Raw genomic sequence first — 123,265 nt, 5'->3', positions numbered from 1 at the left:
TTACTCTACAAATAACCTACATCAGAACAGTAATTTACTATTATTTGTTTTATGATTTATAATCCTGTAATAAATAATCATCCCTCACATAAAACTTGAACAGAACATGAAGGATAGTACAGCCATGCACATATATGTTCTTCTACATACATTGACATTTTATAGTAGATCATTGTAATGTGTTTTATGGACAGTACCTGAGGAGATAACGGCTCAGTCACAGGTCACGTGTCATTGTTTGGAGCAGGAAACGGTGTGTTACGCCGGACACACACACACACACACACACTAACCAGCTGCTGTCTGGGACTCACTCTCTCTCTCGTTCATTGATGTGTTAGCCTACTCTGTGCCCGGCATGCCTGTGGGAAGGGACGCTTCTCCACCCGGAAGGAAATTAAATGACCAACATGCGTAGATTTGGAATAAACACATCCGACACGCATCCAGCTGCTGCCGCCGCCGCCGCTGCCGCTAGCTCGCTAGGTAGCTAGCCGCCGTAGCTCCTCGGTGGGAAGCAGAGCTAACCGTGGCTAGCAGCGGTTCACCACCAAGACGTGGAAGTTGATCATTACCGGGACCCGGCTTGACTGCTCAGCCAGCTAGTAGCTCGTTGTTTGTTTGTTGGCGTGTGTGTGTTTAACGTGAAGGGGAAAACATGGAGCTGTTCCAAGCCAAGGACGAATACATTCTCCAGAGCGGGGACCGTGCTCTGTGGTGCAGCCGAAAAGATGGGACCATGGCGCTGAGACCTGGTACGTACTGTCCGCTGCTACATGACAGCTCGGTCCTCCACGGCAGCCGGCGATTTACAGGAAGCTACCCTTTGTCAACGTTACCTGTTGGGGTGAAATTACACCTCTGTGCTTCCTGGCCTGTCTGGGATTAACACACATTCTGTTAGAGGTGCCGCTGTCACTGCATCTATTTCACCTCAGAGGTTTAGTATAATCTCTCTCTGGTATCTGCCACTCGTCCATGTGTGTAATGAACGTTATTAATATCATTTACAGCTTTAGATTACCCCGCTATGTTGATCCAAACTATATTTTTTACATGTACGAGTGTATGCGCCATTCCCATGTCTTGAAATCTTCGTCCTAGCCTTCATTCCGGGAGTGCCAACACCCCAGACCGACTCCAAACTTCTTACTTTGCCTCTTATGCTGCACACTGGAGAGTACATGTTACCTTTTTTATTTAGGTCAGGCTGTAACACAGAGGAAATAACATCAGCTCACACACCATGTGCTCCACTGATGACAGCTTCTAACACAGAGTTCTTTTGAAACTACAGCTCCATTCATTTTAAATCGGCACCATGTAAAACAGCATTAATGCTCAACACAAACAGGTTAAAACCGGCATGTAATGTGCAGCATGTTTCAGATGTAAGTGCCACTGCTGCTCATAGCTGTGACAAAGAATCGGTCATGCTTCCCCTGATAAATGAAAATGCACATCTCCTTATAAAGTGAAAGAAAAGTTTGGACCCAGCCAAAGGGCTGTGCGTGTTGTCCTCCTTGTCACTTGAAGTCGTATGGGCCGTGCAGCCATCCTGAACAGGTTTTTAGTTGCACCACTCTTTCATTATTTAATTGGAAAAAGGGTTTCCACTCCTTGCTGGGTTTCCGCTCCTCTCACAAGCACACTGTGAAGTACGTCCATGATATTACTCATCGTGAGTGAAGTTGTGGAACTGCTTTAGTTTGCCTCTTCTCTGTATTTTTTTTCTTTCTACCTTCCTGGTAGGGGCCCTCAGCCAGTTTCCCCACATGAATTACTCTGGTGAGTGGAACAGGAAGAATCATTGTCTACTGCTGCCCTACAGTTGAGGTTCTCCACCCTGGTCACACCCATCACATTTGTATAGTTTTACTCCTCTGTGATGTTTAATCCATAACTGAAGTGTTCCAGTTTGTGCCTGCTGTTTGAAGAATGTTAGAAAATGGAGACAGGGTAGTTTTTTCTTTAGTCAAATGTCACTTTCCTCTGTACAATGTACATTTTATATAAATATGGACAAATAATCACAGACCTACAACACTAATTTAGTGCTGTCCTTCTGTATGAGTTCTAACTGACAAGTTCTTGACCAAGTCTTCGTGTCTTTGAGGTGAAGAGTGTTGTGTTTGACAGTAGTAACAGGAACTCATGCGACTGTCGTGAGGTACTTTCTGTTTTGTTAAGTCATACCTGAAGTGTTAAGTGTGAACATTTAGCTGTGACTGAAAGAAAATGTGATATTATGTTTGTCTCTAATATTTCAACAGATAACTAAAGACCTCAATTTGTGAAGTGGCCCTGTGCTTACAAATATCTAACATTGTATCCTGGCTGCTTATCTGACGTAAAGCATATTAAGGCTGAGCTGTGCTGCCACACCACATCTGAAGTTTCATGTCTGTGTTTTTCTTTCAGCCACAGACCTGCTGTTGGCTTGGAATCCAGTGTGTCTGGGTTTGGTGGAAGGTGTCATTGGAAAGATACAGCTTCACACAGGTAAGTGGAGGATGTGAAACATGAACAGAAACATCCTTGCCAGTATTTTCCATCTGTGGAGATTTGAGTTGTCGAATCCTCCAGCGCTTTATGACGCTCCTTATTCAGATGGAAAGGTGTGAAAAAAATGTGCTAATTATTTTTGAAACGTGTGTAGTTATGAAGAGGGGTGAGCTGATGGTGATGTTTCAAATGATGATTAATCTGGTTTTGTTAATTGTGTGACTTTGTGGTCTTTGGGTTGGAGGTTTGAGATGATATTCATCACAAGAAAATGTATGAAGAAAATGTAATATTCTGGTAAATCAGATGGATTAACACGATTTAAATATTTATTAACCAGATGTCTTGTGGTGTTGCCAAATAAAAAAATCGTTGGTGTGCAGCTGCTTTCTTCACACCTTTCAGAATGTGAGGAATTCTGCACCCATGACTCAACTCTCCCTTCTCCTCCCTCATCTCTGCAGATCTTCCTCTCGGCCTCGTTCTAATCCGCCAGAAAGCTCTGGTGGGCCATTTACCCGGCAACCACAAAGTTTACAAGATCACCAAGATAGCTGTCATTCCTCTGTCTGACGAAGAGCCCCAGGAGCTGGAGCTGGAGGTGTGCATGATAATACTGTGAATGAGATACGTGAAGCTGTGCTAATGCAGTTGTCTTTTAATTATTGTATTCAGCCTCCTTGACAAGCATTCTAACAGTGCCTGGGAGAATCCTAAAATGTTTTCATTTGCCCAAGAATACCCTTTATGCGTCAGCGCGTGATTCATCCTGAAGATAACAGTGGTGCAAAATGAGATGTAGTTGTTATTTTATTTTTCTCTTATTAAAAGATCTGTTTTATTTTCCACCCACACGTTTAGAGTGGAAAATTAAATGCAGCCATAAAATTGCTGTAATGGATCTCATAGGAAGTTGACTGTTGCTTTCAGGGAGGCTTCATGGATGGTGAGACAGAATATTTCCAAGTGAGTAAACAAAGAGGAGGGTGATAGTTCTTTGATTGGCTTCTAGACCCCCTCTAGACCCTATAGATCAGTGTAGCTGTGACATTGTTTACTGCATCAGTGAGTCAAGAGAAGAACTGTATTCCTTTAGTTTTTAGCTGTACTGTGAGTAGTCATCAATAGAAGTCGGTGTTCTTATTCTGCACTTTGAGTCTCACAGACACTCTGGTTTTGAGAACTTCCAGGTGGTATCAAACAGAGTTATTTATTATCTAAATATCACTGTCATGTTGTGTAATAGAACTTTTTTGAAACTAACTTTTTCAGCTGTGCAAGAAGCATCACTTTGGAATCGACAAACCAGAGAAACTGGCCCCGTCTCCCGACGAGTCAAAGTTTCTGATGAAAACCTTGAGTCAGATCAAATCTAATGTGGCTGTGCCCATCAAAAAAAAGGTATTATTGTGTTTAACCCATAAAATGCACTCTTCTCCTCAAAACCACTATACTTTTCCTATCCTTTCCCCTTTGTTTTGCAGTTCTCATAGGCTTTTGGTTTCTTTGGGTGACAACTCTTTTCTATCCATCCATCCATCCAATCCAGTATTCCCCTGCCTTCCAGGTGAAGGAGAACAAAGAGAAGGAGCGACTGGAGAAGCGGCTGCTGGATGAGCTGTACAAGGTGTTCATGGACTCTGACTCCTTCTACTACAGCTTGACCTACGACCTGACAAACAGCGTGCAGCGTCAAGGAGACTCGGAAAAGACCGGCTTACCCCTATGGAAGCAGGTTTGGAGAGAAACAGAAGCATAAAGTTGGACTTAACATATGTATGTGGATTGTAAAATGTCTCACTAATTGTAGTTTTTGACCTTTATGAAAGGTGGATGACCGTTTCTTCTGGAATAAACACATGATCCAGGACCTTATTGACCTTCAGGTAACCACATAGAAATACAGACTGCTACCGTTTATTATTGTCTATCTATTTTAGAATTGAATAAAGGCCCAGATTTGATTCAATGACAGTTGTGGAAACGGTTATGGTACTTTTCTTTACAATTGTCAGCTCAAAACACATAGCTGGTCTTCTCAGTGAACGTGGCAGTTGCATGTTCTGATAATTCAAGCATTGTCAGCAGAGTATGGAAATACTGAGGGAATGGAGGAGATAATGGCTCTGAGCTATGGAGGATTATCTATTTTGGAAACTTGGTGGACTTGGTGGCGCTTCCTTATCAGCCTGGCAAACAGGATTTTAATCTTCTTGTCCTACTCTTTTTCATTTTTCCCTTTGGCGGCTCCAGGTCCCAGAGATCGACTTCTGGGTGACACCAATCATCCAGGGGTTTGTACAAGTGGAGGAACTGGTGGTGAACTACAATGAGACATCGGACGAGGAGAGGAGCAGCCCTGAGACACCGCCACAGGAGGTCACCTGTGTTGATGACATCCATCCTCGCTTCACTGTGGCACTGATCTCCAGACGTAGCCGCCACCGTGCAGGTAGAGGCCTAAAGGTCATGCTTGAGCTCTGATTCAGCCCAAATGTGTTGGTTCTGCTTTGTGATTAGGACTGATAGGACTTCTCTCTCAAAAAGCTTGGATTAACTTGGTAGACAATTGTGTCTTCATCTGTGATATAAATAATCTGGTTGTTTGTTGATTCATTCTCTTTGCCCAAAGGGATGCGGTACAAACGCAGGGGAGTGGATACAGATGGCCATGTGGCTAATTATGTGGAGACAGAGCAGTTGATCCACGTGCACAGTCACACTCTGTCCTTTGTGCAGACTCGTGGCTCTGTGCCTGTCTTCTGGAGCCAGGCGGGGTACCGCTACAATCCCCGGCCACGCTTAGAGAAAGGTCAGCACAGCTGCAGTATACTGCATATGATCTTACAGAGAGCATTTTTCAAAGGCTGTCGTTGAGTATAATGGACCTTCCACTTCCACACTTTGTTATAGTTGTACTTTAAAAAAGATAATTCAATACCAGTGTTCTCTTTTCACACACCAGTCTTGTGTATTTGAGCTGTGTCTTGCTCATCAGCCAGATATAGTTATCATGTCAGTCATTGGTCCCTGCTCTACTTGTCTTGTTCTTCTTAGCTGGCACAGAAGACAGCACTTCTTTCTTTATAGTTACAATGATGTTAAATCTTGCATACACATTTTTTAAAAATGTTTTATCCCAGAGTCGGTCATATGAAAATAATTTTCATATTTGCTTATGTTTTAGGAGAGAAGGAGACTATGTCTTACTTCGCCGATCACTTTGAAGAACAGCTTAAACTCTACCAGAAACAGGTGAGTCATTTCCCCATGTGTATGCTGTGGTATGTGCTTAGTGTATTTTTTTGACTTGGTTTGAATTGCTATTTTAAATTTATCATGACTGTGGTTGTTCAGCCATTTGTGACTGTGAAAAATGTGTGCACTACCACATGCTTCATGTGTGAGGAGAATTGGTGGATTCTTAATGTAAACTTTGTCCATGTGACAAGATGCCATGAAAAGGGTTAATTCGTTTTTCTGTCCTCTGCTATTTAACATCACAGTGTGTTTCTATGGCTTAAAGGGGCACACGCTATGTTAAATGACGGCGCTGTTTATTGTCTTCTTCAGGTTATTATTAACTTAGTGGATCAAACTGGACGAGAGAAGGTGATTGGAGACGGGTATCTAAAGCAAGTCCTGCTCTACAACAACCCAAACCTCACATATGTTTCATTTGACTTCCATGAGCACTGGTAAGAGAGACGCTTTCCTCAGAAGTGAAACGTATTCATGAATGTACATGTAAAACTTTTGTTTTATACCACAATGCATTAACTTCCCCTTTATGTTTCTTACATCCTATTTCTTAGCCGGGGCATGAGGTTTGAGAATGTGCAAATACTGACCGACGCAATTTATGATATCATCACTGACATGAAATGGGCCTGGTAAGCATTATGCCAATATTTTACCTTTTAGAGAAATACCAATAAAATGGCTGCTGTGTATTAGACGGGAAGCAACAATAAACCCCGAGTAGACCATAGCATGTGTTCCTAGTGTCTGAAATATCTTAACCCTATGGATGTCACTATTGTGAACGTATCTTCCTCTGTCAGGGTCGACCAAGCAGGAGTCATCTGCAAGCAGGAGGGAATCTTCAGAGTCAACTGCATGGACTGTCTGGACAGGACCAATGTGGTTCAGGCGGCCGTTGGTCGGGTAGTGATGGAACAACAGGTGAGAGGTTTTCTTTGTCTGGGCGCGGGCAAGGAAATGAACATGAATATCTCATCACACTTGCACGTCTCCGGTTCCTTGTAGATGCTGCTCAGCAAAGATAACTTACTTTTTCCTCTACCAGTGGTTTTTTTTTGTACTTTAGACTTTTCATGTAAAGATAAATAAAGTTAACTGCTCAGACTCTCTCAGCTCTATCTTCAAATAGCCCATGGAGTACATCAGGAGTTGATATAATCACGTATTGTGCAGAGTTAATACACATTATCAGTGTTGCTGTTAATTGAGGTGTGTTTTAAAAGAAGTAATGTTTTAGAAATGATTCCAATATTTAAAATCTAGAATAATCAACATTATCATAAATTTTCTTAATATAATTTATTTGACTACTTATAAAGTTGGAATTACAAAGTGATTTACAAAGTCTGATTCATTAGATTCACTTGGCAAATGATGGCCTTCTATTATTTGGTAGGCAGTTAGATTTGTGTTTATGCAACTGTGAATGCAGATCACACAGACAGTTAACATTAGACAATGGATGTTCATGCACCACTGAACTACAAAGAGCAAAGATTAGTTCTATAGTGCCCACCAACCCCGCCGTCTATTATTCAGCTCAGTGTTCTTTCGACTGTCTCCAGAGACTCCACCATATTCATCATGTGTAACATTTAATCATCGAATACCATTGTAAATAGAGCGGTTCGTAAAAGTGGGCATAAAACTGACCTTTTTCTAAATTAAAAGGGAGACATCTCAATGTACACACAGTTCCTGCCCAAGGACAAAAAAAACCTTTCTCCTCTTCCTGCAGCTGAAGAAACTGGGTGTGATGCCTCCAGAGCAGCCTCTACCTGTCAAGTGCTACAGGATTTATCAGATCATGTGGGCCAACAACGGAGACACCATCAGCAGACAGTACGCGGGAACAGCAGCGCTCAAGGTAACACGATTGACTTTGCACACGTTTACATCTGAGTCAGTGTTTGCTTAAAAGACAGTGGTGGAGTTGTTTAAGCCACGGAGACACAAGCTTTCTCTTTGACTAGGACTCATAAATCAGTTTACAGTATTTCAGTGAATTAAACACATCAGAATGACAAGTATGGACTGATCTTTTTGGAAAAGGGCTGAGATTACAGACGGTCAGTTTAACTGTTTGATGTGTTTTAGGGAGATTTCACCAGGACAGGGGAGAGAAAACTGGCTGGCGTGATGAAGGATGGCGTGAACTCAGCCAACCGCTACTATCTGAACCGTTTCAGGGATGCTTACAGACAAGCTGTCATTGGTATGGAAAAACAGGCTGATTTAATAGCTATATACGTATGTGTATCTGTATCCAGGTTGTCCTAAAAAATGAGTGCCTCTCCCTGCAGACCTAATGATGGGCCTGCCAGTGACCGAGGACTTGTACTCCATCTTCAGTAAAGAGAAGGAGCATGAGGAGAAAGAGCAAGAGAGCCAAAGAGGAGCTCAGGAGCAGGTCAGCCTCCTGCTGCAGACGTACATGCAGCTTCTTCTGCCAGATGATGAGAAGTTTCATGGTGGTTGGGCTCTCATCAACTGTGACATGAGGTTCGTGGCTAGCTGTTCTATCTAAGTTCCCCATGTTTAACAAAGCCTGACTTTAACTATTGTCATAAGGTGATGGACCCCCAGACCTTTTCCAACCTACACTTTGAATGTTGGAATGATGTGTTCAGTATAAACACCGACAATGTAATGGTTATTTAAGTTAAATTTATGACCAAAAACAATAGATTTCAACAAATCAATCATCTGACTATGAAAAGTGAAGGTTGTGAAAAGCTTTTGTCATGATACCGTTCTCTTACTTCCCACCAGCCTCATCGATGCGAACAACAAAGATGTGGATGTGCTGCTGCTTCTGTCTGACAAAGCCTACTACATTGCTTAGTAAGTCTGACTTTAAATTTCCCCAAAATTTTCTTTAAAAATGCTTCTTACAGATTCACTTACGTTTAATTTACTACCCTGCAGCTATGATGAAGAAGCAGATAAAGTCAACCAATACCAGCGCCTGAATTTAGAGGGTTTGGAAAAGATTGAAATTGGTAAGAAGTCAGACTCAAAGGAAAAGTGAAGTTCCTCGTTCACTCACTGACTCACCCAACACTTCCCAAAAGTGTGCTTAACAGTTTCTCAGTAACCTTTTAGCAACATCGCAGTTAATTTGGATTCATGCAAGGAAAGCACATTGCCAAAAATGGAAGTTCTAAGTTTTTGTTTCCTTTCGCAGGTCCAGAGCCTACTCTGTTTGGGAAGCCAAAGTTCTGCTGTATGCGTTTGCATTTCAGGAATGAAGAGACGAGTGGATACTTCCACACGCTGAGGGCAGCGACACGAAATCCTGAGGATGATGGAAAAGGTAGGATATAATATACTTCTTTAGATTCTTTAAAGGCAGGAAAAGAATGTTGATACTGTACATTGTGACATATTTCAGATACATTGCAATGCATAGCTGAGATGCTGCGCATAACAAAACAGGCCACAGGGTTGGACATGCTAGTGGTTGAAAAGAAGCTTGAGAGGTGAGTAGTTGGTCTTTATTTAGATAAGGAGAATTATCTGTTTATTTTACACATGATTTAATGCATCTGACACACCTGTGGCCATCTTAGCACTGTTTTAACTAATAACCAATTCTAAGAGCTGTTTCTTGCTCACTTGTGTTTGTTTCAGGCGACAGAGTCGACCTCATGAGGATATAATGGGGATCCAGAACAAACCAGCTGATCAGGTCCAGGGTAGCTCGGGTTTGGCACAAGGCAAAAGTTTCCTCCTGAACAAATTCTCCTCTCTCAATCAGAAAGTCAAACAGACCAAGACAAATGTAAACATTGGCACCTTCAAGCCCCTCGGAAAGCTGGGCACTTTCTCGAAGCCTGACGTAAAAGTCAATTTCCTAAAACCAAATATGCATGTCAACCCGTGGAAGTCGGACAGCAGTTTGGAAACATCAGATAACAACCCTGGCAAAGACATCGCAGACGAGCACTCTGAAATCTCAGATGACTCAGACTCCTATAACTCTGACCCAGAGCATCCGTGTTCTGGTTCCTTAGAAAACGTGGACTATGTTCTGCCCAGCTGTGGCATTGTAGCATCAAACCCACGACTGGGCAGCCGCTCCCAGTCTATTGGTAGCGTGGAGCTAAATATCCCCTCTGTTATCCGGGTCACTGGCTGTGAGGGAACGCAGGAAGGCTCCTCTCAATTAAGCGATGACAAGTCTCCAGGTTCCGCCTCAGTGGCTGAAGAAGCCATCTTGATTGACTTCGGTACTCCCATTGATGCCTACTGCCACCAGTTTGTCCAGGATGCACAGACCAAACCTGTCGAGGTGTTTGGAGAGAATCCACCAGCTTCTGTACAAAACTGTACTAAAAAGACCCCAGCAAACTCAGACAAACAGCCAGGCTCTGAGCCGCCCGTTCAGGAGGAAGAGCCCCAGCTCCCCAGGCCATCTCAGCTAGACGTCCAGTCCTCTACCTCCAATTCCAACCTCCTCACTGTCCAGAAGCCCAGCTCAGCGGCCTCAGGCGGCTCTCAGAGGAGTCTGTGCTCACAGTTGGAAGGCAGCCTCGGCCCTTCGCCTGCAGACAGCAACGGGAGCCGAGTGGTGTCCCCCTTTGCCAAGATCAAGAGCTCCATGGTCCAGGTGGCCAGCCTCACCCAGGCGGGACTCACCCAAGGCATCAACTTTGCTGTGGCAAAGGTGCAGAAGAGCCCCGAGCCAGATGCTGTCAACGAGGCCCAGGAGAACGAGCTGAAGGCAATGTTTACACAGTGCCAGACCAGGATCATTCAGATCTAGTGCTTTCCTTGTAGCAGTACGACATATTGATACTTCCTCTATGGTAGCAGTAGCAAAAGCTTGCACACAGCATCACTACTCAGCCAAGAGATGCACTCTTAAACTTACCCTTTAGTTTAAAATGCCCATAATAATGATGACTCTTGTACAGCATTAACAATTTACAGAGATATACATACGCTCCACATGACAGTGATTATGTTTACAGGTACATAAATATGGATTCTCGTTAAGCTCTTGTCTCTTTTGCAGTGGAATCTTACACATGATGTAAATGTGTCAGTGTAAGTATCTAGAAGCTAAGCTGGGTGTAACATTGCATAAAGTAAATATTACAATATTTGGGAAGTGTGTCATAATTCCCATGTGTCAGTAAAAACAAGTTATGCAAGTAACATGTAATTAAAATGAGTGCATATGCAAAATCCTAACTCATTGGCGAAATACTGCTACTGCTAAATTAAGTTGGTTAATTAGTACAGTTTTCTTATTAAGTTATAAAGATATTGTTGTTATTTTTACTCTAAGAGACAAATAACCGAGAAATAAGAAGAAACACTTAAGGTTTTTAAGATGTTTTAAACTGATGTACTTGCAGAGTCATACCTATTCTGTTTTTGTGCATGTAAACATGTCACTGTCTGAAACTTTACGTAATCACGCACAATGCTCGTGCACGTGAGGTGAATGGTAACAGCTGATTTTGACAGGGCAGGTAAACATCAGCTGCATGTTGAGCGACCAACTCTGACACGCACTGTACATTCATCCAGTACGTGCAGGTCGCTTGTTGGCGTTTGTTATATAGAGCTCGTCACACACGCGATTTGCAGCAGTCGCTGTAGAATCTGACCAAATATCTTTGTGTGGTTCCCAAAGGAAAACTCTGTGTAAACTGTAACCCTTTGTATAGCTGTCAGAAACTAGCCAGACGACATACTGTACGTAGTTATCCTATGTAATAACAATGTTGTCAAGTGTAACTTACAAGATATACCATTATAGAAATAATGACTACACAAGCCTTTAGTAAGTAAGAGTGTTCTGGTTAATGATATGTACAGTGAATATTGTATGTTTAACTGTTCCCTCGGTAGAGCCCCTTCCCTTAAGCTTTTTGTACATGTTAGGGGGGCAGCTTCACATATTCAGAGAGTTACAAGCATTATATTTTGAAAAGAACGCCCAGTACTGTCATCGCTAACCACAAGTAACCAGAAACCTGCTGGTTGGAGTTGTTTTTGATAGATTGATATATTGAAAGAACTATTCTGAAAATGGTTGTACTGATTTAATGAGGGTGTGTTTGAGGCGAGTCCTCAGCGAGCGTTGTAAACTGACGTTGCATATTTTGGAAAAGAGACAGGAGAGTAGCATATAGTAATATAGGTAATAGATGCACCCAATTATTAGAAACACTGACGCTTATGCACTCCTCCGAACTGAGAGCATATTTGCCTTAACAGGGAATAGAAGCGGGATTATGTATATCAGGTATTTATGGCAAAATCTACCTTTTTAAATCCATTCTTACATGTTACATTTTGGTGTACTGTATAAATCCTCATCTTCAGGGTTACTGTAAGTCATCCAATCTTAATCTTGAGATATTTCATCCGCTGGCACATGCGTTCTCCACGAGCGGGTTTAAGAGATGATGTTTGTATGAGTGCGTATATCCTGTACAGTGTGTGTGTGTGTGCGAGTGTGTGTGTGTGTGTGTGTGTTTGAGCCTCCCTGCTGCTGCTGGTGTTTAGGATTGCTTGCCTTAGAGCTCTAGTTATATTTATGTGCTACGAAGCTGTAAACATTGTTATACATTGTTGTATTTTCACTAACTTCTAAAAGTGAAGTTACGCCTCATTAGGAACCTGTTAAACTTTAAAGTTGTCAGAATCTCACGCTCCTCTTCATCCCACTGTTGCATACATTTTGTCATTTTCTCGTAAATGATCGTTTAGGAGCTGAAAAATCCCAACATAAATGTTAATGTTTCATATTTTGTGTTATATTTGCCTCTTCTCTGCATTTGTCATGCTCACCAGCAGATAAGATGTGGAACAAGTGTATATTTTATTGGACTTTACTTGTGTTTAAGTGAGACTGTAGCCTCGCCGGCTTAGTGGGTGCTAGATTATATAGTTATTGAACCTGCTGATAGTGCGTTGTGCTGCCAAAGCTTAAAGGTGATGGCTGTAATTCAAAGTTTTAACGCAGAGGGTAAAAGGTGTACTTTTTTTCCAACTTCCTTCAGGATTGCAAACACTGGAGTAGTTTTCAAGTTATTCTGAGCGGAACAGAAATCCTCAACATTCCTTAGAGACCACAATGCCTCCGCGCTGGTGTTTATATGCAAAAGCTGACGTAGTTAAGATTTAATCCTGTATTTGCTGGGTGAGATTTTTGGTTCATCATACCATTTGTTTGTTTTTATACCAAGTGCTTTTCCAACCACCACCTCATTTGTCATCTGTGGTTGTCCTTCCCTCCCGTTAGACCATGACGTACTACCATATGACTAGAGGTCTTAAAAGCATTTGATTTGCACTGTTTGAACACATTTTCTAAGTGTTGGCACCATTTCATCAGAATGTCTTTGGTCATTGTCTTTCATCTTTACCAACTGACTGTTGTCATTGATTTCCACAGTGTACTGAGATTGAATTGTATATTAAAGTATCCTATTTATTCTTTTTCTTGTTGGGTGTGTTCCTTTGGGAAGAAGTTCCACTATAAATAAAAGGCATGAGATAAAGTGCACATTCATTGTCAGATAAGTTACTAGGGAGTCTGTGTGCCAGCCTATCAAACAGTTTGCTCTGTAGAGATACTGGCAACAACCTAAATGTCCACTGATGGAAGAAATTGCCCTACAGGAAACTAAAGCCCAACAGTACCATGAAACCATATTTAAATTCACCAGATCTAGGTTTTTATTTGGATCTGCACTAATTTGCTCACTAAATATCTGACTTTCTGCACCAAGCTCCATGAATTATTCTAAGAAATCAACGGAAATGTTGCAAATGACATGATTAAAGGAAGTGAAAAAAATAAAAAATCCTGGATCCACACCAAAATTGAATGGGATCCTTCCAAGTTTTGTAGTAATCCGTCAAGTGATTTTTGTGAAATCCTGCAAACTAATAAAGGAACAAATGCAGATGGAAACTTAACCTCCCTGGCAGAGGTACGAATCCTGGGGACCTCATTACTTTGACATATTAGAAATCAACTATCGTTAAACTGAAATTCTGGTCTGCAGCAACAACAATACACTGACAATATGTCAGGTACAACCTTCAATCCACTAACTGAAAATATATCTAAATCATAACTCTAACCTAGCATAAAAAAAGCTGAACACATCTGTGACATATGAAAACATTTTTATTACAAACTTGTTTTTTTTTTTTGAAGGTATCAAAAAGGAAAAACAGGAGCCATCTCATTTGTCTGCGTGATCATGGCTCGTTGCCATTGACGCACTTGTGCTGCTCCATCCGGCTCCTCCGCAGCGCCTCGATGTGTTTGGCTCGCAGCCAGCTGTCTCTGGACAGCGAGGTCTGTCCCAGGCTCAGAGACAACAACCTGCAGACAGTCACAGTCAGACACGTCCCACTCTCACACATCTCAGCCCCAATTCATTCCAGACCCTCTGAATACTGTGGTTACATCTCAGTTTCCTGGCCGAGGCCGTCCACGAGGCATTTGGCAAGTCAATACGTTTAATTTGGTTGCACTTAGCCATGAAGTCACTGTCATCCTGCTTATGACAGAGGTGACCTTTCCAATGTTGTCATAATGACTTCTTGTTTTGATTATTTCACACTTTGTCAATAAAACCATGGTTACAGGCTGTTTGTATTATTCTCAATTGATAAAAAGGAAAGAAAGTAAGAAAGGAGCTTATATGAACGTAAATCACAGCCCACCTCGCCACAACCAGCATCCTGTGCAGGTCCTCTGCAGATATGCTCTGGGGGTCGTCCTTCCTCATATCGACAAAGTCATCCTCAACTGACTGAGGACACCAGAAAAGGACAAGCACTTGAAGGACACTAATGCACACAGACTGCTCATCAGACAGACACACACACGGGCCTACTGAGTACAAAGGCACACAAAAAAGGGAACAGATGCACACAGTCAGTTTCTGTAACATGACTGAAGTCGACAGTGTGTCTCACCTTTGTCATTTCATCAGAGATGCTGTAGTCCAGCAGCCGAGCGACGCTCAGGTACATCCTGAGCTTGTTGAGCAGTGATGAGGTCTGCGGGTGCATGTGGATGCTGCTGAGATACTCCTCCATGTGTTGCGGGTCGACCTGAGACTGTACTTTTATCTGACAATCTGACTGTGGAGTTCAAAAGAAAGAGACATATTGATACTGTGTTATTACATAGAAAATCGGCATTTGTATCTATTTTTCTACAGGTGTTGCTATGCAAAAATACGTCCTGCCTGCTGTGTGCACGCCTAGTTTGGCATATTCTCAAAACTCCATAGCATACCAGACTGGATCAAATCCTAAGCGACTTGACCCATAAAGAATCTGATCAGCTTGACCTCCCAGCTGCTCATCAGCCAATAGCTGTTCAATGTAAACACAGCCGTGCACTTGTGACTTCTAATCAGCCCCGGCAGTTGTTTACTGCGCACTGCCCTTCACTGCTGGGCTAATAGATGGCCGGGCCTGACGCCTCTCCCAGGATTGCTGCTGTGGCACACAGCTGCCGCCATGGCAACCCATTAGCCCAACACACAAGAATAGCACACAGCGAATTCCTCGGGCTGTTCACAACAGAGTGAGACCCGGGATAAAGGCGCCGGCTGGAGGGGTAGCGGTGGCTGGCCAATGGCAGCTGAGACGACAGCGTGACACTGGCTGGAAACAACCTCCAGCGTTTGACACGGCTGAGTCCCATGAGAGGCTGAAGGAAACCTAACCCCTCCCTTCCCCACACTCCGGTCATACCGGAGAGGACGGGGTAGCGGCGTTTTTCGTTTGTCTTTTTGTTTTATTTTTGAGAGCAGAACTGTGTGTAGTGGAGTTTTTCATCTTGTGGTTTATCTGTGTCCTCACCGGCAGCAGCGAGCGGGCCTCTGACACGATGAGCACGTTAATATTGCAAGGGAATTCCATCTGGTGGTAGTTAAAGTCATAATCAACCTTCTGCCACGAGATCAGGTTCCCCAGGGCTGTGACGTTTCGCACACCTACAACACACACAAACACAAGATGTAGTTACTATCAACTGAATCGAGCCAGACTTGCTGACAGTCAGCACAGAGGCCATTAACTGCAGAGTGTGTCCTCTCAGTGTTGTCCCCTTGTGGTGTCTAGGAGTCTCACCTGTTGTGTCCAGCTGTCCCTGCTCCAGCTTGGTTTCATCCAGGAAGAGCGACGTGTTTCTGGCCAGCTGCACGGCTCCACTCACGAGCCGGTTGGCCACATAGTCCTTTTTAGGCACCAGCTGCATCTGGTTCATGTTTTGGAGGCTCATGCCCAGATAGTATGACTGCACGAGGGGAGGAAAACATTGCAACACTTTTAACACAATGACAATAAACTGTTGCATTATTGTCAAAGTGTCAAAATTCACTCACAGAGGGAACGAGCTTCTGGATGAACTGGTAGAGGCGCTCGGTGTACGAGGCGACCGTAGGACAGCCACTCAGGTTCAGTGTAAATTTGCCTAGTGGGAGAATATCTCGTCTGGTGTACCTAAAAGAAAATCAAACACTATAGAATGAAAACTCTCTAAAGACAGGACGGCTGGTTGGTTTAAACAGACTGGAACTGTATTTGACACGTACACGCTGGAAATGAGATGCAGAATGAGGTACTCGGCAGCCAGGGCATCTCTCAGAAGGACGTGAGTGAAGTATGTGAGTAGCTCTGCTCTAACAGTCGCCATCTCGCTCAGGGTCGAAGATAAAACTGAGGAGGAAAGACAAAGAGTTAAAAGAATTCCCTCTACAGGCAATGCTCTATAAAAGCTGTACAGAGGGAAAACATCAGCTGCATAATTCCTTTCCTTAGAAAGCTTTAAAAGGAAATAATGTAATTCAGCATAAAGGCTCCTTTTTTCTGCTCCTGCACACAGCCGGAGGGCGACACAAGAATGTGACTATAGCTAAGGTTTGTGTAGCCTCTGAGTTTAAGACACAGATAGTGTTAGAACCCACTGTGGATGGCAGGACAAAAACATAAAACTTATTACTTTCACAAAGGAGGGTATATTTTCTACCAGTGTTTGTTCAGGATTATGCAAAAAAAAAAATACGTACCTGCTTTTAAACCTATGAATTCTTTCTATGGATCAGAACCAGGGGGCGGATCCAGGAAACTTTTTTCTTTAACATTGTGAGATTTTGTTGACATTTTCCTTGATTTCTCAGGAGGAAGGACGACTGAGGGGGACTGATATTTATGAGTGTGTGCAACTTGGTGCAGATCACAATAAAAATCTGGATCTAGTGAATTTGAATGTGGTTTAAAATAAATTGACTGTTGCGCTCTACTGACTCATTCTAGTTCACACTATAATGTATAGAATTCATTTATTTTTACTCGGCTGACTTTTACCAACCTTTGTAGCAGTTGATTCAGATTAGACATTGTGCACATGGAGGGATTTTTAAAGGATTCGTGGCTCTGTGTTGGTCCAGGAACACACACTAGCAGTTCCTCTAATTTCTTGTCTTCAAACTGTATCTCTCGCGCGCACCACACACACACACACACACACACACACACACACACACACACACACACGATTCTAGCGGTAAAATACCTCTGTGCTCTCTTGTTGTCCAGACAACTTGTGTTTAAATGGCCCAACATCAGCTCTGATTTAACCACACTTGATGCAAATCAGATAAACAGAAGCTGGACTAATTTACATCTGTACTCTCAGTAAATATCTGACTAAAAACTGCAGTGATGCAACATTTGTGCTCCTGGTGGTTTTCTGTATCAGGCTTAGATCTTTTTTCAGTGTTGTGCAATAGGCTATTGTACAAATATCTGAAAATATTGGCATTTAAAGTCACAAACACATGCACATTTGTTTGTGACAGTATTCATCCTCTGCTACATGTCCTTACAGGCACTGTTGTCCTCCAAGGTGAGCGAGGGCAGCAGGGGGTTGTTATGCTGCAGCGGTTTGGCGTAGACCATGTGGAGGCGAGGGACCAGCGAGGCCGGCGGGCTGTGCACTCTCTGCTCCTCCGCCGTCTCCATGCAGTCCGCAGGGTCCAGGAGGGATGAGGAGGTGTCTCTGTGTGGACAGGCTAAGAATGAGTAGGCAGATCAACACCGGGGGGGAAATGGAATTAAATTGAATCACGTGTCTTACTTCTGGTCTGCCAGCGCACTGAGAGCAGGGCTGACGGAGAGGATCCCGTACACCTCCAGTATGTCGTTCAGTTTGAAGCTGTCCCAGTCCTCGTACACCTGCCAGCAAAACACAGCTTTTACCTTCTGTCCAACACTTGTTATGTCTGTTGATAATAATTCTATTGTCTCTGAAATCACCTCTTTGAACTAATGTTTGACTTGAGATAAACCACTCCCCAGTAACTGTATCAACAGTCCAGGTTACCTAATTGAAAATGAGGTAATAGGGTAAAATGCACTCGACCCACCTTAACTAAACAGGAGGGGCCTTTCTCTCCAGGCAGGGGGAAGTTGAGGTCCAGATGTGAGGACGATGCCGTCTGGCTGGATGGAGCTTCTTTCTCCAGTCGTTTACAGTCACCGTTGCCCTGCATGTCTGTGGGACAGTGAGGACCTGCAGCGAGCGGAGAGTCTGCATTAATGGATCAATTCACCCTTGTATTGTTTGATTATTATAATCTAAGATGTCCATTTGAGGAGTGTTGCTCTTTCTCTCTCTGATGTACTACTTACATGCTGCCTGTGCCACAACAGAAAAGACAGGAAACTATTTGCAATTTGTCTACATAGCCATTGCTGTAGAAATATCAGGTTTAAAGTTCTTTCTTCATCTTAAACTAGAGACTGATTTACCAGTTGTCAGATAATCAGCTGATATGAGCTTCAAACAGACTTATCGGTACTGTTGTTTTAATTTCTCTGTCACAAGGGTTTGATGTTTGATAACAACAACTTAGGAATCTCCATATATGTAGATCTCAGACGATATCTTTTACTAATACCAGTATCTGGACAATAATCAATATTGGGCAGACTCTACCTTACACTTTTTGGGTTTGTTCATATCACAAAGATCGAGAAAAGCTCAACAACAGCTTCTCTGAACTGAAAGAGTCTTAAGGCTTCAGCTGACCACCAGTGACAAGTGGACAAACTGCATTTGCTGATGAAGATTATGAGATATGATTGAAAGATTCTACTAAAGAAAGCTACTAAAATTACCTTGTGGTGTGAAGTAATTTGAAAGGAAGGACATTTTAGGGGGAACTGCTGTTTTAATCTAACCAAAAGTAAGGACTTTTACAGCTGATGTTTTGAGAAGCTTCTGCAATCACACTCAGTGACCCAGGCTCATGATCACTTTCACCTCTGAGGATGAATTTACCACCATCTTCATGGAAACAAGACAAATTGTAAGTCTTGTGACTATGAAGACACTGAGAAGTAGTTGAACACTGACTGAACAATGTTTCTGTTTCCCGTCTTTACTTTACAAGCATCACACACCAGTAGGGGGCTCCCTCTGTTTCTGCGGCTGTGTGTCCATGTCGTCAACGTCTTCGTCGTCTTCCTCGTAGCTGCGTTTCTGTCTGCTCGGAACATACGAGGTGGAGGGAACCACTCTTGCTTGGCTGGAGCCGGCATAGCTGTGTGACAGAATTAAGGAAAACTAGGGAAGGACAGAACTATTCCTGCTTCAACTATCACATGATAAAATGTGAATTTCTCCGTCTCCTGTTTGAGGAGAACTTCCATCATGTAGGGATGACGTGATGAGGATATGTCTTTAACCCAGGGATTTTCTCCAGGGATGGGCACACAGTAGAAAGTCTGTCTCTCTGCAGTCACTGTGTTTCTGGAGTTAAAATCCACCTGCAGATAAATGCAGGAGACGGTGTTGTTAATGGCAAAGCTGAAGCTGAACAGAGGCATTTATAGGTTCTTTGAATGGTTGAGAAGAAGTGCACATACCCCACATTCTGTCACATCTTTGTATCTCCCACATCGCAGCACCTGGAGATGGTCAGATGACGATGTTATAATAAAAACTCAAACATCAAATGCAAAAACATGCACTGAGAGGGTTGTATTAATGGCTTACTTTAGCCTTTGAGGATGGATCAACAGTCTCATACGCTCCCATGTAGAACTCCGGGTCGAACATGTCTTGGATTAGACAGCGAAACTTCACCAGGGTGTTGGGCTTCAGGTAGTGCAGAGGGATGTCGTTCAGAGAAGGAACCTGCACCCAAATGAAGATGAAGGTAGTTATTTAAAGGCGAGTTTGCTGAAACAGGTTGTGACTTTGACCTTTACACACATCTTTTGCATCTCTCATGTAATTTATATGCTGAAAGGATCTGACAGGAGCTGCATTACCCAAGTTTGAGCTTCCTTCTCTTTCAGCCGCTCTTTGAAGAACTCAACCGCTTTCGCCTCCCAGCCAGAGTTTGGACTGTTCTGGGAAGCAGCTGAAATTAAGTGACAGGATGGTTATAATAATACAAAACTATTTCAATCAGCCAGGTGACACAGTAAGTTTGGAATATAAAAGCTATTCAGTGTGTTAGGAATTTCAAAATAAGAGGGCACATTTAACAGAGTCCAATCAGTTGGTATCAATAGTATCGGTTAGGCAAAGATTGTTATTTACTGTATTTATTTATTGAATTGGGCAATTTTTTCTCTCTCTATGACTATGTCAAATCAGCAGTGGAGTTGACCTATGGCTGGACAGTAAAACAATATCATAATATAATTGTCAATAATATCAATACAACAAAAGTCCTATATATATATATATATATATATATATATATATATATATATATATATATATATATATATATATATATGAGATGTAATTTTTGCACATATCACTCAGCCCTCCAGTTAACCCATCATGTGAAAAACATGATGTGAGAGAGTTGTGACTCACATCAGGACAAAATACACATCAGTATTAGTATTAGTCCACTTTACTTTGAGGGACAAAACGTTCTATCAATAATATTGATGGCTTCTCAAATATTTCAAAATCAATGATTGCTTGTAAGGGTGAATAAGATGAACTACAGTAAACACAACAAGTTGACAAAAAAGTTCTACACACACACTGAAGCTTTGTTGAGAACTTAAAAGGAACATATATGTTTGTATTCATATAGAAGTGAATTTGAAACAACTTTAAATCAATTGAATGCTTCATGATGTGTATTTTCAGTTTGGATGTGTGCACACAAGTATTCCAATCAAACTACACCCACACACACATTAGGGTCTTTGTGTATTAAACTAAACCGGAAGTGTGTGCGTGTGCAGCAACAAAGCAGCGTTAGTGATTGCAACCCGCAGAAACATCTTTAACTTCTTCACTCTTAGCACAGCTACACACTTAAGAGCATGGTGGTTAGCATGGTGCGTTAGCCATGTAGCTAACAGGCTAGCCTCACGCTGTCACGGTGCAGTTCCGGTGTGTGTCTCTCTCACCGAACATCCCTTCAACCACATCCAGAGGGTGGTCGATCCAGTCCTGAGTGGAGGGCATCGTGGGCCAGTGGCGTCTGACGACTATGAAAGCTGTCACAAGTGAATCGAAGACAAATCTTAGAGCAGACACTTGTTGACTTTCTCCACACTCTCAGGACCGCAGGAGCTAGGGCGGGAAATTTGCGTCACCAGTCGGGTAGACCAGTGCGTTTGTTTTGTGCACCGAGACCACCCGGAGCCCGGAGACATCCCACCGGCTGAATGACTCACTGTAGTGGCAGGGTGCTTTGATTTTTGTTTAATGTTGGTGTTGCGATGAAGAGAAAAAAACATATACTCTCTATAAAATAATACCAATGAATTTAAAAAGAATGGGATTTGAGCTCATTTGAAACGATAAAACACCACAGTGGACATATCTTATGGGACCTCTAGGCGGCAGTAGCGACGTGTAGTGTTTATTTTTCCGCACAACCAACGAACTGCAGTCAACTAACCTGCGTGCCTTTAGTAGATCTACAAACCATGTGTGACGCCGCCTTCCCGTTGGTGGCTGCGGCTGACGCTTTGGAGATCAGTGAAACCTGAGTGCGCTCTGTTGGCAGAGCTGATCCTCCGCTGCTCGCCTGCTCCGGTAGTGGCTACGTGTAATTCTAGGGGAAAATGGCAGATAGAAAAAACAATAATGCTTCCAACGCTGGGGCGAACTTACTGTTCAACGCCGCTCCGGAGTTTAACTTCAACCTGCCCTTCATGCCCGTGAGCCAGGCCTCCGGTTCGGCGGTGCTGTCAGGAGGTGAGAGGACATGTCCAATCATTAGCTGCGTCCTCAGCAGGCTAAGCTAGCTAGCTAACCGGTTTACCTGTGCTGCTGTCAGCTGTTATTTAGTGTTTATAAGTAGAAATAAAGTGTGTGCGTTTGTCAGGTCGGTGGTCTGAACTGTCAGCGGTGTGTTGTGCTCACACTGTCTCGTGTGTTCCTGCCTGAAGAGGATGTACAGAAACATGGGGGATTCACATAATCAAAACATGTCCTCCAAAGTCTTCACTTGGCCATTTCAATTCATCTACATTCTGAGGTTTAATTACTAAACGGTTGTAATTAATAGTTATATAAACGTGTATATAACTGTTTCCCCTGCTGTGTCTAAATGTTTAGTGTGTTCATTACTGTCCTTCAAATGCACATGGGGAAACAGGTTTAAATGTATCATATACAGAGGGAGGATGGGATAGGGTTCATAGGAATGGGACAAAATGTCAAGAAGACTGATTGTATTGACTGGTAAATACTGGACACCGGGTCTGGTTGAAAGCTCAGAGTGCTGGAGGTTAATGGTCTTTATTTATTTAGAGCTTTTCTAATCTTGATGTCCACTCACAATGCTCTACAGCACAGTTTTGCATCTCAGCATTTTCTATATCACACATCACTTGCACACTATCGGCACAGCCTTGTCCTTAAATGGCTTCATGTCCATCTCTTGCTGTCCAATTGGACACGGACTGCTCGTGGGAATAGGGAGGAAGCTCCTGGTCAAAGACTAGAAATGTCTTCTGCACCAGCATCATCGCTGTGGCACATCTACTTTGGACACTTGGGTTGGTCTAGAACAACTATCATACAGGCAATAAAGATAAGGCGGTGGAGTATAACTTAAAATGGGTCAGTGACACTCTTATATATCCAGTGCTTTATTTTATTATTGCTTTGCTGATTAATGTCTTGTGAAAGAGGAGCAGATTGTATAAGATTATTCTTCTTTCTGCTCCTTTTCATTCAAGATTTGAGATTTGGTGTTTGGTCGATGAAGGAAATAAACTTAAATATTTTATCAGTGCTTAATAGTGTTTCCAGACCCAAAATAGCCTGAAATTAACATACTTCATCAGAGACGCATGTAATTAAGAGATACACTGTTATCAATCTGGTTCAAAAGCTCTACCGTAAACTTGTAAACATGGTATGTATCACGTTTAGGTTGTTGTCCATTTTACCACACTTGTGGGCATATAGATGTATTTAATCTTTCCCTTTTGTCTTCTTTTTCTCCATTTTTCTTTGTCCCTCATCGTTGCTTTCTTCATTTTCTTTTTTCTATGGTTGTGTTTGTTTTTTGTTTCAGCCCTCCATGTCAATTTGATGCACTCATCTGTGACTACATATTTGTAAAGATTTTGTTCATGCAAACTGTTAATCATTAAAATGTCTAGCATGTTCGTTACAGAGTCACAGATACATGTGCTGCACTCTTTGAACTTTGACTCTGTTTTCATCTCCATCAGATGATTCCACTGAGGTCGGAGAAGAAGACAGCTTCCTGGGTCAGACATCAGGGAATGGACCAGCCCCTTCTACATTCAACTATTTCTCCAGCCCCGTAACCAGCAGTGACCCGTTTGCATCCATCGGTCAGTCGCCGTACCCACCGCCGGCCCTGTCAGCAGCTCCGACAGCAATGGGCCCTGTTTCTGCTCCCAGCAGTATCGGCATGGCTTCACCACATCAACCCTCTATGGGCTCCCACATGAACCCCGCTACTCCAGCGTTCGGCAGCGCAGTTTACCAGAGCCCTATGGGTCGTCACACTCCTCCCCCCACCACAATGACCCCACCGCCTCCCCCGATGCAGCCACAGAGTCATAACCCGTACCGACACACCGCCACTAGCAGCAGAGCCAGTCCTTATATGCCAGCTCCGGAGGTCCTGCCGCTGATGCACACACCACAGCAGAATCCTTACCCACTCAGCTCGACACCACAGACATTCCCAATGTCAGGACCCACATTCACTAAGGTAGATACAAGCTGATATGTGACTCTTGTGTTTGTCAGATACTTGATTAACTCATTAAGTTAGTGAAAAGACAAATACAGCCATTCTTAGTGAAAAGGACGTTTGTTTATCAGTATTTTTTCCCCTTCTCTTTCAGCCTCCTCCCACACATATTCAAGGGCCTCCGCCTCCACCCACCACTGCTGGAGCGATAGTCCCCGCAGGTCCCATGATGCCATACCACTACAATGTCTATGAACCTGTCCAGCCTCATTGGTTCTACTGTAAACTGGTGGAGTCAAAATGCGTCTGGCTTCCCTTCAGCATCATCGACTCCCTTCAGCTCGAGGAGACGTACAACTCAGGTATGACGATGTAGTTCTTTACCAGCGGAGACAGGACCTCTGGAGGCCTGGACATTCTGTCATGCTGACTGTTGATGCACATTTACATATGTACATTTCTCTATTCACTTATTGTTTATCATTATTCTTTTTTACATGTTACTTCTTCCTTCCAAACTTTGTGTCAAGCAATCATAACACAGCAAATTTCCCTCTGGGATGATGAGGTTTTTTTAATCCAAGCTTGACAGTGCTGCTGCTCTTACAACTCAGTGATACTGTGATCTGCTCTAATGTAGTTGTGGCCTCTTTGTCTTTTCAGTTCAGCCAGATCCAGAAAATGTGATTGTGCGAACAGAAGGAGGACGTTATGACGTGCAGCTCTACGACCGCATGCGGACTTCAGTGTACTGGGAGGAGGAGCCTACAGAGGTCCGCCGCTGTAGCTGGTTCTACAAAGGGGATTCTGACAGTCGATTCATCCCTTACTCTGAAGAGTTTAGTGAGAAGCTGGAGGTTTGTGTCACTTCTGCTTTTGACCAAAAACAGATGTGGAACATCCTTTTTTCTGACATTGTTACTTTCAAATGAAATATTTGCATTTCTCACCCAGTTCTTGCACTGTCTCTAATGCACAGTTTTGTGTTGTAACATATTGATTGTGTACTTTTGTCTATTTACACAGGCAGAGTATAAGAAAGCTGTATCTACAAACCAGTGGCACCGTCGACTGGAGTTCCCATCAGGGGAAACCATTGTCATGCATAATCCAAAGGTTACTCTATTTTCTGTGCTAATTGGAAGTCTTGTGATCATTAATCCATTTACTTTTATTGAATAAGTTGTGACGCTGGTTCTTTCTACCTCTGTAGGTGATTGTGCAGTTTCAGCCTTCCTCCATACCGGATGAGTGGGGCACAACTCAGGATGGACAGACCCGACCCAGAGTAGTGAAGAGAGGGGTCGATGACGACAATGATGAAGTGCCTGATGGTAGAGAAGCTCCTCTCGTTAATTTAATCTAAGTTGAGGCAAAAACGTATCATGGAAATAAACTGCAAGCTCACAGATTTGTCAGGAAAGCTCAGATAGTTCAGAGAAAAATAGATTGTCCAGGACTTTGGAGGAAGTGCCGACCACTACAATGTTTTTAAAAGGGAAAATTGATTCATATTTAACTGTTATATGTATTTTAACATCTGGTCGTAAATGTAAGAATGATCTACTTGTTGGTGCGTGTTAAGAGGTCGGCCATGTGAGGAAAAATCGAATTCAACATTTCCATCATGTGCATCTCTCCCAGGCGAGCTCCCCAAGGTGGATCATCTGGTGTTCATGGTTCATGGAATCGGTCCCGTGTGTGACCTGAGGTTTAGGAGCATGGTTGAGTGTGGTGAGTTCCGTATGCAGTCATGCCCTTTGACAGTGTTGGTGTACCTTCCACTGGGGACATTATTTTGTGAAATAAACTATTTATATTCTTGCGCTTTCAGTGGACGACTTCCGCAGCGTGTCACTGAAGCTGCTGCACAGCCACTTTAAGAAGTCGGTGGATGAGCACGCCATCAGCAGGGTGGAGTTCCTACCTGTCCAGTGGCACACGGCTCTGCACGGAGACGCCACCGGGGTGGACAGGTGAGGAGAGTTAGGTTTACATGGACTGTGTTTTTTTTAATCTTAACAGAACAAGGAAATCTTATAAATCTGAAATATCAGGACAATAAACAGTCCATCAGAATCCATTAAGTCCATTATTTTTGAGCAGAACATCAGTTTTATGGAAGGACTGACGACCAAATCCATTGAAAACCATCAATGCTTTTGGTTCTTTGAATACTTTCTGACTCAAATTGATTAAAATAAACTAAAGTGTGTTTATGGTCCTGACGGATTATGTCAGCCGGAACAACAATGTAACTCACTGATTTGTTTTTAATAGCTGTTAGAGAACAGAGGTGTTTTGGTGGCACTAACACAGATAACACTTGTTAGAGGATTTCTTTTAACAATAAGAACACAAAGACTAGAACCAGACTGACCCTTAAACTGACTTTTCTCTTTTTAGGAGGATAAAGAAGATCACCCTGCCCAGCACTGGACGGTTACGTCACTTTACGAATGAGACTTTATTAGACGTGCTGTTCTACAACAGTCCCACGTACTGCCAGACCATCATGGACACAGTTGCCCTTGAGATTAATAGACTTTATGCTCTGTTCCTGATGAGGAACCCAGACTACAGAGGAGGAATATCAGTGTCTGGACACAGTTTAGGTACCAAACCAGTTCAGTTCCTCATCACTCTGCTCTTTCTGTTTCTCCTCTGTTTCTACAAGGTGGTTCTGATTTTTGTTCTTGCAGGTTCACTGATTCTCTTCGACCTGCTTTCTAATCAGAAGGATGGCTCTCTGGCAGCAGCCATGCCAGTCATGCACACTTCTAATGGAGACACCAAACAGGTCATACAACAGTTAATTGAATTTAACAACTAAACAAAGGAACACATCTTCTATTATAGATGTCTATTTATTTACCCACTGAATGTGATGCTTGTCATAATTGATCATAAACATTTTCAGATCTTTGGTTTCCTAATGTACATAATGGAGCAATAATATCATTGTAAGTTCTGCTTCTCTTATCAGGTGGCAGCCCCTGTTACACAGGAAAGTAATGCAGTCGCTCCTCCGGCTGTAGAAGAGGAGGCCAAAGAAGACGAAGAGGAGTGTGAAGATCTTTCTACTATGCTGGAAAATCTGGGCCTGTCCGATTACATGGGCACCTTTGACGAGGAGAAGATTGACAGTGAATCTTTTGTAAGATTTAAAACCCCTTTTTTTCCCTTGTTATAAAGACTTCTTTTTTCAAAAACAAGTCCAAGTGATGTATTTTGAAAATGTATTTTAAAAGTAAGATAACATTAGAAACACTGGTTTGTCATGGAGGGACATTTTGAAAGCTGATAATTAAAAGTCTGGTAAGAACTAATGCTGTTTTTCTCATGTTACACTTCACATAATTATCATAAGATAAAATGATAGAGTTTATATTGTCCCTTTCTCTCAGCTCATGTGCACTGTTGAGGACCTGAAGGAGATGGGAATCCCACTGGGCCCCAGGAAAAAGATCGCCAAGTTTGTCAAAGAAAGACTGAACAAGCAGGCAAGTTGTTCTCCTGAGTGTGTGTGTGTGTGTGTGTGTGTGTGTGTGTGCAGCTTGTTAACCAGTGGTCATAGCACTGCTGACGTGCTCTTTATTCATCTCTATCATGCTTTTACGTACGCAGGCTGCACGTCAGGCAGCCAAGGAGAAGAAAGCAGAAGTCAAAGAGCTCATTCAGGTTGTGGCACCGCCTCCAGCAGCTGAAGCTCTCCCTGATGCCACTGTGCAGAAGCTTCCTGTTGGCAACACGGTCTCCTCCATCCATGTCAACTACAATTACTTTGAAGTTGGTACTGGACAGGTAAAAGTGACTTCAAAACACAATGAGAGGTGATGTTTGTAAAGATCTTTTTAATTTAGCAATTACTTCACAGATTTTTTTGTTCTGCAGGTGTCAGTGGTCTACCGCGGTCTTGACTTTGAGCCAATGAATTTCTTCGCTTTGGGTTCTCCGATTGGCATGTTCCTGACAGTCCGAGGACTGGAGACCATCGAGGAGTCGTACCAGCTGCCCACGTGCAAGGGATTCTTCAATATTTACCATCCGGTACGCTGCTCCTCTAGCCTGTTCATCCTGAAAGAAGGAATCTCTGCTAATGAAACCGGAGATGTTCAAAAGTTATTCCCCCACTTGACTTGAAGCATGCTTTTGTCGTTCTTGATTGTGCAAAGGCATTTATTCAGTCAATTCAATCAACTCTATAATTCTTTAGTCGGTTTCATATGAGTTTTTTACCAAGTATTATTGTCACATAAATATAAGCAATTTCCTCTAAACCCTACTTGCCCAAATGATAATTGGTGTGCATGAAAATACAGATCAAACTAGAATGGCACTCAATAGATCCTATACCACTGCCAAGGCCTAACAGTCCCTTAAATTCAATCAAACAGCACCAAATTATGCACACTCATAGACTGATTTCTTTCATCAAGATCTATGCATTATTCCCTTGGTTGATTGGTGAAAAATGCCCGATCTTACACTGTTAAAATTAAGTTTTATGGAAACCTATTAAGTAGTTTTTGTGTAATTCTGCTCACAAACAAACAATAAACCGGACACAGCGAATACATAACCTCTTTGGCGGAGGCACGTCATCAATGTCACTTAATGTTTTACCCTCTAATCGTTCCTCTTTTAGTTGGACCCTGTGGCCTACAGGATCGAGCCCTTGATCATACCAGACCTGGACTTGAAGCCTGTTTTGATCCCTCATCACAAAGGAAGGAAGAGGCTTCATCTCGGTACGGCACTCGCTCATTTATCGTCCCAGATTATTGACTACTGTTGTCTTAATGCTGATAACATATTTAATATGCTTCAAGTGAATTAAAGTCTTATGTAATAAGTGAACACTTAAAGCTTGGCGACTTACACAAGTTCTTAAGAACCTAAATTGAGTTAACAAGAGTTAGTAAATGTTCTTCATGTAGTAGCGTCCTCAGTTCAGTCCTCTCTGCCTCTTATGGGTGGAGTGTCCTAAGTTGAGAGGTGATGAAATACAAAGAATCTATTCTTACATTAGCTGTTGCACAATACAATGGCAAAAAAGACAGGGTTTTACTTAAAGGGGACATAGCATGCCCATTTTACCACAAGTTGATATGGTTCCTTGGGGTCTTAATGAAATGTCTGTAACATACTTTGGTCAAAATACCACAAGGATCATATAAAACAGCACCCTTTTTACCCTGTATAAAACAGCCCTCCAAGAGTGACCTGTTTTGAGTGCCTGTTCCTTTAAATGCTAATGAGCCAGCTCCCCCTCCCCCTCTCCCCCATGATTTTAAACGATATAAATTACATATTTTATATGATATAAATATCAAATATGCATCCCATACTTTGTATTCCCCTTGTTGTCCTGGAGTTTTAATTTTCCCAATCACATAATTAAATGTCCCCCTCTGCCCATCCACTACAAGCACACAAGCAGACAGACAGAGAGAGAAAGAGAGGGGTGGGGGGCTATGAAGACCATCATTTACTCCCGAACCCGACATTCAACGGAGCAACAACAAGCGGAGAAAGCAGAATCGCGGGCTGACCTTATATACACAGTCTATGGGGCTGACCAGCGGAGAAATGCACGTCCCGTGTGAACAGCCAGGCGGCTGCGCTTGAGAACGGCGCTGCGCTGCCTCGCAGCTGCGCTCCCGGTCGGTGTAAACCCGCGTAACTACTGTAACCCGGCGTAACTACTGTAACCCGGCACAGTAGAGCTGAACACTGCGGAAGTCTTCCACACAGCTGGCAGTGTGGAAGACACTGCGAGGCAGCGCAGCGCCATTCTCAGCGCAGCCGCCTGGCTGTTCACACGGGACGTGCATTTCTCGCGCTGGTCAGCCCCATAGACTGTATATTAAGGTCAGCCCGCGATTCTGCTTTCTCCGCTTGTTGTTGTACCCGTTGAATGTCGGGGTTCGGGGTTACAGTAGCGCTGAACACTGCGGAAGTCCTCCACACTGTTGGCTGTGTGGCGCTGACACAAATTCCAGCTCACGCACGGGAGCGAGCGGCTCGCTCCCGAGCAGCTGCTGCAGCCTCCAGTCCCAACGATCCAGACAAATGCCACATGTGAGTGAATCGCGGGCTGACCAGCGGAGAAATGCTCGTCCCGTGTGAACAGCCCGCCTGCGTGCTTGGGAACGGCGCTGCGCTGCCCCCGGTAAACCCGAAGTAACGAGTGTGGGGGACGGGGGTGGGTGGGCCAAGACCATGAGGGAGACTTCCAGTTCCTTGTTACGACACAATACCCAGGAAGCGCAATCGAGTCGCTCAAGCATGACGTTTCTGACTTAGAGGAACTATAACAAAACGCGCGAGTGTTTTTTCCCCAGAGTTTTTGGGTTGGTAGACATGCCAGATACCCACATTAACCTGTAGAAGCACTAACAAAGTGGAATTTGCATGCTATGTCCCCTTTAAGCTGAAGGACTAAATGAAGTTTCTCTTGTCTAAAATTTAAACATGAAGAAAAGGAAGAGAAGCCGCTGTTGTATCAGTTTGTAGACAAGTCAAATAACTCAAATAAAATTAAAGTAATAACCTTTGTCACTTTTGCATATTTTATAAAGGCTCGTGACTGAGCAAATGTCTCCATGCAGATTGGTCAAGTTGTGGATCTCTGTGTTTCAGAGCTGAAGGAGAGTCTCACCAGGATGGGCTCAGACCTGAAGCATGGTTTCATCACCTCCCTGAGGAGCGCCTGGCAGACGCTCAATGACTTCGCTCGCGCTCACACCTCGTCTGCCCAGCTTCAGGCCGAGCTGGCCATGGTGGCAAATCAGATTGAAGAACAGGAGAAGCAAGCGGAGGAGGGTGAGTTTCTCTGATTCGTGACTCTTCAGTGTAAGTGATTTCTGTATTATTTCGAGATTTATGAGTCGATTCTGATTTCCCACAGAGAACAAGATCACAGAGATCCCTGAGCCTCAGAGAGAAGAGGAGCCTCAGGTGAAGATCGGGATGTTGAACGGAGGGAATCGCATCGACTACGTGCTGCAGGAGAAGCCCATCGAGAGTTTCAACGAGTACCTGTTTGCCCTCCAGAGTCATCTCTGCTACTGGTACAGAGCTCCCTATTTCATTCTGGCTTTTTAACACTGCACATGTTTAAAAAAGATTTAAAATGAGAAGTTCCTTCAATTGAAACCAAAATGATTTGTTGATTTGAAATTTTGTTGATTGACAAAGAAATTAATCAGCCACTCTATGATGAAGTATAAATCATACAAATACTTTTTTAAGCAAAAAGTTTATTGATTTTGTGAAATTTGAGAATTTGCTGCTTTTCCTGTCTTACGTTTAAGTAATATAAATATGTTTGGGTTTGTAACAGTCTGAGAAAACAAGTCATTTGAAGACATCACATTGGGCTTTGGGAAACAGTGACCGTTATTTAATGTTTTATAGATCAAATGATTAATTTTATTTACTAGAATGACAGCCTTAAATTGAATAAAGCTGCACCACATTCCACACATCTTTTACCTAATTTTGCCTGATTGTTTTCATCAAGATCCATGAATCATTTTCTTGAAAAACAGTCAAAATGTTGAAAAACTCTCTCTTGCTATGTTAAAGAAAGTGATACAAAATTCCTGGATCTGCACCAAAATTTAATGGCTACTAATACTACTATACCACATCCTTCCCCCAAGTTTTGTGAAAATCTGTTTAGTTGTTTTTGCGTAATCTTGCCACAAACAAACGGACAGGAGTAAAAACAAAACCTCCTTGGTGGAGGTAACAATAATTATTTCTTGCAGCAATCTTCCAAATTGCAATTGGTCAGACTTTGACAACAGATAATGTAGGATGTGTTTTAAATAATCACATTTCTGTATAGTTCTGATTTTATTTCTCAACACTGAATGTGTTGTTTTTTTTTCAAATTAAAGGCCTTACATAAATTCCACAATGGCAGATTCCCACTTGCATCTGTAGCTCAACCACTTCACCTTTTAGCAGATGAGGGTGAAGCTTCTACAGTAACCCCCTTTCTTATTTTCCAGGCAATCTGAAGACACTGCTCTGCTCATCCTCAAAGAGATCTACAACACCATGGGGATCCATCCAGAACAACTCATACATTAACATGAAGTACCTGAGATGAAAAGAAGCCTGTCTCAAACTCTCATTAGGTTGATTTCATGTCAGTTCTCCGGGATTTTGATTCTTTCTCAAATCTTTCCTCTTTTATTTTCTATTCATGTAGTTAATTGTATGCAGATGAATAATACAATTGTATTATACCATTTGTCTTAAATTAAGAAATATATACGAATGAGCTGGTAGTTTCAGACACTTGACAAGTTTGATATTACATTTTTATAGTATAAATTATAGAATGGGTCAAGTTTACTGAAAATATGTGAATTAAATCAAATGCCAACAGCAGAAATGACACAGCAGCAGTTACTGCAGCCTTCTGTATGTTTTATTTCATGGCCAAAATGTCAATAAATCATTCCCTTGCACAACGTTCTTGCTGTTTGGATCGTTGTGTACTGCTGAGAGGAAGACATGTAATGTTTCTCCTGCAGGACGAGGAGACTTTTAAGACTATCTACAAAAAGCTGTAATATCTGCAAAGACATTGATTTAAAAATAATTACAGTACAGGATGAGATGTGAGAATGACCTGCTTTCTTTATGAGGAAAATAAAGCCCTTGTCTGACAGCTGTGCTCTGTGATTGAACCTTTCAGCTGTAAACATCCTCCCTCATCATTAAATGGAATAAAAAAAAAAAGCCTACAGCCGTCGGCACAGACTCAAACAGTCATTTCCTGTCTCTTAAAGCGTGTAGGTAAATACAAATGTATTCAAGTCACATGTATGAAACAAAAGTGTTAGAAAAGTATGTACAAGAGTGGCTGTAACATTCGATCGCAGTCCAGTATTAAAATCATAGAGCTGCAAGTGACGCTCACTGGGCTGAAATGAATGGACAATAACACTGGTCGACGGTCCTGAAAAATCAAAGTGCTGCATGCTGTGAGCAGATCTGTGCACCTGGTTCTCAAACTAGTTAATCAGCATGCATCTTTGTTCTACTGATCCCATGATGACACACGAAAGGAAGATAGTGACTGACACGTCACATTCAAAAAACACAAAGAAAAAAGGTCCCTTTTTTATCTCATTGTCAGTCTGAGACAACCTGTATATATATTAATACAAATTAACTACGAACAGAACAATATGGCTCCATTTACAACTGCTCATACAACACTGTGTTAAGTGGAAGATTGGTTTTATCTAAAACTTGAGATTCAAAGGAAATTTTATTTAATTAAGATATCACAAATTTTTCCTTTCCACTCGAACCCGTGACAGCTGGCATGTTTTCTTGGAAAACACAAATCATCTAAAACAGCGGACATCTTTTTTTCTGACGTCATTTTCAGCCGCAGAGAAAATCAACATGGTGAAGAAACCTGCTGAACATCAGGTGCTGCGTTTGAACCACGTAGGATGAATTAATGAGAAGTTTGTGTACCATGTTTAAGGAGACATATTGTGTTTTTTCAGTTCTCTCTCCTCTTGTCTGTTACTCTATGTAGTTTTTTTTGTGCAGGTCAAAGGTCGTCTCCCCTCAAAAAGATACTTCCTCATCATCATGATGTCATGTGACGATGCCTAGGGGTTAGCCCCGCCCCCTAACAATGCCAGGAAAGAGAAAGCAGAGGCTGACATTTCCTTCATGCTCTGGAAGGGTCTGACCAATCAAAAGCGTTTCAGACAGAACTGAAAAGAGGAGCTGAAGCAATGGACAGTATGAGAACAGTGATGAGTCAATATAAGAGCAAGTAAACCTTTTATAACCCAAATTAAAACGACAAACCTGAATGAGAGTATAATATGTCTCCTTTAACAACTGCATGCTAATTGAAATGAAATGTAAAAAGCAACAAAAGCTTAAATCCAAGAGATCTATTACTCATTGAACGTGTGTAGCTTTTCCTCCAGCAGGTTTAATATCGTTGGTTTAATCATGTACTCTTGAAGCTGCTGTAACTCTTCAAAAAGACTTGTACCATGTTATAAAGTTTGATCATCTCTGTACATTCATTTGTCTACAACTGTGCGGTGAAACGCAGAAGGATCAATGTAAACATGTCTTTGCCGTGACGCGTCTGTGTCGTCACCTCCGTCTTTAACACTGGAATGACGTTGGGTTCGTTAGAGGTTCGCTCAGTCCTGCGTTTTGCTCTGCGTCTTGAAGGCCTGCTTGCGAAGATGAGCCTCGATCTCCTCACGGAAAACCAGCATGCCGAGGTGGGGGTGGGAGGCCTCGTTCATGGCTTTGGACTGGATGCACATGCGGTACTGCTCGGGCGTCAGCTCGTCCGCACACTGCTTCTCGTGCCACATGTGGAAGAGGCCGGACACCGGCGTTCGGATCACTATCAGGTCGCTCCGGAGATACTTCCTGTACAAATGGACGTCTTCCACACCCCAGCCTTTCACCTCCAGATCAAACCCTCCTGCAGGAAGATTTGCAAAAATGTTAAATGACTCAAAAGCTGATCATGATTCTACTGTTGAGTGTTGAGAAATGATCAGTGCTCACCAATATTTAGGAAATCTGAGCGATACTGACACGTCATTCCAAACCCAAAGTCTCTCCAGAATCCAGCATCCTTTTTGTGAATCTGTTTGAAAAGAAACGATCACTTAAACAAACATTTGAAAATGACAGAATTTAACTTTCTCATCATTCTACACACATCAGAGATAATGTGAACGTTCAGTCCTCACCAGTTGGAGTTCATGAGGTGGAGCCAGCTCCAAATTTCCATAGACTATGGCAGGGTTGTACAGACTGAACACCACTGGATAAAAGACTTTCTTGTCTACAACACAGAAACACATTCAGCTTCACTCAACCTGAACACAAAAGACAATAAATGTAATGAATGTGAGGACCAATATTATAAAAACCTACTCGGAGCAGTGTGGAGACGACAGGTGTACAGGAACTCCAGTGTGAAATGGATGTCCACGTCACAAAAAAACATCAAGACGTCGCCTTTCTTCCAGGCGTGGGCTCCGATGTCCAGACCCCGACCTCGTGAAAACTCCTCGTCCACGGGGATCAGAGTGTAATTGGAGAAGTTCTCCTCCCTGGCGATATTTAAATGTCCATTTAATTGTTATGCATAAAAAGAAGCACATCATGAAAAGCTTGTTCTCGTGAGGCGACAAACCTTGACATTTTTTCCAAAGACGACGTTGCCTCCTGAAGACCATCCTGCCCAAAATACACCACAGTGAGATGTACTCGTCTGTCCTGCTGTATGCACACCTCCCTGAAAACACGTTTTATACATTAGTCTAATTATTTACTGTAAGAGCACTGTAATATGGAGAAATGGTCAAAATGGTCACATGATCTCCAAATGAAAAATAAGATTTGCCAATGCAATCAATGAATTGTGTGTAACTTTGGGTACTCACGAATGTGTGTTCAAATCCACACACAAATATCAAGTAATTTGTGCTCATGTAAAACAGTTTTGTGCTCACATCACAAACGGAATACATTTTAAGTACAGATTTTAACTTCAACTTCAACTTCACAGACTTCTATTTGCTTTCAAACAGCTTCCTGTGCATACAAATGTCTGTTATCCTTTTTTTTTGGCATTCTTTGTTTATTTACAGATTGTTAAATGCGTGTTCACGGATCGCCTGATACGCACGGATCAGCTCACACGTGCGTGTTTTTCTGCTCTCTGCTCCACACAGATGAATCCAAAATGGGAAAGACAGCTCGTTAACCCTCGATTAGAACACATACAATATATATATGGTATATTGTGTAAATTAATTACATTCAATAAATTCATTATACTCCATAAATGAATATATATGGTTTAAATAAGCCAGTCCTGGTAAAAAGCAGATACCAGTGTATGCCTGCAACAGAACGGCATTGGTGGGACATAGCGGTGGCTCATCCTCTGAAGTGAGGATATACTAAATGTGCCCTTTGCAAAATGATGATTGTGAACCTTATAAGCTCAATATTTAATATAACAAATCAGATAAGGTTATGTGATGGCTTGTTTATAAATTCAGATAACATAACTTAATAATGGTTCAGTGGTCCTAAAACGGTTTTAGCGATTACCACTTGATAAAGTAACTTGTGTGTTAATGTAAATCCTCTGAGAGGATGGTAAGATGAACGGTGCGCCAATCTTACAGAGGTACATAATGTTTGTGATATTGTTGCATCTCATTTCACAGGAAAAGTCGAAAATCAGGTCATCATGCATGAATGCAAATTCAACCTGAACGTGCTGGATCACGCCAGGCTGATGGGGAGGGATTCATTCTCACCTGAAGTTGTGCAAGAACTGAGAGAAGGTTTCTAATCTGCCCGACAGTGGCACAATGATGTTAATTATCATTCCTGATGTTTCTACAGATGTGCTCCTGACTTTCATTAAAGGACCAAAAGGCCTGAAGAGCGTGACGTGACGGAAACTGCTGGAATCCTCTTTGGAGAAGAAGAGCTCGTAAAGCGTCCCTTTGTCTCGCTCTGTCCTGTACAGTCCTGTCAAAGAAAAGAAAATAAAGAACAATACTTCCCAGAGAGAACACGTCAGCTTCAGTCATCTGTCTTGAGTCAGGTAGTGCGTGTGTCTTACCCTCAGTAAAGTGAACCTCTGTGTACATTTGTCTCTGCATCGGCATGTCGTCCTCCACGCCGTCCTCCTCGTCAGGGTTGTTGATGATGTCCAGTGCGGCCTCAATGACCTCCACCAGCTCGTCCCGGCGGTCTTTGCGTACAGGTTTCTCCTCCGGGTGTCGCGTCAGCCCCATCTCCAGCTGATACACCTTGGACGAGGTGAAACTCTCAAAGGGCACCAGGGCGTACTCGCTGGGCAGGCGTGCCCCCGTGTTGACCTCGGCCTTGTCGATCTGAGAGTGCAGGTACTCCAGCAGATCTCCTGGCTCTTGGTCCTTAGTCTCTGCCAGGCCCTGCACCCCAGGGAGCTCCTTCTTGTCCTGCAGGAGCTTCAGCTTCTCGCTCATTTCCTGCAGCTCCTGCTTGAGTTGGGCGATCTGGCGCTTGAGGCTGGCGGCGCGGTTTAAGTGGCGCTCCTCCTGCTCCTGCAGTAGGGCCTGGTAATACTCCTTGCTGTAGGTCTCTCCTAGGCCAGGCAGTGCCAGGCTGACGTCTGCTGGAGGGGTGCACTCCAGCAGGTATGCAAACAGCAGCAGCACCAGCAGCAGGAAGAGCCCCAGGAAGAGCCAGCGGACGCGGCCCTGGAGCGGCAACCCCCGCCTGGCCATCACGCTCACATACAAGCTATAGTTGATAAGTCTGCATTCCCTTTTTCCGCAGATCACATTACTTACGACATGCTTGAGCACAGCCTCTTAGAGATCTGGAGATCCATTGATGTTGTTTTATTGTGAAGGTCCTGGCTCTGGGCTCCAGTGAATCCTCATACATTAGTCCTGTGTTAATCCATGAGATGATCACCTGACAAAACCAATCACAGTAAGACAGTGGAGATCAGCAGAAAATCTGACAATAACACTTAGTGATTTAACACTGTGTTCCCATTCACTCCACCTTTGCAATTAAGCAACCTGCCACTGACAATTCCATTCAATCAATAAATAAAAATGTGTCTGTAACAACATGTTCAAATCTTTACACGTTTTAAAGATTCAATCCCAGAAACACACACATGCAGAATTAGCTTCACCCGGACTGTCCTCGTTAGCACACAGCGACTAGCTCTCAGCGAAACAACAGTACAGAGGAGGTGGGCGAGATTAACAACCGGCAAGATAATAACAATGACTTCCGGTTAAACTGTTTCCTCTTCAAAATAAAGGCACCACACGCCCCAAAACAGCTGCACAATTAATAATAATAATAATAATAATAATAAGAAGAAGAAGAAGAAGAAGAAGAAGAAGAAGAATTATTATTATTTCATTTGTATAGCACCTTTCATACAAGAAATGCAGCTCAAAGTGCTTCACATACAATATAGATGAAGATAATTATTTTTTTTAATTTAATTAAAATTGAAAAGAGAAGAGATTTTAAGAAGACATAAGAACATTTTAAAAGAAAAGGAAAGAAATAAAATAAGAAATAAAATAAAATTTAAAAAATGCATGAAAATAGAAAAGAAAGAATGTGATAAAAAAAAAAGTAAGATCTCAGGAGTGCAGGCAAGTGCAAGATCTAGTTAACTGACTGGAAAAAGCCAAGGGGACACAGGTAGAATAGAAGAATGTAACATGAGGAGAAAAACTGCCACAGTATTCAGGATAGCTTTCCTGATGATAATGTTTTTATTACCTCCATCAAGGAGGCTAAGTTTTTATCTGTATTTGTTTGTTTGGATGTTTGTTAGTTTGTAGGATTACGCAAAAAATACTCAACTGATTTCCATGAACTCTTGTGGAGGGGTGGGACATGACCCAAGGAAAAACCCATTAAAATTTGTTGTACAGACTTTCTTATTCACTTTCGTTAACTTTGTAAGATAGAGTTTTTCATCACTTCTGTTGATTTCTGAAAGAATAATTCATGGATCTTGATGAAAGAAATCAGACATGTTTAGGGGTCTGATATTCAAGAGTGTGTGCAATTTGGTACAGATCCAAATAAGAATCTGGAGGTCTGGGGCTTTTACACTTCATACCACCACATACTGGGCACTGTTGTTCCATGAAGGTCACACAAACCTACAGCTCCAGGCCTCAGCACATTGAGTAATGGTGTTCTCTTCTGTCCTGGCACCAGCAGACTTCACCTGAGCTCACAGGTGTAAATCAGCCTCAGACATCAGTAATGAAAACCAGCAGGGCTCTGAGTCTAAGGTGCCAGAGTTGGAAAGCATTACTCGAATATTTCAAACACCTAAGGTAGTTAACAAACCATTTCTTTGTAGATTGACAGCAACAGAGAAAGCTATTTTTCATTGAAATCCAGATCCATTTTTCTAGTTAAATAGTGACCGCGCTGGTTTAATTGGCGCTACATTTTGTTTCCCACTGGAAAAGAAGAGTTTAAAGCCAAAACACATACAGAACTCCAGGTGTTGTTCCAATATTAACTGGCCAAAAAAAGCAAATATAAAATACTTTTAAAAGCTTGGGATTAGATATTTGTGAGATCCCAACTACTGCATATAAATATGTACCAAAGAGCAATTCTGCTTGATCAAAAGGTTTTAAGCAGTTTAAAAGGGAAAAGCCAGTAACAAAACCTGCACTTTAAGAAAAGCTTGTTAGGCTGTTTTAATGCAGAATACCTTCACAACTCTATAAAAGAAGTTATACTGTATTTTGCAACAAGTCAATTTTCTCCCCAAGTAGTCATGTAAACAGAGACAGACGTGAACTTAAAGGTTAAAGTTCTGCAGAATTCAATCCATGAGAGAAACAGAGCACAGCCATGCACCATGTCTGTAACACACTGGCGTTGATGTTTGGACTGAACTGCGCTGGAGAACTTCTGCTTACTGACTTTAAAACAGTCATCTCTGTGGCTTGGTCACTTTTAAAGCCACACAGCTTACTGTGTGTGTAACATACGCAAAGAAGATTTCACATGAAAACTCCTGCTTGTCATAACTCAGACATTTACAGGCAATGATTTACAGGTTACAGCTTTGCCTTATTTTTTTGCAGTCAAGAACAAGGACAAAGATGAATGCATCGCTGGTTAAAACCCACAGTAAACTCTCACAGTGATACCACCACACTGGTATGAACGTATCCTGTGTGTGTGCGACGGCTGTAAACTCTACTAAACTTTACACATCATCAGATGAACATCACTGTTCCTGGATTATTAAACAACCCACATGTTTGTGGTTATTGTAGGAAATGAAGCCTGATTGAACATCTTGGTCGTCATTTATCATGTGAAGGACAACTACACACAGTGAGGTTTATACTCAACACACACGGTTTGTCACATCCACAATTGCGGTCATTGTAAGTACTTCACAGGCTGATGCGTGAAATGTCAACTGTGTAATCTTTATCACACCGTCCCTCTGAAAATCCTCATCTCCTACATGTCGTGAACTCTTATTTTGAAGGACCCAAGCCGGATATGGCCACGGTTCAGCAGCTAGCTTAGCGATGTTAGGAGCTACACTTCGCTTTCATGTTATTTGTCGGTTGTTTTGCGGCCCGTTGGTGAATTAGAGCGGCCATAAAAACAATAACTCACATGTTCCTGTGTGTGTCCGTCCCTGTGTGGGCTCACAGCAGCAGCTCAGCGCGGAAACCAGCGGCGGCAGCAGCTTGTGGTGCAGATGCCACGGAGCAGAGACCAGAGTGGGTCGTAGTCTACTTCCGGTCAAAAAGTACCCAATGGGATGTTGGGAAGGAATGTCGTCATCAAACATGGTAAATAACCTTGTTCATAATCATGACTTGATTATTGACATCATTATTATTATTTTGTTTTAATATGTATTTTATTTGGATTAGTATCTACTTATTTAACTTAATTGTATTTATTATCGATTTATTCTATTTACTTATTATTTTCTTCATTGTCATTTACTTTCTATTTATTTTATTTTGCTATTTTAACATATATTAATTGTATTTATTTACCATTTATTTAATTTTATTCATTATCTATTTTCTTTACTTGATTATCATTTATTTTATTTTACTCATTATCTTTTTACCTATAAATTACATAATAATTTACTTACTATTTATTTATTTTTTATTTGTACCTATTCACATTGCATTTACTTAATTAATGTTGTATACCAATATGTACAAACAATTTGTATTTAGCTTTAAATATGATTTGAATATTATATTTTTGAGAACAACTTAATAATTACGTAACTACTTTTTCTTTGCTCTGTTCTGTTTTCCTCTTTATTTCCCCAACAGGTAAAACAAACTTCTTGCCTGTGGTGAAACATTATCTATTGCGTTACTGCTGACGTGGACTGTAGCAGGAGACAGATCACTTGTTTTATGTGCAAACATGGGATCTATTATTACTGTGGTGCATAAAGAAAACCAGGAAATGCCCTCTTCAGCCTCTATTTTAAGTATCCTTTTGTTAATTTGCTTTATTCATTTTCCATTAAATCTGGAAGGTGTCTGGGGCCTCCATCCCAGCATGTATTGTATGGAAAACACGGAGATACCATGGACACGTCACCAGTCTGTCACAGAACTATTTTACTCAATGATTTAAACAAGTTTCTTTATTCTTTACGGACAGATACTGTTTAAGTGCTTCAGTCACAAAAGAGTCAAACGTCAGATTCAGTGCTGTAAAAATAAGAGAGTTTAAATGTTACCTGTTGCTGGAACATGAGTATTACATCCTGATCATGTAAGAGACGAATGAGGAAGGGATGACGGGTATAATACTCATGAATAGTTCATACTATGTGAATCCTACAATCCTGAAATCCAGTTTTTACATCAGAGATAACATACTTCAGACTTCTTTATTCAAAACGTAACCAGATATAACAAAAATATTTTAATATTAAGCTTAAATGACTGTAATTATTCTTAAATGCAAATCTCTAACTCTCACTCCTTTTCAGCTTTCAATATCAGATCTTTACTTTCAGCCAAAACCAGAGTGGATCAGAGTTTAGACTCAGTGGAAATGTCAAATAATTTAATTTGTATTATTCTGTATTTGTATTATTTGGCTTCTGCAGACAAATTTCCAGATCACAACTGCAAATAAATACAAATAAATAGCAACACTTTAGCAAACAGTACAATGAACAAATCATGTCTGGAAGTAAACAGATGCTATATTGTAATGTTATTAAAATAATAATCATAAGTTGCATTTTGTTGATTGAATAAACGTTATTAGCGTTATAACCACAGACAGAAGCTGACTATTCTCAGAGATATGAGCTGAACAGACATACTGCACATTTTTTATGTTTATTATTAATGTAACATAATCAAATAATAACAACATAACAATGATAACACTCCTTAGTTTACATAATCATGGTTTTTCCACAAAGACTGTGATTACAGTGAATCAAAAATTTAACTGTAGTCTGACAGAGGACATGGTTACAATCGACATGAAGTCTCACGACCTGACACTGGAGAAGCTCTCACTAGTTGATATTTTTCATGTAAAAAACAATATCATAAAAAACTAAAGCAAGAAAACCGTTCACTGAACATCTCTGTGTTACTTTTCTTTGGCAACAACAGCTTTGAAACATCTTGTGGGGGAAACACAAAATGGGTCTTTGACATTTTTTGAGGAGCACGATCCTCCTACAGTAGAAACTTTACATTTTCAGAACAAGGTCAGCATTTTGCTTTTGTTCCCTTGTCCCCTCAGTCAATCACCAGCTGTCTACAACAGGTTGATGGTAAAGACGTCCCCTTTAATTCCTGGGCTGGAGTAAGATCTTCACAGTCGCACATTAACAATTGCAGGCTATTGTAGAAGCGGCACAGGCACTTAAAAAGACATTGACACTGACATACAATCTGGTACACTAGTCATGCAGTGATACAACTTGGCCAACATGACCCATGAGGTAATAATTAACATACTGAAGAGCAGAATGGAGCATGGTCTATGTTGATCCAGCCAGTTTTGCAGCAAAAAGACCTCAGTTTTTAAATCTCGAATACCCATGCAACAGAAATAAAAGGGAACCAACTTTAGCATCAGATCGCATATATATACAGTCTTATAGAAATATATACATCTACCAATTAGTCATCTTTTCTACAGAGTCGGTTTGTCTTTAGCTATCAAGCTTGTCCACAGCTTTTGCGGGTGAAGGCAAAGCCATCCAGTTTGCATAAACACTATCATTGGCATATCTTGTAAAGACTGGATTAGTGGCATCATGTCTGTTGAGCGGTACCGGGCTCTTCTCAGGCCAGTTCGGGTATGACATGCCTAAAAACGAGAACATATCATTTTTCTGCACTCAGTGAAAGATGAACAGCGTGCAGACAGTAAGGCTCTCGAATCAAACTCTGCAGTGGTCCGGTCGGGATCGAGTCCTCATTTGACCCTCAGAGGGGAAAGGTTATGGCTTTATGTGCGCTACGTTAAGTTAAAGATCATGTGATTTATAGTTTACTGGTGTTTTTGTCACATATCAAGGCTGTAATGTTGCTTATGTTCCTGTGTTTGACCTATAATTGTCTTTCTGTTGAGAAATGCAGATGCACTTAAGAGTTGCGTTCAAAAGCCTTACTGTTTTGTGTGTTCAACATTGTGTCAGTCACTTTAGATTAATGGCTATTATACATTAGGAAGTCAGGAAATTTAAGACAATCTGGAATTCAAACCACAGTGAGTGATTGATTCAGAGAGGACCTGTTTCAAATGTCACACACTGTTTCTTCCAATGTCAACAAATAACATGATGGAATGTGATGGAATGAAAAAAATTTAACTATGTACAAATGAAATGCGGATGAAGCATGATTATGAATATGAGCCGTATAAATAAGAATGAAGGGTATATATTCAATATTTACAAATGTACTATTTTTGGTCAGCATTCATGTACATTAGAAGCAGGTCCAAATAAAACAAAAAAAGTCAAGACACAAAGATCTTTTTTCTTTACTGAGCCTCACATTTACGATGAAATGGGAGATATGTCAGCATTAATCAGCAGAAGGCATGCCTAGAACACAGTCACACACACTTGACTATGGAAAAAGCCAATCACAACTTGCCAAAAAGAGAGATTGTGTCATGTGTCCTGTTTCTAAAATCTAGTAAATGCGTGGGAGATTCTACCATAGAGCTTGTTTTCAATCCATGTGGAGGGGAGGGTTCGAGGGAGAGGGGCGTTATTACAGTCCACTAGTGGTGTGTCCTCTTCAGAGAGGGCGTCGTCGTACAGCAGGGCGTCGGCTGGCGTGGACGCCGCCAGGTCCAGGTAATCCTGACAAGAGCAGATGAGGGCGTGATTAGGCTGATTAAGGGAGGAGATGGGACACGGCACGCTATAAAGGCTGTGTGTGTGCTCATGTTTGAGGTCGGACACATGCACTGGCTGCAAGGCCCTGCGGACGTTACTGCAGAAACTTACACCCAGTGACGTGTCCGCTGCCTCTCTCTGATAACAGTGAAGAACTTCCCTGCTGCATTGTGGCACATCTGCGCTCGCTTGTCCTTAAATGCTCTATATTTAGCCTGACTCTGTGATTATGCTGTGCAAGGCCACATTTGAGGATTGCTCCTCGAACACTAATTATGGTATCTAAAGCACTTGGGAAGAGTGACAGATCATCCAGTGAAGCAGGCGCAGCATGTATCTGTGTGTTTGTGACTCTACACAGCGAGCCGGTACCACATGTTGTCCAGCAGAAATGATATACTGCTCATTCTCAGTGGGAAGGTAAAAACTCTAACGTCTGACTGTAAGATGCATCACTGAATGTGCCTGTAATGCACGGAAACCAGCTGATTAATATCCTCCCCTTGCTTCTTCCTCTCTGTGGAAGATTATGAATAACTTATTATAATGTACTGTGTGCAGCATCATCATACCCGACTTTTCACCATCATCTTTTCAAGCTCCTTGCTGATGTCTGAGAATGTCTGCCTCTTCTCTGACTCTTGTTTCCAGCAGCGGAGCATGAGGTTGTACCTGCAGAGGGGAAAAAATTTCACAGTTGGTGAAAAGGGTGAAATTCAATCCTCCCAACTGAATCATTTTCCACATCAACATGTGCTAAAGGCTGGGCAGTGTTAGTGCGCTTGGCAAAAAATAAGGAGATGATGTAGAGTAACACAGAGTGGAGCTCACATTTCTTCTGAGCAGTTCTCTGGTCTCTCCATTCTGTAGCCGGTCTTGAGGAGGTTAAAGAGGCGTTCGGGGGCGATGCCTGGGTACGGATTTCCTCCAAGTGTCACTATCTCCCACAGCAGCACACCGAAGGACCAGCTGGGAAGAAAACACAAGAGTATAAGAATATTTAAAGCTGGAAGATTGATACTCAATTGTCAAGAGTTATCTATTATATATGAAGCTACAGTCAGGAGTCAGTTAGCATAGCTTGGCAAGAAGATCCTGTTACCTTAGAACAGAGCTAGGTTTAGTGTTTCCTCCTCCTATTTCCAGTCTTTTTTTATGATTAACACTGTATTTCATGTTTAAATAATAACCGTAACTTAAGCAATACATTATGGGGAAGATAATATATATTTATATCCATGCACGTATGCACTAAAGAAAAAAGAAAAAAAAGTTGAAAAAGAAATATATACTGTATATAAAGAATACATTTTTCTCTGGCTCCTGTTTGTGAGACGTTTCAAGGGCTTTGAATTGTGACTTAGGAACTTGTGCCTTTTAAAACTATATCTATCAACTTGATTATTAATCCTAAAAGACAGTTTCTCATAAGCTGCTGCAACTCCAAGCTGACAGAACCATACATGTGCCTGAAGTACATCTTCCTATTTCCATTTTTTATGCAAAGTTCAAAGGTTAATCATCTTCATATTTATCAATAAAACAATATTTTCCAATATGTCAAACTTATGTTTTAAATGATGTTTATACTCACACATCACTTTGCGTTGTGTAAATGTGATCAAACAAGGATTCTATTGCCATCCATTTAACAGGAATACGACCCTGGAAAAACACAAAGAACAACGTTGTTATTTGTCATTGAAAAGATTGTTGTATATAAACCCAAATATACTTTACTGTCTCTTCTTCACCTTGCTCCTCTTAACATATGAGTCCTCTTCGTACACGTCTCTGGAAAGGCCAAAGTCTGAGATCTTCATCTTCCTTCCCTCAGCTACCAGGACGTTTCGTGCTGCGAGGTCCCTGTGAACAAGCTGTCGCACAGAAACGCTCATTTCGACTTAACTGAATCGTCAAAGCCTCTCAGTAATTTCATTTAAATTGATATTTCAGCTTCAGTCACTTGAATGGAAACACAAACGTCTTCCATTCTAGCTGCTATTTCAACTTCTCTGGTATTTGTATTTGACTGCTACCATAATAATGGTAAATTTCCAGCAGTGAGCACACACACTGTGCATTTTGCAACTTATTATCGTTTGTCATGTACCTTCATTTCAGCCAGGTACTGCATGCCTCTGGAGATCTGCCATGCAAACGAGATCAGGTCCCCCATGGTCAGAGCCCTGTCGTCCGGGTTCTCCAGGTAGCTGGAGTTTCGGTTGGCGTCCCTGCCCATGTAGCTCGGGCCAACTTTCCGACTCTCGCGCAGGAAGTTGCGGAGCGACCCGTACTTGGCATACTCCACGATCAGATACAATGGACCTATTCAGAGAAACGCAGCACTCAAGACTCCATGTGCAACACACATGCACCGAGAGAGCACGGCAGGATGGAGGACTGAGGCCTTACCTTCCTGGCTGCACGCTCCATACATCTTTATGACGTGCGGGTGGTTGACTTGCTTCAGTAAAGTGAATTCTGACAGCAGGTCACGCAGCTCACTGTGTGAGGCGTTCTCTGTTACGGAGGAAAAGCAGGGACTGTAATGATGAAACCATTCATCCCTCCAGACATTCATTCCTCATATATCAATGCTACTTCCAGGCTTGTCTGGTCATTGCCTGGCTCGTCTTACCTTTAAGCATTTTCACAGCCACAGTGGTGTAACCTGCTTTTCCTTTCAGCCTGAACGCTGTTGCCTTGACCACTTTCCCAAACTCTCCTTCTCCTAAAGTCTTGCCCAGTACAAGGTTTTTACGAGGAAACTCCCACTTTGGATCCTCCTGTTGAAACAACACAACATTTCTCAAATGTTCCAACACACAATGTAAAAAGAAGAAAGAGTCCATGTGTTGAAAGAAGCAGCTCACGGGTATTTTAAAGTTGTCAGGCTCGATGGAATCCTGAGAGCCCCGGCGTAAGTTGTTCGCAGGGAAGCTGATGGGATAGGCCTGAGCTGGCCGACGGAATGTCATTTCCGCGGAGGCGATTGGCGGCTTGGGCGAGTTCTTGTGATACCGGTGAATGAAGTATGAGGAGAGGAGGATGGAGACGACGAAGGAGAGCAGCAGAGAGGTGGCGATGATGGTTTTACACATGTCGTCGCATATCGCGTCTGGAGGAGAGGATGTTGTGTCATTTTTCAAGAAAAGCAGCCATCAATTTCTGTTTCAGATGACATGACACAGCACCTCGGGGAGACAATCTTTCGCTTGTCTCGTGTGATTAATGACGACTCACCCACAATATCTTCCTTCTCACAGAAACATCTTTCTGAGTAGCAGTAGCATGTTCCATATCCGGCCTTGATCCCATTTCCCAAGCCTCGTTCATGACCTCCGATCACAGTTTCCTCTTCACAGACAAACAAGATGGTTTCATTTAAACATTTATATTTAATAGAAATGTGTTTTTTATCTTTCACAATATGCAGGAAAAGACATGTTTCATACTTGTACAGTCTTGGGGGCATATTGATGAATCTTTGCTTTCCACTGCATCACAGAAGCTATCAGGGCATGTCCGCAGGTCAGGGGAGCAGGTCGAGTAATTTTCAGATATCCCTGAAATATGAAAAGGGTCAGTGGGCAAACAGATGATACCAGATGACAAACAACATGCACATGACAGACAACTAATTCTGAAGTTCTGTTATATGATGTTGTTGTTTAAACAATACATGACTGTGGGGCCTTGCTCCTGCCATCATGTGGTTTCTGTTTCTCAAAATTAACACCACATTTTCCGTGCATCCTGTTGCAAGAGACAGTGGTGTAACTGAGAGGGACACACATGCTGGATCCGGGCTTTAATTTGTTCCGTTGCCACCGCTGAGGGAAACATGTTCACATTTGGTTCTCATTAAAAGACTCCAAGGTCTCGTACTGAATACAGAAATGATTCAGCGATGTTAAAATCCTTTAGGATTACAAGTAAACAACTTTTATTTGTGATGATCCATGTTAATTAAATAAAATGTACCTTTCTCTGTGCCTTGCCTCCACTGACACCTCCCCGTTGTCGCTCCCGGGCCACGGACAGACTCGCAGTCTCTTCGTAGTCTGTTCTCTGCACAGGACAGGAGCCGCTGGCTCTCCTTACTGGCCTTTTTTACTATGTACAACAGAGCCAGAATGACACATAGCCACATGTTTAAAAGGCATTTGGGAGAATGGAACATTTCTCCCAAATGAAAAGAATATTTCAGTGTGCCAAAGGTGGTGGTGAATTAGGAAGCAAGTGTTTCAGTGCCCAAAGGAAACAGCAACTAAAACTTGAGATGAGTTCCTGTAAATATGAGCATGTTGTTTTCAAATGTAGATTCACTACATACTACATACCTTCACTATCTAGTATGATGTGGATCTGTGTGCTGGCCTCCTGCTGCGTGTTCTCCTCCTGGGCCACAACAGAGTACTGCAGGTCCTGGCACTCAGGCCTGCGCAAAGCCTCAGAGTCGTTCACGTAGAGCAGCCCCCACATCTCGTCTGGAGCCTGGGCGATGCTTATGGCGTCATAGCAGGACTGCAGGTCAGCAGACACGTTCTTATCTGGCACCTCGAGCCGGTACGTGACGATGAAGCCATCAAATTGCTGACAGTTTTCCACACACACTCTGCCAACCTGAGAGGGAAGGAGACAAGGGAATGAAAGTTGAACATTATTATACATGGTAAGTAAGTAACCAGCAGGTGGCAGTCTCACTGTTTGAGAGTGAGTCAGCACATGGTCATATTGAGCTGGGGCTTATAAATTGTATGCTATATTATATTATAATATTATATTAACACTGTCACATTTTAGTACGGAATCTTATCCTATTTATTATTATTATAATTATTATTATATTTACATTTCTACCCACTGTAATCAGAGGATTCAAATAAAAAATAAAAATAATAATAATGTCAAGTCATTTGTAGTCACTTTCATGTCTCTAATTAATCATCAAGCTAATGTTGAACCCCAGACACATGTTGCTACATGTGTAATAATGTTGTCCAATGTGACAATTCATACCCAGTATAACAATTCTATTAAAACTAGTTTTACGATTAGGGCACAAGTAACGTCTTGTAAAAGGGTTTATCTCCTGCTACACCAAAATTATAGTATGCTTTTCAATCTACCAGGAGCCTAAAACAACACATTAGTGGCACATGAATGGAATGAGATGCTTGGATGGAAATGGAAATATGGAAATATTGTGTAAAAATGAAACTTTACATTTTAAAGAAATCTATAATGTCTCTGTTTTACATAATTTGGGTATTGTATAACTTAAGTAACAGTGCAAATAAATAAAAGTTGACAAAATGTACTCAACAAAAAGTTAAAGAACCTCATTAACTTTTAATATTTAAAGTATTAAAAGTAAAAATACTTCCCTAATGTAATCTTACATCATTAACAGTGCCTACTATATATTTAGTTTAATACATGATTTATACAGACTGTCATATTAATGAAGAATGCTGCAGATGATGCTACTGAAAACAGGTGCATCGTCATATTAAGTCATCACTTAGTGTCAACCTCTCCTGAGAACATTTCAGGTGTTTCTTTACTAGTGCTGCTGCTGCAGGAGGCGGGTCTAATGTTGCCTGTCTGCTCTGACTGGATCAGTGGACCAGTTCCCCTCCCGTATGTATTCATTACATTTAAAATACAGTATGATAAACCATGTGAACATATCATACAATGCATTGTAAAAATGTAGTAGAGATAGATACAGACATTTGCTGATATATGTAGTGGAGTAAAAGTGAAAAGTACCTGAAAGTAAATCTACTTATTGGTACAGATATGTGAAAAATACACATAAGTACAGTAATGAAGAACTTTGTTACATCACACCCACTGCATACTCCATGTACTCTGCATATCTCATCCTATGATGATCCGACGGGAATTTGTGCAGATGTTTTAGATATTTCAACACCATTAAAATGGAATTCTGACGGGACCTTTAGTCAATATGATGAGAAGGAATTACTGCAGCCAACAATAACTCGGGTAATGCACACATCAGCATGTGACTAATGTTAATGATCGATATGCTTTAAGACAGCAGCAGTGGGTTATGGATGTGTGTGGGGAGCTTACCTGTGCGTAAACAGAAGCTCTGCGTGTCAGTGTGAACATGTGTGTGATGTTTGCGAAGCGGATGTGCACTGGTAGGATGGTGATGTTGAAGTGCAGCAACACTGTTCCCTCCAGACCGGGGTAGGTTGTGTCATTGACCAGGTAGTCCAACTGCACACTGCGATTCTCATTCACATACAGGTTCCTCTTCAGGACCAGCTCTAAAACCAAGAGCAGAAAATATATATATACGTGTAAAATGCATCTAAATACTACAGTGTTCATAAATTGAATTGTAGTACTTGGGTTTACTTACGGTAGTCATGGACGGTCTCTCGAATGCCTCCGTGAGCTGCTTTCCTTTCACTGAAGGTGCCTTTTATTTCGAATGTTTTATTTATCCATGGGTCGCTGTTGAGCAAGGTCCCAGCATACTTACTGAGGCTATTGTCTATGTGATAGATGGGGGTTAAATCCCTGTCAAAGACATACAAGGTTCCAAAAGAGCCACCCTAGAAAAAAAACAAGAAGGTGAGAGCTGATCAGATCAGTCTTGTATTCGTCCTCTCACTCAGTGGCGGAGCAAGGATTTTCCTTAATCAGGGGCCACAAAGGGGCCACAGTTTACACAGAAGGGACAATTATATGTCCAACATCCATGTACAATTCCTGATTCAGTCATTTAGTCATTCCTTTTCTACTGTTAGCTCTATAATATCTAATATATCTTGAAAACTGTTCCTTGTTCAAGCACACTGTGTTCCTAATAAAAGCGTGGTCATGTTTATTGCTAGTAGGATGTTTATTCAAATAAATAAAAGACTACTGACAGGACAGGGGCTCTTCAGGGGCCAATACGATTTCAGCTGCCTCCTGGCCCCTCCCCTAAATGCACCCCTGCTCTCACCTTTGTCCGATTGAAGCTGATAACGATGTCCGTCGTGTCCGTCCCGTTCACATACGGTGCATTATCATCCTCGTCCATGACAAACACGTCCAGGGAAGTTTCCACCTTGGTAATGACCGTGTCTGTTCGGACTGTGCAGACCATCAGGAGTCTGTAGCACTCACTCTCCTCGCGGTCCAGAGGGGCCGTCACCACCAGCTCTGTGGTGTTCTCATCCACAGCGAACGGTGCTGGGGTTTCTGCAGAGAAGAGGGAGAACAAAAAAAACATACATGTGTCTGGATGTGATTCAATAGCAAACTGTGACTTTGGCTGAACAGCAGACAACGTGGCTTCAATGTCACTAATGGAAAAACAGAATTTAGCTTAAATGCTAAACGAGAATAACAGTACCCTAAGAAGAAAAAGGTCATTCAGTCAATGAAGTGACTGAGTAATGTGTTATACAGCTAGTGCTAACAGTACCCACTATACCAGAACAAGTAAGACTGTAAAACCACTCTGTTAAATTGAGCTGTGATGCATTTTATGATTTATAAATTCCACTTTCCATCTGCAATAGGAAGAATCTGTTCAAACATCACAAAGTCTCTCTTTTCAATGTCTCTAACCTGACTCCACGTTGTAAGAGATGGTGTAGTTGGGGCAGACGTTGAGTCTGGTGAGTCGCCGCAGTTGCCGTATGGCCCCGGGGGACCTGTTCTCCATTATGTGGGGGTTGGAGGTGTCTCTGTGGGGGAAGCAGAGCTCCTTCATATCCGTGTGGGTGCACTGGGGCAACGTGGCGTTGACAAAGTCCAGCGTGATCCGAGGGGAGTTTTTGTTGATGCAGTGGGGCCTTCTGGAGAAGTTTGGTAAAACCGTGGCGTGGAGGCCCAACTTCTTCACGGACCGCGAATGTTGATCTGGTGAGATGCAGAGCCGAAACAAAAGCGAGAGGCATTTTAATCTCAGACAGTGCTTTTTTAGTCGTCTGCACTTTTTGTTCTTGCCATTATGCAATTACATTACAACCTGAACACAGAGCCAAAGCATTATTAGTATGCAAAGAGCATAAACGCCAAGAAACAAATGTACTCTCATGTTAAAACACACCCGGCACTGAAACAAGATTATACAGAGTGGTCTCAGACTTTCGGACCACACTCTGCATTACCATGACAATGCTTGTGTCCAACTCACTTGGGATGGCGAAGTCGCTCTCCTCCAGAGTTTTGTTCAAGGACAGTATTCCGGTATTGACGTCCAGGTGGAACCAGGAGCTGTAGGCGGGCCGTCTGAGCGAGCTCCAGCACAGGTAGAAATGCGGCCGCTCAGAGTCGTTGTCCAGCATGGCATGGACCTGCAGGATGGGCGTACCTGCCGGCTGGCCCACGTACACCGTCTCCATGTACTCATTCTGAGGGAAGTACAGGGCTGTCACTCCTGCAGAGAGAAGATATGGAGAAAACAGATGTTGGAAAGCAGGTGAGTCAACCCTGTGCTGACTGAAAAACAGGGCCTAACATCACTGTCTCATTACAGAGCAGGATACCGGCAGTTATCAGACATCTCTCCCTGGATATTTAATTGTGACAACAATGCGCACTGACAATGCTGCCTGGGCTGAATGGAAAAAAGAACATACATGAAATGTGACAGGCTCCTTTTTTTTCATCTCCCCCCCTTTGCGGAAATTGAAGGGTGGTTTCAAATGACACTTATGCAGCTCTTTTAATGAATTTCTCACACGGTCAATAACATGTGGTTTCCGTTTCTCCTTGTATTCACCTTGAGAAGTTTAATTACAAGGGATAACAGGATATGCAGGATAAATGAATCATTACCTGCCATAGTGGTGTGTGTATGCATGCATGTACGTGAGTGCATATGTGTGCGAGGGGGTAATCCATAAAGAGCTATAGCAGGCTGTGTTTTACAGGAAAAAGGAGATGTGAGTGTTCCTCCTGTAATTATATCCCTGTTATGTTCCTCTTTGACGACAGTAGGCGACCATTTAGGGAACGCACTAATGTCATTAGCAGACAGCACAACTAGATTTTCTATTTCTGTTGGTGCAGTTGAGGCTTTGGCTCTGGTTTCAGACATTGATTTAATTTCATGGGGCTTGGATGACAGGAGGCCGAGCTGATGGATAAAATGTGGCCGTCCTTCCTGAAGGATAGAGATGGAGATACACTCTGGGAGGCTGCCGCGGCCCCTTTTTATTAAAAGTGTTCTCCGGGACAAAAACAAACAGCAGGCCACTCGTTTGTTAATCCTGCTGCGATGGCGGGAGTCACTTTCACGACTACAAACATTTTAGGGATGAGTTGCCATTTTGTAATCGGAGCCATTTGTGCTCGGACTCATACTGAGGCCTTGTACGTGTTAAGTGTTCTATAGGCCCTCAGCTCATGTTTTGAGCACAGTGGGTGTATAGATCTGCAAGATACATTTTTCCCTTACACACAAGTTCTTATGGATGGATGTTTTTGCAGGTGTTGGAATAATTACTACTGGAAATAAAATACTTTTTAACAACACGCTGGAAAACATGATGATTGATTGGCAGGGCTTTAGAAAATAAACAAGTGGCTGCGGCTCAGGAGATAGGGAGGGTCGTCCACTAAACAAGGTGGTTCGATTTCAGTACCCCCATTCCCTTTGCCTTAGGCAAGACACTGAACCTCAAATTACCCCGTACGGCTGTGATGGCAGTGTGTGAGTGATGTATGATAGAAGTGCTGCACGTAGAAGCACTTTATGTGTGTGAATGAGGGAATGGCAAAACTGTAAAGTGTTTTGAGTGGTCATAAGTCTAGAAAAGTTATATAAATATAGTTTATTTAATCTGCAATAGCTCACTCATTGATTTTAAGTTTCTTTTATGATAATTTGTGAGGAATTTTAGACTTATATTATTATTTTATTTATTAATATTTAGGCCTAAGAGCACAAAAAAGAAATGATACAAAGTTTCCTCTTGAGTTAAACAAAATGTTGATGTGTTTTCAATGCTAAATCTAATGACTAGATTTATTACTTTGCTTGTTGCTGAATCTGGCTTTTTATATACGGTCTATGGTCTGACTCGGAGCACAGATAGAAGAGAGCGAGCGAGCATTTAATGAAAGAATGTTTATGTATAATATAATATATAACAAGTGCCAGTTTGGGGGCTCAGTTATACAGCTGAGGCTTCGAGACGTCGTCAGTCACGTATATGGTGATGTCGTTGTTATGGAAGTTTTCTGGAAGCTGGTGAAAGGAGATCTCAGGCAACAGCTGATGTCTTTTGCAGAAAATGTTAATGTAGACCATCAAGCATAACTTCCATAACAGTAGTGACGTGGCTCTAAGGCGGCTCTAGCCCATGAAAAAGCAAACTGGTTCTTAAAAGGTTTGCAGTTGGAAGCAGCTCTGAACCAGCACTAGCACTGGTGGAAAGGGGGTATGTGTGTAATAATCTTGTAGAATCACCTATAGTGGAGGCACTAAGACGACTATTTGTCCTGTGATGCAGTTTCAGGTTGTTTGATACTGCTTGTCTTGTTTAGACGTTACAGCATAATACAGAGCTGTGACTCCATGGGAGGCAGAAAAAAAGGTTGAACATGGATGGATGGCTCTGCTATAGTAGAATAACACGATGCAGTGCCTGTTAAATGTTATATAGACATTTCAAATGCAGCACATGGACTCTGAATGTGCTGAAGGTCAACAATAATGATATATGACTTAAAAAATAACACAGAATGGGTGTGAGAAAATATGAGAAGTGAAACACAATACATGTCCTGTATGCAATCAGTCAAGGCCTTAATCCCAGCAGCTAAAATGGCCAATAGAGGGTGCCATTATCATACGGACACAGACTCAAACCTGACAGTGGAAAACCATTGCTTAATATTCATTATAATACTGTACATAATTAGTCAGTTTTAATTTGATAAGATGCTAAGGATCCTGGGTTCATTTGCAGTTTGAACAAGATTTATAATACAAATGTCTACAGCCCCTTACTAGATAAATAAAAAAAAATAATACACATGATACAGCCATGAATCAAACACAGCAGCTCTACGAATAAAGCTCCAGCGTGTTAACTAGCATGAGCCGCATGCATTTATGAACGCTGGCCCTGGCTCGAAGCCACGCTGGTTGGACCCCATGCAACACAATTCGTTTATATCATTCAAAATTCAATTTCTTTCCAGGACTGAAGCCAACAGAAAGCAAGCAGTTTATATCAAAACTAATTAATTGCATGGATCAAGCAGGCCTCTCTTAGCAAATGGCATCTTTTGTCAGTGAAGCCATGATGACGAATTTCCAAAGCATGACTCATTACCTTTCCCCCAAACGATGCACAAGAATGATGGAAATACACACAGCGTAATGACAATTCACCTCTTAACACCATGCACGGATAATGATTAAAAAAAAAACTGGTTCATGTCAGTGCTATATCATTCGGAAGAGTGAAAAAATATGCCCCTCATTTTTTGACATATAGAGCGACATCATTGCTGTTTTTGGAGCAGCCTCGACGTGCCATAAATCAAACTGTGTAAACATTACCATCATAAGCCGACCTTTTACAGCCTTCACACACCTATAAAACCCACGTCATATAGTGTCATTTCTTCAAAAGACAGAGTAAGTAATTTTGCAAACAAAGCCAGTGTTTGAACAGGAGGACTCTTGTAGCAATCCATGTTTACAATAGATAGCATGTACTGCCGAGTGGATGTTGAAATTGGACTCATACGAGGCTGAAAAACAACTATCGGTCATCTCCATGCGTGCTCGCCCTGCTTGTCTTTGATAATTGCAGTTACCTTGAGTTTATTGTGGTCTGTGTCCTCTTTGTCTCATTTTTTTTTAACAGTGGAAGGACAAAAAGGACAAAATCTCATCCGACCGTCTGAAACCACGACGTTCGGTCAACCACAGTGTGTCTGCGACCGGTCAGAGCCGATAGGGTGGAACGCCCTCACCGTCGTCCCAGACAAAGACAGGAACTCAATTAGCTCAATGCGTGCTTCGGCTGACAGATTTACCAGCTATGAGCTCATGTGCTGAAGAACCCACACACTTACTAATCTACCTCTGTGGAGGCCTCAGTGAAGCACATCACGGATCCCCCCATGCACCCAGACATCCTCTCCGAGCATACTCATCAACAACATGGCAGATCAGGAAAAGTGACCCAGGCCCATCTGCTGTATGATTCATTCCCTCACTAAACTCGTTGGTGGACTGGAGCTCCTGCGGTGAGAGCTCAGCCCGATGCATGCCCTCTGATTCCCAAGGTCAACGTGTGCTACATCAGCCCCTGGTAACGACCCATTGGAAAGGCTGTGTATCTGGCAGCAGACCAATCAATAACCGTACTAATCAACGGTGATGCTGATTGTTTTCCACTGATGAGACAGACAAAGAGAATGGCTGATGGCTGTGGCAATCATCTCTGCTGCATGTAATATGGGGCCAGTGGTTTTAGCTGCACGGCCGCAGAAATATTACATCAACGGTGTGGGTTTCATTTCACGGCCAGCGACACAATTTGCTCCATCAGTATCCACATTTTCAAAGAATCTATCATCTGTTACAAAGTGGCTGCAGTGAGCAGCAGGATGGGGCATATCAGCCTGTTATATGATGGTGATATAAATACAATAAATATTATAATGACTCAGAAACCTATCATGATTTCTCTGCTTCCAGAGATGTAACAGTTATGGGAATGGTTCTCTTCAAGGATTCAATTAACTAAAAAGCTGCACATTGGGCTATAATTCCACTTATGAAAGCTATTATTGATCATAATGTTTTGAAATCTCTCCCTCTCCATTTCCTGTGCCAGTATATGCTTCTGCCATATCATGCTGCATCCACAACCTGGATTTAATGTAGTCCTAACTGTGACACTCTCCGTCTCAAAAACAATGAGGTGTAATGAGGAGAGAAAGTCATTTCCTGTCATGATGACACAGCCATCAAACTTTTCATCAGAGTAATACGATATCTCATCTCAGTTTGGAGGAGGGGGCAGTCGGGCTCCAGGTTATTACTCATTTTACCGATATGCATACCGTAACATAATAATCAATTACCCCTATAATGTAATCCAATTAGCCCTCCGAGAATACAAGAGCTGAGATCCAATGAACCATGTTCATCAGTCATAAAGAAATCTAATATAACATCTCCTCTGGGATTAGTTACAAGTATAAATTCAGTTTAAGAATTCCTCTGGGGGGGTGGATAGTGGCATAAAAAATGGAACATGTGGTTGATCATGGAGCTCCAGACTGAGTTGGATGCAACAGTCATTAGGCTACTTTGATAAAACCGGATCAGGATGGACAGGCACAAAGAAACAAGGAAACAACTGCCAGTAAAAATAATGTCAAATCATTGATGTTTTCATAAAGAATTCACTGTGACCGGTTTCATAAAGGTGTCATACCACTGAATTTCAAAAATCAAGGGTTTACTGAAAATGCTCACGTTTCAAAAATATGTATGATAATTACTAGATGCTTCACAGTGTAAAAAGATTGAAAAATGATCCAGCGAGAACTCCTTGTGTCCAAGGAAAAATCTACTAAAACGCGAGCGGCTCTGAGGTACAGTGCTAAAGTTAATCTCAGCATGTTAACATGCTCACATGCTTGCAGGTCACAAACCAAGTACTGGACAAATTAACATATTGACCTCATGTTGGTCGTTGATAAAAGTCAGTGAAAGTCTATCGAGTCATGAGGATTATTCATAGGGAATGTGAATGTCTGCAAAATTTCATAAATTTGAGAAAAAATAACATGATTCAATTGTTGACCTGGTCGTAGCAGAGGCTCAAAATTATTGTATTTTGGAGAAAATAACAACATATCCAAGAAAAAACACAGAAACTACAAAATACTACAATAAACGAAGCTTTCATAAAACACAGACAATGTTTAGACGAACATGTATTTGACTCCTTCTATGATTCTAACCACATGAAAACACACGTTAATAAACACGTAATTAAAAGTTAACACTCCATCACTTATTCACTGTCGCCTGCATCCTCCAAGCATGATTGACTGGAAGGACATCATGCGAGAAGAAGAAAACTGACGTATGATCCATATTCACGTACAACAAGCGTAAATACAGATGTAGTTTCCATTTTTGACTATATTGATAATCATAATTCCTAATTCCGTCATAAAATGATGGATTTTTTGTACATTATGGGGATTTTAGCATTATTAATCATACATTGTACAAAGGGCAAAATTACCGTACAAATGCGATAATTATCGTACGTCTGGCAACACTGTGACTGAGTGACATTACCGTGGCTAAAAAAGATGGCATACAAATGTTTACCTTATAGATATTGTATATTAAATAAAAAAAGGTATTTTGTGTTAGTTTAATAAATTCTGATGAATTGAATATAAAAGGTGTTAAGTGTCAGACTCTCCATGCAGCGGGCAGGACCATCATCATTAAATCTTTCCAATCCTGAAAATATCAGTACCCAAACTAAAAACGACACTGTTGAGACGGGTGGTGACTATTTGAACAACTAGTGTCTGACTGCTTGTTCCATTGTGTGTCACCACATCAGGCTTTACAGTGGATGATGGATTACATTATGGAAACAGAGGGAGGGGCGTTTGCTTATATGGCAGACAATGGAGGCCGCTGATCTTCCAGCACGAGGGGAAATAAAGCTTTCAGAGTTTCTGGCACTGGCAGGTGGAGGAACGTGGTGGAAAAATAATTTCCAACATATTTAAGGATCAAACAGATGGACACAGAGGGATGGCAGGGTGTGGCGGGCGGAGGAGGGGTGAGCGGAAACATCCTCTTTGGGATCAGAAGTATCAGCCTTCATGGGAAAAGAGGATTTAACTTAAAGAAAAATGGTAACATTTTCTCCATAATGGTTTGGTAACAGCAATAATATTGCAAACGTTTTTATTATTAAAAATCGTAAAGCCGACTAGCACCTGTAAAATCATCACCCTGACTCATGTTCAGCTCTGCAGCATCACACAGATGATGTGGATTCAAATGAGCTTCTCCTGGGTTTTGCTGATTGTTGTAAATAATGGGTCAAACACGGCGCACACTGCTAGGCAACTGGAAAATAACTTGTCAAGACCCATGTGAAACAAGAGGACTAAAAGCCCCGAGGGCGAAATTTCAATCAATGTCTCCTTGTCCTTTCACCACAGCAAATTAGATTCTGCCCATGCATGAGAGCCAAGTGTGACCCTGAACTGACGAGAGGATCAGGCAGGGAGCTTTGACAGGTAGGAGCAGCGTCCATGAAAAGCCAGCAGCAGCAGGAGGAACAGTCCGGAGCTGGAGGCTGGGACTCTCAGCAGAGCAGCAGTAAGTGAATTGGGCGGTGTCCCTTCGTCAGACGCGATATTTCATAGAGCCACGAGTTCAGTTTGGTCAAAAAACAAATGGAGTGATGCATTTCAGCGAATGTTTTGCTGATTCAGGAGTTGGCAACGGGAGGAACAATGATCGAAAAGTCAAAACGTGAAACATTGTGAGCTTCAAACTGCTGCATCACTGCTCTGATCCTAAACTTGGCAGCATTATGCAGATGATCAGTTGCATTTGTAGCACACAACATGTTCACTGTTATTTCCCTGTACAAAAAAGAAAAAAAACTAAAAAGTACATTTTTCTTGGCAGATTTCTTGGCAAAATCTTGGGGGGGGTGGGTTAAGATTTAATGATTGGAGCACAGCTGAGGCCAGGTGGTTGTGGTTTTAAATCACATGCTGGGACGTGTGTTTTTGCCAAATTCTTAAGTGAATAACCATGAAAAAAACACAAAATAAATCCTTTCCCTCTGAGACATAAACAGAGAATCAAGTTTCTTTTTCCTAAAAACAGCTTTGACAAGTGTTTTTCTTTCTAAGATCTAAAGAAACAAATAAAAGAAATAAAAGAAAATCCCTGCCGTTCACACAATTTGATCTAAAGGATAAACTCTCAAACAACTTGTATCAAGATGGTGTCCAATTACACTAAAGGAGACGTAGTGACAACACGAGTAAAAAGTTGACAAGATTTATGGTGCAGCCATATAGGCAACACAAGACAGAGGCTTTGCTGAATCATATAATGTAATAAGGAGCTAAATCAAATAGCAGCATGTTTCAAATGAGATTTATTGGTCTGGTCCTTCTCAAAAGCAAAGGATACTGATGAAAATCACTGTGGTAATGCACCGAGAAGGAGAAGCAGCTGAAAGATTCTGCGGGCGCTGCTTCCTGTGGGATGGTGATCCTCCCTCAGTGATGACTGAGGGAGGATCACCACTTGGTTAAGGTTTCAAAGGTCAGAGGGCGAGGCAGGGTCAAAGATACAGTAGCAAGGTCACGGTGGAAGATAAACCGATCAATACTCTTATGTGAAAACATCTGCGGCTCTTTATGTGGAAGTGATGGATTACACAGAAGTGTCTGTCAAGACGTGGTTCATTTCCATAAAGGCTTTTACCAGGTTTAGAGACAGAAGCTGCTGTTCAGTGCTTGTTCTGTGGGCCGACATCAAACTACTTAAATCATTAACAAGGTTGCATTTAAATAAATCAAATGAAGCAAAGGTCCTTTCAGCAAATCCCCTTCTCCAAAGGCACAGCAGTCCATCTTCTTCACAAAGACATAAGTAGGACTTATAATAATAACAAGACATAATAAGACTTCAGGGCCTTGGGTCTTCTCCTTTTCCTTTTCCTTTGCACAACTTATAACATACAGAACCAGTTAAGTTGTGTTCATACTTTGAAGGTGTATACTGTTATGGTGTTGGTCATTGGTGTTTCAAACATACTAATATATATTCTCCTACTTTTCTTTCACATGTTATTGTACTACCCAGTGGGGGCCATGTCCCTTGCTGTGTGTCTTCTTCTATGTAAGAAGACAGACAGCAGTGTAAAACCGTACTGGAAGTCCTTGTATGTGTACTTGGCCATTAAACGCATGTGCATGACAATAAGAAAACATGTTTGCATCCAAACTGCAACCAAATACACAACAATAAGTTCCAGTTTCAGTTCAGTCTAATTAAAGTCTTGAACTGCTTTACCTCTTCTACTTCGTTCCACTCTTAAGTGCAGGGCGACGTCTCGGCCACTTTTAAAAATGCTGATTAGTCTTATGGCGAGAGCTGATTGCCAGTTTCCTTAGTTTGATTACCTCAGCAAGAAAAACTCAAGTCATCAGTAACCTGTGAGCTGTAACAGTGGGTTAGGGGTTAGGGGGTTGAGGGGGTTAGGGTGAATCAGACCATACACTCACAACTTTTGTTTTCTACGGACGACTAATGTAACTGTTCCTTAAGTTAAATTACTTGTATAATGATAAGGACTCACATTTGAGACACAAAAACTACATCAAATGGTTATTAAAATCCACTAGAATATGATCCCTGGAGCATCTTTAAAGTAATTTGGTGGCTTAAAATCTTCTAGAGCAGAATACGATTGTACTGTAACTGATGTCAACAAGCAGAACATCCTGCAAAAGTGAGGCAGAAATTGATGTCCGCAAACAAATACAACACAAATCAATCCGATGTGTCGTTTTGAGGCCAGTTACCGTCCGACCTGCAATCTGAACAGTGTGTGCACTTGTATAACAGGCGATATTTTCCTAAAGAAAACAAACAGCGCAGTGTTTGCCCAGAGATAGGAGCAGCTGCCTCACACCTGCCCGTGGCTCGCTTCTTCTTCACCTCTCTGAACAAGTCCAGGTCCTTTTGTTCCAGCAAACCGGCAGGTGATGGGCTCGGCGCTCAATGCAGGGTGTAGATTTCAGCACCCATTTAATTACCACGTCGTCCTTGACACATGAAATGGAACTGGACCAACTGCCTTCCTCTATAAATATCAGGAGAAAAGGCTGTGTTGGTTGAGTGAGAGGAGCATCACACTGAACCTACATCTCTCAGTCTCTTTGTGCTCGGGACGCCACTGTCTGTCACCCTGAAAAATACTCAGAGAACATTACGCGCCTAACTGTGGCACCCTCTGAATTTTCATTAATCATTTTAACAACTCTGCAGGAAACTGCTCCCCTGGGCGATTACGTTTAAGCCTGTAGTTTACTGGTATGAACCCACTTCTGCACTGACCCACTCACATGAATACTGAGCCTTTTTCTTTCCACATCTCAATTCCACTAAAAGACTGTGATGATTACTTTTAAAGTCCACATCCCTGATATTAACCTCAGCTGAGACTGAGTTCAAGTCCAAAAACAAATTCAGGAATTCCACACAATGGCCTATATTTGTCCAAGCAACACATTTGACGGACTGGCTGCACGCTCCTGAGCTATGAGAGACACTTTAAATATAGACTGCATGGGAGCACAGTGTTGGTACAGTTGGGCTGTGGGATTGTGAATGGGATTATAATATTATGATATATGGCTGTTTTCATTTGACTGTAGGTCTCAGTGTGGCATGCCACGCATAACAGCCAGCAGCACAATGCAAGTATCACTTTCTGCAGCGGGAAACACAGTGCTGGCATTGTGCTCATGCCACCCAAGACACTTCTCTGGAAAAAAGCTTTCAGACTCCAGCCTTTTACACACGAGCAGGTGTATTATCAGCTGTTTGCAGCAGCTCAGACATCTCTCCTCTCTGTTTTTCTATGTATGTTCCAGTCAGTTTAGCAGAGCATCATGAAGCTAAAGTGCATCCCAAACCAAACAGGTTTAGCGATAGCTTTTCTGACTGAGAGGAAGGCAAGAGATGAAGAAGATGCTCAAAAGAAAGAAAAAAGAGAGATGAAGCTGATGGATGAATAATTTTCCTTTTTGGAAAAATAATTAATTTTTACTTTGCTTTATTTGCACAAATATCTGTTTCAAGAAATCTACTATGCATTTGCACAACATGCAGCGTGTTGAAAATTGCCCCAACTTCATCTTCGGCTCCTCCAACCGGAGTCTCCTAATAAAACTGAAGATGAGGAGTCTTACCTTCCAGCAGGAGCAGCAGCAGCAGCACAGCGATGTTTCCACGAGAGAAACCACAACTTAGCCCCATTTTTACGAACCATAAGTAAAAGTTTCTGAGTGAAAAACAAGTTCCTTCGATAGAAAAAAAAAATAGAAAATAAAAATTCACACCGCAAAAACAAATAAAGGCGCGGTACAAGCCACAGTGTGTGTCCCACAGTGCGCGCGGCTCCGGTGCAGACGGATGAAGTCAGTGTGCCATGGACGCGCTGCTGTGCGCGCCGCGGCTCCAGTGGCTGCTGCTGCTGACCAGAGGAGGAGGAGGAGGAGAAGGAGGAGGAGGAGGCAGCAGACATTTACAGGAAATTTAAGAGCATAACTTAACAGCAGGTCAGTCATCTCATTAACACTCTGCAGGGTGGAAATTATTAACTCTTATCACTAAATGGCGCGTTTTAAAGGCACAGGCAATGTTTTTTAAAAAGGACTTCAGCCCTTATCAATTTACCTGCTTCATTATAACTGGCGTGATCATTTATGTAAGAGTTTTAGTTTAAAATAATCAAGAGTTTACATCTAGTAGCAGTACGTAGCACCAGGGGTTTTAATTTATTTATTATGGTGAATGTCAAATTTCAAAACAAAAAATGACGTGAGGATTTCAAGAAATGTACTGTCATGGGATTTACCCACTGAGATGTATCATCTCCACAACACAGATGGGAAACAAGGGACAATAATAGGGGACACAACAGTTACAGAACAAACAACAACACAACAAGGACAAAGCAAAGACAGAAAGAACAAAAAACAAAAAGTTATAATATTAATAATAGATACAATCAAAAGAAAGAAAGAAAAGCTCAATCAATGGATAAATAAGGAATGAAAGAAATACAAGTAATCCTGGACAAGTTAAATCAGTAATGAAAACAAATGAAACACATTTTTGGGGGGATAAGTTACATGATGACAGATATTCTTTACTTCTCAGTGAGTAAAGTATAATGGACAGAATATTGTTCTACACAGTTAATTGTTAGTTAATAAGTTAATACAATTGATGACAATCCATGCATTTTATTTTCAAATAATCATGGATTTACATCTGAGTATATTCAGATGTACCAGTGATTTTAATATATTTATGTGGTGGAATCAGATTTCAAAACAAAGCGTCGTGTGAGGACAGGATTTCAAAGATCCAGCAACAAGCGTCTTTTGTTTAGTTTTTGTCTTCATTAATTTCCCTGCTTAACTTATAGAGCATTATATGGTTTAATCAGACTTATGAGTTTTGTCTACCTGCTGACCACTGTGAGACCAGTTCTGTGACTCTGTGGGACCTTTCCTCTTTCAGGTCTGACAGTGTCACAGAGGACGACGGCTGTTAAAGTGTGGGATCTGTTTGTGACTAGATAGCGTGTGGAGTGATGCATTGCTGCATCCCCCGGGCAGGACACCAGTCACTCACACAGAAATCGCTCCCCAATCAATGTCTCTGCATGGAGCACAAAAACACTGGAGTAGAGGACGACAGGGCTTCTCAGCAGGAAAAGAACATATCACCTACTCTGTATTGATATCTGCAGCCCCCATCTTTGGTTTAATTTGTCTTCTCTTTTCATCATAGGACTTAAAAATCCTTAGCTTTTACATTCATGATGAATATGTAATACTGTGCTGTAAATAGATTTATCTATAACTGTGTTCAGTAAAACGCTGTATATCCATTTCAAATAAAGCTGTTGCTTTATCCTCCAATAAAAGGTCCAATAGTTGTCGCTTGCTTGAAGATATCAAGTTGTATTTATGTGTTATGTTAATACATTTGTAATAAATGATCTGATGAGCAGATACTGTACTCAGATGTTCACTTACTCTATAGCAGGGCAAATATAATGCTGATTGCTGCATCAGGGGAGAAAGCTGGGATCATTATGAGAATATAAGAAGGCGAGTGGTCAGCATGAGCACATTGCATCTGGGATAAAGTTTCCATATGACAGACCATAGGTATCGTGAGACATATGCTCAGTAGGAATCAATAAAGGCAAGGAAGTGTGGTATGTGGGACCACAGTGGTGTCTTATGGGCTTTTTTTCTGACAAAGCTATAGAGCGACAAGACATTCAGAGGCCAGCAGGATGACATTAGCAGAAATTCAATCTGAAACATAAGAAGAATATTCATTACCTCCACAGTCTAGACATTCAGATTTGGACCTTTTTGATCTTTAATAGCAGCTGCTTTTGATGTTCTGTGCTCATAGTGCTTTTGCAGTTACTGTACGTCACTGTGAATGAGTCAGCTAAATGCTAATATTTAGATTAAAGCTTCATCATCGCACGCAAATACACAGAAGATATCTTTAGCCCTCGGTGGTGAGTCTGTATCGATTTCATTTTAATCCCATGAAGAAGCATTAATGTGTTTCCATCGCGGGCGCAGGAGTTTAGGAGAGCAGTAATGGATTCGGAGTCTGGTTCAAGACGGAAGGAGGCACCTAGCGGCATTCCAACAACAACGTCTGCTCATAAGACAGTTACCGAAACCACTACACCGTGTTACGCAAGGTTCTTAGAGCCTCGGAGGCGTGAGTAATTCGATTTTACTGTGGAAGAGAAGCACGACACTGTGTCATTTAATTAACTAGATGGTCATTTCATGATGTACACACAACCTGACCTGATGTTGAGAGCACACCGATCTGATCATACACACATTCTACACATATATATAAATAAATCAACAAGCCTGTCAACCATGTGGGAATAATATAGTTTGAGTCTGAGGATTAACTCTGTTTCAGTAGTTTAGTATTGAATAGGTAAAATGTCAAAAGGGCTCAGGCTCTTTGAGGGGGCTCGCCTCCAGATGAATTGGATTCAAGTCATTTCCCTGATTTTCTAATACAATGAGTGTGAGAGGTTTCAGTCCCATTAATGACTGTGAGTTGTGCATCTTGACCCCCATTAAAGTATTGTCACCTGGACGGCAGATGGTACATCCCCCCGACACACTCGCACACACAAACACACATAAGGAGGAGAAGTGCCCATGGCAACAGTCTCATAATGGTCGGGCTGGTGTGTAGTGGAATCACTCGGCCTAATTTGTTAAGTACCACCTCAGTATATTTTATGTAATCAGTGTATTCAGTGGCATCAAATAAAACCTCAGCTGCCCACCCTGACACTGGATCACTGGATCCTCTTCTTTAGAACCAGGGTGTTGTTTTAATGGGTTTCATGGATGTTTACCCTCTTTCCACTGTGCTACAGCTTGTGTTTGATAAATAAAAACCTTTTCTTTGCTGCTTAATTCATCAGCTGACTTGGACATTAGCATCAGTAGGCTTGATTTACATGTATATGTATCACTGAAGAGGAAACAGTTAACTGTAAAGATAACGGTGTCATTCTGTTTATATTTTCAGGAAGAAATTCTTCCTGTAGAGCAGGTAGGCAATGAGCACCCACAGCGCGGTCCCCCACAGGCTTTGGAAGAGCCACTCCCAGTGGCTCTGCTGGAAGTGCATCTCCCAGCTGAACGGGAAGTAGAAACCCAGGAGAGAGTGGCCGACGTACACAAAGATGGAGTTCATCCCTGAGGAGGGGAGGATAAGAAATAAATACAAGTTGTTGTTGTTTAACAGGACCTGCATTAAGCCTTAGAAGTCTACAATTATGTTAGTCTCATTAGACAGAAATGACCACATACTAATGACATGCTTACTGCTCTTAGATCAGTTTGTGCTCAGTAAAAGCATAAAAAGCAAACAATGTTTTTAATGTATCGGTGAAACATAGAAAATGTCAGGCAGGTCAAAAGTGAGCAATGAGGCCTCAGACTCCAGAAGGTTAACATTTGGATATTTTTGCCATTTAATGGCAGTGGAAACACGACACACTGACATTTTGTTAGTTGATATGATTATTTACACATCCAATGGATTCACAAATTAGCAAAGTTAGCTTGAATTTGAAATCATGTTTCAATATTTGTTCCTCTGTTCCACCAAGGAGAACATTTGGATTTTAAGATGCTAAATGTTTCATTATGTTCACCACCTATCGTTACTAACTTTGGCTGTGGGGTGCTACTGCTTTAGTGAAAACAGTTGGAAACCTGTATATGGAAACAGCATTGATGAGAGGTTTAAGACTTAATAGAACATTAAAGTTAAAATAATAATAGAAACCCTTTATCTGTATCGCACCTTTCAAAACAGCCATTACAAGGTGCTACACAAATAAAAGCAATAAAAGGCAAAATAATACAATAATACGATAGCATTTAAAATCACCAATAAAAAAAGAATCAACAAACAATATGATACAAATGTAATATCAAGAACAACAAATCAAACAAAAAGTTAATAGCAAAAGTAAAGGATTCAGGTGGATTCATCACTACAAGGAGTCTTGTGATTCATTGTAAGTATACAAGTATAGATTATAGCTGCTTTAAGAAGTTAGATGCACTTTGTTGACTTGAGCTGAAGGTGTGTGATCGTGTGCCCATCACACATGACATTGAGCTCTGTGATGTGTGAACAAATGTTACCTGGGTATATGAACGGCTGTCCGCCCCACCAGCCCTTGATGTCACTGACAAAGTACATGGCCGCCAGCAGCAGGAAGGAGAAACAGCCCAAGCATGTCACATAGGACAACGACCTGGAGAAACAGACCATCACAGATACTTTAGAGCAACATCCAGTATTTTACATTTGGGCGTAACTAAAATGTTTGTAGCACGATGTGAACAAGCGTGTAAAGACACTGAGTCTATCAATCCTGTGCTGCAGATAAATAACACCCGGGGCTCTCCAGCCAAACCAGCATACTGCAGGACAGTTTCTTGGATTGGTCCAAAGCATCAGCAGTGGATCCTTGGCACGTGCCCCGTGGAGCCGTGCCAGCCAGCCATGTCCCTGTCTGTTCTTAAGTGCAAGAATGTTTGATGTAATATCATCTAATGTAAAATGGCGGCCTCCCACAGCCTCCTTTCACTGGACTTTTTTTTTAAATCTCAGCTGAAGTGGGGCCAAAAAGGACTCTTGGCTGCGAGTTAATTACTTCTAGACATCCAGGCAGGGACTCATACTCAAGAGCTCAATAACCTGTGCATGATGAACTGCCTATAAAAGCCAGTCAGGTAATGGCAAGGGATGAGCGCAGTGTTAGCAGCGGGCCCTGTGGAAAATCATGAAGAATTTGCTTACACATCACAGATGAAGTGGTATTCTTCCTCCTCAAACATTAAAATGATTCACATCATATGTGTGGAAGGTGGAACCACAGCAGAGGTCATAAACTAATCTACGTCTGAAGTAGTAATTGCTCTGTATTTCATGCCAAAGCTTTACAAACATTTATCAAGATGGCGTGCCTTGTTTTTTCATTTAGAAAAAAAAAAAAAGGCGTATGATGGTTTGGGAGCAGTTAGACAGCTCTGTGATTATATGGACGCTTTTCCCAGATCCCATCAGCCGGGGCTGCTGAAATGTGTAGTGAGTGCTTCTGGGGAAGAGAGGATAAAGCCTCCTTAAGCCTGCTGGCTGTAAGGAAGAGCGATCATGTCGGGAGGATGTATGATCGCTTCAACTCACACTCCCAACAGATTATTTACAGTAGTAGCTGTTGTAAGAGGTAAGTAAACGTGTGTTTTAGCAGCCTTGATTTGTGCACTGTTGGAAGCCCATCCTTTCTTTTGTGAGGAAAAGTGGCTGGATTTAAAGGGTCAGGAAGCACTTACCAAAGGTTTTTATTGACAGGTATAAATCCTCCGTCTCGCGTGCACTTAGAAAGGATGGCAGCGGAGATTCCCTGAGGGTGGAAATGAAACAGATTTCAAATCGATGGAGGGCGATAAAGCAAGCCGTATTGGGCAGCTAAAACACGAGGCAACAGAATCAAGCGAGTGCGGCAGATTAACCGATTATCTGAGAGTCAGGTGACCACGGCCCATCAAGATACACACACACACACAACACCGAGCTCCAAACTATTTCATCACCTACACTGGGATGTTATGCTCCTCAGAGATTCATCAGCATAGAATTAGACCCATTTGGAGCCCAGTTGACCCTGGAGTCATAATAACCACAATATACATGCAAGTGATCTGATGAACTCTACATCAATAAAAAGTGTTTATTGTCTCATCTATTTACCTTTACGTATGATTTAGATACTTGAAACATTTTTGCGCTCGCGAGAGAAACCCGGGGCACTGGATCAGAAACCAACGCTCGTTAGGTGGATATCCATCATGTGTATAGATGACAGAATCGATGGTGTGGAAATAGCCTAGCCGAGCTGGATTAAGTCTCCAGGCTATCCAGGCAGCAGGATGTGGGATGGGGCTGGTATGTGGGGCAATCGCTCAATTCCAATCTCTCACTTCTGGAGCCTGATCGTTGGACTTTAATTAACAAGGGCTGTTGTTTATTAGGGAAGAAGATGCATGGCCGCTCCCATAATATCAACTCAGTGAGCTCTGGTGTAAGACCTTCACTGTGTCAACACTTTCTGGTACTTTTGTGCAGATTCTCCTGTGGATAACACCAATGCTGTGGTTGGGTGCGTACAGAAAATGAGCTCCCTCCTCCTCCTCCGCCGAGGAGACCCGCTAATGTCAAGAGCACATGTCTGAAACAAGGGGTGGTTCGGCTCGGCTTCCTGCCTCCCCTCCGAGCCCAGATCGAATTTAGAGGAGTCAATATCAGGAACAGGCCAATCACGAAAACTAATTTTGCTTTCTGTTTTGGTGAAAACACTTTGTGGGACTAAGAATAGATTCAGCCGCTGAGATTAAGGAGGAAGCAAAAACGAGCAGAACACATGGGACGATTATATGCTGTGTTTACGTTTTACACAGGTCTGGATCTGCTCCCAGAATCAATACAAACAGGCTGCTCTCTCTGTCAACCATTTATTTTTTCTATTTTCTTTATTTCAGTCAACCAGGATTTCAAGTCCCTGTATTGATCCATTACTAAACACAGCATGATCCTGGATATATATCGTCTCCAACACCATAATCTCGAGTACAGCATCTGAATCCTCTCTGTAGCACTGACTGGTGAACTGTGAGATATTGTGGAAAAAAACATTAAAGCCTAATGTTTATTTATTTAGTCATGTGTTACTTTATCACTCGTTGCCTCTGGGAGAGGCCAAATGGATCTAATTTATTTCACCTCCCTCCAGCCTCTCGCTCCACAATAATAGTCAGCAAGATTCAAGACCAGGAGAAATAATGGAGGAGATTTGTCATTTAAGAACGGAGGTTAATGATATTAAACTCAACAGTAGAATTTCAATTGATTTTTATTAAATGAGCAGGATTCTTTACTTTTCATTTATTGCCATCATCATACCCTTTTTAAAATAAAATAAAATAAAATAAAATAAAATAAAATAAAATAAAATAAAATAAAATAAAATAAAATAAAATAAAATAAAATAAAATAAAATAAAATAAAATAAAATAAAATAAAATAAAATAAAATAAAATAAAATAAAACACCAGTATATTAGCACTACGAGCCTGCTGACCTTAATGTTTAGCTCAACATGGCTGCAGACTGTTGACTTGCTTTCCTCCATGTTAAAGCTACCGAGGACCCATTGTTATTGTGAGCCTGTAAATCTCATTCCCATGGTGAATGTGGGGTAAACAAATAAAATTTGACTTGACCTGACAAACTCAACTCTTTGATGATGTAATGATGAGACAGCATTTATAAAAAACTTTATTGGTTCCTTCAGCATGTTTCAAACTCTAATATACTGATGTTTAGTGCTTATAGTCCAATAAATAAATAAATCCATTTTAGTTGAAGTACACATACCAGACTGATGAACTCTGAAATCTGAATCTAAAAATTAAAACTTACAGAAAAGCCACAGTCGTATACATCAACCAGAACTTAAAGCTAATGAGATATATCTGTTTCTGCATGTTTTCCTCTGGCTGCGACCACTGGCCTCTTCTTTTCATCCTGCACCGTTTTGATTTCCAAGGCCGTGTGATGCAGCCAGCTCCTGCAGCTCCATCATCGCTCCAGGTCACAGGGCTGCCCGTTCAGGATGTCTGCCTCCACAGCACGGAGGCTCCTACTAACCCCGTTTTGCAAACAAGCTACATCTCTGCAGCGTGTCACTGTGTGTGTGTGTGTGTGTGTAAAAGCAGTGGCCAGGCACAGTTCGGCAAAGTCTGGCTTTTCCTCATGGATGACTGTCAGTCTCGTTAGAGCGAACTAACAGCCTCCTGTCGCAGGTTTAGAAATGCAAAATGGGCCATCTCGTCTAACACTCTGCGGCTCCCTGTGGGACGCGATGCCCCTCTATACAAATAAAGGAGCCAGCTTGCTTCTCTTTGTGTTTTTGGGACCACCCAGAATGAGCACCAATCCAAAACAAATATGACTTGAAATGCTATTCAAGCTGATTTTTTACAAGATTTATCCTTTCATTTTAGTTTTGAAGAACTTGAATCTGTTTCTGATATACTGCATTAACAAAACAGTCATGTATAAGAACTGTAAATGTTTGAGCGCAGGAACAGTATATTAATTGATCATGTTTTTTATTAGATGTGTGTACTGACTGCTGAAGTCTGTAAGTAATATGCACAACTCCTCGGATCTAAAACCACATGTGAGGTACAGACAACAACGGGAAACAGTGCGTATCCCCCCGAGGCGCTGGATACCCTTGTCTGCCCGGAAACACAGCCACACATGGATGTTGTTTAATTGTACGGAGATCGCACACATGTCCTCTCCTAAGTCCTGCTAATGAATGGCTTTGGCGGCTATGACTAATACCCGAGTGGCTGGAAAACACATTGGCGAGTTTACCTGCGAGGCAAAGTCTAACAGCAAGCCCCATGTAAGTGCTCCGCTGTGTGTGTGTGAGTCATAGAAGCAGGACGATGTTTTAAGAGATTTGTTGTCTCGGTTGCAAATTATCAATTGACCTTTACACTCATTTACTGTGTCTCAAACCTCTGTTTGCTGTTACCTACCAGGATGACGGCCCACACGAGAAATCGACAGAGGATTTGGACGTTTCTCCCCTTGTAGAAAATGATGATGTTCCCAGCCTGTGGAGAAGGAAGCAGAGATAAACAGATAGAACTCAGTCAATCATACAGTTAGTGAGAAATACCATGTAAACACCATCAACACGGTGCGTCAGTGTATTTGGCTTTCGGTAACCAAATAGGCCTGGGATGTAGGTGTCAATATTATGTCCCTGGCCCAGCGGTCATATTTCTCCTATCCAGCCGAGCCAGATGTTTGGTCTGAGTCATCCACGCCCTCTGATTAATTTGGTGATGATAAATATGTTTCAGCCGAGGACATTAGCATGAGCAAACACAGAGGAGGGCGGCGGACACCTGGCGTGTCGTCTAAGACCCGCTGACTGAAGGGCTCAGAGCCAACCGCCCACGGGGAATTGAACTATGTGGCTGCTCTTGCTTGGCAACGTCCCACAACACAAATGGTTATAAGTGACAGTGTCGCCATCGCAGACTCAGGTCTAAAGACCAAAAGCTCTCTCCTCGCTTCCTGACATCATTTTGTCAATAAAGGACGGCAGCTGTGCACTTATAATTAGGCGGCAAAGAGTCTTTCACGTAACCTTCATTTAAGTACAGAGAAATTTACGACTCTTGGGGGGTGTTTATTAACCTACTAAGACAAGGTTATCAGAAAAGAACATCCCTAATTATCTTGGTAAATAAGCTGTTCTAGAAATGTATCCTTTTAATTTACAAATATGTATCAAATGGTGGCGTCATTAAAAGAAATTAACTTTAACATCACGGCTGAACGTGCTGCTGGAGTGTTATCACCTAAACAGCTGATTGAATCTTTGTGAAAACCTTCACTGGGCAAGTGTGGATTCATTTGAATAAAGGGGTCTCTCAGCCAATCAGTTGCCAGCATTCTAAAGAGGCAGTTCACCAAAATCATTTCCCAGAAACCATATTACTTCCTGGCAGCACTTGTTATTGGAATTTATTTTGTTTTAACACTTAGTTCCTGTAAAGACATCTGTGGTTTATCAGGTTTGTGCATCACAATGTCGTTCACAGATTTATATTGAGGTAGTGCCAGAGGTTTCAGAGACATGTATCACAAAATGTCATCAAAACTATCTGCAAGCCAATAGGGAAGAATGGAAAAATGTTGTATTTTGTGGTTTGGTAGAATTGACATCAAAGTCAGCCTTCACATTTAAAGAGTAAGCTCAACTATATTTGCAAAATAACGTGTGAGGAAAAACATGTCTTCTATTCTGAGCAAACGGAAATTTGGACAGAATAATAATGTGCTCCCCTAAAAACCGACAGGATGCAAGAATCAACACTAATTGACTCGTAGAAGAGAAATACATGATCGGCCCAATACCTGCATCCCCAGGAATCCCATGACGATGGAGTTGATTGTACCCAGAACCCCCTCTGGGTCAAAGGGCTGTGTGGTCTGATACAATTCCTGGAAGTAGAAAAGTAAAAAAGAAGAGGCAAAGATTGATTTGATGGTTTCACTTCCACCTGCAAGGTTTACTGATGGATAGATAAGGTAATGAATGGTGTGTGGTAAAGGTCTTACTTTGCACGTGGGGTATCTGTACATGTTATCACCAAACATCAGCCTATCAATGTGTCCTGCAGCGCCTCCGGTGCAGTTTGGGTAAAGACCATTATCACCGATTCCACCAGCTCCCAAGTACCCTCTGATAACAAACAGGAGTGTGGTCATGATTAGTGTAGAACAAGAAATTGCATATTTCTCATACAGTCTTTAAATAAACAACAAAGGAGTGAAAATTTCAAAAAGAGCCTACACTGAATTTTAAGATCAAAGAAATGCAGGTAGGATGGTCCTGAGGCAGTTTTTATGTCTAATTCTGGCAATTATCACCTCTTGTTTTTAATCTTTGTATGAGGTTTGTGTTCACCATGAAACTCTCACGTGCCACTAAAACAATAACAAAAACAATCAGATGTGAAAAAGCTGTGGGGAAAGTGTTACTATTTATAGGATGCCATGCTGGGTCACAGAAATGGGAAAAAAAGCTGCACTGAGCAGAAGACACAGAGCGAGGAAGATGGATCCTCTGCCTCCACTCCTCTTATTGCACATGACAGACTGAGATTGCCTAATTATGCCCTCTGAAGCATCCACCACGGGCCCATAAATCATGGCAGCAACACAAGGTGTGCACACAAACACCTCTGCTGCCGCCCCAACTGTAGATTATCTCAGCAGGGACAGGTGGAGGAAATTCACACATTTAGCATTAGTGCATTAATGAGCAGACTGGACTTGGACCTACGTGGGGCAGTTGGGCACAGGCATGAGGAAGGTGATGCACAGCCACAGAGTCTCCAGCAGGATGATTATCAGCCACTGGGGCCAATACAAGACCACATCCTGGATGGGGTTCCACCAGTGATGCTGTCACACACAAATCTTGTTAAGATACACTGTACAAATAAAAAGGTTATTCACAGAAATCTACTGCATTGTTTTACTGGTTGTTTTAATAAAAAGTAAGATTAAATGTCAATAAAAAACAGTAAATAGGGTTAGGAATCCTTTATCAATGTCAATGTTAAAATTGTTATTTGTTAATTGATATAATGGGAAATTATTGTATAGAAATTATTCAATTGCCTAATAGTCTTCTTAAATTACATTGAATTCTATGTAACAATACAAAAAAATACAAACCCTTTTCACCTATGGCTGAATGTTTGTATTTGTATTTCTATCTGTATTTTTTACAGACTATGTCACAAAACATAAAAAACAACACTGCAAATGAGCTTTTTAAAGGCATGCTAGCAGCATGGCTTTATACTGTCAGTCTTTCTGCAAGTCATTCATGACCTCCACCGAGTAGGTTATGTTTTGTCTGTCTCTAAGCAGGATTACATAAAAACTACATACAGATTTCCATACAACTTGTTTGAAGGATGGGACGTGGGCCATGGAAGAACCCATTCAATATTAGAGAATAATTCATCGATCTTGATGAAAAAATTCAGATGACACATATCTATCTAAGGAATTTGGTGCCACTTGATTTAATTCAAGGAGACTGTTGGGCCTCTCCTGAGAGACAATGAATTGGTTACACCCTGACTGTTCATCTAATGAAACCATCAGGTCATAATCTTCACTTATCCTGTGAAATATCTCAACATGCAGATGTAGCCCACTGACCATGCTGATTTTTTAACAGCAGTGTTATCAGATGAACGCTTCCTTTTGTCCAATAATTTGGTTAATGACCAAACCAATAATGGCTGAACCAATAATATAATACCTGCAACTCCATCAACATGTTAACCTGCTAGTTTGTTGTATGCGTGTTCGCGTGCTGATGTTAGACTCTACATTAGTCTACGAGCCACAGTTCAACGTTGTTTCAAAGTTAGTTTTCCTCTGTGTCTTTCTTCTTTTGTGTCTAATGGTGAAATTGGACTTGACAGATCTGCTCACCGATGTCAGTGGGATTTCTCTCTGTCTCCAGAAAGTCTGCAGCAGAGACAGAACAAAGTAGGTGAAGCCCAGACGCTGCAGCACTCCAGGGATCCGCAGCCACGACCACGACACTAGAGCACAGCCAACAACACACAGCACGAACACTCACAACCGCACTGTGCAGCTTAACAGCGAAACAATGCACAAATGTGTCACACAAGGCATAAATACAACTCAACAGTGTGGAGTTATTACAGCTGATTTAATGAAATTGTAAATCAGGAATTTTAATGATGTTGAAGACGAGAACATCCTCTCAATCATCCTACTATCACTGCTTCCTGAGCGAGGATGATGGACAGCAGGACACACATGTAAATGGTGTCAGGCTTCAGGATGTGAACATGTCAAGAAGGTGGGAGGCTGGTCAAAGATTCCCACTTATCTCTCAGTCTCGACAAATTAGGTCTGATTGGCTCGGCTACTGGTCCAGAGATTGATGGTTATCTACACATTAGTTAATTGAAAACCTCTTTGCCACGCAACGTGCCGTAATAACAATGCAGTCCCAATCATTGATCGGCTCAAATCAAATCAAATAAAAGGCAGAAATCTCTATTTTCACAGGAAAAGCGGAAGCTCTCACGGACGACACGTTTGTTAAATATGCAGGACACGACCCCCTCTGAGACAATTCACTGTGTCTGTCACTTCAATAAAAATCACAGGGAAAGGTGCAGTATTATAGTGAACCGCAGGAAGCCGTCACACCTTTTTAACACTATCTCTGATCAATGCCGTTTTGTTTGTGTGTGTGTGTGTGTGTGAAATTAAGCCATTTTTTGACGTTCAATATCTTATAAGAAGTGAAAGCTCTGCTGTTTATTTCCCATCTCTGAGCACTTACAGTGATTGAATAAAATAATGATTCTTCTGGAAGTGAGCAGAACTGAGTAAAGCCATCTGACAGCAGTACAAACAGCAAAGGCAAAAACTTTTTGAAAAGTGTTTTTTCCTTTTAAGATCCAAACGTCCTCAAGGACAGTCTGGGTTTGAATTGGACTATTGGAAATCATTTTCATCTCATCTTTTCTCTTCTCTAACTTGTCTCTGTCAGGCAAAGAATAAGCAAAGTCAGATGTTTTGAGATAAAATCTTGAAAACACAAGAAATAGAATATTTTTACATCTCAAAAACGTTATTACTTCTATTGAGTCTTTTCTAGCCTTACCACAATGTGTTTTTATGGTTTTAAATGGAATCTGCATAAATTAACCAAACCTTACTTACTATAATTTCCTAAACTCCCACAATAAGTTCACAAGTCGTGCTAAAACTTTGAGTTTGAACGTCCTTCATGCTGCTTTTATGATGATCTGGACATATAACCATAGTGTGATTTATTAGAAATGACTCATGCTTAATGTTAGAGGTTAACACTGAAATGGTTTAACATTGAGCTGATATGTCTCCATTCTCTTATTAGATCAAACCCTGCAACTGAACTGCCGAGGACGTCCTTGGAGACCGAGGGCAAAGCTGCAGTTTATGGTAAAAGTCCCGGTGCTGTTGTGAGCAGCTCCAGCAGCAGCAGCAGCCTCCACAGCAGCTGCATGGGGCTGAAGGGGTGTAACACTATCTGTTTATAATTGTCCATTACCACAGCGGTTGTTTTTGCTCAATCTGCCTCTGTTAAATGTCCCCTGGTGCTGGATTTTGAGACTGCACACACACAATAACAATATTTTTGTTAACCCTGTTACGCAGACGTCCACCCATGAAAGTCCATTAGCACTGGTGGGGGGCTAATGTGTGAGGGGCGCCCTGTGCATCCCCAGGTGAATGATGATACAGGGATTTTCTGGCTGCTTCCCCCGATTTTAAGCCCAACACAGCCCTGCAGCTGTGGCTCTTAACACAAATCTGGTTTGAAACACAATATCTTTAAATCAAGGCTCTTAGTGTTCTTCATAGTATGAACACAGCCAATATAAGATCTGTTATACTGCAAATAACAATTATTTTCTGCAGCTGCATCATCACTGGTGAAGAAACAGCTATTAGAAACTGCTATAATGATGTAGTGGACCGTTGCATTAGGGAAATGGCCACAAGGGCTGAGTACTTTTACTTTTTAAGTATACTTAAACTGTTCCTCCACCACTGATTACAGATTGCTAAAAGAAATGTTGTCTTACAGAAGTTTTAATGATGTGATGTTATACAATATCACAGCTAATGCAGTTGGTTTAACATTTCAGATGATTCAAGTGCTTAAACAAAAGTAAAGTCTCTGCTCTCTGCTGGTGATTATGGTTGAAAGTACTGTACATGTAATACGTGGGTCTATTATCAGACATGCCAATTGGTTTTGATAATTTCCCCAGTACAGAACAAACTCATACACAAATCACGTTTTTGTTCCATTAACAAATACAGGATGTGCTGCATGGTGTGTACCTACGTGGTCCGTCTCTTGGTGAGTAGTTGAGGAAGCAGAAGCCGAGCATCAGGAGGACGGCGGTTCTCCAGGTGCTTTTGCGCAGCAGCTGGAGGCGGCTCACCCCTCTCCTGTGCATGGACCTGAAAGCCAAGACCACTGAGGTGCCAATCATGAACACAAACCTGGAAGAAACAAAAGTACGACGCTCTTAAAAAAAAAGAAGGTATATGGACAAAACTATGCATATTTGTGTATATTAAAATAGGACTGAAAATATCTTACAGTCCTCCTTTACAACCTACCACGGCATGACAAGGTCCGCCACGGTTAAACCTGCAACAAATCCAGAGACAAATGAATATCAATAGGCTCACAGATACTTGAGGTTGAGTTCAAAATTCTCTAATCCAGACAATCCAAAAGGACGAAAAGATGAATTAAGAACAAAGCTATGTCCTTAAAGTGCTGCTCCTGATATTAACTTTCCATTTCGAAAAGGTGTGATGAATAAATATCTTCAGTCCTGTGACAGTAGCGGCCCTGCAGCACAGAGAATTCATCAGTCAAACCACCCATGAAATCAATACACCCTTGTAGATGTGGTGAGGAGGCCATTATAAAATTTAAATTGGGAACACCCCTAAACGATGACATACATTTCATAAAAGTTACAGAGACATTTAGGTTTGTTTTTTTATTCACCTTTATTCACCCAGAGAAACAAAAGACCCAGCAACGGTCTCCCTCGATAGCAGGTGCCTTGCCCAATGGCACATAAAGACTGGTAAATGCAGCAGAGGAGTGTCACTCTGTCATAGCACCCTCCCATATTCTCCCAGCTGTCATTTAAACACTCATCCCTCCTCCTCTCTCCACCCTGGTTGTTCAAAACAATAAACGTCTATGGATCGCAGCTTTGATTTGGCTCGAATGAGGAATGGCGTCCTGTGTGTTTGATTTGAGACGATATTTATCATAATTAGTGACAACGGCTCAGAAAAGGCAGCAGACATGATGAGGAGAGAGACGCCATTGAGCATTCATTTCATATCAGGCTTTGTGTGAAGAAGGCTTAGAAATATACACTGATACAGTGACCTGTCCGTTGTGTACCCTGTATCTCACCAATGTCAGCTAGGATTGACTATGCTCTGCTATGTTCTCACTACTTCCGCCTAAGATGTTTTCATCTGCATTTGTTTGTGTGTTAGTTAGCAGGATCACACAAAAACCATGTACCTTACCAAGACACGTATGGGTCAGGGAAGAACCTATTTCATTTTTGTGTCAATCCAAATCAGAAGGCAGATCCAGGATTTTTTTTTTTCACTTCCTTTAACAAGAGGGCATTATGCCACATTTTTGTGAATTTTCCAAGATATAACAGTCTTTAAAAAAAAAGATATCTGTAGAGTGCTAATATCTATAATCAGCTCAAATATTGTGCAGATGATCCAGATTTTGTGAATCAAAGTAAGTATTTTTAGGGGTGATCTTTAGTCTGTCTAGACTTACTGTATGGTATCAAATATTCTTTTCAACTATATCGGAGCATTTATATTTTGTCTGTGTTTAATGTGTATGATTTCTGTGTACATGGTAGATGTATCTCATGCAATATATATATATATATATATGCAATATGGTGATAAAGAGGCCAATCAGCCTTGGTGGAGGTGTGTGCTCCCCGTGTGCCCTTCTAGTTTTATTTTCTAAGTTTGTTTTTGTCCTAAGTGTATGACTTTACTCAACCATTCCATGGAGCATGTTGAAAGAACCAGTAGCCTCCTCCACCGTAGTTCACAAACACCATCACTGTCAGGGCGAATCTACAAAGACAGTACAATGAGTAAGCCATATTTAGTAAATCAGTAATAATGGGATTAACCTTCATGCACCAGCAAAGAGTAAATGAAGGAAAGGGTTGTCAAAGATACATTTTAAAAACGTGAAATGCATAATAGTTTTATAATATTTTCTAACCATCTTCTGAGTTTAAGGTAAAGAGGCACACTCCAAATGCAAGCTAATGCAATCTAAGCATTATGAATCACTCAGGAAATGAACACTTGTCCTCTGGATCTCCTCCATCAGAAGTGCTGACTAAAGCCTTTGCAGCTAATATATGATACACTTTATACTTTAGCACTGGCCACGGCTGCTGAAACCCTGCACACGTGATGGAGTGCTCCACTGAATCAGACGCTGGAGGAAAATAAGGTGTTTGCGTTGCATGTAAGGAAAATGATCGGGTGCCATTACACAACACAAACTTGCAGGGGAATGTAAATGGAAGCACGGCGGATGCAGCTGGTTGCTCCGAAGCAGATTTCATCCTTTCATCATCCTAAATACTTCAGGTTATGCGTCTGATTCATGTGTCTGATTCATGAAAAAAATCATAAGAGGGTCTTTAAGAGGCAAAACAAGATTAGTACAACCTCTAGGAACGAGATCGCCTGATAAGGTGCACTGTATCTGCCTCCTCTTGTTTTTCTGCCTAGATTAAATTAAGAGGTGCATCAGAGCCATTACTGCTCTTTTAGCCCCAACCTGCTGATACAAGATTTTAATCGGCCACTATCATCTCAAAAGGGGCTCTTTAAGTAGACTAGACCGTAGTGCATGTGTCCATGTGCTCTTTTCCTCTCTCTCTCTCTCCCTCCCTCACACACACACACACACACACACACACACACACACACACACACACACACACACACACACACACACACACACACACACACACACACACACACACACACACACACACATACGCAGGCTATCGTTTAATTTTTGACGAACATATCCATTAGTTGCCATAGTGACAAAGACAAAGGTTAAATCACTAGCCAGATGAGACCTGGTGAAAATCACTGCTGTATCGTGGCTTATTGGTCATCTTTTTGATTAAAACACTCTGGGTGTCTGATTTTGAATAAGAGCTCCATTATAAGCAGATTACATTAGCAATGCCACACATGTAAGCACACGTTTTACCTGCTAATTATGATTAAGGGGAGCTAAAAGGACTTAATTATTATGATGTTTACTGAGATCGATTTGTTTTATTTTGCAGCAAAGTTAATACACAAACAGATAATGTCCAGGCTGAAGCACCACAGGCGTGTTTTCTTGGTTCCTAATCAGGTTTGAGTGTTAAATATCCCTATAAAGCTCTCCATTGAACATTTGTCACTTCAGTAATAGACCTAATTCATGCCTGCATGATTTATAGTTAACAGATTACAGACAGACGTGTCTGTAATGCAGTGACAACTGGTTATGACTGACTGATTTGAATCCCTGCACACGTATTACCAATTAGAATATTAGCTGGGTACATTTCTGTTGCAAAATATCTGCAGAGTATTGAGTTACCTGCAGTGATGGACATATCAAGTACATGGACACCCAATCTAGTCAAAATAAATTACTACTGGAGTGGGTATACCAAGGTTCCTTTTTGTGGCCCAACATCAGAGCATATTTGAAACCGAATCGGAAAGAAAAACTTGGAGCTTAGTCAAAATAAGGCGCAGAATGAATCAGCCACCTGGTGTTAAATGCAATCCATTGTTTTGATGTAATAGTTGTTTCTTCTGTCGTATGGCACCACTAACTACTGACGGTGCGATTTTCGACAGTGAGGGGACCAGCAACAGGCTTTTAGCAAGGCGGCACAAGATTAAAATCCAGATCCTTTTAGAAAAATTAACGTGCAACTGCAACCCCACAGTTCTCTGTATATCATGTCAGCGGAGGCTGAGCAATGATCAGAAAAAAAACCTACCAGCTCACAAGAAAAGCCGTTTGCCTTCAGAAATGTCTCAGTATTTATGGCAGATGACTGATGGGTCTGCTTTCTGTAGAAAGTTGTTACTTATCAGGGGTATGGATCATAAGTCACAGAGCTGAGGAGGCACACACAGCGTTAACCCTGAGTGCTGAGTCACAGTGTGATTAAGTGTGTTGTCAGGTATGAGAATTTCCAATATTACCAATCAGGATATCAATATGCGACAAGTATTTGTAACCCTGGAGTGACATTTTGGCAAATAGGGTTGAACAGTGCTGCGGTAGCAAGTGCAAATAAAAGGAAAGGAAATTGAAATGCATCAATTCATGGAAACCCTGTTATGAATGTTTCCAACCAATTCAGTCCAAGGTAAATAAACTAAGTGGTATTTTGAATTGATCACATATGCACGGTGGTTTCAGGCAACGTTTCGTCCAAAAGAAAGCCACAGATTGAGAAGACGCCAGTCGTCCCCTGGATCCTGCCTCTGTGCCGCTGGATTTCCTCTCGCTCTCCATTTTGGCAGGAGATCTATGACCGTGTGGATGTGTGCTGATATGTTGACGGTAATATTACATCAATTACTTGGCGAGGGGGAGGTCAAAGCCACACCAGCATCCTGTTTCCAGAGAGGCGTGCTTTGTGTCTACCCCCAGGCCACAATTAAGGCGAGCAGGGAGCCCAGATTCAATCACATGCATCACTCCTGTCCAACAGAAACACACTGTTCCAAACCCGAGAAGCACCGATATCACAAATCATGCCCAAAGCTATACTGCCTGATAACAAAAGCTTGGGGGAGCATGTGGCCAGACTGTGACCCCTGTAATTATTCGTTATGCCGGGCCTGTAGATGTTCATCATGCCTCAGACCACTCCAGAAAGAATTAGCATGTGAGCGAGCAGCATGTGGTGATGGACTGATAAATAGGTTGGTTGTTGATGGAGCACATACCCTCGGAAAGTGTCCAGTGAGCGCAGACGAGTTGGTTTGGCGTTGGTGGGGTTGTGCTCAGCTTCAGAAGAATGTGCTCCGTCCTGTAGAGACAAACATTGGTGAAATAATGTCATGACCTGATGATTTACCGACCATAATGCCTTATGTTAAACCTTTGTTGTTTCATCTTTCCTTTGTGTTCGCAGCTAATCTCTGTTAGCAGCTGTTAACCTTTTCAAAAATATGTTAAGCAGTCTTAATTGAATGTATGAGAGAGGCTATACAAATAAAGTTTATTATAATCATTATTATTATTATCATAATAATAAAATTATAACTCAAAAAGAACACAGGTCTGTCAAAATACCATTGTATCTATACTAGAGTACTACGTATTCCATGCAAATTTGCTAAGGGCAGAAATATCCCCCAAAAATATTACAGACTACAATTCTCTGTAACCTAGGTTTGCCACTATGAATGAGCCCTTTCTGATTATATGTAGTATTCTAATCAAACATTAATACAAATCTATTGATTAGTGCTGATTTTCATTCTATTTTAATTACCCTCTTTTGTAGCACTGATTGATTATGATTAGATTCGATTTGAAGGATATTTGTTGCAGCTACAAAAAATCTAATGCAAAATCATTTTATAGATTTTATGTTACAGTGATTGTTCTGAGATGTAAAAATATTGACAAGAACAAAAGTCAAAATTGCCACATTGCTCATAACCCCTGAAAATCCTGTTGAGCCTCTCTATGTTCAGGGTCATTCTGTGTGCAGGGTGCTGGTGCCTCATTTCCCCCCCCCCATCGCTGTGAAGGCAGCATTGAGATGGCTCTGGCCTGTTGCCCTCTCAGTTGGATTAGCCTGACTCACTGGCCCCTATGCAGCAGTTTAAAGAGCCAGAGCAGGAAGACACCCGCACTAATATGTTTTGATGGATCTGCTTGCCATAAAGACGGCATATGGGAGACCGAGGCATCTTGCTCGGAAGAATGAGAGGAGCCATTCATGCTCACCAAAAAACACACAGCAGTTCTTGCCATCAAGCAAGATGATTGGATGGACACAACGCTCTGCTCTATCGCTTGTATGTTAGTCTGCAGTACAACTGGCTCCGCTAACATTTGTATCAATCATTCCATTAGTGTCTCCCAAACAGCTGGAGTCTCTGAGCAATTTTGGTATGCATCTCAGGCTGCGGAGTTGGCCAACGAAAATAATTCTATTGGACCAAGGCAATGTTAATGTTAGATTGCAATAAAGCTTAAAGCCAGTCATTCTTCTGCAGAGGAAAAGAAAGATGGGGCAGTTATTTAGCATTGTGTTCCTATGAATGCTTTAAATTATGTAAAACAAAACAGGAATTTCAGGAATAATTAGATTAAACAAAAATTATTATTCATACATATTGTGGGTTTAATCCTGCATCTTGAACAAATTTGCACGGCTGAGAAGAGACTACCACCTTAGGACTCATTTAATGAGAATCCTTTGATTGGTTTATGATTGATCTACATCTAATCAATCAAATCATGCATCTGTGTCATCTCACTGTGTGTATGAAGATATTAATCATCAGCGGTAGCGTTTTACTTACATTATCCACCGAGTACTGAGTGCATTGGCAGCATATGGTCTTAAAAAATATTGATGTACGACGCCTCCTGTAAAAAGGAAAAGTCTGGTGTGTCTGGTTCTGATGGGAGAGTAATGAGAGCTGAATCATTGTGGATGATGTGAAAAACACATGGGTACCTGTAGACGTAAGGTGCCGCAACGACCAAGAGAGCGATTATAGCCAGTGAGAGAGCTGAAACCACAAGAGCTGAGGGAACAGTAGAAAAAAAGCTCATGTTAACAAATGGAAGTTGTGTAATCAAACAGCTCGTCATAGCCTCTGTGTCTGGACGTCCATGCCTGGAGCTTTACATGTCTATCAGAATAGAATCCGACTGGGGATAAAAGGCCTGATAAACCAGTCCAAACTGCCGGCTGTACTCGCCTCCTGACTCCCCTGTGGGAATCAAACAGTGTCAAAGGGGATCCCTCAAGTGACAAAGAAGAGCCTAATGGAAACTCCTGGTCGATCCATCACCGGGCAATCACTGCGGGTAATCTAAGACTACGGTCATTTGAAAAGGAAAATGTAAGACTACACTGGGGTCCGGATGAAGAACTGTATGAGGGGCCACAAAAACAATGAATGGTTTTATTTGCAAAACAAAAATAGAAATTTTCCTTGATGATTAAGAACCAAAAACACATGTTCCTGTATCTGTAACACTACAGACAGAAATATTAATAAAGATACTAATCAAGCTAAATACTACTTTTTTTGACCTCTTTCTTGCAAATAAAAAGTTGCACCATTATCTCTCACCCATCGGTCCCAACAGCATTGAAATAAAAATGAGACATTGGACAGCTGTGCTACTGATTATAAAACTATGACACATAGGCTCAGGAGATATCAATATGCTCTTCTTGCGTCAAAGCACAGAGGAAAACACAGGAGCAGCAGGTGCCGTGTTTGTCCTCAGTGGAAAAACAAACATAAAAAGATACCATTTAACCTAAGCTGAATCCACACGACATCCATCTCTGGTGTGTGCTCGTAAAAACACCATAAAGATCTCGACACGCGAAGTGAGACAGCACTAGATTCCTGCAACAGCCATGCTCCCTCTGTGAGTCAGAATAAATAAAAGCAAATTAATGGACGGATTTGAAACAACCAGATCAAGTTCAGTTGGTCAATACGTTTGCTCAAGTCTAACACTTAATATGAGTCAATATCTTGGATTTTCTTAGAAATAATTAAGGCCCCCGGCAGGTGACTGTGGTTTGTGGTACAATGCAGAATACAGTACTAACGTGATTAAAGGCTGGATCTGATAGCGGCTGCACAGAAATACATTTGTGAAGAACACTGCGCCCAGAAAATGACCTCACGAAGGCCAGCGGCCAATCAATGAGAGACACTGAAGTAAACTTTGAAATTCCCTAGCAGGGCAACTCTAACCCGTCTGGAGCTGCTGACCAGACCATTACTTAAGCTGAGCAAGTCCTACAGGGAGTTTGTATAATCACCGGTCTGTGGAGCTAATGGAAGCTCATCATACTGTGAGGGGTGCAGTCACACTGACCATATATCTGCTGGGATAATGGCTACTTGGCCTTAAAAGTCTGATCTACAACATAATCTGCAATATTGTTAAGTAGAGTGTACATTATGGAGAGAGACGCTTTCAAAATCCCATTACGCCCTAATCCTTCCACACTCCCTAATGTATTACCCACAATCCCCCACTCACGGAGCCAGGCCTTCAAAACAAACAAGAGAAGCTTCTCTTTTTATCCCTTTTCAAGAAACCGTGTCTTATTTGATCAATACACATCATGTCCCCAGAGATGGATGAGAGGTACTGCTCAGTGGACGAGGCCGAGCCGAGGGATTCTGCTCTTTGCTGACTCAATTAAGCAGAGAGCGGATCAAAAGGCTCGACCTGAGCGTGGAACCATGTTCTCTTACTGTCAGTGTGTCTCAACAGGGCAATCACATTCACTCTCCGTCAGTTCTTCATCTTTTATTCTTCATCAGTGTTGTGCACTTACGCAGGTATGCGTTGTTTGGTCTTTTGGCCACAGTGTGAGCACAGCTGGGATCTTCTGACATCTGGATCCAAACGGAGTAATGACCACCTTCTTCATACTTCTGACTCCACCTGCAACCCAAAAAAAAGTGAAAACCACTTAACACTGCAGGCTGCTTTTATTTGATCCCCTCTGAGATTGTGTTTCCTCACATGAATACATTGTTCTTCCTATCTTTTGCCACACAGCTCGGCAGCACCACCTAGTGCCTTTGGACCCAAAGTGCTTCCCTAGGTCCTCCCACCATTTCCAGTTTCAGGTCCCCAAAACATGCATTACATGCTCATATTGATCCACTGTTCGGATGACATACTAGCTATCACTTGGAGTGTTATTTCAAAGGCAGAAGGGAATCAATAGCAGCACAGTCTGGTTAGAGACCTCAGCATTGATCTGAGAGGCCCCGGAGCAGGCCTCAGAGAGCGCCAGAAAAAGCACCATGCAGAAGGCCGTCATGTTGCAACTGAATCCCTGGCACCATGTTTACGGGTGACCCCCAAATGGAAAGCCTGGCCCCGGTATCCTGTCAGCGCTGCTTGTTTATAAATATGGCGACTGTCTCCTCCAGTTAACGTCCCCGCTGAGGTTTCCACAGCACGTGTGGCTTTAAAGCTTTAAAGAGCCCTTTTCATCAATACTGGAATGTCGGGTCTTATTAACCCCAAAAAGGCTCCTGATCGATTAGCGGAGAGGTGGTTTAAGGGAGGGCATCACTCAGGCCCAGAAAGCAGGTCAGGATTACTCCCCCAGCCCTGTAAATAATCACGCAGACTGCTGATGCCACCACACACTAGATTACGTCTGCAGACAAGAGCGATACACTCCCACAGGCCGGGTCTTTATGAGGAAACAGGGAACAAATCAGCAGTTTTACCTCTGTGGGCTGTAAATTAACAACTGGTTTCATGTCATTGATGCTTCTTGAGAATATTAAACTGGTTGTCACCTGCACAGAGTTGAGTTCCTGGCCTCTGGTTCCACCTGCACAGTCAGAGTGAATTTAGTGCTGATCACCACAGATGTATTGTTGTTGTTGAGTTTCACACTGGCCAGATGCTGGTACACACACTGAGGAGGAAAAAGAGGAGGAAAAACTGAGTTGAAACCAAAAGAAATAACAATGGTCGACACGTGGTCAAGAGAAAAATGGGCATAATGAGTCTAGAGTGAGAAATAAGTATTCGGAAAAAGGATAAAAGATATATCTAACTTGTACATGTATACAGGTGCAAAAATACAATGTGCAGAGCAGTATAAAGAGTATATTGAGCTGGGGAAGGCAACATTTGAAAAAGAGAAAATCTGCACCCCTAAAGCTCCCATTAAATTATTTATTTCTTAACTGGATGTGCCTGATGCATCCCATTTTTTATTATAAACAAAAATCTAGATGAGTCAAGAAAAAAAAAAGAATAATAATAATTATGCAAATGTCCTCTTCAAACTTCAAAGTCATAAAATCTTTGCTTTTTCTTTGTAGAATAATGGGTTTTCCCTCCTCATGTCTCTAAAATCTCTCCAGCTCAAAAAATATTTAATGAAAGAAAAGATGCAAAGTCATTCCAAAACTTGTGGTAATGGCTCGCAAGAAGTTTTAAATGATCACAGGCCAAAAAAGCTTGGGAATGACTGATGTAGTTGATGTTAGAAAAGCTGGTAACTTATAAAATGACTTACAAAAATGCAGAGAGATGGTAGATTTGATCATCCTTAAATCTACGGCTCTCACATCTTAAAAATCCATTTAAGTGGCTCTCTTCTGATTTTCTACATGAAAGTCTGTTTACTTGTTACAGAGCATATCTTTGTATAATTTATTTTATGCGTCTGAAGGGAGCTTGATCAAATCGGACACATAAAACCAAATGGATTATCCCGACTTCTGACAAAATAAAACCTGCATTAAATACTGGACACACGAGGTTTGAATGTACATCTAACGAAAGTGCTGCTGCATTATGGGAAATGTAGCAGCGTTTTATAAGCTTAACTTATTGTCTGGATATCACATTTGGACCATTCATGTTTTCTTTTTGGTTTTAACGTCTCCGGAGCTCTATGGCCACTGGAGAGATTTGAGTGAGGAACATTAAATGTTGACTTCTTCAGTATGTGAGGGTTCTGTGGGCATCATACTGTAGAATATTGGCTTATCATGTGTTAGTAATCAGAGGAATATGTTGTCAGACAGACAGAGAGAGGAGAAAGGGAAGAGACAGTATAACTTCTTTACCTTGTAGCAGTAATCAGACGTGTAGAAAACCTGCACCTCTTCTTTCAGCTGGTTATGAAAAGTTAACAAAGCCTGGTCCATTCTCAGACTGGGCCCTGTAATGGTTTGATGATTTACAGCTGGCACACAAAGCTTTGTGAACATCATAAATATGAGATAGCAGAGTGTTTCCGATCACAATCACCATCATGATCCCAACACTGTCTCTGTGTTAATGACTGAGTGAGATCAAACATCTGAAACTTCCATTTTGTCATGATAAGATTTGAACTTTGATGACGAGAACCATGAGACATGAGATGCTCGAAAGAACACGGATACTTTTTGGTTTGAAAAAGAGGCTTCTCCTGCTAGAATCATATGTAAACAATCACATTATTAACAACAACAGACTGAGCCACATCCACCACAGATGAATCACACGAGACTCACCTGAACTGACGTATCGTCCAGAGCTGCTGCCTGCAAGGAGTAATAAAGTCAGACTTGTTTGTAGCAGTATCCTGAGCTCCTTCATGGTGCTGCCTGAAAACATGACCAGTCACTGCTCATCTTTATAACTCCTACACCACTATAACAAGCGGTCAAAGGGCAAAACCTAGAGGGCATGGTTCTTATTAACCAGGGCTGGCGGATGGGGCCAAAAATTATATCAAGATTAAGATGTTTGTCGATATCGATAATTATCAGGATAAATGTCACATTGTTATTGTTTCTTATAAGTTTAAAGAGCTAAAACATTTGAGAAATCAGAGGTAGATCAATGATGTGTTATACCTCCTCACTGGGTTTATACAATGCATAAGCAATATATAAAACAAGAATGATTGATAGCTTGTCCTAACTTTTTTATAAGTGCAAATGTGTGTGTGTGTGTGTGTGTGTGTGTGTGTGTGTGTGTGTGTGTGTGTGTGTGTGTGTGTGTGTGTGTGTGTGTGTGTGTGTTAGTGTAGAGGTCAGACATAGTTTGCCCAGGAGGAAGAGCGGGCCATCCACTACCTAGAGAGTCGGTAGTTTGATCCCAGTCACCCCCATTCTGTGTGCAGAAGTGTTCTTGGGCAAGATACCGAACTGAAAGAGAGAATGGTGCACATAGATACTGTATACATGTGTGTGTGTGAATGGGTAAATGGTAAAAACTGTACTATAGAAAAGCTCTATATGAAATACAGACCATTTACATTTCCAAGCACAATTCCTCCAACCTAAGGGCTGCTTTTCTTTTCTAACCAAAACACTAGTACGCAGCAATCTCATTTCCTCATCCAGTCAACTGTTAAACGCTGAGCACTTGTCACATCCTCTCCCCTCCTCATTTAATTAAGCAGTTCATTTCCCTGAGCACTCGATGAGACAGATGAGTTCACCGGGCCAATCTCTCAGGAGCACCTCATTAACCTTTGACATGAACTCTGCTGGAGAGCAGCGCTCACTTTTAAATCTGCTGTCCTGCTAAACAGAGACATTCATTTTATAGTGGACTATGACTGGGAAGTTTAAGTTCATGTGTACGCACAATATGAGATAGATTGTTAAAGAGGTGTCTTTATCCTTTCATACACAAAGGCCAGTGCAACTGTGTGTTGACTGCTGCTACAGCAGCTGGCCTCAGGCAGACCTTGTGCAACAGTTTATGATTAAACCCATGTTGACAAGTGGCGGTGCGGCCAATCAGCAGGGAGGATTTCTGTTCAGGCTTCTGCAGGGGCAGCTAAGAAGGACCCACAGCTCATATGTGGGATGGTTTCATTCCAGTGGCTCTCAGTGTCTGCCACAGCCGATTTACCTCTGTGCAACCAGGGAGCTGAACCCGAACCCCCTCTGTGCATGACAACACTCTGCAAACATGGTGAGTACACAAACAGCACCGTGCGTCACACCTGCTACACACACACACTGACCCACCAACCTGTTGATATCTACTTCATCTGATATTCTGAAACTACACCACATCATGTTTTATTGCAGACTGAGGAAAATATCTTCCTTTTCATATGTTTGTAATTATGATGTTGCATAACTAAGAATGACATAAGCACATTTTCCTGTGTCTGGAGCCACTGGTTGTGCGATGAATAGATGAGGATTAGTGGTCCTCGTGTGTGTGTGTGTGTGTGTCTGTGTGTGTGTTGCCCATTCGCTCCACAGATGAAGCAGATTAGAGCGTTGCTATGATACGTGTTGATGTCACTGCTCTGTTCCAGGCTGTGGTCATGTCGTCCGCGTGACCGCTCATCTGGGGGAAAGATCCTTCTTCATTCTACAATACAGTCATGTAAATGTTGTGCGATGCTGTCAGTGCGGCCGGGGTCATGGAGGCTGAATGAATTGACCTCAAAAACATGTGACCCTGCATCATGAGTCGAGCCTTTACAAGCTGAAAGACCAAAAAGGGATCCCCACCCCCTCCCAGCACCTCCCACCCACACATACCTTTGAACCAGGAATGCAGACTCTCATTGTTTCCAGATGGGACCCAGTGCAACCAATCACAGTTTGTGTTTGTGAACTGCCCCTCTAAAATCTGCTCTACTTGTTGCCTCTGCTCTGTCCCACCAGGCTGGTAAGATCCAGAGTCTGACTGAAGAGGAGAGGACCCACCTACTGCCCCTGCTGCGCAACGCTCAGTGGGTGGAGGTGGTGGGGGGGCGGGACGCCATCTACAAAGAGTTTGTGTTCAAAGACTTCAATCAGGTTTGTAATGTGCCATTTCTCATAGGCTAGTGCCTAACTCAATAAACATGAATTCAGGACATGATGTTCCTTCCTTTCAGGCGTTTGGCTTCATGTCCAGAGTGGCTCTACAAGCAGAGAAGATGGATCATCATCCTGAGTGGTTCAATGTCTATAACAAGGTATAAAAGACGGTTTCTGTATCTATTTTAAGATTTCTTTACTGGTTGTTGAAGCACTTCACGGTTGCATATACTCACAGGTATATGAGCCAGTTCAGCTCCTCAGGTCCTCTGATATGAATCAGGTAGTTGTGCAAGACAAGACGTTAGTGAGGCAGCTTTGAGTTTTTAAACACTCTAGCTGGGAAATTGAGAGCAGCTGGAAGTGTTGAAATATTAAATTCAAGCTTCAAACCTATCCCTTTAAGAGGGCTTTTGATTAAGATTGGTCTGTAGTGATTATTTTAGTGCATCTTTACTTTAAATTGTGTCTGTCCCTATTATGAGTATATGTAGAGATAAACCCAGCACTGTGATCATGTGCCAGAGCTTCAAATTCATAATGTGATCTAGATTTATCTGCAGAAATGAAGAACATGGATGACAAAGATGATCCTGCCATCACCACATAACAAAGCCTAATAACTGAAATTCACTAATTCAACTACGTTTCGCTGTCACAGAACCTAAAAGGTCTCTCGTTTGTATGATCATATTCTAACATCTCTTCAGGAAAGTGTCAGCCTTGTGCAAAGCAGTTCTCCTTCCAAATGTAAGCTTCTTTTATCTAAAGCAGGAAATCAGACTCACTGAAGCTGCAGGTCCAACTAAATGACTATGTGGAGTCGGACAGGACTTAATGACATTTTGAAGTTAGTTGTTTTGGTGGTCTTTGTAGCAGAGTAGAGCATTCAGGAGCTAAAAAGAGCCAAAACGGAGCTAAAAGAAGCGTGAACACATGAAGTCAGGTGACCAGAAACACTAAGACAGGGGTCAGGACCACAAAGCGAGATCAGTGTATTAACTAGTTAATTCAAGTTTTCTGGTCGGGTTTGCTCTGCCTTCAGATAATATTTCCCTCCCTGTGACATTGTGTTGCCTGGAGAAACAGTTACATCTAAATTTTTTCTTCTTCATATGCACCACTGCTAAAGCAAAAAAGCTCACTTTTTATAGTTATACTTTGAACAATATTTAACCCTTTGAAAAAGTGAGGCCAGTGACTAGTTGATAATCTAGAAATGTGATTTTGACTCTTTTTTGATTTTAAGATATTTCCAGATGATCACATTAGTCTCTACTGTGCTGGTCGGATTAACACTTCCAACATAATCAACATAAAGCAAAACCCCTCAGCTATTCACACAAAGGAAAACAGCTTGTAATATTCACAGGTGACCCACCTCTCTCCTCTGTTCCCTCAGGTCCAGATCACTCTGAGCACACATGACTGTGGAGGCTTGTCCCAGCGTGACATCACAATGGCCACCTTCATCGACCAAGCGTCTATGATGTGACCGACAGACTTCAGTCATTTTAAGAGTGAAAGCTGAAGAGGAGGAAGTCACCTGCAAAACCCTCAGAATATGAAGCAGTTACTTTCACTTCATTGTGAGCCACGTAGCCTTCTGCAAAGGGTCCAATGTGTTTTTGAAAATATGCTGTTGTTGTTGCACATGGTGAAAAGGAGATTATTGGCCAAAGAAAATAGTAAGAGTATGTTTACACGTTCAAGTCTAAAAGTTCCAAGTAACAACCATTCCAGTTGTAATTACAAATAACATTCACAATGGTGTATGTGTCCCTTTGTCACTTCATGTGTCTTGTGTGCCTTTTTGTACTTAAATGTCAGTAAAAATCATATTCTGTTGTCTTGTTGCTAAGAAATGACCAAAAAATGATCTTCTCAGACTGAATGAATTTGACTGGAAACACAACTGTGTCTGTGTTAACCATTAATCTGTGTTTGCTGTGAATCATTTGCTGCGAGAAACCATCAGCTGCTTCCTATTAATAGATTCATGCTGACTTAAAGAGAGACTTGTTGAAATCCTTTAAACCTCATACATTCAGAAACATACGTGTAGTGACACACAGCCGGGGACACAAGTCTTAAAGTGGCAGCCAAAGCTGATAATAGAGGGTAATAAATGCTTGATACCGGTATATCAGCTCATATAGTCTATCCATAATCCTTTTAATAAATAACTAAAAAAACAAACACCAGAAGTAGAGTGCATGCCTCCGCCGAGGCCTGATGGTCCCCCTAAATTCAACCAAGCTGCACCAAATTTCACACACTCATCGACAGTTCCCTCAATGAGCCGGATCCATGAATTACTCCCTGGGAAATGCTCAAACTTTTGAGAAACGCCCCATCACACAATGTTAGATTAAGAGAGAAACCATTATTCCTGGATTGCGTGCCAAAATTGAATGGGTTCTTCCCTGACCCACATCGCATCCTTCTACCAGGTTTCGTTGTAATCTGTCAAGTAGTTGTTGCACAATCTCACTTTCAAGCGATAGAGGTGAAAACATAACCAACCAAATATATAGGACTTATTAGCACTGATTAGGAAAATAATTAGATTTTTCTGCATTGTTTATTTTCCATATCGTTGCATGTCAGAAAAGAAACGCTGATACCGATGACAGTGAATGGCTCATGATTAGAGAGAAAAACTGCTGAGAGGTCATGAGAGGTTAATGCTTATGATCACTACATCATATCACCAAAGTACAAGAGTTGTTTTCTGTTCAGACTTTTAGACTTTTTCTGTACTGGAGAGGAATCTCTGATAATTACTGCTCACACAGGAATTTTCATTAAAAGTTTTTATTTAAAAGAGATTTCTTGGCCATTCAATCATCACACATGTTGTCTCCAAAGCAAACAGGATGAGTCATTGCTGGAAAAGCCCTTGTTTTATTTGCACAGGCATAAGTTTCCACATCCTGTCACAGGCTGCAGTATTAAAGGATGAATGGATGGATAGTACGAGCTACAACCGTTAGTGGGGGTGTTACGGTCTGTCTTCTGTCATCAGTCTTACAACCAGGCAATTGACTAAAAGATGGAGGGAAAAAAAATCCCTGCACATGTAATAACCTACATACATTCATATCTCATGTCTTTTATAACCGCTCTGTAAGTAAAAACAGTTTCACGAAGAAAAAAAAAAACAACTCACAAATTAAGTGTCTAATAAACACAAATGGTTAAATTACACCAACAAGGTTGACATGCCACCATTCAACACTATGCTTCTGATAATGCATCTCTTCAACATTAATAGTGGAGCATTACCCTTCGTTTCTAATTCATAACAAATTTAAAAGTTACGTATTGCACAAACATGGAAGTAATTTCATGGAAACACAATTTCAACAAGCAATATTAGGAAAGCACATGAAATAAAGACAAGCTCCTTTTGGTGTGACAGTATGCTTTGTTAGGTTATTAGCCTGTAAGTGAAGGTGTACATTTTTACCACAGTATATATATCCACATTCATACAGAGACCTCCGTCACAGGGGATATCTGTTTGCTTTACGTATGAGGACAGGTGCATCTCACATTAGAATATCGTGAAATCGTTGAATATTTTTGTCAGTTATTATAACAAAGTGAAGATTTTAATATATATCCTGCACTCATAACACAAACTAAAATGTTTCAATCTTTTTCTTATTTTAATATTGATGATTATGGCCTATAGCTGTGTTCAAGTAAATTGACATCCTGTACGAGGAGTGTGAGCTGAAAGGGCTGACGTATCGACGCATATTCATGGAAATTTGACTGGAAGACAAAAGTGTTGAGGAAAACGCGCACAAACAACAGGGATGACTGCAGCCTTGAGAAGATTGTCAAGCAAACCCTAATGAAGAAGTTGGGAGATCTTCACAAGGAGTGGACTGAGTCAGTGCATCCAGAGACAACACGCACAGACATCGCAAGACTTTCACATTCCCAGTGTCAAGACACTCCTGGACCAGAGACAACGTCAGGAGCGTCACACCTGGGCTGAGGAGAAAAAGCCTTAATGGTTTAAACTCCTCATTTCAGGTGCCACCGTGCACTGCTGCAGTAATTCGTGGTAAGGGAGCTCCGACAAAGTATTGAGTGTATTATTGAACATACTTTAAAGAAGTTGGACATTTCTGGATTGTAAATGCCTTTTTTGATTGATCTTAAGAAATATTTGAATATATTTAGGTACTTAATTACATTTTCATGACTTTAAACCATAATCAAAACATCGAAATCAAAACACAAAAAGTGTGTCTAATAAATCTAGAACACATGAAAGTTTCACTGAAAACAAAAATGTTTTACTTTTCCACGACATTCTAATTTTTTAGATGCACCCGTGTATTTAAGAACACTTTATTAAATGCCTGAACATTCTGAAGCTCCTGTTAGATTAATGGAAAAAACAGTGGCCCTGTTAGAATGTGTTTCAGTGGATGAATCATTTGCATTAAGTAGAAACTGAGGTAGATTGAATTAGGAGACAAATGATTAAAACAATGCAGCACACAGGCACACTACTGATTATTACTACTACTGCTAATTGATAATAAACAGTGGACCATGGCCTTCAATCCAGTCTGATAAAAGATTTTAACTTTCATTCATTTCCTTTACAAGCCAACTGCTGTGAGGAAGTCTGAGAACAATTAATAATAACATAAGTGGCTGATGTTTTCCTGCTGTGGTTATTACTTTCCCCTTATTTCAATTTAACACACATCCTTTTGAATATTGCATAATGACATTAAAAGCTCCAACTATCGAAATCTGGACTTAAAACAAAAACCATGTCTGCATGCAAAGTGCTAACGAACGTGGATAAACATGATTACAGACGACCATCGCATCTGAGACCTGTCGATTCAAGTGACACATTCCCCTGATATGCTCTTGTCAGGGGCATTGCAGTGCTTTTCTCATATGAATGCTATTTTCCAGAGATAATGCGATGATGACAACCAAAAGCCTGAGTCATACCTCCACATGCAGAGCCAGTCTAGAGCAGTGCATCAGATGTCACGCTAGAGGGCAGCACAGCGTTTCTAACAAGCTTTCAGTGGCCTCTGTTTTTGCTGAGTCATCACAGATTTTTGAAGCAGTGAGGGTGAGCTGAAATGTTCTGGAATTTGTAATAAAAACTGAATGGTTTCATGATGAAATCACTGTAGATTGTGAGAGATAGATGCATTTAACAAAAGTTACAATTGAAATGAGTATTAAAAACATAAAACAACTCACTCTTCAACAACATTGAGTTAATCAAGTAAAATGACTAAAACGTGTTTGGAATCTGTCACTTCTCTGTGCTGTTAACGCACAGTGTTACAAGCGATTTCCCCCAAATGAAGATGGCTTGTGCTTCACAGATGTTTACAGATGTTTTCATGTGTTGTAGGTGTGCAAGATAAGGCAACTGTTGAGTGATTAACTCTGAGCTCTGGGGGAAAGGCGTGCATGCAGTCGGGCATCGAGGGCCCGATCCTGTTTCAGTGAGCTTTGCCGTTGCCGTTCATGTGGCTGGTGTTTGTCTTGGGCACCTCTGTGCTGTAGAGACAGTCGAGGAAGCCCTGGGAGATCTCTGTCACCATGGATCTGTCTGGGATGGACTGGGCCATGCCATAGATCGCTCCCTGAAACGGCAGGAGGACAAGACTGAGCTCACAAGTGCACAGTTTAGATAACAGTAGATAATCCTGGTCTAGGTGTGGAACTGCAGTCCTCATGGTGCCTCAGGGTTTGTAAACATGAAGTATAATATTGCCTTTGAGGGAGTGAGTTAGCTGTGGGCTACAACACGACACCCAACTTGTTTACATATTGTCAAGTGCAAAGCAGCAGAACTATGCTGAATTACTGTAGATCTTTATGTCTGCAGTAATAGACATAGATGTGCAGACATGGATGTACAGTTTGAGAGGATTTATGGACATTAAGTTTCGAGGGATATTCAAGATGATGATATTCTCAGAAAGTGTAGGTCACCGTTAGTCAAGAAAAAACAAGGGAAAACAGAGTTTCTTCCTAAAACAAGACACTCTTTGTTTTATGGAAGAAAAACCTGGTTTATGTGAACTTAAATGAGGGAAAACAGTTTTTTTGGTGCAGGACTTTACGCTGCATGGGGTTTGTTTTTATTTCTGATATTCAGTTGAAGGTATTGTTTCATTCAGTGTTGCGCTCCAAACAAACTGGAAGGCACAATGCAGGTTTGTGTCTCTAGGGTGGAGTTTCCACTCCATTTAAAACTGACACCCCACAACAACACATGCACATGGTGGCTTGTGCAGCAGAACACGTAATTCGGCTTTTACAAACAGCTACAGTTTAAGTTTGGCCTCATTGATACTGTAGATGTGAAAGGTTAAACACAAACGAAAGAATATTCTCTAATTTGGGTTCAGTCCAGTTCTACAGTCAAAAGAACGCATTTTTTGAACTGTAGAACTAGAAACTGTATTTTACATTGACAGTAGGTATGAATTTGTCCACCATGTGACACACCTATACACCCATAAAGAGTGTATCTCTTGGCCTAATTTTCTCATCAGATAATAGCCGATGTGCTCATAGATTATCGTTATAAATTTGGTAAATGTTAACCAGCTCTGACAGAGAGCTAAACAGGGTAATAATTAAATACCAATGTACTAAACATACACTCAAATGTGCACCATATCAAATACTCTGCTACTGTTGAATGAAATCCAATACAACTGCTCTGCACCTACAACACCTAAAGTATTCAGTTGTCGACAATCACTGAGATGTTAATTCAGTTTTAGCTCTAAGGTAAGTTAGTAATTTTTTTGTGAAAATTATATTCTAACATTCTGACTCCCTCATGTATGTCAACAGGAAGGCCTAAAAAAAAGAAAATCAGAAACCCCTTTCAATATAATATAATTCACACATTTCTGACAATGTCAACAACAAATGAACATTATCAACTTTGGATCTAAATTGGTCGTGTGTGGAATCAGAGATATCTCACCATTCCTGTGGTTTTCTCTTTGGGGTTCTTCATGATGATGGCGACCTGCTCTTTGACTTCACGAATAAAATTATCTGCGACCTCCCCCTTTGTGTGTAGAACTGTGCAACAAATGTGGATACTGGGAAAGATGAGGACGTACAGTTGTTAGTTGTTACTAGTGAATGTATTTATCACACCAATAAATCTGAAAAATTACTATCATTTGTTTTACATGTACCTGGATGGGTACTGCAGTGTGTTCAGATTCCAGCCCTTCAACGTCAGTGCGTTAGACAGACGAAAGATATCAAAAACATCCGAGCCTATCGCCACCACTGACACCTCTGGGTCCCCAAACACAAACACGCCGTTTATCTTGCAGATTCTGTCCAGATGAAAAAATTGTTTTTTCGTAAATGATAAAAAAACGTGATAAAGATGAATCATGGTTGAAGAATTTCTTGTATTGTGTCGATCTGAGCGTCTTACTCTGTTTTGATTTTGCGAGCTGTGCTGATGATTTTCTTGGTGGCGTCTATGTATCCATTCTCTCCAATGTGCATCATGGTCGCCCAGCAGGCGGCGATGATGCCTCCTGGCCTGGAGCCCGCTATCGAGGGCGAGGCGTAGATTCCCCCCTGCCAGTCTGGAGCTACGAAGTACTGGTAATGGCGGTACTTTTTATCGCTGTACAGGATCACTGAGGAACCTTTAGGGGCGTAGCCATACTGGAGAGAAAGGTCACACACACGTATATACACAATGCAGCATTAAAATAACTACAGAAAATATGGCTTGGAGCCAAGGAGATTAAACATAACTTCAATGACTACTGAATTACACATGGTACAATGTCTACATCCAGAGTTTGTTAGAAGATATCATAATCTTTTTTAAATAAAATCTTTTTATTAGTTTTAAAACAGGAATAAAGAGCCACTCCTTACCTTGTGGGTGTCTGCAGAAATGCTGGTAACACCCTTTACCCTGAAGTCGAATGGGGCGAGAGGATAACCAGCCTTGGCCATGAAGACAATGAGGAAACCTCCGAGACATGCGTCCACATGCAGCGGGAGGTTGTAGCGTTCGGCCAGCTGCAAAACAGCGAGGGAAAGCGTCAAGAGATGCGATTTCCCTTTTTTCAGTTTGAAGCCCATTCAGAGGGAACACGTTTCACTTCTGACCTTGGCTACTTCCTCAACGGGATCCATGATTCCATGAGGAAACTGCGGTGCTGAGCACACGAGCATAGCCGTGTTCTTGTTGATGGCTCTCTTCATGGCCTTGAAAGAGAAGGAACAATAAGGGAGGAACTGGTGTCTAAGAATAGCACGGCGTCTGTTTCAATGCTGTTTTCTCACCTTCACGTCTACTTTCATTGTTTTATTGTCGAGGGGAACGTGAACCAGCTTCATCCCAAAGTAATGTGCCGCTTTGTTAAAGGCTGCGTGGACGCTCACAGGTGCAATGCTGCAGAGGTTTGATCAAAACAGGAAAATACTATTAGAACTTCTGTGGGAAATACAGTTGAAAGCAAGCCTCGACACAGGCCAGTAACTGATACAGCTCATCTTACATTTCAGGGTATTTGACACCTCGCTCATACGCCATGTCTCTGTACGCCTTGCAGGCCATCAGTATGCTCTCAGTTCCCCCTGAAGTGACCTGAACAAAGCAGAGGTAAATATATGTTAAATGTAGTCCATGTTTCTCCATTTAGAGGTAACTGGCTTGTGCATTTTGGCAGTATATAAGCGGTGTCTCAATTCAGAGGCTGCATCTTTCTTTGGCTGCATTTGAAGACTGACTGCTTCACAGCAGCGCGACTAGGCTGTCCCTGAATCAAAGGCTCCAACAGGTAGACCCTTCCCGGCCCAGCCTATCCCAGGATTCAAAGCGCTTTGGTGACAAACCATTTTTCAAAGAGGTAATGGCACCGGTAAGCAATGATATGTGTGATGCTTAAGTATCACACCTCAACTCAACCTAACAGCTAATGGTACACATGTTAAAAAACCAAGGTGCTGTAAAACTTCCTCGTCATGTCCTACTTTAGCTCTGTTGCTAGCCAACAGCAATGAGGGCGGGAAGAGCTAGTGAAGTCCTCTTTAGAGCAGACCGCCTCGGCCTTTGTGGCCCACTAAGACTACCTCCAGGTAGACAGCGTACTCCAGAGGATGCAGCCCCTGAATTGAGACACAGCTTTCTGCGTTGTGACTTACAGTGCCACAGGAGTCAGGTCCGCCCTGGAAAAGCGCGCAGGCCATTCTAACAACCTCGGCCTCCATCTTTCTAACACCTGGAAATATGTCTGGGTGAAGTGGATTGCTCCATGCAAAATCTCCATATACCTTGAAGCAAAAGAAAAAATACACAGGTTTGCATAAAGTCCAAATATTTACAGACACAAACGAGGGTGGCAGTAATTTCAGGGACAAACAGGAGTCGTTTATTACTTATTATTTAAAAAAAAAAAACACTTTGCCCTGCTAACTGTAACCAACACCAGTGTTTTCAGATTTGACCCTCAGTATTCAGGCTTCAGAATGTCAAAGTCCAGAGAGAAATACAAAGATGCAAACCTTCACCAGGAGTTTGGTCAGGGTTTCATCGCCCCAGTACACTGCCCCCGAAACACATCCTTTCTCCCACGGCACGTCATCTGCAACGACACACAGTCTGTTCAGAAATCACTGGGTTTCTTAATACTCAGTAACTACAATGAACAAAGCAAAAGGAATATTTAAACAAGTCTGGAATCATATCTTCCTGTTTATCAGGGGTCGACTGTAGTAACAGATTGTGAGGACATTCATGTTAGATAGAATTATCTAAAATAAGGTTATGGGCGCTTTTGTGGGCTGTCGAAAATGGTGTTATTGTCCATTTTGTGTGTTTTATTTGTTTGTTTGTGTTGCACTGCTTTCCTTCCATTTTCCGGGCATGTATGTTTGAAAAGAATATTTGTTTATTTTTGATAATGTGAGTAATTCATAAGTCATATGAATGGAAGCTGACTGGGAAGAATATCAATAAAACTTCCATCCAGCCATCTATACCCCTTATCCTGAAGCTGGAGCCAATCCCAGCTGAAATGAGCCGAGAGGTGGGGTACACCCTGGACAGGTCGCCAGCGTATCGCAGGGCCAAACATACAGAGACCAACAACCATTCACATTTACATCTACGGTCAAATTAAAGTCTCCAATCAGCATGTCTTTGGACTGTGGGAGGAAGCTGACATCTGGAGAAAACCCACACAAAACACGGGGGAAACATGTAAATTCCACACAAAAAGGATTTGAACCAGGAACCTTCTTGCAACATAGCTGCCCCAATAAAAACTTAAATGACAAAACAAATCACTGGTTTTCTCAAAAACGTTCAGATGAGATTGACCTTCTGAACACTGGCATCTAAAAAAATCTCCTCCTCCTTCAAATTGGCACAAGAACAGATGAGAAACTCTTCGGGGACTCGGCTCTGAAGTTAATGAACCATCAGGCAAAGCCCGGGAAAGAGCGAGGACTTACTCAGAGTCTCGTACTCTCTGATTTTGTCCAGCACTTGGCTCTGAGAGAGGCCTTTGGACGGCAACTGTTTGGTGTAGCTCATCCCGTTCTTCAAAGTGCACAGGCTGGCAGACATGTCGTCCAAAGCCTTGTTCAGCTGACCCTGAATCTGTCACAGAGAGAAGAGGGCAGAGTTAGTTCAACTTTAGTCCCTGTAAGGTCCCATTTTGTGAGTTGTGAGGTTGTTGTGTGTTCACATGCTTTGAAGTCAGAAAGAAGAAATGGACGCTGGGAAAAAAATGACATGTATTTATGTGTTCAGAGCATTTTAACATCCCATCTCTCTAATGAATGCATAATAACGAAGAGCAAAAAACAGGATTTAGATGTGACAAGCATAAATAATCTAAAATGTGCCATTAATCATAAAACTGTGTCTTGGCTAAAACGTGGTGTTAGGAGCTTGTGAGAGATGGATGTGCAGTTTGCAAGTGACAAAAGTGAAATTTGCCAATTTGACATTGAAAACTACTATTTAGAGCCGAGTGTAAAATTGTTTTATAAGTGATGCCCACAGAAACTTGGCAACCCAACCTTTCGAGTGGCTGATCTGACTTGGTTGTGTTCACATGAATTTTCCCCATTCAGGAAACTAATTTTTCAGATTCTACGACGCCACCTGAATGCAGCATTCAAGAAACACTAAAGAACGTGAAAGAATAGAAGTGAAGTGAGTGTATCTCAGACTGAGCGTGACAACGTGTCCACCGTGCTATCAACACAATTTTTTGATAGCCTGAAATTGAGTTCTTCACTGCTGACATAATGACCAGTAGTAACCGAGTGTTATCACCAGTGTGTGATAAAGTGTGCCAAAGGTCTAACACTACCCAGCACCTTCCCTCCCCCCCTGCCTGCTGCAAACACTCATCCCAGAGTGACTCATAAAGACGGAGACAGAGTCAGTGCACATCTGCTGGGGGAAAAGGAGGAACGGACGAGCCACTGATACTCACCGTTCCGCCAACGAAGGGTATTTTTCTGATGAGTCGAAAGCACTTCTTCTTGATTCGCGACACAAGACCTATCACACACAAAAAAAGGCAAATAAGCAGCTGTGCTGAAACACACGCAACCACAGATATTAATCAGCTGACTGTAAGCTGTAACCACAAGTCGTGACAAGGAGAAGTGCATTGACACATTTTATTCTGCCCTGACACACATGCAGCTAGTTCCCTCCGCTCTGACCAAAGCTCCGTTGCTAAGAGCTGAAGTGCAATGGGTGGAGCCGGCCTCGTTGCCGAGGAATTCAACTATTGATCCACTGATAGCGGATCGAGAAAGTCTTGTTGATTGAGGATATTTCTCAGTCACGCATACTAGAGGAACAAGTACAGTAGCAGAGGAAAACTTTAACTAAAAGGTTTTCATGGAAAAAAAGTATTTACTTAAGTGCTCAGACATCAGAGGTTAAATCTGATGTCAACAGTGCAGTGAATGTGACTGCAAATTACAGTATGACTCAGAAAGCCTCGTGAACATGGTCTCTGTAGCTTGAGGAGATTGTTGTCTCCTTTCATGTGTGACTCAGTGAGCAGCAGACCCACTCTGTAGCCGTGTACCACGTACTTTCTTGCTGGAAGAGGAAGCCTCTGACCCAGACAGCTCCCAGCGTGGTGATGACGGTCACCCCGATGATCTGCCACGGCTCCAGGTCGGCGCAGCGCGAGTTGACGTGCCGCCGGCCCTCCTCCAGGTACAGCAGGACCATCTCCTTGTACACCTCCAAGGCACTCTGAACAGAGAGGCACACGTGTGTCACGGTAACTGCAGGCTGCTCCAAAGTGACTGTCACAGTTAAGTTTCACAGGAGAAGTTTGGCCTCTAACAATAAAACCGATCATTCAACATATAGAAAGGATTAAAAAGAAGAAACTATTACTACAAATACATCTGTCACATGTTCTCTCATGTCATTATGGGGAAGTGGACACTGTGTGGATGAAAGTGAGTGATTTTTTGACGCCATCATGACCATTTCTTTTTAAAATTATGCAACAATTCAATTTCAATGATTTTATTGTGAGAAACCTTTGAGACAAGACGCCTGATTCAAGTGTCAGCCTTTCACATGACCCTGTGTATCTCTGAGCAGATATAAGGACGTTTAATTACAGTGATGAAACAGAATGATACTTAACCCCAAACCGAAACCTTGGTACTTACATTGTCAGACATCGTCAGACCTACAGAGCTCAGTTCCCTCCTCACACTAACACAGCCGGCAGCTCTTCAGACCGTCAGGAGAACAGACCGTCGTTCTCCGTTCTCCAGGTGAGAGTGAGATAACGCCCTCAGCTAACTGCTCACTATCACCGGGCTCCTCCCAGAGCTTAAAGCCAGACAACAACACGTGCTGCCAGCCAGCTGAGGGGACGTTTTGCAATCATCTATCATGACCAGACAAGAGAGGAAGTTCGTCTTATGATACACGATAGCTAGGCTGTATTCAGGAAGCCTGATCACCCAATACATGCTGGAATATTTCACAAAGATTGTTTCAGCCTGAGTTTGATCTTACTGAGCCTAAATAGAAAAGACATCTGGATGCTATTTCATAAGTGCAGCTGAATTATCTTTTCATTATCTCTGCACTGTGTGTTTTTTTTACAACACAATAACAGGCAGTTTGATAGCAGCGAGACCTGTTCCTTCCACCTCAGCCACTATCAGATGGAAGAAAGCTTAGGGTTCAAAAGTCGATGTCTTAAGTAATCGCTGTCAGTGCTGCATAACAGCGCAATTACCATTCTTATTCATTTCTAAATAGTGAGATGAGACATGTTTGTGCATAGCAACTTCATTTCATTCAAGCCATCATCCAGTTGCATGATGATTTTATTTTGGTAAATGAATTTGTAATGGAGGGCTGGATGTGAGACACAGGAGTCCACCCCCCATCTGCCCACAATAAAACTGTCATACCAGTGCCTTTGTTTAACGTGTTCTCATACAGGTTTGACAAGATCAGCTGCATAGAGACGAGCACGAAGCATCGGAACATATGCCATTTACCTACAGGAGGGGAGGCCTGACCTGAGTTTTCACAGCAGGAAGTTCCAGGCCTCTTTCTGTTATCCCGCACATTTTCCGTGTCTATGCCGGGCCTCCAGGTTGCACCCACACTTGTCCTGGTCTCAGGAAAACTTAAACCCGTTCCACACAAAAGACCCTCGTAACAGTATTGTCCTGCTCAGTGGACGCCCATTCCTTTGCGCCCCCTCATACAACATTTGGCTATTCTGTAAGGAGAGCTGCTGTTGTCCACAGAGGAGGTCATGTTCTCATGGAAATGTACTGGGTGTGACTGGGAGGTGGCTGCTGCTCCTGGATACATCAGGGGAAAACAGGCGACTAATAGTCAAGGAGAGAGATCATTCAGGAGGGAATAATTATCTTCACCGAGGAGGTTATGTTTACGTCTGCCTTTGTTTGTTAGTTTGCAGGTTTACGCGAAAACTACTGAACCAATTTCCATGAAATTTTGTGGAGGGGTGGAGTATCACCCAAGTAAACTACTGATTACATTTGCTTCTGCACAAAGCCTAATATACTGCAAGTTGTATAAAAGAAGTTCAGACCACACACACAAGAAAAGGGCAAAGAAGATCCAAATTACATAGCATCCAGCTAATAAGGTAATTTTAATGCTATGATTTCCTAAGCAGGTATAAAAGCAAACTAAAGTTAAAAAAAAAAAAGAAAAGTGTGGTACATATATTAATGCTATTGAAATATGTATAATGTATTGTGGCTTGTGATTTAACCATCTTTCTACTTTGTAAAGTTGAGTTGGCTCAAAGACGAAGAATTTCATTACTGGTAATGATCATGAAACTTGAACCGTGAATAAAAGATCAGGTGGTGGATGCAAGAAGTTTATTTTGCTGTCTTTAAAATTGCAGTAATAAATAAATCATGGATCATGATGAAAACAAATCAGGCATATCAAGGGACTGATATTTATGAGTGTGAAAATTGGTGCAGATCCTAATGAAAATCCAATTTAAATGTGGTTTCATAAGTGGACTGCTCATAAGAGGCCTTGTTTGTTTGTTAGTTAGCAGAATTGCACAAAAACTATGGAGCCGATTACCACGAAACGTGTTGGAAGGATGTGGTGTGGGTCAGGAAAGAACCCATAAAACCTTGGTGTAGATTCAGGACTTTCTTACCACTTTCATTAACACTGTGAGATAACATTGTGTTTTTCAGCACTTTCACAGATTTACCAGAGAATACTTCATGGATCTAGATGAAGAAAACAGGCCTCTTTAGGGAACTGATCCGTGGGAAATTCGGTTCTGCCTGATTGAATCTAAAGCTGCTGTTGGAGCATGTGCACTTCTGAGTGCCAGTCTGGTTACAGCCGTCTTGTCTGGAAACGTTTTCTTGAACTGCCGGCAGAGTCTCTTTATCAGGACATGAGTTTCTGCTGACTTTATACCAGGAGGCCAGCCGGAGAAAGTCCACAGAAAGTCCGGAGGCTCTCACTTGGACGACTGCGTTCACACATGTACTGCCTCCAGAGAGACTCCTGGGGATCTCCGGAGTTCAGTGGATGTCTGAAGGCAGCTCCTGACTCATGACATTGTCAGACTGAAGGTTCCTCTTGTATCATCGTGTGTCAGACAACTATTTTTTTCATCTGCTGAGGACGTCTTGTCTACTTATCAACAAAAGTTGATTGTGCGTCAGAAGATGGGGTAAAGGGGACTGTTGATAGAGATTGTAGAGGAAATTTACTCCATAAAACCTACAGAATGAAATCTGCACTACGAGGAACCCAGCTTGATGGAAAGTGGGAGAAATGGACGTTATTCAGGACTGATGGAATCAGCTGATGAAAACTGAGAGAACCTGATGGACTGAAGAAGGTGCAACACCCAGAACACTCGTTTGTTTGATCTGCCTTTTTATAATAAAAAGTTGATTGTGCTGCTTTAGAGGGAAAATCTCACAAAGCACTGAGATCACTGATTTGTATTGAACTTCCTGCTGGTTTGTGTTGAACAGGATCTCTATTTTAAACTGTGAGTGCTGCAATAAACAAAAGGAAGGAGCTGTACTCGTTTCTAAAAGGAAGGTGCTGTCCGCTGCTACACAGAAAACTAACCTATGGTAAATGTAGCGTGAAGCTCCACAGAGGCAGCAGCGTCACTTTCTTGTGTTGTTATTGTGTAAAGTGAAAAGTGTGTGACTCCGGTGGTCAGTGTGGATGTAGGTGAGGTGTTGTAAAGCTGTGGTAACACGGATCAGTGTGTGTGTGTGGACAACATGAGACACTTCACTTCCCTGCTGATAAACATGTCCTCTCCTCTCCCAGCTCCTCTGTCACCTCCTCCCCGTGAGAACAGACCCTCACTCACCCAGTAATCCATGTCGTCGAGCTGAGCTCCGTCAGAAACGTCTGTTTGTCGTGTGCTCCTCGGTGAAGTCACCTCCTGCAGCCCGGAGCCTCCAGTCCTCTCATGCTGCTAACACACACACACACACACACACATATATACACACACATGTACACACACACTAACGCACGCATACACACACACACACAGTGCTAAGCTAACCCGAGCATCCAGGAAGTAGCAGCCAGCGACCGCACGCAGCTGCGCTCCCTCTGCGCATGTGCAGATCTGACAATAACGTGGACAGGGCTCCTGAGGCGAAAGTGTGTTGCTCCATGTGCTGTAGATCTATTGTTTAACAAATCGAAGCGACGCGCGTTTGAACGCTCACAACTGAGTGAGTTAGGAAAGAGTGCTGCGTTCACTGGCTCTTCATAAAGTCAACCACCCCAGACGTGTCAGAGGAGTAAATTAGAATAATAACCAGACAATAACAAATACAGTATAGATTTCTTCAGAACAGTTCACACACACGCACATAAAAAACGAGTCATGTGATGATGACAATCTGCACTTTCAGTGCTGTAAACTGTGTAAAAGTCTACAAGCTGGAATACACATTGTCTGTGTGCAAATGAGGTTTAAAGGTCCAGTGTGTAAGGTTGAAGTGAAAGGGATCTATTGGAAGAAATTGAATATGATATAATCCTGGTGATGTTTTCAATAGTGAATCTTTACCCCAGAATGGGTCCTTTATATTTAAATACTTTATATCTACATCGGAGATACACTGACTGTGTACACTGACTTGACACTTTAAACAAGCCAAGGCAAAACAAAGCAAAGTTAAGCAGAATAAAGCAAAACCGCAGCGCTCTTGCAGCGTGTGATGAGGAGCTGACGCAGCTTCCCAGCTCCCCAACACAAACCAGACTCACAGTCCCGACTAAACAGGTAAATTACATCATGATTTTAGCCTAAATGTTCACTGTTTTCCAGAGGAAAATATCAGAAGACATTTAGGCTTAAAACATGGTGTAAATGACCTTGTTTAAAGTCAAATTTGAATGTCGGGCTTACGGACACTTGGATGACACCACAGGAGCAGTATGGAGGCCTGTTATGTTACATTTGAAGAATTGTTCACCTTTTACTTCAATTGTATTGTATTTGGTTGCAACACTGTTTACCCCTGAAACTCCAGAAGCGTTTTCTGGACTCAATCACTTCACCCAGCCTTCCATCGGCATAGTGGTGAGTAGATTATGAGTGAATTTTCATTTTTGGGTGAACTTTGTAACATTCTCACCCCCCCACCCCTGGTACCACATAAGATTCCTACAAAAAAGGAAAATAATAACAATAATAACAGTTTAAATAAAAGAAGCAAGCAGCCCTTCCCTCCTTACATATTGATTAATGAAACATAAGAGCATATATAATGTATTGGTGGAGTGTACATAATTGGTGAGTGTTTAATTTCTCCTGCCGAGTCTTTAATTTAACTAGATAATTAATTATTTGGCCCAAACAGACTGAAATTCCCCAGATGACCCTCTTGTGTTGTTCTTCCAAAACATCATGAGCCATATAGATGTTTTGGGGCTGAAAGGCAACTTCCACTCTGTTCTTCTACGTGCCGGTTTAAATGTGAAGGCAATACTGTCCTTTGTTTTTCTCCTGATTTTGTGATGACATGGCACCACTCCAAAAATTGCTTTTTCAGCACTTGGTTCCAACGTTATGTTTAAGGTCTCAAAGTTTCATTAGATAAGAAAAACAGACATATTTCCATCTTATTGAAATTGTTAAATTGAAACTCCAGGAACAATCTGACCAGAAAATACTCTTGACTGTGTATTAAATAGTTAGGTATTACTAATTACTACTGTGTAAAAAAACATAAGAGACATTCGTGTATCTTTGATGTTCTGAGTACTGAATATGTTGATGATTCTTTGACTCAACCACTGAATTCGATTGTTCACCTTTAGTCTACTTATGGTTCCCTTATTTCCGGCTGCACACGAAGGCATCACTCGGTGTTGCTTTTGTGAGAGACAGCCAGCGCAAATCGTGGCAGCGGCAGCTCGTAGAGGCACTTCCGGTCGGAACAGATACTGCCACTGACTTGTGAAGGCAGCTGCCACTGTTTGTGACTTATTCCCTGAGATTTATACGTAGTTTATGAATGTTTATCAGCGTGTTACTGTTCTGAGAACCAAGAATAATTGATCTGTATTTCTCCACTTGTATTGTGAAACATGTTCGTGTATGTGGCTGATTCCTTTGTCTTATTTGTACCGATTTTGCTTAAATGTTGTTAATGCTTTGTCTATGTTTTGTGTCGTTGAACTGAAACTTGAAATCACACTGCTGCCAGGCTGCATTATGGCACCTGCCGCGGCAGCTCCCACCTTTGTTTAATGTTGTGAAATGTTGTTTTCCTTTTAGAAATGAAAACAGCGCCTCAGAGCGGCTGAGCGGCGGCACTGCAAGTGTGACTACAATAACAAATATGACACTTATTATTTCTACCTGAGAAAAATTCCCTTTTATTCAGGAAAATGTGTTTTTATTCTTTAAGTTATTGCAGCAGTTTAACCATAAAAGGCAGAAATCGTTCTATCTGACAAAACACCATGACGCTATTTGATAGACTCCACTATTCAAAGACAAAGTTACGCAAAATAATTCCAGAAGTTTCACCACTGTGTGATAAACCTGTCACACAGTTACGTCTCGTGTCCTAATCTCCTGCAGCCTGAAAACCAAGGCTGGTGTCTTCCTGAGAACATGAACCCTTCATGAACTCATTAACCTCTGACTGCTCAGGTCACTGAACCAGGCAGAAAACATATGTATAATTATCATATTTGTCTTCTGGGTTTCTCTCCTCTCCTTTTCCTTTATTGTGTCTGGTGATTATCTCTGTGTTAAGGAAAGTTCTAAATTAATAAAGAAATTAAAAAAATTAAAAAGACCCATCAATTTATTCTAAGCTGTTGTGGGTTGTTTATGTGGACTTCATGTCACCACATTAAAAATGAAATAAGATAATGCTTAACGGGAACTGTTTTTCTCCAGATTTGACAACAGTTGTGTCCAGATCTGCTGGATGTCAACCTCTCAAATGAAAAGTCTCCTCACAAATATGTTTTTTATAAAACATATAATTTTATAGCTGAACATGAGCCTAATGTTAGATTTCATTGGAGATCGTCATCCATTCATAGAAAAGGTACGTGTGTTCTTTTTTACCCACTAAAAGCTACTAATGAAAGCAAAGTTCATCATTGTAAACAAGCGATCAGAAGAAAGAAAAACATTGTGTCTTAGTTGAGGGGGGTGAAAGGGGGCGACATGCAGCCACATCCCCATTCGTGCTTTAAATCTTCAATCTTTACAAAAAGACAAACTGTCTCCAGAGGACAGCTATTCCACTGTAATTGGTGTACACTGTGTTCAAAAGCTGAGGTGAGAGCTACAATGCGATGCCCGTGAAAGGAAACTCCAAAGCACATTAAAAGTGAATTACTTCTTGTTATAAGTGTGCTCGGGGTCATTCTGGTCACGACGCGCGCACCTCTCCAAAAGCGCACACGTCTCCAAAGGCGCACTCCATACTTTCTAAAAGCCAGTCACATTGTTGAGGGGTTTCACAAGAGGTGTACATATGGCATCCGGGTTGCAATTAAATGTTTTAAGATGTTTTTCCTTTCTTGAAGAAGTTTCCTTTTTCTTTTTTCTCTCCTCCCCCGCCAGCTCTTTGCCAGAAGGAACAAGAGGAGGGGGGCGCATTGAAAGGCTGCGCTGCGAATTTGGGATGACAACAATCTGGTCAGCGAGTTGTTGGACTTTGATTGCCCCCTCAAAACGTCCTTCAAACAAAAAGCTGAAGGCGAAAATAAAGCCCCACCTGGTACTTGTGTTTGCTAAAATAATAATAAATAGATTTCGTTTAATAAATAAGCAAAGGGGACTGTAAAGTGAAGTAGTAGAGGAAGTATTAATCAGGAGAGGCGGGCAGGTATCACCTGCTCTCTGGAGCTTACTCAGTTTATTGTTAAATATTGTTAAATCACTTTTCGTAGCAAGTCTGCTCCGATATCTGCGATTTCCACAGCAACTGGGCCGCTAGTGTTTGCCTACACTTTGCATAACAAGCAGGACACTACAGCCCACTGATAAAAAATCAAGGAGAGACACTGGCAACTTCAAACCCACACCTGTCCACGATATCCCAGTATGGATTTGGCATCAATGGTTATTTGTGAAGTGGTCATATTTAGTTTACTTTAGAATTTTCCTGCCTTTTATAACAGCGAGGCACCGTCTCCTATCTCACGGGTGTATTTGTCCAGTTTATTGAAAGCATATGGTTATCAGATTGTTCCCAAAACACATATTTAGACAGAAAGTTAAGGAGAGCTTTTTGTGATCCTTTGTTGGCAAATGTAAACCATGTTCGAGCTCTGTGTCACTCCCCCCCCTTCCCCTCACCACAGCTCACACGTGTCTCCATGTTGCGGAAACATTTTATTCTTCTTTAACCTCCTAACTAAAGTTATATGATTAAATTGTTGTGCGCAACTCAGTTGTGCCAATAATGGACATATTTTTGGACATGTCGTGACGCACAGATGTAGGCTCACATTTCGGGAGCAATCGAGCTTTAATTATTGTCACAGACAACGAGACCCTTTGTACTATCAGTCCACACAACCTGTTTCACGCTGTCAAGTCTCCTTTGTTGTGTGGCCCCATGCGTAATAGTCTTGGTCCAAATAGCGCAGCTTTGCGCCCTAACGCAGTGAGCAAACGTTTGTCCAAACACACGTAGCATTAAAAACGAACTTTTTCTTTGATATAAATTGGATTTTATTCCCTAAAACAGAGACGAGACGCTCTTTCTACCCTCAAATATGAAACTTTTACAAAAGTGGAAATATATTTAATGCCAAACTCTCCAGCACGCAATATACGCACAATAAAAATCCGCCACAGCAAATTTAAATATAAAAATATTTGATTATAATCGTAGAAATACAGTTTTTTACGCATTTTCTCGGAGATTGTTTTGCACTTGAACGTGATTTAAGGACTCAGTCCTCCAAATTGTCATAATCCCTGTGTGCCATGCAGGACATGTGCCAATATTCTGAGTGCGTAAAATGTGCCAATTACCCATCAGGGATAGAGATTTGATAACATCTGCGAATGCAAACTAGCACCTTTCACTTACAAATATTTGTATATTATCAAAAATTTATATTTTGCATTAAATGATACAATCAATAACATAGAGACTCAGACTATTCAGCTTCCAGTAGAGCTGGAGCAGCATCATCTACAATCTGTCTGGTTTGGATGGATCATTTCTATATGTAAAAATAACTTTATTTGTTTCTCTACAGGATTGACGTGTTTTTAGTATTGGCTCGTGAACTTTTCACAAGGTAAGTGGGATTAGTCATGATAATAACTGAATAATATCCTCATCCTGCCTGGTTTTAAAATATTGGTTCCAGTATCTTACAACACAGTAAGATTTCTCCAGATTTGTGTTTGATATTAAATTCCTACAGGAAAAATAAATAAAAAATATAAATATAAGATATAATCATATTAATCATCTTTGGAGCTAAATGCATTTAAATGAAAATGAAGGAACACACAAAGACATACAGTAGTGTGAGGAGAGAGGGAGAGAGAGGAGGAGAGGAGGAGCAGAGGAGGAGGAGAGGGTGCAGGACGCGCACCCTGGAAGCTGATTGGCCACTTGACAGGCGCTGTTGATTCAGGACTCCGCCGGCAGAGAGATAAGATAAAGGCCATATAAAGTGACAGGGATGCGCATCCATCCCTCACCGTCAGCTGCCTCCAGCGACAGGAGAGGATTAACAAGGACGACTGGCTGCCCCTGTATCCAGGCTTCACCTGTCTGAGCACACAAGTAAGTGCAAACACTGTAGATCCAGCTCAAGTTGGATGTTTGTAGTCTATTTGAACTTTTCCAGTTGGATTTTCTAGATACAAGTGAAGTTACAGGTTTAATCTGCCCTCCCTCCGTCTTTCATCACTTACAGAGATGAAAACTTGCCCTGGAAACAAGTGAAATCATCTCAGCACACGTGGCTGATTTGTTAATACGTTAGAAGCTTGAGGGGAAAATGTGGCAATGTTGTTTTCCATAGTGTGAAGCTTAAAATTGAAAAAGACACAGACCTTTAACATTAACATTTTTGTTGTTTTGTTTTTTTTTGGAGAATTTTGTCAAAATAATAGTTCGAGCTTTTCTATTTGTGCACTGCAGTTTGATTGTAGCCTGATTTGATATTAAATTGAATAATAATGCTGCTCATCGTGACCAAGGCAGATATTCTCTCACTGGGACCTTCAAATAAAAATAACATGAATAATCTTTATTTTTATTGTGCAGGATGTCTCCTACAGTCCGCTGTGCCCCCGGTGATTTACGCACATCCAGAGACTCGGCCGCGCGCAGCAGGTTTTCTCCGACGCTCCGCAGCCCCGCAGATGAAGCTGGTGACGCTGCAGAAACCTCTTTTCTCCACAAACTACCGTCAGTCTTCGGAGGAGCAGCGACCTCCAAACCCCCGCAGCACAGAACCAGACAGCGGGGCAGGCGCAGGGTGAAGGCCAACGACAGGGAGCGTAGCCGCATGCACAACCTGAACTCGGCCCTGGACGCGCTGAGGAGCATCTTACCGGCGCTGCCCGAAGACGCCAAGCTGACCAAGATCGAGACTCTGCGGTTTGCGCACAACTACATCTGGGCCCTGACCGAGACCCTGCGCATGGCGGACCAGCACGGGCACACGGCGGGCTACCTGCCGGTGGTGTCGGAGCTCCGGAGCCCGTCCAGCGTCCTGTCCGCAGACTCCGGCTACACGGGCTTGGATGAGTTTGACACAAGAGGCTCTTACACATCAGTCAATGAGAGGAACTGTAGAATCTTTGCAAGAGGAGAAAACTTTTATTTCACTTCTGTATGTGGTGAAAGTTATCTGAGAAACACTTTGCACTTGCATTGATACTTTATAATGTCCATTTTCCTGTAGGGAACAGTAACTGGATAAAACACACGAGTGACATACATCCCCATCTACAGGTGTAGGCTATTCTTTGAAGGCAGTTTAAATCAACTTCACAATCAGTTACTAAACAAAGTCTGTTCAGTTATTGTTAAAATGTATTTTCCACACTGAGCTCTAACTGTCCCCTGAGCCAGCTCCTGTGTTGGAAAGTGTTTTAATGACCGTGTTGCTCTCTTTATTCTTAAACTTATTATCACCAAACGACCATGAAGCACAATCAGTGATGGAGGAAGACAAGAGAAGTGGTTTAAGCTAAAAATATTTATTTGGCAATGATAATCTTAATGTATGTTTGAGATATTTTTCTGCATAAAAATGGGTTTATTTATTTAATAAAAGTGTAGAAAAAGTCTCTGGGTGAAAAATAATTTGATTTTTCATTGTTTGTATGGTTTAAAAGAACACGAAGAACGTGTACAAAGACAAACATGTCCACAAGACAGTGACTGTCATTACAAATGGAATTTTTTCAGGGAGGAAAAAAAAAAAAAAAAGAGATAATTTCATAGTATTCATTAATGTTTCTTTTGTAGAAGCCAAAGTTAATGTGCAAATCAACATTTTCAAACATGTACTTTCTGACTGTCCTGCCCACCAGTGACTGTTCTGAAGCAGAATGTGAGAGAAGACACTTTTACATCTCAGAGGAGTAGCATGAGCTAAATACTGGAATGTCTTGGATTATTTTGTGTGTCGTACAGTGGTGTACAGTCTGAGGCCGAGCTCAGCGAGCGCTCTACTTGGGGAAGACTGTGACCACGTCGTAGCCCTCGGGTGGAGTCACCCGCTCCCGTGCGTGCGTCTCACAATAAATCTGCTCCTCCACAAAGAAATGTCCCTTCTGTTTTAGGTTGATGTTGCAGTCTGTGCAGGTGTAGCACTCGGGGTGACGGAACTTGTCCCTCAGCTTCACCACCAACCCCCTGAAACGTAGATATAAACATCATGTTAAGCTTCGTAAACCTATGTTCCTCATAGGAGCACTGTTAAAAGGTTAGGAGCTATACTCCATGGCTAAATCTACTTGACACCTCAGCATTACACCGGTGAGGGATTGTTGAACATGTCGTTCTAAAAGCTTGGACATAAACCTGTTGCAACAACAGTGTCCACTCCTCTGAAAAGATTTCTGTACCTGACTGCAGAGATTTGTTCTTGTTCAACCCCAACTTCTTTACAAGAAAAGATGTGTCAGCTCAATATCTTCTTATCTCCTCTAAGCTTCTTAAAAATGTTCTAAAGAAGTTTTCTAATAAAACTCTACATCAGATTCATGACGCGTTCTTAGACTGCAGAATTGGTCGCATCTGTGTTCTTATACTGATGAATAGCTTGTCTTGGTAAGTTGAAAGCACATGCCAGTTTTTCCCAATTAGCATAGGTAATCACCCCGCCAATGCCCAGGGCTGTGTGCACACCATAAAGTCTATGGTGCACACACAGAAATCACAGAAACTTAAAAAGAACATTTAAGTAGTCAGGAATGATTAAAAGAAAATCTAAAGACAGTGCCACACTGGACTCAACCCGTTAAAAAACGTGTTATATTTTGTAGTGTCAGCAGTGGACATAAAATACCACAAAAGTCTGTTGTAAAAAACATCTATGTCAAATAAAAGTGTATTGAATCTAACGAGCAAGAGTCCACTCAAATAAAAAAATGGAGTTGTTGAAAATATTTCTGGTGAAAATGAACTAATTCAAGTTCATGTCCAGACAAATAAAAAAATAAAACTCCAGAAAAACAGCTGTGGATTGAGGTTCATCTAGTGGTTGTTACAATATTCAGCCACAGGGAGGAGACAAACTCCACAAACAACACCACTCTAGGGCCCTTTGTGTTGCATCACACACTTTTAGTGACAATGTTATCCAAATGTCAAAAACACAAAGCAAGATAAACAACATAATCAAAAATAACTCAATCTCATGAAGGAGGAGGTGAACACAGATCTGAGCCAATGAAATGGAAGATCTGGATCCTGATGGAGCCATAAATGACTCATCTTGTTCCTTCGTGTACTGCAAATAAAACACACCACCAGTAAAACAGTACTGAGGAATCATAAAATACTTACACAATCCCGGATCCACATTTGTCACAGGTTGGCAACTTCTCTGTATTCCCAAAGGACGAGCCGATCTTCGTCCTCGGTGCTTTCACACTCCTGAACCCGGATGGTTTATCAGGGTCACCTACAAACATCACAGAGGTTGAAAATTGGTTCTGTGTTTACGATAATGTTTTCCTTTTCACTCGTACTTTGTCATTTTAAGCAAGAAATCTATTATCTGATTTAAAGTGACAGTTTATGGAAGCTGTGAATATTAAGCAGGATCGCTACCTGTCTCGAGAATCTCCTGAAGCACCATGAACGAAGCTGACTGCCGAGGAGGTTCATCAGACTCTTGGTTCTCCTGCAGCATCTTGTAGACCTCTGAATCGGCTGCCACAGGCGGCCTAATGCTGGTCTTTGACGGTTCTGAAGGAGCTCTGCAAAACAAGTGTGCTCATATCAGTATGTCCCAGGACGCACATGTCAAAACATTCTGAAGAGGCAAAGACTTAACACCTCCTCTTGCCATGATGATGAAAACATCTGAGCAAAGCTGTGACAAAATACTGTTTAGAACATCGTCTTACAGGCTGCATTCATTTAATTTGACTACAGTTGAGTGACCTCTTCATCCTCGGCCATCATATCCACTTTACTGATGATTTGTAAAGCCATGTTATAAATCACCTAGCCTTTTGAAAGCTAGCTAAAATCTTATAAACTAAATTTTTGCTGAGTAATCTAAAAAGATAAATCCACTAAAATGAACTTATTCCAGCAGTTAGGAGCCAACCTTTTTCAAAAAAATGAAGTTTGTTGATGTGCCTTCACAGGAAACCCCACTCTTAATATCTTGGCCAATAAGGTTATGTTTCGTTTAGTTTGTCTGTCTGTCTGAAAGTTAGCAGGTATACGCAAAAAATACTGGATATGAGTCAGGGAAGAATGTCCCCCTACTGGAACAATAAAGTAGTAAACTGAGATAAATAACTAGGCACCAATACATTTGATTCAAAAATTGCATATCTATATACAGTATAAAAATATAAATCATGGAAATACAAACTGGAGATGTATCAGGAATAATTCGGACATTAAGTTGTACGACTGTGAATTGAAACATACCAGGAGATTCCCTGAGACAATGCAAAGACATACAGTCTAGACTTAGTCAAGATGACCCTCGACCCAATCAAAGACCTTTACAACAAATATTTGCTTTGGGGTCTTAATCTCCACCATGTCTTCACTTGGACTGGACTTGTGTGACGTCATTTCAGGTTTTTCTTACTTGTCGTCGGGCTCGTTGGGCTCAGTGGCTGTAGCCATGTTCTTCACTTCATCCACTGCAGAGTTGAAGTGCTCGATGTTCTCTGAAGAGTAAAGACCAGAGGGGCTGTTGTACTGGTTGGTCACAACTTTTGGGCCAAAACCAGCGAACGGCAGCGCACTCCTGTTGTGGGTGGAGCCTATGTGCTTCATCTCCTGTCAAAATGAAAATAAAAAATGTTCTGTTGATCATTTTTGTGAGTAGCAAAGTAAACAAGTGTTGAGTATCAGTGTGGTATTTGATATTCATTCAAATATCTGAAACATGCAACACACACTGGGTGCAAACTTGAAGTGAGGGTTGTTTTAACCCCTTCAGGTGAACTCGGGATCTTACACATGTACCAACGTGCAGCCTATGAATATTGCTTAACATTTGTGAACACACAACCATCAGTTCTTTCAGCAAAACACTCAACAATGTTTAAACTTTGGAAATAGTCAACTGAAGATGTCAAACCGGTTTTATTTTCTTCTCAAACTGCTGCTTCTAACTTAACACAAAGTCCTGCATCATTAATCTGGATAATATACGACGACAGGCTTTAATTGTAGCTAACCAGTTAATGGTATTTTAAAGACAAACACGTCATGACACTGGTATGCCACCAAAGTGGGCACATAAATACCAACAAATCTAGCTCATGCTTCACAGTGGAAACACGGAAAACCTCCAAATATAGCTCATGCTTCAAGTGTCTGACATCTAAATTACAGAATGCCCCAGAGTCTCTTCAAGCAAGTGAACGCAGACGAAGAAACAATAGTGGTTTAAAAATGTAAAAAAAAAAGGTGGCATCAAAGTGACAGACTCCATACAAGCACTTGAAACATGTGTTATTGCGTGAGTGCGAGAAAATATGCAACATCTGTGACTTGTGAGAAACACACACACACACACACACACACACACACACACACACACACACACACACACACACACACACACACACACACACACACACACACACACACACACACACACACACACACACACACACACACACACACACACACACACACACACACACACACACTTTCCTACATGAATTCATGCTTTGACCTCAACTTTCCACTCAGCGGGCAGGAACTGAGGCTTGCGTCAGACCTTGGCTGATAAACTACCATCTCCTAGGAAACCTCCTGTTGGGAAGTAAACAATGACTTCATCATTGGCATTGTAAAAAAAAAAAAAAAGAAGCCCCACAAGGCATTGTGGGCGTGGTGGGAAAGGAATGTGCAGGCTTCCAGAAACTATATGACTACCTGTAACTGGGAAGGATCCCAGTTTTAATCTAAATGACAGAGTTGGGGGAGTCATTTTAAAAGCTCTACATCCAGGTTTAATGTTGACACACACCCGCGGCTCTGATGCAAGATTCATCTTGTATGGATGTGCCTTCCCCTCCTCCGATGAAAGTGGCGACCACAGTTTAGTTTCTGACCTGAGGAACACAGGAAGAAGAACAAGACTTGAAAGATCCTACAATCACATCATAATTCTAAATTACAGGGTTTGAATGTAACTTGCCTGAATTATTTTTGATTTCACTGTGATTTCCTGTGTACATGAACATGGTGCATTTGTGTCTTTGAATGCAACACCTCTTGTACTTTTGCTAAGCAGGTAACACCACCTTACACCCAAAAGACTCCTTCTTAATTTCAACATCTACCTGCCGGTCAAATCCGCTTTTAACTTCTCTGTTGCTTGATCTGCCATCACAAAGATATGATGTAATGTGCTGACCTGACACAGCATTTCAGCAGAGCTTACCGCACACAGGCTTCTCAAACTAACCATTTAAGTTAAACAAAAGACCGACTCGCCCTTTCAAGAGCGTGAATAAACATCACGTCACTCTCTCTGAACACCACGGTTGTGGCTGAGTTGTCTCGTATTACTCAGGTTTTTCAGGCCCGCGGCTATGCTCATCAGACTGGTGCATGTTACTACATCTTACCTGTCTACGGAGAGCACCATTTCCTCTATGCACCCCTTGATCTTGTTCTGAGCCTCCAAGTGAGTCATGTTCTCCGTGTGCTCGCCAGCGATAGCCAAGATGATGTCTCCGATAGACAGGTTGGCTTGCGCTGCTTTACTCCCTGGGGTGACCTACAACACAGGAGTCAATACTAAATCAACAAATTTAGGTGTACCTTTGTCTTCTTAGATTAAACTTCTGAGACACATTATGTTTTCATCAGCATTTCTATGCTAGCAGGGTTAAGCAAAAATGACCAAAGTAATTTCCATTACATTTTGTTGGGGGTGGAGCATGAACCGAGGAAGCCCATTCAACTGACCCATTCAATTTTTAGAGCAGATCCGGATAAATTAGCAGATCCAGGAATTTTCTTTCCCACTTTCTTTAACATTGCAAGATGGAGCTATATTTTTCACACATTTCCCATAGAATAATTCATGGATCTTGAAGATCAGGCATATTCAGGGAACGGATATCTATGAGTGTATTTGAATTTGGTGCAGCTTGACTGAATTTTAGGCTATTTGTCCTTAGCAGAAGAATGCACTCCACTGAGTGCCATTCTAGTTATATGTGTTTTCATGCTCTTTTGAAATAGAATACAATACAATAGAACGTTATTGTCCCCTTAAGTGGAAACTTGTTTTCGGGTCACCAATAAACAAGCAACTACATGAGAACAGAAAAACAAACAAACAAACAAGAAACAATGACAAACAGTCATAAAAACAAGTGATCGCATAAAACAACAGAAAATCAATGACAGGCAATTAGTAAAACAGACATGTATACACACGGTTGTATTGCACATACAGAGTTTTTTTCATAGCCTTTCTGTGGACTGGGTGTCACTTGGTGGAGTTAGGAATACTTATGGCACTTGGAATAAAGGACGTTTTGAACACACTCTTAGTTGCCAGAGGGACTGGAAGCTGAAACTGACTGAAGAGAGGATGGGAGCTATCTGCCAGGATACACATGGCTTTCTTATATATAACTTTATTTCATTCATCGACCAAACAAAACTATTTAAATGCAAACACAAAATCTCAAATCTTGAATGAAAAGGAGCAGAAAGAAGAATAACCTTATATAATCTGCCCCTCTTTCACAAGCCATTTATTAACAGGGCAAATAATAAACTTTCTTCCTTGTCCTTACAGCAAATAGTTGGCGCAAAGGCTTTTAGGGTATGCTTACCATTTAGTTCTGACAAATAAACAACATGTGAGCATTAAATAACTCACAAAGTTAACTTTTTAAAGACAAGAGACACAATTTAGATTTTAAGTCATATTCCGCCCCTTTCCACACATTCCTTCTCGAAGCTCCTCACCCAACCAGAACCCAGTGCTACTACAACCTGACTCCACTTCGTTTACAGTCAACACAGTGGCCGAGAGGTGTGTTCAGTCAGTGTCTCAAAGAGCGGCCTCTCTGTCCGAGACAAGCAGAGATAAGACCCTGGAAAAGTCCAGGAATTCCTCATGGCTTTGGGTGGAGTGGACCAGCCACTGTAAACACAGCAGCCTCCACTTCGGTGTGAAGTGGCTCAACACAGGAGTGTCACTGTGTGAAACCTGTGAATAAGACTTGAGGTGATGCAGCTGTAAAGTGACAGAACACGGGAGACGGACGAGTTCACGAGCACTGAGGGGTGTCAAAATAAAGGACGTGCTTTTAATTTGAAGTTATGACTCAGAGTGTACATTAAAGTGCAGCCCTGATATATGTAGACTATTGTTTAACCTGTAATGTTACGCTAAAAGCTGATAAAACACAATTCTCCAACTAAAACTTACGTTCTTCATTACCTTGTCTCGTGTGATGTAATGTAAAGGAGGTCCACACGGCACGTTACACTGGGCAGGTCATTAACACCAGTAATTAGATGCCGACGGTATAGCAGCTAACGTTAGCTCCATTAGAATGGCACCAGGTTAGCTTCACTGTGGAGTAACGGTAGCTCTTTTAACTTGAGCTAACGTTAACCAGGCTAGCTGCTGTTCTCAGTGAAACCGGCAGAGGAGAAAGTTTGCCCGGGACAAGGAGCCTCAGGTGTGGCCACACTTCAACAAAGCAGCGGCAGCAGCTAACGAGCTGCGGCACCAACTTACCCGGGAAATAGCCAGCGGCTGCTCGAAGTCCTTTCCCCCGACCAGCCTGAACCCCCAGGGCCCGGGACCCTGCATCACCACCCGGACAGGCATCACTCTCCCTCTGGCTTGTATCTGTAGTTAAAGCGGTGCTGACTGCGGTTAGCCGGGGCTTCTAAGTGCTGTCTGACTCCAGTGGTCCTTTCCGAGCTGTGAACGACATGTGCATCGGTGTGTGAGGAGGGAGGACCCACAGGTTCGAGTCCGACACACTTTAAAACTTCCTCACTGATAACATACAGAGAGCACAGATCGTGTTCTGGGAGGATGCATCACTCCGCAGTGTTTATGTTCACGAGGAAGTGAGAGCACAGGTGAGAACACGAGTCACGTGACCACATGGTTGATCTAAGAAGAGAACTAGCTCCATGTTTATCGTTAACAAATCCAATGAAAAGACAAAGAGCAACACTGAACAGATCTTATTCTCTAATGTACCTTATTCATCTGCACCACACAACTCAAAAATATTTTTTATATAGTTCATGTCTTGTTGTTTTTACTCTTTTCTCATCTGTACCATTTGTAATCATGTATTTGTTCTCTGTTGCTGTGTGATCTTCACATTGCTTGTCAGTGTTTTCGATTGTTTTCCTTCAACTCTTCATTTTCAATCTGTAAAGCACCTTGTTACTGTTTTTAGAAAGATTTATTATACAACGTTTATTATTATAAACAGTCACACGTTACACAAAAATACCCCCGCCCCCCAAAAATACACAATATATATATATTCTTTCTCCTGTATGAGTAATGTATTATACAAAATAACAGTTCTCTACTGTTTAAGGAAATAAATCATTTATATCTTGCCCGTGTGCTGATTATAAAGATTGGGAAGTAGGGTTGAAGGCCGCAGACCGGGTATGGTCATCGTAAGGTATTAAGAGACAGATTTATTACTTTGTTAGTTTGGAGTCAGACTTGACTTTTAGATTGAGATAAAAATGTCTTAAAAGTCATATTCACAAACATCTTTACCCTATATGTTATCACCCACTAGTTTCATATTAGGACACATGCGTGCCATTACTTATTTAAAAATACAACTCCAATCTAATTATGGTAGAATTGTTGACATTTGGTAGATGATCATATTCATTTGGGCCCTGGTTAGAATCTGGTTAAAATCAAGGTACAGAAAGTTATGTGGCACAAGTTGAATGAGAAAGAAATGTGCATAGTTTGTTTTTGTGTAAATCACAAATTGATTTACTTTGACAGATTATGTCATGTAAAATAGATGTAACACCCCTTGTAAAAAGTAATTTTTACTTTGTATGAGGTTAAAAGTTGAATACAGTTTTACTTTTACTAGTTAAAATACTACTGGGACTGGGGGGGTTGGTGCAGCTGACTTGTATCAATCTTCCCATGTTGATGAGAATCGTCTGAAAGCAGAGCAGAGTGATCCCTCTTCGTTTTCTGCTGCTCTC

The 123,265-nt window shown here is 41.6% G+C and overlaps 10 protein-coding genes across 17 annotated transcripts; 4 read left to right on the top strand and 6 right to left on the bottom strand.

Moving 5' to 3' along the window:
- Positions 1-548: 548 nt before the first annotated feature.
- On the top strand, positions 549-13,230 carry inpp5f (inositol polyphosphate-5-phosphatase F). 4 transcript variants are annotated; one of them, XM_035172965.2, is made up of 21 exons: positions 549-755; positions 2,422-2,502; positions 2,970-3,106; positions 3,436-3,471; positions 3,778-3,906; positions 4,073-4,240; positions 4,335-4,391; positions 4,759-4,957; positions 5,138-5,317; positions 5,693-5,760; positions 6,079-6,203; positions 6,321-6,398; positions 6,570-6,690; positions 7,508-7,636; positions 7,867-7,984; positions 8,073-8,271; positions 8,542-8,613; positions 8,698-8,771; positions 8,957-9,085; positions 9,164-9,251; positions 9,403-13,230. In XM_035172965.2, exons 1-21 carry the CDS (start codon positions 659-661, stop codon positions 10,535-10,537), a joined length of 3,420 nt encoding a protein of 1,139 aa, XP_035028856.1. In that variant the 5' UTR covers positions 549-658; the 3' UTR covers positions 10,538-13,230. The 4 variants fall into 4 exon arrangements, with proteins under 4 accessions (XP_035028856.1, XP_035028855.1, XP_035028858.1 ...); XM_035172964.2 differs by having other exon boundaries at positions 4,055-4,240; XM_035172967.2 differs by lacking the exon at positions 3,436-3,471.
- Positions 13,231-13,909: 679 nt separating this feature from the next.
- On the bottom strand, positions 13,910-21,427 carry LOC118118840 (minichromosome maintenance complex binding protein). The gene is made up of 16 exons (XM_035172254.1): positions 21,214-21,427; positions 20,104-20,195; positions 19,826-19,966; positions 19,696-19,737; positions 19,507-19,596; positions 19,231-19,372; positions 18,192-18,337; positions 17,903-18,000; positions 17,652-17,824; positions 16,359-16,482; positions 16,149-16,266; positions 15,895-16,060; positions 15,625-15,758; positions 14,728-14,895; positions 14,473-14,561; positions 13,910-14,128 (listed from the first exon to the last, which is right to left on the bottom strand). Exons 1-16 carry the CDS (start codon positions 21,269-21,271, stop codon positions 14,002-14,004), a joined length of 1,908 nt encoding a protein of 635 aa, XP_035028145.1. The 5' UTR covers positions 21,272-21,427; the 3' UTR covers positions 13,910-14,001.
- A 308-nt stretch (positions 21,428-21,735) lies between these two features.
- LOC118118839 (SEC23 interacting protein) lies at positions 21,736-32,489 on the top strand. Its single transcript, XM_035172253.2, has 18 exons — positions 21,736-22,009; positions 23,500-24,011; positions 24,148-24,355; positions 24,657-24,850; positions 25,020-25,109; positions 25,207-25,327; positions 25,638-25,727; positions 25,828-25,969; positions 26,400-26,608; positions 26,696-26,793; positions 26,980-27,150; positions 27,401-27,496; positions 27,621-27,797; positions 27,888-28,043; positions 28,642-28,744; positions 30,639-30,821; positions 30,907-31,069; positions 32,018-32,489. The coding sequence occupies exons 1-18, from the start codon at positions 21,877-21,879 to the stop codon at positions 32,097-32,099; spliced, it is 2,928 nt and encodes a 975-aa protein (XP_035028144.2). The 5' UTR covers positions 21,736-21,876; the 3' UTR covers positions 32,100-32,489.
- csgalnact2 (chondroitin sulfate N-acetylgalactosaminyltransferase 2) lies at positions 32,425-40,363 on the bottom strand. 3 transcript variants are annotated; one of them, XM_035172255.2, is made up of 8 exons: positions 40,233-40,363; positions 36,667-37,508; positions 36,356-36,572; positions 35,218-35,319; positions 34,956-35,134; positions 34,769-34,863; positions 34,581-34,662; positions 32,425-34,494 (listed from the first exon to the last, which is right to left on the bottom strand). In XM_035172255.2, the coding sequence occupies exons 2-8, from the start codon at positions 37,313-37,315 to the stop codon at positions 34,202-34,204; spliced, it is 1,617 nt and encodes a 538-aa protein (XP_035028146.1). In that variant the 5' UTR covers positions 37,316-37,508; positions 40,233-40,363; the 3' UTR covers positions 32,425-34,201. The 3 variants fall into 3 exon arrangements, with proteins under 3 accessions (XP_035028146.1, XP_035028148.1, XP_035028149.1); XM_035172257.2 differs by lacking the exon at positions 40,233-40,363 and adding an exon at positions 37,720-37,790; XM_035172258.2 differs by lacking the exon at positions 40,233-40,363 and adding an exon at positions 37,602-37,708.
- Positions 40,364-41,931: 1,568 nt separating this feature from the next.
- Positions 41,932-63,264, bottom strand: ret (ret proto-oncogene receptor tyrosine kinase). Of its 2 annotated transcripts, XM_047342465.1 has the most exons (20): positions 62,989-63,264; positions 52,163-52,405; positions 51,592-51,885; positions 50,981-51,219; positions 50,390-50,585; positions 50,095-50,294; positions 48,330-48,612; positions 47,971-48,102; positions 47,442-47,552; positions 47,230-47,343; positions 46,860-47,104; positions 46,625-46,772; positions 46,399-46,506; positions 46,097-46,311; positions 45,738-45,860; positions 45,578-45,648; positions 44,815-44,952; positions 44,556-44,655; positions 43,800-43,947; positions 41,932-42,941 (listed from the first exon to the last, which is right to left on the bottom strand). In XM_047342465.1, the coding sequence occupies exons 1-20, from the start codon at positions 63,053-63,055 to the stop codon at positions 42,784-42,786; spliced, it is 3,333 nt and encodes a 1,110-aa protein (XP_047198421.1). In that variant the 5' UTR covers positions 63,056-63,264; the 3' UTR covers positions 41,932-42,783. The 2 variants fall into 2 exon arrangements, with proteins under 2 accessions (XP_047198421.1, XP_035029274.2); XM_035173383.2 differs by having other exon boundaries at positions 42,798-43,947.
- Positions 63,265-66,394: 3,130 nt separating this feature from the next.
- On the bottom strand, positions 66,395-89,084 carry si:dkey-192p21.6 (uncharacterized protein LOC565246 homolog). Its single transcript, XM_047342390.1, has 18 exons — positions 89,000-89,084; positions 88,568-88,686; positions 87,281-87,402; positions 86,296-86,405; positions 84,436-84,505; positions 84,278-84,344; positions 82,685-82,767; positions 79,683-79,759; positions 78,233-78,263; positions 77,952-78,112; positions 75,506-75,618; positions 74,334-74,455; positions 73,607-73,730; positions 73,403-73,489; positions 72,010-72,087; positions 68,731-68,801; positions 67,537-67,649; positions 66,395-66,576 (listed from the first exon to the last, which is right to left on the bottom strand). Exons 1-18 carry the CDS (start codon positions 89,082-89,084, stop codon positions 66,395-66,397), a joined length of 1,815 nt encoding a protein of 604 aa, XP_047198346.1.
- Positions 89,085-90,263: 1,179 nt separating this feature from the next.
- On the top strand, positions 90,264-93,179 carry pcbd1 (pterin-4 alpha-carbinolamine dehydratase/dimerization cofactor of hepatocyte nuclear factor 1 alpha). The gene is made up of 4 exons (XM_035172539.2): positions 90,264-90,416; positions 91,127-91,261; positions 91,342-91,422; positions 92,667-93,179. Exons 1-4 carry the CDS (start codon positions 90,414-90,416, stop codon positions 92,757-92,759), a joined length of 312 nt encoding a protein of 103 aa, XP_035028430.1. The 5' UTR covers positions 90,264-90,413; the 3' UTR covers positions 92,760-93,179.
- Positions 93,180-94,065: 886 nt separating this feature from the next.
- Positions 94,066-107,464, bottom strand: sgpl1 (sphingosine-1-phosphate lyase 1). 2 transcript variants are annotated; one of them, XM_035172538.2, is made up of 14 exons: positions 107,200-107,464; positions 103,400-103,565; positions 102,784-102,851; positions 101,789-101,936; positions 100,838-100,917; positions 100,478-100,606; positions 99,832-99,920; positions 99,617-99,725; positions 99,440-99,538; positions 99,203-99,349; positions 98,745-98,983; positions 98,494-98,640; positions 98,274-98,394; positions 94,066-96,912 (listed from the first exon to the last, which is right to left on the bottom strand). In XM_035172538.2, the coding sequence occupies exons 1-14, from the start codon at positions 107,209-107,211 to the stop codon at positions 96,769-96,771; spliced, it is 1,698 nt and encodes a 565-aa protein (XP_035028429.2). In that variant the 5' UTR covers positions 107,212-107,464; the 3' UTR covers positions 94,066-96,768. The 2 variants fall into 2 exon arrangements, with proteins under 2 accessions (XP_035028429.2, XP_047198304.1); XM_047342348.1 differs by lacking the exon at positions 107,200-107,464 and adding an exon at positions 103,997-104,170.
- A 6,157-nt stretch (positions 107,465-113,621) lies between these two features.
- Positions 113,622-114,281, top strand: neurog3 (neurogenin 3). Its single transcript, XM_035172855.1, has 2 exons — positions 113,622-114,161; positions 114,264-114,281. Exons 1-2 carry the CDS (start codon positions 113,622-113,624, stop codon positions 114,279-114,281), a joined length of 558 nt encoding a protein of 185 aa, XP_035028746.1.
- Positions 114,159-122,088, bottom strand: pdlim1 (PDZ and LIM domain 1 (elfin)). The gene is made up of 7 exons (XM_035173146.2): positions 121,791-122,088; positions 119,650-119,801; positions 119,046-119,130; positions 117,648-117,841; positions 116,645-116,793; positions 116,378-116,495; positions 114,159-115,222 (listed from the first exon to the last, which is right to left on the bottom strand). The coding sequence occupies exons 1-7, from the start codon at positions 121,881-121,883 to the stop codon at positions 115,036-115,038; spliced, it is 978 nt and encodes a 325-aa protein (XP_035029037.1). The 5' UTR covers positions 121,884-122,088; the 3' UTR covers positions 114,159-115,035.
- Positions 122,089-123,265: the final 1,177 nt, after the last annotated feature.

Source organism: Hippoglossus stenolepis, chromosome 12 (genome assembly GCF_022539355.2).
Source record: "Hippoglossus stenolepis isolate QCI-W04-F060 chromosome 12, HSTE1.2, whole genome shotgun sequence".
Classification (NCBI taxonomy): domain Eukaryota; kingdom Metazoa; phylum Chordata; class Actinopteri; order Pleuronectiformes; family Pleuronectidae; genus Hippoglossus; species Hippoglossus stenolepis.
This window is presented reverse-complemented; position numbering and strand designations above follow the sequence as displayed.

What these genes read in the sequence shown, in the direction of transcription:
- inpp5f (XM_035172964.2), top strand. Translation starts at nt 659, where the DNA reads ATGGAGCTGTTCCAAGCCAAGGACGAATACATTCTCCAGAGCGGGGAC. An exon ending in CCCAGGAGCTGGAGCTGGAG is followed by an intron (nt 3,107 to 3,435) that starts GTGTGCATGATA and finishes TGTTGCTTTCAG; the next exon opens with GGAGGCTTCATGGATGGTGA. An exon ending in GTGAGACAGAATATTTCCAA is followed by an intron (nt 3,472 to 3,777) that starts GTGAGTAAACAA and finishes TAACTTTTTCAG; the next exon opens with CTGTGCAAGAAGCATCACTT.
- LOC118118840 (XM_035172254.1), bottom strand. Translation starts at nt 21,271, where the DNA reads ATGCCCTCCACTCAGGACTGGATCGACCACCCTCTGGATGTGGTTGAA. An exon ending in TGTGGTTGAAGGGATGTTCG is followed by an intron (nt 20,196 to 21,213) that starts GTGAGAGAGACA and finishes ACTTAATTTCAG; the next exon opens with CTGCTTCCCAGAACAGTCCA. An exon ending in GGGACAGCTGGACACAACAG is followed by an intron (nt 15,759 to 15,894) that starts GTGAGACTCCTA and finishes TGTGTGTTGTAG; the next exon opens with GTGTGCGAAACGTCACAGCC.
- LOC118118839 (XM_035172253.2), top strand. Translation starts at nt 21,877, where the DNA reads ATGGCAGATAGAAAAAACAATAATGCTTCCAACGCTGGGGCGAACTTA. An exon ending in AAGAAAGACTGAACAAGCAG is followed by an intron (nt 27,497 to 27,620) that starts GCAAGTTGTTCT and finishes TTACGTACGCAG; the next exon opens with GCTGCACGTCAGGCAGCCAA. An exon ending in AAGGAAGAGGCTTCATCTCG is followed by an intron (nt 28,745 to 30,638) that starts GTACGGCACTCG and finishes TCTGTGTTTCAG; the next exon opens with AGCTGAAGGAGAGTCTCACC.
- csgalnact2 (XM_035172255.2), bottom strand. Translation starts at nt 37,315, where the DNA reads ATGGCCAGGCGGGGGTTGCCGCTCCAGGGCCGCGTCCGCTGGCTCTTC. An exon ending in TCTTTGGAAAAAATGTCAAG is followed by an intron (nt 35,135 to 35,217) that starts GTTTGTCGCCTC and finishes AAATATCGCCAG; the next exon opens with GGAGGAGAACTTCTCCAATT. An exon ending in CACCTCATGAACTCCAACTG is followed by an intron (nt 34,663 to 34,768) that starts GTGAGGACTGAA and finishes CTTTTCAAACAG; the next exon opens with ATTCACAAAAAGGATGCTGG.
- ret (XM_047342465.1), bottom strand. Translation starts at nt 63,055, where the DNA reads ATGGGGCTAAGTTGTGGTTTCTCTCGTGGAAACATCGCTGTGCTGCTG. An exon ending in AGAGACCGTCCATGACTACC is followed by an intron (nt 50,295 to 50,389) that starts GTAAGTAAACCC and finishes TCTTGGTTTTAG; the next exon opens with AGCTGGTCCTGAAGAGGAAC. An exon ending in TGAGAAGGAAGATATTGTGG is followed by an intron (nt 47,105 to 47,229) that starts GTGAGTCGTCAT and finishes CCTCTCCTCCAG; the next exon opens with ACGCGATATGCGACGACATG.
- si:dkey-192p21.6 (XM_047342390.1), bottom strand. Translation starts at nt 89,084, where the DNA reads ATGAAGGAGCTCAGGATACTGCTACAAACAAGTCTGACTTTATTACTC. An exon ending in TCACTGGACACTTTCCGAGG is followed by an intron (nt 79,760 to 82,684) that starts GTATGTGCTCCA and finishes CTGTCTTTGTAG; the next exon opens with ATTCGCCCTGACAGTGATGG. An exon ending in ACAGCCGTTCATATACCCAG is followed by an intron (nt 66,577 to 67,536) that starts GTAACATTTGTT and finishes TCCCCTCCTCAG; the next exon opens with GGATGAACTCCATCTTTGTG.
- pcbd1 (XM_035172539.2), top strand. An exon ending in TGTTCAAAGACTTCAATCAG is followed by an intron (nt 91,262 to 91,341) that starts GTTTGTAATGTG and finishes CCTTCCTTTCAG; the next exon opens with GCGTTTGGCTTCATGTCCAG. An exon ending in GGTTCAATGTCTATAACAAG is followed by an intron (nt 91,423 to 92,666) that starts GTATAAAAGACG and finishes CTGTTCCCTCAG; the next exon opens with GTCCAGATCACTCTGAGCAC.
- sgpl1 (XM_035172538.2), bottom strand. An exon ending in CCGTTGAGGAAGTAGCCAAG is followed by an intron (nt 99,350 to 99,439) that starts GTCAGAAGTGAA and finishes GCTGTTTTGCAG; the next exon opens with CTGGCCGAACGCTACAACCT. An exon ending in AAGAGAAAACCACAGGAATG is followed by an intron (nt 96,913 to 98,273) that starts GTGAGATATCTC and finishes CTGCCGTTTCAG; the next exon opens with GGAGCGATCTATGGCATGGC.
- neurog3 (XM_035172855.1), top strand. Translation starts at nt 113,622, where the DNA reads ATGTCTCCTACAGTCCGCTGTGCCCCCGGTGATTTACGCACATCCAGA.
- pdlim1 (XM_035173146.2), bottom strand. Translation starts at nt 121,883, where the DNA reads ATGCCTGTCCGGGTGGTGATGCAGGGTCCCGGGCCCTGGGGGTTCAGG. An exon ending in ATGGTGCTCTCCGTAGACAG is followed by an intron (nt 119,131 to 119,649) that starts GTAAGATGTAGT and finishes TGTGTTCCTCAG; the next exon opens with GTCAGAAACTAAACTGTGGT. An exon ending in TCAGGAGATTCTCGAGACAG is followed by an intron (nt 116,496 to 116,644) that starts GTAGCGATCCTG and finishes TGATGTTTGTAG; the next exon opens with GTGACCCTGATAAACCATCC.